At 37.6% G+C, this 144,179-nt stretch overlaps 1 protein-coding gene across 1 annotated transcript; it reads right to left on the bottom strand.

Moving 5' to 3' along the window:
• Positions 1–59,638: 59,638 nt before the first annotated feature.
• Positions 59,639–113,761, bottom strand: GNAT3 (G protein subunit alpha transducin 3). Its single transcript, XM_066240365.1, has 8 exons — positions 113,644–113,761; positions 95,700–95,742; positions 90,532–90,673; positions 81,188–81,345; positions 76,976–77,104; positions 63,754–63,883; positions 63,409–63,562; positions 59,639–59,876 (listed from the first exon to the last, which is right to left on the bottom strand). Exons 1-8 carry the CDS (start codon positions 113,759–113,761, stop codon positions 59,686–59,688), a joined length of 1,065 nt encoding a protein of 354 aa, XP_066096462.1. The 3' UTR covers positions 59,639–59,685.
• Between the last annotated feature and the right edge of the window lie 30,418 nt (positions 113,762–144,179).

The following is a 144,179-nucleotide window of genomic DNA, read 5'->3' as shown; positions in this document are numbered from 1 at the left end:
ATATGTTGAAATCCTAGTCCCTAAAGTGACGGTCTCTGGTGATAGGGTCTTTAGAAAGTACTTAATGTTAAATAAGGTTGTAGAATGGTGGCCTCATAAGAAGAGGAAGCTATTCTCTCTCTTTCTCTTTCTCATGTGAAGATGTAAAGACATAGCTATCTGCAAACCAGGAAGAGAGCTTTCAGCAGAAACTGAACCCTGCCTGAGCTGATGAATATAGTACTTTATAATTAGTATTTTGATAGCAGGTCTGCTGGCAGGGTGAACAAGCTGATCATTACAAATGTACTTAACTGGAAAATACCCACAGACAAAAAATCTGAACTTTCCTTACAATTATAGGATGGAACAATATCGTTCATAATGTCACTAATCTATTTAACAAAAGGTCTAAAACACTGTATTTATTATACGTGTGTCTAGAAGAATCTTGTAATATTTGTAATGGCAGTTACAGCTTCTTATATGACAATATATAATTATACTAAAGATACCTCATCATTATTGAGCATTTCTATTCTAGGAGGCATAGCTACATTTTATTATTTAAACCTCACAGTATGAGGTAGATGCTGTTATTTTTCCTACTTCATATATGATAAAATTGGCCATAGGCATGCAGATAATGAGAAGCCAGGAGTTTCTTTGGATGGTCTTAGTGCATCACTAAGCTGGGGCACCGAGTGCTGCATTTTCACCAGAAGTGTATATGCCTGCCACTCAGAAGTGTCTACAGGTCTAGATTCCCTGCATAATGCTGGAGACATCATACCAGCTTTATTTCTCTGTTCTCTTTTTGTAGATGGTTTTTAGATCATTTTACTCATGAACACTGTTCTTACTTTAGACAGAAAAAGAATTTACCAAGAAAAGAGCTTCCTCATTTATACTTTTCAGTCTTGTATCTTTGATCAGGATTAGTTTGATTACATTCTCTGAATGTAGCCATAATTTTAGTTACAAAAATGCCTTCCTGTTATCTCTACCTATAGAAAAAATATATTTTAAAAAGAGAAAAGAAAGAAAAAGAGAGAACCATCTGTTTCTCCATTCCCCAGGAAATATCCAGAACTAATTAAGTGTGTCTCCTTTCTTCTTAGCATCTGTCTTCCTCAGTGGTTCCAGCCTTGCTGAAACTTCTGAAAATTGATGGTCACTGACTAGGTACACCAGTGACCCATGGAAACCTTCAGGATAATCTCTTGTCTATCCAGTTTCTCTCAGACTGTCAAAATGTGTGGGGGTGGGCAGGGGTGATGAGAATCATGCACCAAGTAAATTCTCCCATGTACCTAAGGAGAAGGGAGGAGGGCCACACTGCTAATAAATACATTAGCATAAAATAAATATTAAAATGGTAGCAGTTTCCTATGCTCCCAGTCATAAATGTCTACTAAGAAGATTAGTACCACCTGGTTCTTCATTATTTAGACTCTATTTCTTATCCGAAATAGAATATTATCACATTTTCTCCAAGCTTAATGTTTATGTATGTCACAGAGCAGGCATTAAACAAACAAATATTAACAAACAAAAGCTCATCATATAAATAATTAGATGTATGGCATCCAGTAATTTTTTATCAAGAGAATAATTTTCTCTATGAGAAATAACCTTTTATTTCGAGACTGGGTATAAATAATAAGGACTTGTGAAAAGCACTTCTTGAAAGGATAGGATATCCGTTTAAGAGTTAAGGCAGTAGCTGCATAGAGAGCTGAGTCAGAGGCTTCCCAATTCCCTGACTAATGGTGTTGACTTTATCCACATATCTTGGCCCCTGGCAGGTTGGCTCAATGGTAGAGTGTCGACCTGATGTGTGGAAGTCCTGGGTTCAATTTTCAGTGAGTGCACACAGGAGAAGCAACCATCTGCTTCTCCTTCCTCTCCCTCCCCCTTCTTTCTTTCCTTCTCCCACAGCCATGGCTCAATTGATTCAAGCATGACTTCCTGAGTACTGAGGGTAGCTCCATGGAGCCTCCACCTGAGGTGCTAAAAATAGCTCAGTTATGAGCACTGTCCCCAGATAGGCAGAGTATCTGCCCCAGATGGGGGTTGCCAGGTGAATCCTGGTCATGACCCATGCAGGAGTCTGTCTCTCTATCTCTCCTCCTTCTCACTTAAAATAATAAATAACCACATACTCAATCCATGGCCATGATTATTGTAGCTATCATTAAATAATTTATTAAAGTATTAAAATAGAAAAATATAAAAAAATGTAAAGCAGATAGTTAAGAGATCAAAACAGAAAAAAAGGCACCAATAAATAAGTGTATTTAAAGAAGCAATTTGTGATTTCAAAATCAAAAGAATTATAAATCAGAAAAATAATTGTAGAAAATGAGAACAATTAGATATACATAAAAGAGAAAATGCTAAAAGATAAAGTTTATAACTGGTCTAAATGATTCCTAAAATGTTATAAGCATATAAATAATTAGGGTTATAGAATGAGAGTAAGAATTAAGAAAAATATTGAGCATAGATTACATTGCAAAAAAACATGACAGTAAACACTATCAAAAAAACCTAAAAGAAAAGTTAATAACTAGACATCTAATAATAAAATAAAAAACTTACACTAAAAGCAGTTGTAATGTCATATATCAAGATGATAAAAGAACTAAAAACATATCAGTATGAACTAAAAACATATCAGTATGTTAATCTGGATTCTATCCAGAAGTAAGGTCTTGGCAATATTCTGGTATGCACCCACAAAGACAATAGTTTGAGCTCAGTGTGTAGTCACAAGTTCTTTAGAGCAGAAATTAATAATTCCATGAAAGAATAAACTAGTCTACAACCATCGGAATATATTTATCCACCTATATTTGAGAGATTAGCAAGCATAAACTGTTTCTACTAGGTAGAAGGGAAAACATTTCCATTATGTTATAAGCTGAAGTGCATATATGATTATCCAAATCAAGAGAAACTATCTCAGTTTGGGCACATTTCTATATGAATCTGTTTTAGAACCCAGGAATAATCTTTATGAACCAGAATAAGAAACTCCATGAATTAGACAGTTGAGCAATTTTATTACAATATGGCCTTTTAAAATCTCTTTGGTCTTGATACTGGTGTGATGTCCTTTTCTGGAGAAAGGAAAAATAAACCTACTTAGTAATTTTTGAATTCCATATTTAGCCTTTTGTTTGGAGTTTAGTAGTGAAGAAGATATGCAAACAGCCTCAAGATGGGAGGGTAATGAGTTTGTGTGAGTTGTTAAAGCCTTCAGTAGTCTGTCCACACATAAGAGTAGAAACCAGAGACAACAAGGGGAACAATAGGGTGACGCACAGGGCAAGAAGCTCTGGACACAGAATGAAATGTCTGAAACTTGAGATACATTGATCTATAAACTGGTAATAGAGAAACTTCAATATTGTTCTATAGAAGTCAAAATATTGTATATTAAGATGCTTACTTTACACCTTTCTTGTCCCCTCGAAGACCAGTCCCCTGGAGAGGCATCAGTGAGGACAGAGTCCGGCTTTGTCACTAGCCCAGGCAGCTCGGGACACCTTCCTCTTCCTGGCCCTTACTGTGCTCTTACTGTCCTAAGCCTCCTGATACACCAAGATTGTATATACAACCATCTTTGCCCCTTTCAAGCCCTTTCTCTCCACTGAGACTGGCAGTCTCCACTGAATCAGATGTCAGCAGAATCTGAAAGGAAAGCAATTAAATTGTACTAATTGATAGCAGAAATGTGAATAGCTGATAGCTCACACTCACTTCCAAATCCTTTGAGAAAAATTTGCATTTTAAAATACAACACTTTAACCTTAATAAATATTCAATTGATGAAAATTCAGTCTCTATGAGACAGTGAAAAAAGGCAAGAAAATATCAGGAAATGTGAGAAAGTTTGGTGGGAGGAACGGTATATTTAATGACTTGTAAACGCACACAGTATAAATTATGTATCTTATTACTAAATTCAGTTATTGAAATGGCTTTTGCATTTCAATGATGCATATTAATTACATATTTTTTCTGATTTTACCCCCTTTTGCCTATTCTAATTAATGTAATGTTTTAGGTACAAGATTTGTCTTTGTTATTTCCTCAATTAAACTTTTGGTGTCTATAAACAGCACAGATTATGACTATAAACCTTGTCATGCTCTAGTATTTTTTATGAGCCATCAAAATTGAATTTCTACTCATTAGAGTATTGTAGTTTTAAAAATAATTTTGGTTGAACATGTTTTATTTTGCTAAGAGGAGAGCTATAAACAGAGGTGAAAATGACCTCTGTAGATAAAAAAACAATGGCAAAAAATCAACAGAACTATCCGCATACTCAGAAAGTGGTATTCTTATATATCTTCCATCGACCAAAGGTTATGTGTACTGGTATTTAATACACATATTTATCCCTAATGTTTTCCATAATCTGAAAATCTATCATGAAGAAACCATTTGCATGCAGCAGAAAAAGATATGAACCTTGTATTTTTTCTGTAGGCATTTCTTATTCCCCCAGTTTCTCTAGTTTTGTTGAATATAAAAGTGCAGCCTAGACTGTCAAGGCCAAGGAAATGGACACAAAATCGGGAAGTTGCCATATCTAATTTAAAGTGCATCTGGAGAAAATGCCACATAGAAAATGTGTGACTAGAAAAACACATACTTAAGTAGTTTGAAGAGAATCCCGGAAACAAGAGCTCCAGGTTTAAAGGTAACAGTACACACTTGCCACGTGGTCCCTTCTTTTTTCTGTGAATGCATTAGAAAAAATATAAAATATTAACCACTAATTCCAATAGTACTGGGTTTAAATTCTGATTCTGTAATTAGACAAGTAATTTTTAACTTTCTCTGTCTTGACTTCTTAATGTGTAAAAATAAGGTTAAATGGGCCCTGGCCGGTTTGCTCAGTGGTAGAGTGTTGGCCTGGTGTGCGGGAGTCCGGGCTTGATTCCCGGCCAGGGCACACAGGAGAAGCGCCCATCTGCTTCTCCACCCCTCCCCCTTTCCTTCCTCTCTGTCTCTCTCTTCCCCTCCCGCAGCTGAGGCTCCACTCCATTGAAGCAAAGTTGGCCCGGGGTGGGGGGGTTAACATGGCTACATGGCCTCTGCCTCAGGTGCTAGAATGGCTCTGGTCGCAACAGAGCAACGCCCCAGATGGGCAGAGCACCGCACCTTGGTGGGCATGCCAGGTGAATCCTGGTCAGGCACATGCGGGAGTCTGACTGCCTCTCTGTTTCAGAAAAAATACAAAAATAATAATAATAATAATAAGGTTAAATGTGTTTACTCTGTTTATTTTACATAGTGTTTAGAAGAAGCAAATAGGATAATAGATGTGAGACTTCTCTAAGCTATTTATTTAAGACCAAAGTTTTCATCCCATCATAGAATTTTTCTCAAGAAACCAATATTAATAACAATACTATTTAAATGATAAATATTTATATATGCAACCACAGTTTTATATATGTATATATGAACTGCCAACTCAAACACACAATAATACGTATAAGAATATTTGTTTTTGAAGTACTTCAGTAGATAATTAAATATGTTTTATTAAATCCATGTGGAAGATTAATATATAGCCATTTAATTAATGATATAACATGTTTGTACTATCATGGAGTATTTTACAAATATAGTTTATAAAAATAGTTTGCAGAAATGTATGTGCTATTGTTATGAACTGAACGTTTGTCACTCCTACCTTCAAAATCAAAATGTTGAAGCCCTAACCCCAATGTGATGGTGTTTACAGATGGGCTTTTTGAAGATAATTAAAGTCAGGTTGAGGTCATGAGGTTGGGGTCCCCATGATAGAACTAGTGCCCTTATAAAGAGAGATTCCAGAGAGCTAGCCCTCTCCCTTTTCCTCTCTCTCCCCTCCCACATTCCCTCCCACATTCCCTCTCCTCCCTCTTTCTTTCTCTCTCTCCATGGGCATCTAGAGTAGTAGGAGTCTCTTGAGAACATAATGAGCTAGTGGCTGCCTACAAGGCAAGAGAGGACTCAGAATAAAACCCGCCCTGCTGGCATCCTGAACTAAGACTTTGCATTCTCCAGATGTATGAGAAATTTCTACAGTTTAAGTCACCTAATCTAGTGATGGCCTGAGCTAAGCTATATGAACCTACTTTGTTAAAATGTTAATATGTATATATTAATGGAAGAAAATGGAAGAACAGACAGGAAACCTATAATAGTAGTTAACACTAGAATTTAAAATTCAGGCTTCTCACTTTTTAACTCTCCAAATTTTTTCTTTCTTTCTTCCTCTTTTCTTTCTTTCTTTCTTTCTTTCTTTCTTTCTTTCTTTCTTTCTTTCTTTCTTTCTTTCTTTCTTTCTTTCTTTCTTTCTTTCTTTCTTTCTTTCTTTTTTAAATGAGAGGAGGAGGATAGACTCCCGCATGTGCCCTGAACAGGATCTACCTGGCAATCCATGCCTGGGGTGATGCTATGAGAGAGGAAGAAAGAGAGAAGGGGGAAAGGGAGGCAAAGAGAAGCAGATGGTTGCTTCTTCTGTGTGCCCTGACCAGGGATTAAAGCCAGGATGTCTGCACTCCAAGACAATGCTCTATCCACTGAGCCAACCAGCCAGAGCTGCATTGTATTTTCTAATCTGCATGTATTATCTTTCTATATGAAAAAGTAAAAGCAGTTCTACTTAACAAAAGTAAATTAGAACAAAATTTTTAGAAAGAACACTTGAGTTTAGGTCCAAAAAACTAATATTTTTTATCATGTTACTTGCTAACCACATACCTTAGACAACTTACTTAAGCTTTCTAAACCTCAGTTCCTTCATTTGAATATTATATATAACAATATTTGCCTTTCCCCAGATCTGTGGATTTTGTTGAGGGAATTGAGATAAAACATAAGAAAAGGTTTTTTTTTGTCTGTTTGTTTTTGTATTTCTCTGAAGTGAAAAGCAAGGAGGCAGAGAGACAGACTCCTGCATGTGTCCGACTGGGATCCACCTGGGGGGCGATGCTCTGCCCATCTGGGGCATTATTCCATTGCAACCAGAGCCATTCTAGCACCTGAGGCCAAGGCCATGGAGCCATCCTCAGTGCCTGGGCCAACTTTGCTCCAGTGGAGCCTTGGCTGCAGGAGGGAAAGAGAGAGAGACAGAGAGGAAGGAGAGGGGGAGGGGTGGAGAAGCTGATGGGTGCTTCTGTGTGCCCTGGCCGGGAATCGAACCCGGGATGATGCTCTACCACTGAGCCAACCGGCCAGGGCCCACATAGGAAAACTTTTGAAATCATAAAATATTTTTATTTGCACAGTAAATCATAAATAACTTTGTTACTAAATAAATTAAGAAAACATTTCTGAATAAGAAAGAGTAAATATTTAGACACAGAAATGTTACAAATTAGTAACATGCTAAGATGCTTTAAATTATTCAACCATTTAACCATTTGAAAGAGAATAAAAATGGAAACTGTTAACCAACCATGTCTGGGAAGAAAAGCGCTTTCCTATAATTCTGAAATGTCACATATTTCCAGTGATATAGTGTGTGGTTCTTACCTTTTTTAAAGTGTTATTCAAGTATTCTGTCTGTTAAGCTGAACTTAATTTTTTCTTTCTAATTTTTTCACAGTTTAGTCTTTGTAGATTTCAGAAAAAATTGAATTAACACTCTTTGTTCTATCAACTAGGCTAATTAAGATCTGTGGTTTCTCATCACTTAATATACTGCTCACAAAAATTAGGGGATATTTCAAAATGAATATGAAGCAATTAAAAAAAGAGGCATTTGATTTTTTTTTTAAACAAGAACATCAGAAAAGCAAACGACAAGTCAAAGAAAGTTGTTCAATTATGCAAATGAGATGCAAAACCAACTTTTGTTTCATTGGTGAAAATGCACTAGACAAAAGGCTGAAAGTACTGGAGTATCTGCATGTTCCCTGATCCCCTAATTTTTGTGAGCAGTGGAGTTCAATGGTATCTACTGACAGAAATCATCATCTGGATTTTCCTATTAAAAATCATATGTACCATTAAAAACCTCAAAACCTGCCCTTTATATCATGATTGATGCTGAATTAACTTTGTCACTATGTACACAACATATTAAAAACAAACTAAGGTTAACATTGAGCGGCTTTTCTGTGTATTTCACAGAACATTCTGAACATAAAATGTAGTCCCACTGCCCTGTCATTTACCTTCATTTCATTGTAGGAGTAAAAAGCTTGGTGAAACAAAGGTCATATATGGCATTTAGTAAAAAAAAAAAAATCTGACATTGTTTCCTTAGAGGATGAGTTTTTTATGGAATAATTGGCACCCACAGCTAAAAATAAGTCTGTCCTCAGTATCATCTTTTCTTCAATTGTCATTAAGAAAACTCTAGATTATAGACTTTGATTTTAGAAAGATATATGACTTGTTTCCACATTAATAAGCATAAAAAGAGTCTGGTATTCTATTATTAGTTTTCTTAGTCTGTGTGCCTTTTTTTTTTCTTTTTTTTTCTTTTGGTAAAAGTTAATAATGGTAGAATTCTCTAAATTTTATAGGGTAAAGACTGCCCAATTAACCAGGTAGAAAATAGATATTTATGTAAAAGACAAGAATTTGTAAAAGTCACAAATACAGCTTTGGAAAAGAAAATGGGATTAATTCAGAAACACTTTCAAAATGAAATGCTTTAAGTAAAAACAATTTTCTTAAAGTTTACTTGGATGTGTATTAGTGATTTATTTGTGTATTTATTTAATTGATTTCAGTAACTTTACTGAAATACAATTTACATACTGTACAATTCACTCTTTCAAAATGTAAAATTCAATATTTTTAGTATACTCATGACTGTGCAACCATTACCACAATCTAACTTTAGCATATTTTTTCTTTCTTAAACTACATTCTTATTAGCTGTCACTCAGCGTTTCCACCGCCTCCCAACCTCCAACTCTGGTCAACTGTCTTGGCAAATCTCATTATAGGAATCATATAGAATTGTTTGTGTGGCATTCTGTGATTAGCTTCTTTCAATGAGCACAATATTTTCAAGGTTTGTCTAAATTGTTGCATATTTTCTTTTTATTGTGAAATATGACTCCATTGTGTGGATATACCACATTTTATTTATCCATTCCTCAGCTGATGGGCATTTGGGATAATTCCACTTTTTAGCTATTATGAATAATACAACACTTATGTTCCAGTTTTTGTGTGAATGTGTATTTTCTCCTCTCTTGGATATGTAAATAAGAGTGGGATCGCTGTGCTATATGGTGTGTGTGATGAAATATTGCTGAAATTGGTGATTCAGACTCATTCACAGAGGGATGATGAGTGATAAGATAATGAAGATAAAGATAAGATCATGAACAGTAATAGGAAAGAGGCAAACTAGAAAGAGGCCAAATGCTGACTCAAGGGTATGTTCAAATTTAATCATTTGATGGAAAGATACTACTGCAGAAGGGAAAGAAACATAGCTGTGTTCTGAAACTGAGGGAAAAAACTGCCACTGCTATGAATAATTCATGAAGAGCAATAATAGAAACATGGATGATAAATAGACAAAGAGATCAAACATCAGTGACCCTGGAGAGAACAATTTGGGTGGATTGGAGAACGAAGGCATGTATAACAAAGGTTTCAGGAGTAGGAGAGAGAGAGAAGTATCCACTGTGGAGTAATAGCTAACAATTTTGATTTTGAAACAAGTACTGTGTTAGGGACATAGCTCAAAGTAGGAAAGATGTGTGTAATCAGAGAAGGAAAGTCGGTACAAAGAAAAGAAACTCTAAACGAGAAGAAATTGATAAATGAGAAAGTGGCAAGTGAAGTGATGGAGCACAAGACAAAGACCACAAGCACAAAAGAAACTTTGAAGGAAGAAAATGTCTTTCCAATGGATACATGTTGAAATAGAAAGGGAAATTGCTTCTGGAGAAATTTTAATTTTAGTTGCAGAAATTATTAAGTACTCATTGAATGATAATCATTTATTTGACACTTATCATTCATGAGTTTTATTCCAGAACCTTTAAGTGCTTTATGCATAGAGTTTAGTTTAAACAGCTATTTTATGGGGTAACATTATTTATCACCAATTACAGATGATAAAACTGAGACTTACTATTTAAGCAACTTACCCCAAATCACAACAATGAAGGTGTGGCTTAAACCATGGTCTGTATAACTCTGCTTTTAACCAGTAACTAGTCTTTCTATTTTGCTGGCCTTCATATTTTTCATAATTTAGGAGAAGTTATCAGTTGCTGCATTTGGAGTGTGATGTTTGTTTCACTAGGTTTGTGACCTGTTTTAAAGTCTAGAAATATAAGTTCAGAGTAGACATGAAATATGAGAACTTAAGCTAAGTATTTCTGACTTCTAAATGTCTATTTTTAACAGAGCTTAGAAAGCACTAATATAAAGGATTGTTGAGGCAATGCTCTAATTGTGAATACATGCATAGATTAGCCCTTCTTGGGGGGATGGGCACAGCACAAATCAACTGTACCTGCAAACAATACAAGTAAGACAAAGGGAGACCTTTGAAGAGTTCATTGTACAAAGGTAGTGAAGAAACTGAACCTATAATGAGGGGTCGTGCCTTCAGAAAACATTTGGTAAAATACATAGACATAGATCAGTTTTGCTCCTAATTACATTTACATTTATTAGTTAAAAGCTAATGTTGTCCCGTCTGTTTGAGAGTCATCGAGAGGTTCTTAGAAATTAAACTGATTGTAGATTAATCAATCTAGGACCAAATAAATTTTAATTTAATATCAAACAAACATAATTCTTAAAATTCAGAATAATAAGAGAGATTTTACAAAATCTGTGCTTGGGAATTGAGGTATTTGTGATTTTCCAGCCCCTAAAATTATGGAACATGAGTAAGACAATATTGTTATTTATTGACCATAGGAAAGAGAACATGATACTAATACAAGTTGGATTTTATTTGTGTATTTAGGACACTTGATTGTTTTAGGTTTATGTTGTGAATATTACATATACAGTGTTTGTTATTTTATTCATTGGGTCCATATCACCAGTGCTTTATTGGATACTTTGTTTCTAAAAAATCATTCTGTTTGGTATAGTTATTAAACGTATAGGAAAAAAATGTGGTTGTTTCCTGGAAGACTTCCAAGTGGGCAACTCAGACTGATTGAATGCCCCACTTGGCTACATAGTCAGTTTTTATGCCTGCCTGGGCAACCTCCCTGCCTCCTGGCTCCTCCTCCCTGGCCAGTTTGCTCCTGCCCACTGCATGCACTCATTTCTGCCAGTAGTGGGCTGTGGAATCCCTGTGCTGTTCCACACGGTCTGAGGCTGTGTGCATGCTATTTTCTATCATTTTATCCTTGTACATCTAGTGTCCCCAGTGGAAAGTCATATATTGGTCATTAGTTTATTTTTTAGCCCCTTTGTGCATCTCCCCAGGGCTGTGTAACTGCTGTAGGCCATATCAGGGGCTGGTAAATCAGTTAGCCGTCTGGTTACCACTGATGGTTATGCTTAAATTAGATATTTCCTTTCTCTCTTTATTCCCTCACCTGCTCATGTCTGATTAGCTACCCACTCTAACACTAGTGTAAATATAGATCGCTTTCTCATAAATTAAGAATCCTAAGAAGGATTGAGCCCAAGATAGTTCAGAAGAACTAGTAAAAATGTAGATTGCTTTCTGAAAGTTTCCTTTTCCACTCTTCTATCAGTGTACTTCGGAAGACAGTTCCAAAATCTAAAAGTAGGATGGAGTAAAAGGAGGAGCTCTAGTTACAGCAGTGTGTCTTCTTCCATAGAAATGATTACAGAGCTGGCCCAGCTTCTGCCAGCCAGGCTCCCCAGTATTGACTATCCCTGTGCAGTGGGACATTCTATGCAGTTTGTAATATAGTTTGGTTTGTGTCCTCAAGAGTACTCTTGCTATGATTCAGAGACTTCTACTTGGGCTAGCCCAGTTTCACTTCCCAAGGAAAGACATTGTTGGGCAAACCAGTGTTATAAGGGTGTTAGGTTTGCTCACTTGTACTTTGCCTGATTGGTGCATGAGCATGGGCAGCTCGATGTGTGTATAATCTAGGTAAGGCTGTGGGTGCTTGCCCTCAGGGCAGTAGATTGCAGATTGCAGATTGCCTGCCTGCTTGGGTGGGGCTGTTGTTGGCTACTGTTTGGAGGGGGAGGGAGTTTTTTGTCCCAGGGTCTTTTTTTAACTTGTGAAAACACAAGAAAGAGAGAGGGAAGCAGTTTTCCCTGCCTGCTTGTTCATTTGCCATTGTGAAACTCTAATAAAAAAAAATGGTCCACCATTTTCTAGCTCCACAGTTTCTTTACTATCTGCCTGAATCCAATGTGAACCTGCATATGCATGGTCATGGCCACTGTCCTTACAATTGGTGCAGCCAGTAGGATTTGGATCAGATTGGTATGGAGCCACTGCCAGCCACCCTTGAGGGTGAGGTAGAGGAATGGTCTCTGTTCTCCAGCGTATGGTTCCCCTTGGCTGTCTTTTTGGAGGCTGTGGGCTGAGTGTATTTTACAGCCCAGTAAGAGGAAACCAAGTGTTCTGTGTGAAAGGCTGCCCAGGGTCAAGAGCTCCAGGGTAAGCTGCAGATTTGAGAACCACAGGTCAGGATATAGGCTGAGAATGAGCGATGACTTAAACTAGAGCGAGCGCTGGAGAAGGAGGCCAACTGGTTTGAGAGCTGCAGGGTGAGATGCAGGCTGAGCACCAATGGTTCCTGGAACTGGAATGGTCTCTGGAGAAGGAGGTACAGGTTCAGGAGTTGCAGTTTGCCCGGGAAGCTGAATGTTGGCACCAGCAGCTATTGGAAAAACAACTGAGGGTTCAAGAGTTCAAGTCTCAGCTTTAGGCTGAGAGATGGCAGCCGCAGGAACCAACATGGTGTCTGAAGGAGCAGAAGCATCCATGCTGGTGGAGTGGCTTTGAGTCAGCAGGAACAAGTGTTTCCAACTCCTTCTCTTCTGAGGATGAGGAGGCTCAGGCGAAGCTGCTTTCTGCAGACTCAGAGCCCAGCTGGTGGTCACCTAGGAGGTAATAAACCAGGCAGAGCTGATAAAATTGGGGGCACAAATCAGACAGAAACCCACTGAGCCCTTGGTAGGGTTGCTGTGGTTGTGGGACATAAAGGTGGATGGTATCTGTGAAGCCAGGATCCACGGCCACCATCACAGCCGCCTGGCCCATGCAGGTTTGCATTAGATTCAGACAGATGGTAATGAAACAATGGAGCCAAGAACTGGTGGGCCATTAGCTTTAATCCTAGCTTGCACCCGGCAGGCAAGTAAAAACACACACTGGGCTCCAAAACCCACTCACTCAGTGCTCACAAAGCTACTGACTTATCCGAGTTTCCTAGAATCAAAGGTTTCTAGTTCACTAGCCTTATTTACCTCTGTTCCCCATCTCCTTCTCTCTGCACAAACTCTGTACAAAGTGGCTTGTCCTTCAGGACTCCGCCATCTTGGCTGCCTTTCTTCTCCTCCACGTGGCCTTTCCCTGCTCTCCTCTCTGTGCTCTCTCCTCTAATGCTAATCTCAGGAACCGAGAGATCAAGCTCCTGGTCTGCCCCACTTTATAGTGCAGAAATCAAAACCTTTAATCCAATATACAAAATAGGGGAGTCTCTAATACAAAGTCACTTATCTGGGGCATGATGGTATTGCACCACCCCACATCAAAAAAGGTAGGAAAGGCTTCATCCTAAAACCAAGCCCCAGGCTATAAGGATTCTGCCTGCCCACAGCCTGCCCCCAACACACATTAATATCACGTGGGTGACGGGCTTCCATGTGGGCAGCACTATCTTTAGCAAAGTGAGCATAATATATTTCATCTGCCCAACAGTATCATTGTAAGGTATTTTCTGATAAAGGGGATTCTGAATTTTCTAATTCTATAGGTTACTTGGGAAAAAAGTATTTAAATTATTTCCTAATATTTAAACCAAGATTTTAACATCACACGGCTATGAAATAGCAAATAAAAAGAATTAACAAAAGGCTCTTGAAATAACAAATACATTTCTAACATGGAAAATACTTTTTACACAACAAGGGATCCTTGGTACAAAAAGAAAGTCTTTGGATTTGGCAGACTATACAATTCTATATGCCTTATCATTAGTACAACTTTAGTACAATTTATAATAAGAGGATTGTAAACAACTATTCTCAATGAACCACTGATTTACTGAGAAAAATAAGGAATGGTAAAAATGCACTCACTGTTTCATAACTACCCAGCTGGCAAAGAGATGCTAACCCTCTTCTTGGCCCTCAGTGCTTTACACTATGAAGTCAGTAGAGGGGAATCGTTCAGGGTGCCTGAGGTTTCAGGTGCCAGAGGGGAGCAGGCACTCGGGGCTGTGAGAGGAGCCCCTTCCATTTCTCCAGGGACACAGAAACCCCGCAATTTCCTGAGAACCCTCTTTTCCAATTTCCCACAATTATGGCTAAAGCAGTGGGTCTCCCCTGTGAATCCTATGCCCCCAACATCAGACAACAACCATGCCTCACAAAGGAACTGGGGGAGGGTAGGGGAAACTTGGAGGGGACCCAACACACGACTGGCCCTGTCAGTCATCAAGGTTCAGACCTTAGAAATTCCCTTGGCTTTTGCCCACTGGTTTTAAGCCAGAAATTTTCAATTTTTGCATGCAAGAACTTAATTCAGGCCTTAAGAACAGACACATTTAGACATTAAATAAAGACTTCACATACACAAATCATAAATCAAGAAATTTAAATGAGCATGCTTTACTTATTCCAATTAAAATTACACCAGAGATTTTCCTGACAAAGAGAACTTACAAAACAGACAATTTACTATTTTACATTTACACTTGACTTTTAGGCACATAGCTCAACAGACAAAGGAAGCGGTTCCCCATCAGGGGCCTCTCAGGTGCTTGCCTAGCTGAGGCCCTTCAGAACTTAGGCTCAGGCACCAGAGATCCTCATTCATATACCAATCACTCAGGAGTTTTAGATAGAAACATTAAAAGCAAATAATGAGATCTCAACAAACACAAAGGTGTCCCTGGAAGTCCAAGGCAGACCTGATTAACTCAGTCCCTACACAGGTCTCCTCCTGAGAGCACTACCAAATGTATCCACTTAATAGTTTCAAATTGACTAGTCCCAAACAGAATTCAGCAAAGTAAAAGATTTGTTTTACTTACCTCCTACATTTCTCTGCTGAATTGTTCAATTTGGGGACTGGGGGTGTCTGCTGAAGAGTTGTCCAAACCCCACAGGAAAATGGGAGCCCTGGGACGTCTCAGGTGGTGCCTCTCCTCAAGATTCAAGTGGGGTCAGGCAACTCTCTGGAGAGATCAGCCAACCTGGGTGTCTCTACCTGGTGATGAGACACCTGATTCCAGATGAGTCCCCAAATGTTGTAAAGTAGCATTCCATGGGTTTACATAGAGACATCAAGTCCAAATGAATTTTTAAGGGTTGTATTAATTAAGCTGGCTGCATATGACTAATATGGGGTATAGCTGACCCAAATCATGCAGTAATAGCACCACACAAGGGGAAGAAAAAGAAGGAAAAGAAGAGAGTTCCTCAGGGGGTCAGCAAAGGAGGAAAGATCAGGAATGGAGGGTTTAGCTGAGGTTTTTCTGGCTAAAAGAGCCTGCACTGTAGAACAGGCAGCACAGAGATTAGGGTGGGAGCACAAATACTAGAAGCCTTGAATGTAAGGGATCTCTAACCATTTCCCAGTTTTCTGGCAATAGTTCTGTAAATTGGTGAGGATGTTAAAGTCGAAAGTCACTTCAGGAGGCCACCTGGTTTGATTGTCTAATGGGTTCTGTGGCCCAGCCACAGTGGAGAAGATCAGTTTCTTCTTTACGGAGGAATCAATGTTTGAGAGATTCCGGATAAAGCACCCCAGGAGTGTTTTTGAGCCAGGTTTAGATTCCTGTGCCCCTCATGGCCGCCCTCAGCCTCCAAGTGATCAGAGATGAAAATTGACTTCCTGTAACTCAATCTCTGGCCACCGGACAGTCAGGTAAAGTGGGAGTGTCCAAGACGTCTCCACAGGCACACATGCACTCGGAACAGGTAGGAGGTCCCTGACGCAGCTGCAATTATGGACAGGGAGTCTCAGAGTCAGAAAGAACTAGGGGAGGCTGGAGGCAGGGGACTTACAGCACTATGTGCTGAAGTGGGTGGGAGGTGGGAGGTCCCTGTTCTTCCTCAGAAGAGAAGGGGAGAGGAGCGGTCATTGTGGGCTTCAAGCTCCTCCTGGGTTTTGGCACCAAATGTAAGGTATTTTATGCTGAGGAAAAAAGAAGGACGTAGCCACCAAGTGTGAACTAGCAAAAGCTTTATTTAGAGTGCATCCCAGGCGAGATTCACTGATCTGCAAGACAGGGGACAGGGAAGTCATGTAGCTTCCCTTGCCCAGGGGTAATTTATAGCATTGGTAGGGTGGTGGCAGGTTGATATGTCATGGCGAAATTTCATTGGCTGACAGATTTTTCAAAATGCTCCTGGGCCATTTCTTTTGGTGGTCATGGGTGTGAGCAGTTTCAGCCAAAGTCCCTGGACCTGGATCTTCATGTGACCTTCTCCCATTGCCAACCGACCTCACAATCATGCTCTCCAGAACAGAGAGAGATAAATTGGCCACCATTACCACACACTCCTCCTTAACGCAGTGTCTTCAGAATTGCCATGACAACAGATGAGGGGAGAGGCCTGAGGCCCCATGTGAAATTGGCAACCCATTAATCATCTTCCAATATGCAGCTGGTGTTGGCATTATAAAGTAATAGGTGCTTTTTTACAGCAGCTAAGAGAATTGTCAAGGTGGCACAGGCCTTGAATATGTTTGACCCTGCCAGGCTGTTAAGCCAGTAGCCATGGCCACCATCACAGCCACCTGGCCCATGCAGGTTCACATTTGATATGAACAGATAGTAATGAAACAATGGAGCCAAGAACTGGTGGGCCATAGTCCTTAATTCTAGCTTGCACCCAGCGGGCAAGTAAAAAACACACACTGGGCTCCAAAACCCACTCACATTCAGTGCTCACAAAGCTACTGACTTATCCGAGTTTCCTACAATCAAAGGTTTTCTAGCTCACCAGACTTATTCACCTCTGTTCCCCATCTCCTTCCTTCTCTCTGCACAAACTCTGCACAAACAGGCTTCTCACTCAACACTCCACCATCTTGGCTGCTTCTCCTGGCCTCTTCCACGTGGCCTTTCTCTGCTGTCTGTTCTCTCATGCTAATCTCAGGAACCAAGAGCGCAAGCTCCCGTTCTGCCCCCATTTTATAGTGTAGATTCAAAACCTTTAATCCAATATACAAAATAGGGAAGTCTCTGATACAAAGTCACTTCTCTGAGGCATGATGGGATCGCACCACCCCACATCAAAAAGGGTGGGAAAGGCTTAATCCCAAAACCAAGCCCCAGGCTACAATGATTCTGCCTGCCCCCAACACACATTAATATCACCTGGGCAACAGCCTCCACGTGGGCAGTGTCATCTTTACCAAAGTGAGCATAATACATTTTATCTGCCCAACACACTGAGATCCATTAATAAAGGCTAGTTGCCCGTAATGGACCTTTACCTTGGTGATTTGCACAGACAGCTGGAGCTTTTCCCCAAAGCCTTGACTGTTGCATGATAGGGGGTGGTGCACTCTTATGAGGAATCCCATTTATGCCTCAGATAAGTGGCTTTGTATCAGAGACTTCCTTATTTGTATATTGGCTTAAAGGCTTTAATTTTCTAGACTGTAAAATAAAGGAGACCAGGGGCTCTCATCTCGGTTCCTGTCATCAGCATTGTAGAAGCCTCCCTGATTCCTTTTCTTGTGGTTTGCCTGTCTTGGTGAGACACCACTCAACAGAGTCCAGAGAGAGGGAAGTAGTTTCCCCTGACTGTTTGCGCATCTGCCCTTATGAGACTCTAATAAACAGAATGGCCCACTATTTTCTGGCTCCAGTTTTTTTACCGTATGCATAAATCCAATATGAATCTTCATGGCCATGGCCAGCAGCCTCCGACTTCACCATTTCTTTACTGTCTGCCTGAATTCAATGAGAACATGCATGTAATGGCCATGATGGCGGCCCCTGGCCATACACACACCAAGGACTCTTTACAGTTTCCAGGAGTCAGGTGGGGGCTAGAGAAAGACCTCTAGTTAACACCTTGGGCAGAGTGCTCAGAGAGACACTGTGAAGGGCACCTTTGTAATTATGGTAATTGTATAAATTGTGCTGTTGCTGTAGTCTGTTTATGTAATGTGCCTCACTCCTTGCACAGGAACCATTGTGGAAGATACCTGTCATGTAGATTGTGAAGTTAGCAACCTTAAAGGGGTGGAATGTTGGGCAAACCAGTGTTATAAGTGTGTTAGGTTTGCTCACTTATACTTTACCTGATTGGTGCATAAGCACGGGGCAGCACTGTGTTTATATACGTTTATGTAAGGCTGTGGGTTCTTGCCCTCAGGTCAGCAAGTTGCAAATTGCAGATTGCCTGCCTGCTTGGGCAGGGCCACTGTAAAGGCAGAAGCCATGGCCAGGGCCACTGTAAGGCCAGGAGCCGCCATCATGGCCATTCACATGCAGGTTCCCATTGGATTCGGGCAGATGATAAAGAAATGGCAGAGTCAGAGGATGGGGGGCCATCCTATTTATTGGTGTCTCACCAAGACAGGCAAACCACAAAAGAAGACAAGGGAAAAGCAGAAAACCAGCTCTTCCCATGAAGGGCAAGGGATCAGGGAAGCCCCTGCAATTGTGATAGCAGGAACTGTGTGTCCAAGCTCCTGGTCTGTCCCACTTTATAGTGTAGAAAACCAAAATCCCTTAATCCAATATACAAACAAGGAAGTCTCTGATACAAAGTCACCCATCCAAGGCATAACTGGATTCCTCATGAGAGTGCACCACCCAGATCATACAATCAGTCAAGGGTGTGGGGAAAAGCTTAGTCCCAAAACCAAACCCCAGGCTACAACGACCTGGCCTGCTCATAGCCTGTCCCCCACACCCAAAATAAGTCACAAGCGAGCAAACATATATATCATATTTACAAACTTATTTGACCAACATTCCACCCCTTTTGCTCGCTTTACAATCTAAACCACAGGCATCTTCCATGATGGTCACTGTGCAAGGAGTAGGATACATTGCATAAATAGAAATAGTACCAACTACAGCAATAGGATTAACAGATCAAAAACTATGGGCGAAATGAAAGAGTTGTCAGTGGCACCAAGAGAGGCAAATCTTTTCCCTCTGGCAGAATACAGGCCAGAGTTTTATCTGCAGACAGCACCATAGCTGGCACCAGAGGCCGCCCTGAGCGGGCATACCAAACCTTATTGGCCAATACACCAGCATCTGCTGGTTCTATGTGTAGTAAAATAGGGGAACTCATCATTGGCCATAAAGAAATTACAAAGGTGCCCTTCAAAATGCTGTCCCCTTGAGCACTCAAGGGATAATACACTTCTACCTTAGGTGGCCAGGTGCTGGTTGCCCAAGGAGTTAACTGGAGGTCCACCTCTAGCCCCTTTCCCCATGGAGCCAACAAGGCCACCCATCTCAGATGGGGGGCCTGTACAGTCCAGGGCCAAGTCCATTGAAGCCGTTGTCCTTTAAGAAGGGCTGTTGGAGCAGGCAAGAGCATGTTGCCCTGCTGTCCAAAACCTGGCTTGAGTAAAATGTCCTTGGGTGCATATCTGCAACTGAATAGGGGCAGCTGTCCAATGCAGGAGGGCCTCTACTGGAGCTGGGCTTCCCCATTGAGGTCGCTCATTCAAAATCCGAAGTACTGTCCATAAGCGGCGTGTCCATCCAGTAAGAGAGCCGGTGCCCCCCTCCTGTCGCAGTCCCTGCTTTAAGAGTCCATTATAATGCTCAATGATACCAGCAGCCTGGGGGTGGTAGGGAACATGGTACTTCCAGTCCACCCCCAGCTTCTGAGCCCATTGCCTCACCATTGAACCAGTGAAGTGGGTACCATTGTCACTTTCAAGGACCAGCGGTCACCCGTATGCAGCACTCAGGCGGTCCAGAACCTGTATGACTGCCCTCTGGTCAGGGTTACGAGCGGGGTAAGCAGCAAGCAGCCCGGTGGCAGTATCTACATAAGTGACTGCATACTGGTACCCTTCTGACTTTGGTAAGGGTCCAATGATGTCTATCTGCCATCGTGTCAGTGGGACATGACCCCTCTGGATCTGTCTAGGTGACACCAGTGGTCTCCGAGCGTGTTCCTTGGAACATACTGCACATTGCTCACAGGCTACAAGTACCTCTGCATAAGACACAGGCAAGTTCCAAGCCTTAACCGTAGCCCACATAGTTTTCTGTCCTGCATGGAGCAGGCGCCGGTGGAGCCACTGTGCCACATCACCTGCAGGGGCAGTCACCAACCTTCGCACCCTTGCCAACGTATCTGCCTCATTATTCCCAGGATGGGCTAGAGGGGCATGCCCTGTGACATGATATACTGTCACCTGCTTCTGGTGTCCTATTTCCCATAAGTCCTGCCACATGGCCTGACCCCATAATGGACGGTGCATTACCATCCACTGGTTAATGTGCCAAGTAGCAATCCAAAGGGTCAGTCCACGATAGACAGCCCAACTGTCAGTACAGATCACCAGAGGTGAAGGTTCATTATGGGCAACTAGCCAAACAGCTCTTAATTCTGCCCATTGGCTGCTTTGGCCTGTACCCGTGTCCATCCAAATAGTCTCAGTGGCCGGATGGAAGGCAATAGCCATCCATTTGGCAGGTTGGCCCCTGCTGGAACCATCAGTATACCAGGCATCTTCGGGGATGGGCACCCGCCCCTCCTGGTAGGGACTGACCTCAGGTTCTGCCTCCTGAGCCCCAGTTGCACCTGACTCTAAGGTCGCATAGGTGACTGGACCCAAGACTTCCTGCAGTTCTGCCCTCAATGGGCTGGTGCTAAGAGCACAGCGTTGCTGCAGGTAGGCACCCCACTTGGCCAGGGTAGACATTTGGGCCATACCACTACGTGGTTTAGTTGCCCAATCTCTCACCCATCCAGCTATAGGGTATGTTGTTTTGACTGTAACTGGTGTTGTGGTTGTAATACTCTCAGTTGCCAGGAGGGCAGCATACACAGCTGCCAGCTGCTTCTCTACTAATGAGTAATGAACTTCAGCACCTTTCCACAACTGGGACCAAAATCCAATAGGTTGCCATAGGCACTCTGTCCGCTGCCACAAGCCCCATCCAAACCCCTCCGAGGTTACATGAACATCCAGCTCACAGGGCCTGGTAGGATCAAACACATTCAAGGCCTGTGCCACCTTGACAGCTCTCTTAGCAGCGGCAAATGAACCTTGCGCCTGCTCAGTCCAATCCCAGCGAACCCCCTTTCGAATAAGGTTGTACAAGGGGCATAGTAACTGAGCCAAATGCGGTATAAATGCTCTCCAATACCCCAACAAACCTAAGAATTCCTGTAACTGTTTTACCGTAGTGGGCACGGGGTATGCTTGAATCTTATCTATAACTGCGTCAGGGATAACTTTTGTCTTACCCGACCAGACAACTCCCAAGAATTTAACAGATAACCCAGGTCCTTGTAATTTGTTCTCGTTAACTGCCCAGCCACATGCTTTCAAATGGGATAGCAGGGTAGGGACTGCTTGCTCCAATTCTGAAAGAGAATCACTAGTTAGCATAATATCATCAATATAATGGTACATGCGGACTACCTCTGGCTGTTTCCATTTAGCCAGGTCAGCAGCCACCAGCCCATGGCACAAGGTGGGGCTATGCAAATAGCCCTGGGGTAACACTGTAAAGGTCCATTGTCTCCCTTCCCAACTGAAGGCAAATTGGTCTTGACTCTCTGCAGCTATATCAATAGAGAAAAAGGCATTGGCCAAGTCTGCCACAAAGTGGTATGTCCCCAACTCATGGCTTAGCCGATCCATCATGTTAGTTATCGAGGGAACAGCAGCGTGCAAAGGGGGAACAACTTTATTAAGTTCCCTGTAATCTACTGTCATTCTCCAGGTTCCATCTGCTTTGCGCACAGGCCATACTGGGGAGTTATAAGGACTGTGTGCTGGCCGGATGATCCCCACCTTTTCTAGTTCAAGGATTGTCCCTGTGACTTCTTCATAACCACCTGGCAGGCAGTACTGCTTGGTGTTAGTCACACGCCGAGGGACGGGTAATTGCAAAGGGGAATGTGATGCATGTCCCCGCAATACTGCCTTCACAACCCTGATCCACAGCCGGAACTCCCCAGCTGTAGTTTCCAACCACAGTCCTTGCAAGACATCTACCCCCAAAATATATTCAGGAATAGGAGATACATACACCTTATATGGCTTAGGAGGCAGTCTCCCTATCCCCAATGGAATAGTTATTGGTTTCACTTGAACAGTTTGGCCCCAATAACCTCAATGGCCACTGGGGTCCCAGCAAACCTCTCTGGGTTTCCATAGAGAAGGGAACATTCTGCACCTGTATCCACCAAGGCCAACACCTGTTGTACATTGGAAGGGGACCAGTGGATAGCCAGTTCCACATGTGGCCTCTGGTCCCCGCCCATCCCCATTAGACGGGTCCCTCGGCCTTTTTCCTATTCAAACTGGTACAATGGGTCTTGGGAGTTCCCCTCTCCCTCGGCCGTCTCTATCATATAATCTTGTAACCGAGCTGTGAGCGCACCAAACGTTTTATTGGTAGCTGCTGGGGCCTTTTGTCTCAGTGGCTGGAACTTCTGTTCTGGTTTAAGCTGCCGCCAAAGCTCCAAAAGAATTTTATTAGACTGGCCATCCAATTTCCCCTTATCTGCTCCAGCCGCAATCAAGTCTATCCACATCTGCGTTCGGGTAACCTTTACAGGCCTGTTTCCCTTGTTAGTTGGGGGGGAAACATAGGCAGCAGCCCTCACTCCTTTATGATCCCGAGCGGCCTCTAGTTCTCCCAAATCTGCTACCATCTGTGTAACTTCATTGATGGGCTGCCCCACATAGGGGCCCAAGATAGCCACAAGTGACCCAAAAAGGGCTGACGGGGTGCTAGCAAGGACAAATTCCCTTATTTTTGCCGTAAACACTTCCTCGTCTGGCCCACGAGACCCAGGGTTGAAAACAGCATTCTTCATACCTAGTTCTCGAAGGACCTTTACTAACTCACTGTAGCACTGCCACCGACTCATTGCCCCCGGCAATTCTCCAGCATTCTGCCAGACCATACGAATGGCAGCCATCACCCATTCTAATAGGGTATGGTCTCCTGGGTTGCCATGGCAGTTTTGAAGACGCTGCCTCAAGGAAGAGTGTGTGGTAATGGCGGCCAATTTCTCCATCTCTGTTCCGGAGAGCATGATGCCATCCACCCCTATATCCCATAATCGTAGTAACCAGGCTACCAGGGATTCAGTAGGTTTCTGCCTAAATTGTGCCCCCAACTCCATCAGCTCTGCCTGGGTATAGGGCCGGACCACAGAGTGTTCCATTACCTGGGCAGGAGGCTGTGGCTGCCCCTGAGGGACTCTTTGTTGCTGGGTTTTTACCTTCTTGGCGACAACTGGTTGGGCTCTCAGTGTGCGTATGGCAGCTTCAGCCTGAGCCTTCTCATCCTCAGAAGAGGCGTCGCAAGCGCCTGCTCCCGCTGACTCAAAGCCAATCCACCTGCACGGATGCTGCTGCTCCTTTGGTGACCATTTAGGCTCCTGTGGCTGCTGGCTTTTGGCCAGAAGCTGAGACTCAAGCTCTTGAATCTGCAGTTGTTTCTCCAACAACGGCCAGTGAAAATGTTCAGCTTCCAGGGTAAACTGCAACTTGTGAACCCGTAATTCCTTCTCCAGTGCTCACTCCAATTCCAGCCTTTTCTGCCGTTCTATTTGCAATTCATACTGAAGCTTTTGACCTCGGGCAGTTTCCTCTTGAGTAAAAAACATGTAGCCCATGGCCCCTAAAAGGACAGCCATGGGGAGCCAGAGCAGCAACCAGTACTCTATCCCACCCATCAAGGGTGGTGGCTCCATACCAATCTCTGAATCCTGCCGGAAACTATGCCAGTTGTAAGGCCAGGAGCCGCCATCGTGGCCATTCACATGCAGGTTCCCATTGGATTCGGGCAGACGATAAAGAAATGGCGGAGTCAGAGGATGGGGGGCCATCCTATTTATTGGTGTCTCACCAAGACAGGCAAACCACAAAAGAAGACAAGGGAAAAGCAGAAAACCAGCTCTTCCCATGAAGGGCAAGGGATCAGGGAAGCCCCTGCAATTGTGATAGCAGGAACTGTGTGTCCAAGCTCCTGGTCTGTCCCACTTTATAGTGTAGAAAACCAAAATCCCTTAATCCAATATACAAACAAGGAAGTCTCTGATACAAAGTCACCCATCCAAGGCATAACTGGATTCCTCATGAGAGTGCACCACCCAGATCATACAATCAGTCAAGGGTGTGGGGAAAAGCTTAGTCCCAAAACCAAACCCCAGGCTACAACAACCTGGCCTGCTCATAGCCTGTCCCCCACACCCAATATAAGTCACAAGAGAGCAAACATATATATCATATTTACAAACTTATTTGACCAACAGCCACTATCACAGCAGCCTCCTGGCCCATGCAGGTTCGCATTGGATTCGGACAGTCAGTAAAGAAACAATGGAGCTGTTGGGCAGATAAAATATATTATGCTCACTTCGTTAAAGTGGTGCTGCCCACGTGGAGGCCGTTGCCCAGGTGATATTAATTTGTGTCTCTCTGGGCAGGCAGAATCCTTGTAGCCTGGGGCTTGGTTTTGGGATTAAGCCGTTCCCACCCGTTTTGATGTGGGGTGGTACAATGCAATCATGCCTCAGAAGTGTCTTTGTATTAGAGACTTCCCTATTTTGTATATTGGATTAAAGGTTTGGAAGCTACAATATAAAATGGGGGCGGAACAAGAGTCTGCACTCTTGGTTCCTGAGATTATCATTAGAAGAGAGAGCAGAGAAAGGCCACATGGAGGAGGCCAGGAGAAGCAGCCAAGATGGCAGAGTGCTGAGTGAGATGCCAGTTTGTGTAGAGTTTGTATCTGGGATAAGGAAGGAGATGAAGAACGGAGGCTGGTGAGCTAGAAACCTTTGATTCTAGGAAACTCGGATAAGTCAGTAGCTATGTGAGCACTGAATGTGACTGGGTTTTGGAGCCCAGTGTGTATTTTTACTTGCCCGCCGGGTGCAAGCTAGAATTAAAGACTATGGCCCATCAGTTTTTGGCTCCGCTGTTTCTTTACCGACTGTCCGAATCCAATGCGAACCTGCATAGGCCAGAAGGCTGCTGTGATAGTGGCCCTGGCCTTGGCTTCTGGCTTTACAGGAGCCAAAAACTGATAGGCCATTTTCTTTAATTCTAGCTTGCACCCGGCGGGCAAGTAAAAACACACACTGGGCTCCAAGACCCACTCACATTCAGTGCTCACAATGCCACTGACTTAGCCGAGTTTCCTAGAATCAAAGATTTCTAGCTCACCAGCCTTATTCTCCTCAGTTCCCCATCTCCTTCCTTATCCCAGACACAAACTCTGCACAAACTGGCATCTCACTCAGCACTCCACCATCTTGGCTGCTTCTCCTGGCCACATGGCCTCTTTCTGCTCTCTGCTCTGCTCCCTCTGCTCTCTCATGCTAATCATCTCAGGAACCAAGAGCACAAACTCTCGTTCTGTTCTGCCCCCATTTTATATTGTAGCTTCACAACCTCTAATCCAATATACAAAATAGGGAAGTCTCTAATACAAAGTCACTTCTCTGAGGCATGATTGGATTGTACCGCCCCACATCAAAAAGGGTGGGAAAAGCTTAATCCCAAAACCAAGCCCCAGGCTACAATGATTCTGTTTGCCCACCGCCTGCCCCCAACACACATTAATATCACCTGGGTGACGGCCTCCACGTGGGCAGTGTCATCTTTAACAAAGTGAGCATAATACATTTTATCTGCCCAACAGCCACTGTTTGCTATTATTTTCCAGGGAAGGGTCTCCCCCGCCCCAGGGCCTGTTTTTGACTTGTGAGTCCAGAGAGAGGGAAGTGGTTTCCCCTGACTGTTCGCTCATCTGCCCTTAGGAGACTCTAATAAACAGAATGGCCCACCATTTTCTGGCTCCAGTTCTTTTACCGTCTGCATAAATCCAATATGAATCTTCATGGCCATGGCCAAAAGCCTTATAGACATGCACCGACAACAAGTTGAAGTTTAAAACATAGGCAGTATTTATTCACTCACAGCTAGATGGGGAGATCCTGCCTAGGTACTCACTTAAGAAGCAGCCGCATCACTGATGCTCCTCTCAGTGGCACCTGGGTCAGAACCCAGACCAATGTGGAGATGTGTCCACTCTGCATAGAAGTCAAGATTACTGACTGAGGTTCAGGAACCTCTTCTTAAAAACCTTCACATGCCACACCTCTCGCCATATGGTTATCACAAATCACATAAACAGCTGGCTATTGCCAGGGCTCACCTTTATCACTTCTTTGCACTCCTTGCTTGGCTGTTTACCCCACAAATAAATATTTTTAGTTTCACTTTGTATTCATTTCAACTATTTACAAATCTTTCTATTAATATTTCCACAACTTAGTTTTTTATGTTTATTATAAAAAGAGCCATGTCCTGAAATAACATGTCCTCCTCTGATTCCTGTGTCTCTCTTCTCTGGAACATTCTCTGCCTTCTCAGGTAGCCAGTTTCCTTCCATCGTCTATTCCTGGACTGTTCCTGTGATGTGCTGTGCTGGGCCTCCTTCTCTGACTTGGAGTCTATTCCTAGCCTTTTGGAGAATTTGCGTACCATCACAATACAGGCTCTGCCATGGGGAATAGTAACCTATCTGTGAAGTGCCTTTAGTAGTGGCTGCACCTTGTAATAAAATTTTGTATTTTTTACAACTTAATTGAGGCATAATTGAAATAAATTAACTTCACATATTTAAAGTATATGACTTGGTTAGTTTTGACATTTGTATATATCTGTAACACCATCACATTAATGCAGATAGTAAGTACTTCCATAACCCCAAAAGTTTCCTTGTGCCCCTTTGTGATATGGTGATTTATAATAAGTCTACATTTGACCTTTGTCACTATTCCTAGCACAGATCTCCGAACACTCTGGGAACTTCCTAAGTGATAACAGCAATAAAGATGTCTTTTGTTGTTCATAATAATTCCATTTAAAGCCCCTAAATAACCACAGAATGGGACCTAGTTACCAAAGAAAGAAACCTAACATGGAATTAGAGGGTTGAAATTTTCATCCTATTCCTGACCTTCCAGAGGGACTGGAGGTCAAATTAATCACAATAACTAATAATTTAATCAATCATGCCCATGTAATGAAGCCTTCCTATGAACCCTAAGGATCTGTTCCCAAGAGCTTGCAGGCGGTGCGCATGCAGAGTGTGGGAAGAGTGGCACACTCGGGAGAGTCTGAGCTCTGTATTCTTTTCCCACATCTCTTCCACTGGGATTTCCTGTGTTGTGTCCTTTTATAGTAAGCTGATAATTTAACATGTAAACTATTTCACTGAGTTCTGCAAGCTAGTATAGCAAGTGATGGAAATGGAGAAGAGGGGATCAGGAGCTTATGATTTCTACAAAGTTGTACAGAGAAGCAAAGGTGACATCCTGGACTTTTGATTGTGGGTAGTCCGGTGGAATGGAGACCTTAATATACAGATCCCATGTGTGGGGCCAGTGGCCACCACCATCGTGGTCATTCACATGCTGGTTCTCATTGAATTTGAGCAGACAGTAACAAAACAGTGGAGTCAAAAAATGGTGGGCCATCCTTTTATTAAAGTCCTGCACTGGCTGATGAGCAAACACACAGGGAAAACACTTCCCTCTTCATTCAGGCTCCCAAAGCCCTGACACATTCTCTGATTCCACAACCAGGAGAATCTTCTCCAGTTCCTCCTAGAATCAAAGGTCTTCACAAGTCTCAGTAGGGCTCCCAAAGCCCCTCAGCTCTGGTTCCACACCTGCACTCCTTCTCTCCCTCTGCCAACATGGCTTCTCTCTCCTTCTTCTTCTCCTCTCTCTGCAAAACTAGCTTCTTCAGCCCTGTGTATTCTCTCTAATCTCCTTGCAAAACTGCCTGGACCCACAAAGATCCCTCCTCCAGCAAACATTAGCAAAACAATGGCTCTTCCGAAGAGAAATGCAATCCGCAATTTGCAATCAACTGCCCTGCTCTGATGGCAAGTGCACAGGTGGCTGCCAGCACCATTTTTTAACAATACAAGTAAGCAAACTCGCCTGACAACATGGTGGTGCAGCGGATAGAGCATCAGTCTGGAATGCAGGGGACCCAGGTTTGAAACCTTGAGGTCTCTGGCTTGAGGGCAGGCTCATGTGGTTTGAGCAAAACTCACCAGCTTGAGCCCAAAGTCACTGACTTGAATAAGGGGCCACTCGCCCTGCTGTAGCCCCCTGGTCAAGGCATATATGAGAAAGCAATCAATGAACAACTAAGGTGCCACAATGAACAACTGATGCTTCTCATCTCTATCCCTTCCTATCTGTCCCTAGCTGTCTCTCTCTGTTTCTCTCTCTCTCAAAAAAAAAAAAAAAATAAGTGAGAAAACTCAAAAAATATAAATTTTACAAACTCATTTGCCCAACACCATGCTATCTGTTGGTAGATATATTCAGAATTGAGTTAAATTATGACTCTGTGGTGTTCAGAGAATCAGGGAATTGCCTGATGTTGTAAAAACAAAACAAAACAGGCCCTGGCCAGTTGGCTCAGTGGTAGAGCATCGGCCTGGCGTGCAGGAGTCCCGGGTTCGATTCCCAGACAGGGCACACAGGAGAAGCACCCATCTGCTTCTCCACCCCTCCCCCTCTCCTTCCTCTCTGTCTCTCTCTTCCCCTCCCACAACCAAGGCTCTATTGGAGCAAAGTTGGCCCGGGCGCTGAGGTTGGCTCTATGGCCTCTGCCTCAGGTGCTAGAATGGCTCTGGTTGCAACAGAGCAACGCCCCAGATGGGCAGAGCATCGCCCCCTGGTGGGCATGCCGGGTGGATCCCGGTCAGGCACATGCGGGAGTCTGTCTGACTATCCCCCCATTTCCAGCTTCAGAAAAATACAAACCCCCCCCCAAAAAAACATAAAAAATTCATACCTCTGGTATCAGAAGTGAAATATTGAGAATAGTAATAGAATAGTGAGTAGACAAAAAACAGACAAGTTTTTCTCTACATCCTTGCAAATCACGTTATGCCATTCCAGGTCCATTTCTGTTCTCAGGCAACTATTCAACATGACATGCTTTTGGTGATTATAGAATTGTTTACAGAATCTTGAATTTATATTTGTAGAATCATATACTAAACTGCTCACAAAAATTAGGGGATATTTCAAAAAGAATATGAGGCAACATCAGAAAAGCAAACAAGTCAAAGAAAGCTGTTCAATTATGCAAATGAGATGCAAAATCAACTCTTATTTCACTGGTGGAAATGCACTATACAAAAGGCTGACAGTACTGGAGTATCTGCATGTTCCCTGATCCCCTAATTTTTGTGAGCAATGTATATTGATAATATATGATGTGTCACTACATATAAAAAGATATTAAACATTTTTAGTCATCAGGAAAATAAATTTAAACTACAATTAAATATGGATGCATACTTATATAATTGTGTAAAATTACAGACTGACCTAAACAAGTATTGACAAAAATGTAAAGCAACTGGAACTCTTGTATACTGACTGGCACAGGGATGTAAAAGAGTGCAACCGTTTTGGAAAAACAGTTTGACAATTTTTTAAAAAGGTAAACTATACCTACCATATGATCAAGTTATTCCACTTTAGGTATATACCCAACAGAAATAAGGCACAAGTCCACACCAAGATGTATGTATGGATACTCTTAGCAACTTTATTTGTCAGACCCCCAAACTTAAGAAACAACTCAAATGTCCATCAATATGTGAATGGATAAATAAATTATATCAATACAGTGGGATTTACTCAGTAATAAAAAGAATGAACTGTTGAAATGTGCAACAACATGGCTGAATCTCAAAGGGCTTGCATTTTTAAAGCTGTTTGCCTTTAAGGCACTGTCAATGAGGAACACAGAAAAAATAAGAAAAGGGCAATGTGGCCTTATTGTAGTCATTTGTAGTGTATCACTTGGGGTGGTAGAGAATTTAAAATGTTAGCCATCCCTTTCTTTGTTTTCCCTGTTTGTGTTTCTCCAGGGGAATTTCAAGCACAAAAGAAGTATTAGACCTTCTTGGCATATCTCTCGTCAAACTACATAGCCTCAGATCTTCTCAAAGTTAACTCTATATATTACCAACATGAAATCTCTTTTATTTTAAAGTTTTTCCTCTAAAAAGTATACGAGGCATAACAGACAAGAAAACCCTCTGGAATATATAGGTCTACTACTTGATCTTTGAGGCTTCAGTAAAGACTCAGCAAAATCCTGAGAGCTAAGCTCCATTTTATTTGGGTAAAATTTCTTTGATTTGTTCTCCTTTGAAGAAGCACATCATGAATTAAAGCAAAATATGAACTATTTAAGGTAGAAGCAAAACCCTGTATTTCTTTTAAGACTCTTAATTTCTATAGCCTTTTATAATTTATCATCTTTTCATAAAGCTCTTGTGTGTGCGCGCGCGCGTGTGTGTGTGTGTGTGTGTGTGTGTGTGTGTGTGTGTGTGTGTGTGTGTTTGATAGAGAAAGACAGAGAGGGACAGACAGACAGGAAGGGAGAGAGATGAGAAGCATCAGTTCGTTGCGGCACCTTAGTTGTTCATTGATTGCTCTCTCATATGTGCCTTCATGGGGGCTGCAGCAGAGTGAGTGGTGAGTGACACCTTGCTCAAGCCAGCTCTTTTAATTTGATAACTTCTTATATATTCAGCCATCAGCTTTCTTTGTGTTATTCATACCAAATCAGCTGATTGCTCTTTCTGTTCTTATGAGAAATTCTTGGTTATGGAATTTGGTATGGTCTGTATAGAGGCTTACAACAGGCTCATGAATATGTGACTTTTATTTTCATTCAGTGCAATCCCCCATTCCTCTCTTAAGTTTTTAATTACAGCTGTGAAAAATGAACTTATTTTTTACACTTTCACTTTTTCCTGTTTAATTTCATCTTGCTTTGTTCTAATAAACAAATCATATGCTTCTTTCTCAAGCTGAAGTATGGTACATTTTCCGTAAATCCCACATCCCTATACATGACCCAGGCCAAGGTCACTTCCCTTCAAACCAATCTTCCACATTTGCATGCATTCTACATGTTCAGTGTTTACATTGCTTTCCTTCAGATGTTTTATAATTGCTTTCATTCTCTCTCTTACAAAAGAAGATACTGTAATATTAATTTGAAGAAATCTTCTCCTTGGATCAGCTAGACCAACATATATTAGGCAATACTTGCTGGATAAATAGAAGGACCAGAATCTTCACTCAAATTTCGAGGAGGTAGATAATTTGTAAAGGCTCAATCAGAATGCATTTTTCAGAAACTAAAAAGCATGTTAGCATTTTACTGAGAGTAGAGAGAAAATAAATAGCCCCGTAGACTTTACAACTAATAGGAAGAGAATTATATTTTTGTATTATTTTCTTTTTTTTTTTTTCTGAAGCTGGAAACAGGGAGAGACAGTCAGACAGACTCCCACATGCGCCCGACCGGGATCCACCTGGCATGCCCACCAGGGGCGACGCTCTGCCCACCAGGGGGCGATGCTCTGCCCCTCCGGGGTGTTGCTCTGCCGTGACCAGAGCCACTCTAGCGCCTGGGGCAGAGGCCAAGGAGCCATCCCCAGCGCCCGGGCCATCTCTGCTCCAATGGAGCCTTGGCTGCGGGAGGGGAAGAGAGAGACAGAGAGGAAGGAGGGGGGGTGGAGAAGCAAATGGGCGCTTCTCCTATGTGCCTTGGCCGGGAATTGAACCCCGGGTCCCCCGCACGCCAGGCCGACGCTCTACCGCTGAACCAACCGGCCAGGGCCTATTTTTGTATTATTTTCAATGTGCTAAACATTGTAATCTGATTTAGATTACTTACTTTTGTTGGAAGTTATACTATCACAAGGTTGTGATTTACAGTTCAAAAACATATTTATTAAGTATTTAAATATCTAATTAAATCAAGTGTTCTTAAATTTAAGGAATTTAAATATGTTTCACAAATACTCTATGAATCCTGAGTTTCCCAGATAACAGACCCTTAGAGAAAGGATTTCCTGTAGGTGACGTATATGGGAAGGGACCCTGGGAAGCAGAGAGCAGGACAGGGCCAGTGGGAGCCAGCACAGAGAAACCCAGTGGAAGTGTGTGCCATGGAGCAGGCTGCGCTCCATCCTTCGGGATTTCTGAGGATAAACTGCCTTGCAGAACTGCCTATCCAGAGTGGATAAAAGGGGAAAGCCTTATCTATAAGCTTCTGATCTCCTTTAATAATGGCTAGCCTCATAGGTGTTAACTACTACCCTTATGTCCTGATTGCACTTATCTGAATGTCCAGTGGGGTCCTCAGGATTTCCCATACCACAGTACTGGAGGAGTCCACAGCGAAGAGGTAAAGGTATGCTGCATGGCCCGGACAAGGCACTGTCAAGTTCATGGGAATAAAGCTGGTTAAATCACTAGCTGTAGTAAGAGAGAGGGCTAAGAGGGTTGGGGATGGTCTGATACATAGCCATGGATTAAAATGTCCATATTGCTGTTAGCAGATACGGGAGTTTAAGAACCATTTGCTGATAATGCACAAACTAGAAGGTAAAATTCCATTTCCACATCTGGTTAGAAATACAGTGTGTCTGTAAAGTCATGGTGCACTTTTGACCAGTCAGAGGAAAGCAACAAAAGACGATAGAAATGTGAAATCTGCACCAAATAAAAGGAAAACCCTCCCAGTTTCTGTAGGATGATGTGGCAGCATGTGCACATGTGCAGATGATGATGTAACACCATGTATACAGCGGAGCAGCCTATAGTCATGCCAGTCAAGATGTGGATGGTACAGAGGAAAGTTCAGTGTGTTCTGTGGCTCACTAAATTTGAATCCGTGACCAAAGTGCAACGTGATATCGGTGCATTTATAACTAAGCGCCACCACATAGGAATAACATTACTTGGCGGGATAAGCAGTTGAAGGAAACCAGCAGTGTGGTGGAGAAACCCCGTTCTGGTAGCCATCAGTCAGTGACGAGTCTGTAGAGGCTATACGGGATAGCTACCTAAGGAGCCCTAAAAAATCTGTGTGTGAGCCCACATCGAACTGCACTGAATAGGTGTGAAACTGGGAGAGTTTTCCTTTTATTTGGTGCAGATTTCACATTTCTATCGTCTTTTGTTGCTTTCCTGTGACCAGTCAAAAGTGCACCATGACTTTACGGACACACTGTGTAAGACAGATATAGCTATTTCAACTTTGAGAGTATACATATGTGATTGACTATAATGATAACAAAAATAATTACTTTAGTGATTACAATATAAGCTAGTTCAGAAATCCAGTTTTTAGAAACTTCATAAATTCAATAGTCCAATACCAACAAATGCAAAGCCACCAGACTCTGTGTCTGCCGCATTAGACTTTCTCAAGAGATGAATCAAATGGCAGATGGTTAAAAAAAATGCTTCTTCCTTTAAACATATTATTTATTATACAAGTGATACTTTATAACATGAATAAGATTTCAGGTGGTTCAAAAACTGAACCACTGCAGCATATCTACTAAATGGTTATATATATTCTTTTAGTCATAATCTTATGCTTGTAATGTGAACATAATTGCAATCAGAATATACATTTTATATTTTATTTTTAACATTTTCTTATTGTGCTGAAGTTTTTATTACTGTGATTAAAAATAATTTATTGAATTTATTGGGGTGATATTGGTTAATAAAGTTATATAGATTTCAAGTGTACAGTTCTGTGTTATATTGACTGTAAATGGTTTATATATTCACCCCAAGTCAAATCTCTTTCCATTACCATTTATTTCCCCTTTACCCTATTACCTCCCCTCCATCCCTTTTTCTTCTGGTAATAACTATACTGTTTTCTGTGGCTGAGGATTTGTTTGGTTTTTGCTTAATTTCTTCACTTTTCCACCCAACCCCCTTCCCTCTCTTCCCTCTAACAGCTGTCAATCTGTTCTCTGTATCTATAAGTCTGTTTCTATTTTGTTTGTTTATTCATTTTATTCATTAGCATTCACATATAAGTGGAATTATATGGCATTTGTCTTTCACTGATTAGGTTACTTCACTTAGCATAGTATCTCCAAGTCCGCTCATGTTGTCACATAAGATGAGATTTCCTTTGTTTTACTGACAAGTAGTATACAATTGTGTAAACATATAGTTAACTTTTTTATCTACTCATCTACTGCTAAACCCTTGGGCTGCTTCCAAATAATAACTATCATAGATAATGCTGCAATGAAATAGGGGTGCATGTATTCCTTCAAATCAGTGTTTCGTACTTCTTCAGACATATTCCCAAAGGTGGAATCACTGGGTCATAAGGCAGTTTTAGTTTTAAAGTTTTTGAGGAAACTCCATACTGCTTTCTACAGTGTGTACACCATTCTGCATTCCCATCTACAGGGTACAACAGTCCCCTTTTCTCCACATTCTTGCCAGCTCTTGTTTGTTGGTTTACTGATGAATGCCATTCTTGTAGGCGTGAGATTACATGTGATTGTGGTTTTAATTTGCATTTCTCTGATGTTTAGCATCTTTTATATGTCTGTTGTCCATCTGTATGTCCTCTTTGGAGAAATATCTATGCAGGTCCTTTGCACATTCTTTAATTGGATTTTTTATGTTAAAATTTATAAGTTCTTTATAAATTTTGGATATTAATCCCTTCTTAGATATATCATTGCAAAATATGTTCCTCCATTTGATGAACTGTCATTTCACTTTGTTGAGGATTTTCTTTGCTGTGCAAAAACTTTTTTTTTATTTTGAAAATTAAATTTAACAGGGTGACTTTAATCAATAATAGTACATAAGTTTCAGGTAAACATTTCTGTAGCATTTGAACTGTTGATTTTGTTGTATACCTATCACCTAAAGTCAAATAATTTTCATCACCTTATATCTGTCCCTCTTTACACCCTTTCCCCCAGGCCTCCCCCACATTCTTCTCCCCTGGTAACCACTTCACTTTTATCTATGTCCATGAGTCTCAGTGGTAGTGTTTGATATACTTATTCATTTGTTTATTTTTTTCTTTGTTTCCCATGCCTGAGGGGACATAGCAGAAAATATTGCTATGAAAAATGTCCAAGATTTCACTGACTATGTTTTCTTTTAGGATTTTTACGGTTTTGAATCTTATATTTTAGTCTTTAATCCATTTTGAGATTATTCTTGACCGGGCGGTGGCACAGTGGATAGAGCATCAGACTGGGATGCAGAGATTATTCTTGTGTATGGTGTAAGAAGTTGGTCTAGTTCATTTTTTTTGGCAAGTATCTGTCCAACATTCTGAATGCCATTTATTAAATAGATTGTCTTTATCCCATTGTACATTCTTGTCTCTTCTGACAGATATTAGTTGACTATAAAGATATAGGTTTATTTCTGAGCTCTCCATTTGATATATCAATATATATTTAGTCTAGTACCATGCTATTTTGATTACTATGACCTTAGAGTATCACCTGATATCAGGTAGCATGATTCTTCTAACTTTGTTTTTTCTCAAGATTGCTATGGCTATTTGGAGGCTTTTGTGGTTCTATATGTTTTTGAAATATTTGTTCTAGTTGTGTAAACTATGCCATTGGTATTTTGATACAAATTTTGTTTAATCTACAAATTACTTTTGTACTATGGACATATTAATGTTGTTAATTCTTACTATCCATGAACACAGTATATGCTTCTATTTATTTGTAACTTCTTCAATTTCTTTCTTCAGTGTCTTATAATTTTCCAAGTACATGTGTTTTACATCCTTGGTTAAACTTATTTCTAGGTATTTTCTTTCTTTGATGCAATTGGTTGTTTTCTTAGTTTCCCTTTATATTGGTTCATTATTGGTTTATCAATATACAACTAATTTCTGAATATGTATTTTGTATCCTCCTATGGTACTGAATTTGCTTATCAGTTCTAATAGCTTTTAATTTTATTTATTTATCTATTTACTTTTCCTTCTTTTCCAAGTTGAGAGGAAGAAAGATAGACTCCCACATGTACCCTGACTGAGATCCACCCAGCCGATGCTCTACCCATCTGGGGCCATGCTCGCAATTAAACTAGTTTTACCACCTGAGGTGGTGGCTCCATGGAGCCATCCTTAGGCCATGATGTCAAATCTTTTTATAAAAACCACCCACTTTTGCAGTGCTGGTCAACCTGGTCCCTCCCGCCCACTAGTGGCATTCCAGCTTTCATAGTGGGCAGTAGCAGAAGCAACCAAATGGCACCACGATTGGCCCACCATGAAAGCTGGAACGCCCACTAGTGGGCGGGAGGGACCAGGTTGACCAACACTGCAAAAGTGGATGGTTTTTTGTTTGTTTGTTTGTTTGTTTGTTTGTTTTTTAGAGAGAGACAGAGAGAGAGGGATAGACAGGGATAGACAGACAGGAATGGAGAGAGATGAGAAGCATCAATCATTAGTTTTTCGTTGCAACACCATAGTTGTTCATTGATTGCTTTCTCATATGTGCCCTGACCATGGGCCTTCAGCAAACCGAGTAACCCCTTGCTCGAGCCAGTGACCTTGGGTCCAACCTGGTGAGATTTTTGCCCAAATCAGATGAGCCCACGCTCAAGCTGGCAGCCTCGGGGTCTTGAACCTGGGTCCTCTGCATCCCAGTCCGATGCTCTATCCACTGCACCACCGCCTGGTCAGGCAAGTGGGTGGTTTTTATAAAAAGGTTCGCCATCACAGACGTAGGGCCAATGCGCTTAAACCAATCAAGCCAGGCTGTGGAAGAGAAAGGGGAATAGAGAGGCAGATGGTCACTTCTCCTGTGTGCCCTGACCAAGAATCAAACCCGGGACATCCACATGCCAGGCCAACACTCTACCACTGAGCCGGCCAGCCAGGGCTATTTCTAGTAGTACTTTGGAGTCTTTAGGGTTTTCTATATATAGTACTTTGTTATCTGCAAATTATGACAATTTTACTTCTTTTCAATTTGAATACCTTTTATTTACTTACTATTTTTTTCTTGTCTAACTGCTGTGTCTAGGACTTCCAATACTGTATTGAACAATAGTAGTGAAATGGGACATCACTGTCTTGTTCCTGATCTTAAGATAATACATTCAGTTTTGCCCATTGAATATGATGTTTGCTGTGGGTTTGTCACATATGGCCTTGATTATGTTGAAGTAGTTCCCTTTATGCCCTCTTTGCTGAGAATTTTTATCATAAATGTGTGCTTGATTTTTATCAAATGCTTTTCTGCATCTATTGATATGATTTCATGATTTTTATCCTTTATTTTTTAAGTGGTGTATCATGTTTATTGATTTGCAGATATTGTACCAAGCTTGCATTCCTGTAATAAATACCACTTGATCATTTTTTACATATCTTGCTGGTAACGAGTTGTTAATATTTATTGATAATTATAACCACTATGTTCATCAAGCATATTGACCTATGATTTTTTCTTGCAGTGTTAGTTTTGAAATTAGGATAATGCTGGGCTTATAAAATGAGCTTGGCAGCTTGGCAGTCTTTCCTCCTTTTCAATTTCTTGAATATTTTGAGAATGTTAGGTATTAGTTCTTCTCTGAATGTTTCGTAAAATTCACCTGTGAAGCCATTCAGTCCAGGAACTTTTATTTGTTGAGAGTTTGTTTTTTTTAAATCATTGCTTCATTTTCAATGATTGTAATCTGTTCTTTCAACTTTTTTTTTATTTTTACTAATTTAGTTTAGAAGACTGTGTGTTTCTAGGTATTTATTCATTTTGTCCCATTCGTCCAATTTGTTGCCATAAGTTGTTTGTAATACTTACTTACATTCTTTTGTATTACTGTGGAGTCAGTTGTAATTTCTCCTTCATTTCTAATTTTATATATTTGGGTCCTTTCTCTTTTTCTCTTGATAAATCTGGTTAAAGGTTTGTCAATCTTGTTTATCTTTTTAAAAGAAAGCAGCTTTTGGTTTTATTAATCTTTTATATTTTCTAAATATCTTTTATTTCTGCTTCAACCTTGATTATTTTCTTCTCTCTTTGAATTTTGTTTATTGTTCTTTTTCTAGTTCCTTTTTTCTTCTTTCTTAAGGTAGGCTTGTAATGCTATAAATTTCCATTTTATGACTGCTCTTACTGTGTCCCCTAGATTTTGGGTTGTTGTGTTCTTATTTTAATTTGTTTCAAGGTATCTTTTGATTTCTTCCTTCATCTCATTGCTAACCCATTCATTGTTCAGTAACATGTTATACAGCCTCTATGTCTTTGTCTGTTTTTCAATTGTTTTGTGTGTTTGATTTCTGATTTTATACCATTATGTTCAGAGAAGATGTTTGTTATGTTTTTTGTTTTTTTTTACAGAGACAGAGAGTGAGTTAGAGAGAGGGATAGACAGGGACAGACAGACAGGAATGGAGAGAGATGAGAAGCATCTATCATTAGTTTTTCATTGCGCGTTGCAATACCTTAGTTGTTCATTGATTGCTTTCTCATATGTGCCTTGACCGCGGGCCTTCAGCAGACCCAGTAACCCCTTGCTCAAGCCAGTGACCTTGGATTCAAGCTGGTGGGCTTTTGCTCAAACCAGATGAGCCAGCGCTCAAGCTGGCGACCTCGGGGTCTCGAACCTGGGTTCTCTGCATCCCATTCCGACGCTCTATCCACTGCGCCACCGCCTGGTCAGGCGTTTGATATGTTTTTAATCTTCTTAAATAAATTGGAACCTGATTTGTGTCCTAACATGTGGTCTACCTAGAAATTAATCCATATGTACTTGAAAAGAATGTGTATCCTACTGCTTTGGGGTGAAATGCTCTGAATATATCAATTAAATTCATCTGATCTACTGTGTCATATAAGGTTGCTGTTTTCTTGTTGATTTTCTGTCTGGAACATCTATCTGTTGATTTCAATGATGTGTTAAAATATTCTATGATAGTATTACTGTTGATCTCTATCTTTATGCCCATCAAGATTTGCTTTATATATTTAAATATTCTTATATTGGATACATAAATGTTTACAAGGGTTGTGTCCTCTTGCTGAATTATTTTCTTTATCATTACATTGTGTCCTTCTTTGTTTCTTATTATAGTCTTTGTTTATCAGTCTATTTTGTGTGATATATTTATTGCTACCCCAGGGTTTTTAAATTTCTATTTGTATGAAATATATTTTTCCATCCCTTTTAGTCTGTCTGTACCTTTTATTATGTGATGAATCTCTTATAGACAACATGTATATCTTCATACAATATCACATATACAAACTGGCACAAAATTTCTGACAGACCAGTTGAAAAACACTGCTCTAGGTCCTGTCTCTTGAGCTTCTACATTGATGCAAGTGAAAATATTGTTGATCACTTTCCCCTTGTAAATTAGGTGAGGTAGATACAGCCTCTACTACAATTTGAATATTTTCTTTTGCTTAACAAGTACAGATTTATATACTGTCACTTCTTTATTTCTTAGAAGCTTATAATCACAATAATAATGGCATTTGATGTTTAATATTCCCCAGGCATTGTGCTATGTGCTTTGTATACATTACTTACATTGTACACCAACTCTCTGAACTGCGAAATGATTACTTTTTTTTTTTTTTAACAGAGACAGAGTCAGAGAGAGGGACAGACAGGCAGGAACAAAGAGAGATGAGAAGCATCAATAATCAGTTTTTTGTTGTAACACCTTAGGTTGTTCATTGATTGCTTTCTCATATGTGCCTTGACTGTGGGCCTTCAGCAGACCGAGTAACCCCTTGCTCAAGCCAGCGACCTTAGGTCCAAATTGGTGAGCTTTGCTCAAACCAGATGAGCCCGTGCTCAAACTGGTGACCTAAGGGTCTTGAACCTGGGTCTTCCGTATCCTAGTTCGACACTCTATCCACTGTGCCACTGCCCAGTCAGGTAAAACCGCTACTTTTACCACTGCTATAGACTGAATATTTGTGTCCCCCTAAAATCTATATGTTGAAATCCTGAGTGTGATGATAATAGGAGGTGAGGTATTTCATGAATGGAATTGGTGCCCTACAGCCCTTCTGTCCTGTGAACAGGCAGTGAGGAGACAACCCTTGATGACCAGAAAGTGTGCTCTCATCAGACAATGAATCTGCTGGCTCTTTGATCTTAGACTTCCTAGCCTCCAGATCTCTGAGAAATTTCTGTTGTTTATAAATGACTCACAATATGCTATTTCAGTATAGCAGCACAAACAGGCCAGATATATGCATTGAGGGTGAAGAATTTAAAACTCAAGAGTTGAAGTCACACATTTGGCAAATAGGAGAGCTGGTGTTGGAACTCAAGGGGTCTGAATCTTACCTACATTTGAACTGTAGATTTTACATTCCTAATGCTAGGTTGAATTGACTACAATCAAACAGGGTCATTTCCTTTAAAGGCAGCAGTCTGGGAGAGTGAGAAAAATTTGGATAGTAAGATTTCTCTCACTTAATAGTGTCTACGATTCCCTCTTGAGGTTCCATTGAATGTAGGTGACTCTCCTACAGAAAGTGATGATTTATTCACCACAAGCACAATTACTTAAATGCCTTTCTCCTTTTCTTATTTATGTTGTGTTCTATTAATCAATAGTATTTTAAAATTCTTTACTTTTGTTATTTCTACTTCAATTTTATTCTTCTGGAATCATAGCTTTTATTCTAGAAAAAATTTTAACTTTATATCAAAAAGTAGATGAGAGTATAGAGAAACAGTTTCAATCCTTATAACTTTGTTAGATCACTGGCTTCAAATTTAGTTCTGTTTGTTATCTCATATACACATCACTTACACAAAGCAAAATATATACATTTTAAAATTTACATCAGAATTTTTCACTGTTTTTTGTTTTGTTTTATAAAATGGCTTTAGGATTTTTCTCTTCTTCCATTCTTTTACTTCATCTATATTATGTATTATATATACACATTATATATAATACATATTATATATACACATTATATATTATAGATAATGTATATAATATATATATAATGTTTTTCCTTTTTAGTTGCAAACTCAAAAGAGTGAGTGGAAATTGCCTCCACTCCTAAGTGTAAAATATATTAGTGTAAAATATATTTGCCCATCCCTGATATTAAAAATAAAAGCAATGAAGGCAAATTATAAACTTTTATTTTTTTCACATCTCTGTATATTTATAAAGAAATTCTCCTTTAATGAAAAGGATTATAAACTAAATTACCAAATATCTTATTTTAAAGCCAACCTCTTAATCTTTCAGTAAATAATAATAGGGATGTTGTATAATACTGGATGTAATCTACCATCAGTTCATAATCCTTTCTTAATTTTTTTTAAATCATACTATGTGTCTATTTTAGTGTAATGTAATAATGATTATAAGGTCTATCAGAATATATCTTCCTGATTTATGTAACCTAATCTGAATTGCTATTTATATGTTAACTCTCTCATCAGCATCTTATTATTATTCTTTTAACTTAACATGAAGTTACTGAATAGAAAGTGGTGTTAAAGAATTCAAGTGAGTAAATTTTAAAGATCTTTTTGGCTTTATTCATTATTTGTGATTTGGGAAGCATCCAATCTAGCAGATATAAAGGAACTCTAAGGAGTAAATCAAAATGAAAGACTTTTATAGTCAGATAGGAGCAGGAACAAGGAAGTTATCCTAGGCAGAAAAGCAGGTTGATTATTGCAAGGTTTCTTTCCAAAAGGAGATGGCAGGAGTTTATCAGGAGATTTCTGACTGACTGGTTTAAGATACCACTTTTGAGAAAGCTGAAATTTTAATTGTCCAGTTTGGTAACATGGGTCTTAACATAAGTGACTCCATTTTGGGTCTTTTGTCTTGCTTTTAATTTTAATAAAAGGCATCATACACACATGTGAATGAGTCACATTCAAATTCAACTGATAATTATTGACATTTACAGTGATTAAGAAATATAATCACTTCAGATTCACTATATCATTCAAGTTTCATGGAAATTCAGAACTCTTTCTCTTTAGTTGAGCAGACTATGTAAAAGAAAAGTTTATTTCCTGAAGTATAACTAAATGGCAGAACTAGGATGGATCTTTGGAAGAAATTAAGCCACATGTTCATTTGGGTAGAGGGACAAGAAGGTTCAGATTTTTAGAGACCATTCAACCTGTTTCAGGGGATGGGACCAATGAAATTTTGGTAGAAGAGCTGTGCTAGAGCAAGATTACTAAATGCGGTAATAGAACAGAAATATTAAAAGGATAAGTAGAAAAGTAAAGATGATGTTTTCATTGGGAAATATTGTACTTAAAATATTGATTTGCATTAGAAATCAGCACTGCTATTTCATCTTTATAGTCAGACAATATTGTCACCATTAACCTCTCATTCCTTCCTTCATGACTGTCTGACTTTCATCCACATCACTTGGCCGAACTGTCATCATTGACATCAGTGTCCCTTTAAGCTAATGGATAGTTTTCAAGTCTCATCTGTATTGCCTTTTTTTCATATCTAAAACTATTGATTGTTCTTCCCATTTATGAATAATTCTCCCATGGTGCGTTGCCTGCACAGTCCTGGTTTAAATCCTACTTTTTTTCTTTTCCTTTTCAGTCTCCTTCACTATCTCTTCCTCTTTGCCAATGAACTGTTGTAGTTCTTCAAGGCTGTATCCCAAGATCTATTTTTTTTACTACTTTATATTCTTAGATAATCTCATTTGCACCACAGTTTTTATTATAATTTGTTTCTTGATTGTTCACAACTGTCTGTTTTCATTCCAGATTTCTCTGACCTCTGTGTCAGAATTTCCAATTACCTACACAGCTCTACGGGAATATCACTGAGACAGCTCAAATTCATTATGTTCGAAACTATTTTCATGTATTTCCTCTTCATGCCTCATACCTGGTCCTCATCTACCATTCCCTACCCTATCACTACCATTTCTGAAATTTCCCTGCCCACTAACCCTTACCACATCTGACAGTGATGAATTAATCGCCAAGGTCTGTTGCTGTGGCCTCTAGACACATTCTGTCCGTCTGCTCTCTTAGTTTTTATCTCTGTTGTCTTAGTTCAGGCTATCCTGATCTCCTTTTGGAATGCCTTAAAGCTTCCCACTCATCTGGACAAATCTAGTCTCCCTTCCTGTAGGCATGTTTCCACACCATTGCCGATGTGATCTTTACAAATTGCAACTCTTATCAAGCCATCCCATTGCTGAACACTTGTTTTTAAAATAAAGACAAAAAAATGTATGATGTCTTTTAAGAGACCCTTAAAAAGGATCTGATGTACCTTAAGAGAGTAATTGATCTTTTCAACCTATGTCACTCTATTCTCCCCCTTCCTCTTAGAGTACCACGTTCTTTGCTGTGCACCATGACTTCACTTACCCCAGGACCTGTGCACATGCACTTCGTGTGACCTGGAATAGTTTCCTTCCTCCTTTCTTCTCGTTACTGCATCCTAATCTTCAGTTCAAGTTTATTTACTCAGAAAAAACTTCTCAGCTCCTCTGACTAAATTATTTTGCATGATACATGCTAATAAAATCATATTCATTGCTTTCATAACATATACCACATTTTATACTTATGGTATAAGTTTGTGTAATGGGTTTCTCCCTTCTAGACTAGAAGTTCTAAGAAGGTAGAACTTGTGTTTGTTTTTGCGTACCATTGTAGCGCCCTAATCTGGCACAATGCCTATTCTATAATAGATGAATATATATTTACTAAATAAATAAATAAGTGAATTATTTAATAAATACATATTAAAATATCATGTTTCTTATGTAATTTCTCTTGAGATATATAGCTTATGTCCCTAACTAGAATAGACTATTTTGAAAGTAAATAATAATTGATAGATTTATATTTTCCTCAAATGTGTAAGTTGTCATATAGTAAGTGCTTTGTTAAATTTAAACTGAAAAAATTATGTAAGTAGAAATTAAACAATTCAAATCAGAGTTTTGTTTTTGATGTTTTAAACAATGTTTTCACTACTGCCTATCTTAAGAATCACAAATTCTTTGGTGTTCTTCAAAGCAAAAGAATCAGTGTAGGAATCCATTAATCTACATTTTTAAATAATCATCTTTGATGTTAGCAAGGCAAATTTGAGAAACATCAATGTAATATAGTTAATATATTTATATTTATAATAGACAGTGAAGGAAAAACCAATGACATCATTCACACATGTCTTAAGGGAAAATATATTCTATTCATCTTCCTATTCTTTCTATTTTTCTTCTTCCATCTGTATGTCTATATTGATCTAGTTCAAGTCAAATCAAGATTATTTGTAATAGACTTATGAATCTTGCTTTCTTTTTCCTGATTCACAAAGTAGGCTTTGAATTTTATCTGACCAATTTTTTGCTAAGGGCAGAAATATGTTTATCCTCCTGCATAATAAAGAAGTTACTGCCCTGGCCGGTTGGCTCAGCGGTAGAGCATCGGCCTAGCGTGCGGAGGACCCGGGTTCGAATCCCGGCCAGGGCACACAGGAGAAGCGTCCATTTGCTTCTCCACCCCTCCGCTGTGCCTTCCTCTCTGTCTCTCTCTTCCCCTCCCGCAGCCAAGGCTCCATTGGAGCAAAGATGACCCGGGCGCTGGGGATGGCTCTGTGGCCTCTGCCTCAGGCGCTAGAATGGCTCTGGTCGCAACATGGCGACGCCCAGGATGGGCAGAGCATCGCCCCCTGGTGGGCAGAGCATCGCCCCCTGGTGAGCGTGCCGGGTGGATCCCGGTCGGGCGCATGCAGGAGTCAGTCTGACTGTCTCTCCCTGTTTCCAGCTTCAGAAAAATGCAAAAAAAAGAAGTTACTTATATTTTGAAGTCAGAGGTACACCGGTCAAGATTGGATACTAATAATGTGGTTGCACCTAATAATGTGTTGTATATCCTAATCCACAATGGCACAATTATGTTCATACAATTTACTGAATATTCTTCTGGGAAATCTCAACCTAAATGCTAACATTTTTCTATGTTCAATTGTGTAGGTTAAATTGTCTGGAAAATAGCTTGGCTGAGAAAGCCTTGTTGAGATTATTACAACAGTACTTATTGAAAAATTAGAATGTCAAGGAAGGTTGTACTCAGATGAATGACCCCATAAGGGTTTTACACAAAGGAGCAAGTGGTTTCCTAGGCAAAGAGAGAGAAGATCTTGCCTTTGGTTCAACATTTTAAAATAATAATTCAGATTAGTGACATTCTAATGGTTTCTATTTTAAACCATTAAGATTAGGGTAGAATTTGGGTGCAAGTATTACAATTTAATAACAGCGATGGCTGCTCAATTTACTTCAGAGTCAGGATGAAAGTCAAGTCCCTGGAGAATTCCAAAGGCCTCTCTACATCCAGGGGTTTTCCTTTTCTTCTTCTTTCTTTTCTTTCCTTTAGTGTTTTGGTTTTTGTTTGTTTTTTTAATTTTTTGACAGAGACAGAGAGAGAGACAGTGAGAGGGACAGACAGGTACAGACAGACAGGAAGGGAAAGAGATGAGAAGCATCAATTCTTTGTTGTAGCATTTTAATTGTTCATTGATTGCTTTCACATATGTGCCTTGATCAGGGAACTACAGCAGAGCAAGTGACCCCTTGCTCAAGCCAGCGACCTTGGGATCTAGCCAGCAACCTTGGACTTTAAGCCAGCAACCTTTGGGCTCAACCTAAAGACCAGGGGGTCATGTCTATGATTCCATGCTCAATCCAGTGACCCCACACTCAAGCTGGTGAGCCTGTGCTCAAGCCAGATGAGCCTGCGCTCAAGCTGGGGACCTCAGGGTTTCAAACCTGGGTCCTCCATGTCCCAGTCCAATGTTCTATCCACTGCACCACCGCCTGGTCAAGTTTGTCCTTCCTTCCTTCCTTCCTTCCTTCCTTCCTTCCTTCCTTCCTTCCTTCCTTCCTTCCTTCCTTCCTTCCTTCCTTCCTTTCTTCCTTTTAAAGAATATTGCTGTACAAAACAGTATCTAAGCTCCATTAAAACAAGAACAACAAAAGCAGTGCTAACTCCTGGCACAAAATCATTATCTACAAAATAGCTTCACCAGGCCCAGGGCATTGCTTCCTATGCTGAGACCAGGATTTTGTCAATCATCAAAGCAGCCCACGAATGTGCTAAAGTGTGATGTCCATGTATATGGTCTAAAGAATAAAAATAATCTCTTATTTTATTGAATTTCTGTTTGTGGCTATATCACCTTATACTGATCTGGAAACTAGGAAGTAGAAAAAGCATTTGCCAAAAACAAAAAACAACAACAAAGCTATCACAAAGTCAATGCTTATTACGTACCATTTCCCAAACCATATTTCCTAAATCTCTAGCTGTAAAAATAAGGGTTCCAAAAAGTTCTTATACTGTCTATCCTTCTTAAAGATACACAGCATTAAAGAAACATTTAACTTTTAGCTTCCATGTCAAAAATTTAATAGAACTAATCACTCAACTCTTATTTTTGCTGAATTAGCCTAAGGTGGGAAACAATTCTATTAATCTCAAAGTATCTTGGTGACAGAGCCCTTATATTAAACTGTAATGATTCCATAGTACTTTCAAAGTGTCTATTTACAGTACTAGTTCTTTGCTGAAAAATTGAGTGAATAAATGAGTGGGCTAGTGGATTGATGAACAGATAGTTGGAAGGATTAACAATTAAATAAATTATTAAAAATAATCTTTAAGCCCAATACTGTTATAAAATACCAAAGGCTACAAAATTAATATTAATATTTTAAGAAGCTTAAAGAACATTTTATTAATTTGTGCTAGACATGGTGCAGAGAGATTTTGTAGATGATCTCTGTACTTGTGTAATTAGCATAAAATCAAGATGGGCAATGGCATTGTGTTGTAAATGCAAAGGGGAAGGAGACTTGGATTCTCTGACCTTCTCCCATACCTATTAGGAAATGGGTAAATAGCTAGCCAGGTATAGGGAGAGAAAAATTAAATTATACCTTTTTTATGCTAATGGGCCATTTATAGGCATTTGTCCCCATTGAAACTACCTCTTCCCTCCTGAAAACATGTAGTTAATGGATGCATCTCTGGACAAAGGAATAGCAAATGAACACTAGAAATTATAGGATTATCTTTTAGTATGTAAAATGACATTTTTACCATTATGTTGCCTTGTAAATTTTAATATAAAAGCGTCTTTTTATGAATCCTATAGACAGATGTTATACGCTTGCTAATGAGTTGTGTTTCATCCCCTACCTTCATCCTTTCCCCACACCCGTATAGGAGAAAACAAAAGGTATAGGTTTACACCATGATGTCAGGTCTTTCCCCCGCCCATATATAATTAAGAATATATAACCATCCCCTGGAATATTAAGAAGACACACAATTTGGGACTGACCTCGTGTAAGCTTTATGTGGCTGGCATATTTAATAAATTTTATCTTTTAATAAAATTTTTCAAAGACTTATTTGGACTACGTGTTTCTACAAAAACCCGCAGAATTGTGGTTTGGGTACTTCATAACAACACAATGAATATGATTATTAAACACAGTATAGTAAAGATGAAATAAGGGTTGTTAAAGTCAGATGCTACCAGTGTTTGCAATATGTAATAGAACACCTTCTAATATCTTTTTAATCAATGTATTAACCTTTTTTAGAGGATACCTCTTCCAAATCTTTTCCTCTCTTACCTTCACCTTCCTGAAATGCCTTCCTCCTACCCAATCATGTCTTCTGTTATTTTATGAACCCTCTTTGCATTTTACAATATTACAATTGCCTATTAATTTTCTGCCCCCTCTATTAATACCCAATAATCTCTAATCTGTATCAGGTACTCATCTAAGCAGTCCATACACATAATTTAATTGATTCTTGAGCTCTGACCTGTAGCTGTTATTATTTTTCTCATTTATGTATGCAAATACTGAGGAGTTAAGGACCTTGCTCAAAGCCATGCAGCTAATCAGTGAGAGAGCTGAGATACCAGCTCAGAAGTCTAATTGAACAGCCCTTACCTGACATTGTTTTCTCCTATTTATATTTTCTCCACATTAGAGAGGAGGCTTATTTTGTTTGTTTGCCTTTAAAGACAAGAGCTTTTTCTCATAATAACTTATAGTAGCTTGTCACACATATGAATCCCTATGACAATGAATAAAATAAAATAATCTACGTGCCTAAATTAAAACCCAGAGTATCATGAGTATTATTGCATTATAATGCCGGGGTCCAGCCCCGGGGGGGATCCAGGGGTCCCACAGGAGGAGACGGCGAAAATGGAGTGAGAGAGCCGAATTCTTTTCTTTCTCTTTCTTCTCCGGTTAGCATTTACTGCCAGGCATCTCTACCAAATGCTAGTATAGCTCCCTTTTTATACACGCACACTGAGTTACAATCACATGGTGTTAATTATTACTTTTGTTTCACTATGTTTTCATGTTTCCGGATAACAGTTAATTTACATCTATGATTCACAAATCAGGTAGCAAATCATTCAAAATACAAAATAACTTGAATAGCGATAACAACATCAGTAAAAGCTTTTAAAGTATTAGTTCTAAAAGTTAACTATAAAGTGAGTTAAGGGGCAGAGAGAGATTAGCAGACGACAACAATGGACCACCGCTTGCTCAGGTAAATGGCCTTGGGTTTATGCAGTGTCCTACTTTTTCTCACAAGATTCTAAAAGGCTTGCCTCTAAAGAAATTAACATAACATCAAGAATAGCTTTCATCCAAAGATATGCAGAGTGTACTTGCAAGATAGCCCAGCAGCAACACAAGATATTCCATGGATTTCCCTACATTTTTGAATCTCATGAGAACATCTCATTGAGAAAGCCTAGCAATTGCCTTTAGTCAAAAGACAATTCTCTTAGTAAAACATTCTTTTCTTGCTGACTACGCTCTCATTCTAGGCCACACAATGGGCCATCCTACTATACCTTACCTAAGATACTATTGTCTAATCAAATATTACTTATTTATTATATTTAAACACTAGTTAAGTTCTGACTCTATTCTTCTCAGAATATACCACTATTTGCAGATCAAAGAAGCAGGAAGGAATGTTTCTCTACTTATCACATGAAAAGGCTAGGGAGGAAAAAATGTTAAGTGAAGGCCGAAGGGTGCTCTGTGCACAGCCACTGCCTCCTAACCATTCACAAGTCACAATTTATTCTTTTTATCATGATTAAGAAGGAATTCTTCTACAAACTTAACCCTTTACGAGGGATATCATAGCCAGCCTCTTATGTCTATGAGCCCAGTTCAAGGGGCTTACAGGCTTTTCTGTGGCACTCACACCCTCTGTCTCATTTCCAAAGAAATCACTACGAATCTACAGGGAAAGCACGGTATTATTATCCCTGTGCCACAAATAATAGCACACACCCAGAAAAGGGGGGATATAAGGCCAGATTAATTCAAAAAGTCAAAGGGGGGAGTATCGTTGTGCCCATCCTTTGTGGTGACTTTGTCACCCCACAGCCATTGGTCTTCACTGCAGTGACTTTGTCACTCCGCAGCCATTGGTCTTCTCTGCTGTGACTTTGTCAATCAGCAGTTTTTGGTCTTCTGCTGTGACCTTGTCAGCCAGCAGTTGTGGGTCTTCTTCTGCTGTGACCTTGTCAGCCAGTAGTTGTGGGTCTTCTTCTGCTGTGACCTTGTCAGCCAGCAGTTGTGGATCGGCTCCCAACATTATAATATAATAATTATTGTTCATCATATAATTATGGAACATTAGGAAAGGATAAAATTTGTTGAATATATTCAACCTCTGATAGATAAAATAGTCTATAATACAGTTGGAGTATTTATTATGTTTTAAGATACCAGAGCTTAAAAGGAGAAAATCATCTACTAGTTTGAAAATACCATCTTTAGTAAGAAACAATCCATCTAGACAGATGATCAAAAATAACTAATGCCCTTTGAGATGTCATTTTAATCACATTCAGCTTATGTAATTTAGGTGTCAGCTATGCTTTTCTTGCTTCTTGCCACTCCTTGTTGGAACAGTAATAAAATATGGCACCACATAAATAACTTGGTGAAGTGATATAAAACTGCAGCATGTCTCCTCTACAACTCTAACATTCTCACTCAGTCTATGGTTTGAAATTAATGTCACAATCAGTGTGTGGATGTCTGATATGCTAGCCTCCTGGGATAAGAGCACTAAGAAACTACCCTGGGCTCAAATGTTGTCATAGCTCATAAAGATAACCCGAACAGGCACCTGCTGGGATGAAGTGTGAAGATAGGCCTTTCGTGGAATAAGACTTCATTTAGCTTAAAAAAGAAAGCAGGCTTTCAAAGTGAAAATATTGTTTTCAGTAGGTAAATATTATGACAAACTTTGTAGACTACTATATGATCACCAGAAACTCAAACGGTGTACATTCACCATTCACACTGTGTGAATTTAATAGACTGAAAGCTGGTTGTAATTTGGTCTGGTCATTATTATGGATGAAGAAAAAAATTTTTTCTTTTGCAATCTCTTTAAAAATTAAAACTGATGGTAGTTATAATTTTGGAATTGAAACAAAACTGAAAGATAGCACTGACTGGGTCTATGAACAGTAGACTGTCTCTTACAAGTTTTTATTCCATTTTTCATTAAAGAGGTCTCATGAATTATATATTTTTTAAAAGTACAAATCCCAAATGGTTGGATTTAAATTTGTGAGTTCAAAGTTTCATTAGTTAAAACAAACAAAAACCCCACTCTTAAAACTATATTTAGCAAAGGTATTTTAGGTCTTCATGAAGGATGAGATAATGTAGGAGATTGTATTTAGCCCTTTGACTCTATACAGCAAGAAGACAAAATTTAGCAATGTAGAATCAATAGAACTTGGTTAGAAATTTGAGATGGGCAACAGATGATAAAAAAAGGACAAAGCCTAAGGACTGCATTGAAAACTGAGGGAGATCATGATAGACGGCATAGATTTGGTAGTTTAATTTTATTTATTTTTATTTTATTTTATTTTTTTACAGAGACAGAGCGAGAGTCAGAGAGAGAGATAGATAGGGATAGACAGATAGGAATGGAGAGAGATGAGAAGCATCAATCATCAGTTTTTCGTTGTGACACCTTAGCTGTTCATTGATTGCTTTCTCATATGTGCCTTGACCGCGAGCCTTCAGCAGACTGAGTAACCCCTTGCTCGAGCCAGCGACCTCGGGTCCAAGCTGGTGAGTCTTGCTCAAACTAGATGAGTCCACGCTCAAGGTTGCAACCTCGGGGTCTTAAACCTGGGTCCTTCACATCCCAGTTCGACGCTCTATCCACTGCGCCACCACCTGGTTAGGCGGTAGTTTAAATTTAATTAAACTCATTCAATCACAAGTTTAGTTTTGAAAATGTTTATTTGTCTGTATATGTTTCAAGAGGAAGTTAAGATATATAAAGAAATATATACTGCTCACAAAAATTAGGGGATATTTCAAAATGAATATGAAGTTATAAAATACTCCCTAATATTTGTGAGCAGTATATATTAAAATAAATATGTAGACTTTAGAAGACTGATCTTGCCTACAAAAACAAACAAACAAAACAAAGGAAGCCATGCAGGTTCTTACAATTTCCAGTAGAGAGTACGTAGAGGGATAAGAGAAGAGACGTAGACAAGGCTTTTGTTTTTGTTTTTATCTCAGTAATACTAATGTTCACAAAATGAGTAAAGGAGTTTGTTGAGAAGGAGCTGGAGATAAAGAAGAAAAATCAGGGAAATAAAGCAGTCAGAAAAACAAGCCAAGAAAAAGCTATCTAGAAGGAATTGGTAAACAATCATTGGTTCCTTTGTTAACTAAATCAAAAGGTTCATTAGTTGCCTACTTTGCATCAAGCATAACTGTGGAAAACCCATATATGGGCTCTATGCTCAGGGGAACTTGCAGTAATGTGAGAAAACAAATATAAATAAAAAAATCACACACATAAATATTTCACTGTACATTTTAATAGGTCAGAAAGAGTAAAATTGTTATAACAAACCAGAACAGTATGAAGCAGGTTAGCTTTTGTGAGGACTGGGAACCACTGTCTCAAGAGGTGAGCTCTGACTTAAAATTTGAAGGTGACAGGCCCTGGCCGGTTGGCTCAGCAGTAGAGCATCAGCCCAGCATGTGGAAGTCCCAGGTTCAATTCCTGGCCAGGGCACACAGGAAAAGCTCCCATCTGCTTCTCCACCCTTCCCCCTCTCTTTCCTCTCTATCTCTTTCTTCCCCTCCCACAGCCAAGTCTCCATTGGAGCAAAGTTGGCCCGGGCGCTGGGGATGGCTCCATGGCCTCCACCTCAGGAGCTAGAATGACTCCAGCTGCAAGGCAGCAATACCCCAGATGGGCAGAGCATCGCCCCCTGGTGGGCATGCTGTGTGGATCCCAGGGGGCACATGCCAAAGTCTGTCTGACTGCCTCCCCACTTCTAACTTTGGAAAAATACAAAAAAAGAAACCAGGAAGCACAAAGCACTCACTGTGTGAGGGACAGGGCCACATGCCCTGAACACTAGGAATTATCCTGAAATTTCATTTTAGCATGAGAATGATCTCAGCTTCTAAGGGTTTATTAAAAGTGAAACTAAATTATTACTTTGAGGCCACCAACCATGCAGGGAGGTGCTAGGTAGACTGAGATCTTAGAGTTTGGAACAGTTGTTTCAGGCTGAGAAGTAACTGTGGAAAATATGCATTGTTTATTAATATATATATATTACATATTTATTAATTATTTTACATATCATACTATGGGGAAAAATGAGTGCCAAATTCTTTTTTGTGTGTGACAGAGACAGAGAGAGGGACAGATAGAGACAGACAGACAGGAAGGGAGACAATTGAGAAGCATCAGTTCTTCATAGCAGTTCCTTAGTTGTTCATTGACTGCTTTCTCATACGTGCCTTGACCCAGGGGGCTACAGCAGAGCGAGTGATCCCTTGTTCAAACCAGTGACCTTGGGCTTCAAGCCAGCAACCTTGGGCTTCAAGTCAGCAACCTTTGGGCTCAAGCCAGTGACCAGAGGGTCACGTCTATGATCCCAAACTCAAGCCGATGACCCTGTGCTCAAGCTGGTGAACCCGAGCTCAAACTGGTGACCTCAGTGTATCAAACTGCATCCCAATCTGATGCTCTATCCACTGTGCAACTGGCTGGTCAGGCTGATAAATTATTCTTTTTTAAAAAAATCTTTATCATTAGGATGATTTAAGAGATAATTTATACATTCATTTATTTTAAGTATATAAATAAATGCTTGATATCTTTATCAAGTTATCACACTTTTTTCTTTAATAAATGTTTTATATGTTAATCAATGACTTTGCCCTTCTTTGGATGGTAAAGGATGACTTGTTGCCCTGTGGAGCCTTCAGTAGGGACAGTGCTAGGTGCTTGATTCTTCTTCCTAGGAACAAATGACACTTGGCAACCCTGAATTTAAAACTGAAAAAAAAGGAAATCACAATTTTTAGACAACGTCACATTTTAATTAAGAATCCTTTCCATGTTATCTCTCTTCCTGTGTTAGTTTTCTTTTAATAACATGATTTGGACACGCTTACTCTGGTATCAGTTTTCAAAAGAAATTAATCACTCAGAAGCTCATCCTCTATTGGTCTGTGGTGATGCTTTAATCTACTTTGTTAATCCATATGTGAGAAAAATAGTCACTTGGGAAAAATGAAGAATCATTCAATGTCCCAGGGTGAGCCTGTTGATGAGACTGAAACTGGGGGGGGGGGGGGGGGATGTAGTTCCAGGAAACATTTTCCACAGGCTCACCGCGAATTCCCTGATGAGTAAATACGCTGTTGGAATCTGAGTTTTTGAAGCCTTCTTAGCAGGGTGGACCAGAATACAACTGCCCAGTGTTTCCACCACAGTGTTATAGCATAACAGCATGGCTGTTGCTGAGCACTACTTCTTTTGATATTTACAAAAGATCAGTATTAAGAAAAAAGGAATGTGTGTCTGTTTTTTTTATGTAATATGTATGGTTTATATATTTTTATAATAAAATTCTCTACCTCTTGTTTGAGAAACTGGAGATGATTGTGCTGCCCTGCTACGACTATTGTTGTGAAGCCCACCATATACGTGAATAAAAATGTGAAATGATTGTTTCTTTTTTTTTTTTTTTTGTATTTTTCTGAAGCTGGAAACAGGGAGGCAGTCAGACAGACTCCCGCATGCGCCCGACCGAGATCCACCCGGCACGCCCACCAGGGGGTGATGCTCTGCCCCTCCGGGGAGTCGCTCTGTAGCGACCAGAGCCACTCTAGCGCCTGGGGCAGAGGCCAAGGAGCCATCCCCAGCGCCGGAGCCATCTTTTGCTCCAATGGAGCCTCGGCTGCGGGAGGGGAAGGGAGAGACAGAGAGGAAGGAGAGGGGGAGGGGTGGAGAAGCAGATGGGCGCTTCTCCTATGTGCCCTGACCGGGAATCGAACCCAGGACTTCTGCACGCCAGGCCCACGCTCTACCACTGAGCCAACCGGCCAGGGCCAAATGATTGTTTCTTGAATAGAGACTGACTAAGCATTTGGACTCATTATGATTAATAACTTGACTCTAACTCCAAGGGAAGTAAGTGTTTCTTTTGCTGGTAAATTATCTTATATAGCGGTGCTATTATAAATGTATGCTTGGAGATCAATATTTTTGTGTTATAAAATATTCAAATTATCATTAGATTGGATAATTACAGTATAAATAATCTTTTTGGTTTTTGGCATTCTTCATGAAGTGCTTTTTATTCTAAACTTTCTTATGCTAACTTGAAGTAAAATCATTTTCTTCAATGTAAGGTTTTTATATGTTAAAATGGAAACAATCACCATTGGTTGTTTAATGGCATTTAATATTTGACCATTTCATTTCTCATTTCTAGAAAAGAAAACTCACAGCCATGCACATTAAAAAAATATATTTTCAATCACATTTGTGTGCTAGGTATTGTTATCTGACCAATGTAGAAAATCTGAAGGTCTTTCAAATAAAATAATCTCTTTGCTGGCATGTCTCATATATTATTTTTTATCTGAAGGGTGTAATAATAAGAGGGCCATTACTGTCCCTATGAAGTAAATTAGGATCTTTTTATTTCATGTGACTATTTATTTCTTAGTGTGACAAATGTGATTTAAAATAAAATTTTTGCTATTACAGATGAAAATGTGTGGGCAGCTAGCTACTGTGTGGTCATAGCCAAATGCTACAGAGCACGCCTTTCCTCTTGATTTGCTGGAGTGGTGATTGAGAAAGTTGTAATAAACAGAATAATGGAATGGTTAATGTTACAGCAGAGTAAAATTTTACTTTGATTTACTGAAAAGATACATATTAATAAGTAGCCAATTGATTACTATTCACAAAACATAGTAGGCAACAAATTTTCTTCTACTTGTCACTGTAAGCTAATCAAAATTTTAGGCACATAACAGGTTTAATGAATAAAAACATACTTTACACAACTAATGGTAAAATATTTAAAGCAACAATTTCAAAATAGCAAAAAGAAAATCAAAATATGAGAAGAGCTCATATTTGGTGTCTTCATGACACCAAACAAATATGAAGCTGTTTCAATAGCTCTGTTATTCATAAATTTGACTAAAATAGTGCATATTATGATTATCAAAAGATTATCATTTGCTACTGAGCTAGCAGCGCAAAATGAACTATGGTTCTTAATAGGATTTTAATTATATGATCTATTCAAGTTATTGGTAATCGGAATTTATTACATTTGCAATGTTTGAGTAGAAAAACACAGGATGTAAGTGCGCCCCCATGTGGCTACAGACTAGTTTGTAAGAATGTCAGAAAAGACCTAAATTGAAAGAGCTTTAACTGATTCTGTTGTCTACTGAGTACTTACACCATCTCAGGCAGGGGGTGACTCTGCTATTTTTAAAGTTATTCAAAGTTAGGAGAGTCACAGTTTCTCAATAGTTCTTACAAGTATTTATTTTTAGTAGCTAAATATGTTAATCAACATGTCCACCTCTGATTCTGAAGTGGTGTAAGAGTAAAAGACATAAATCAACACAAAACACTTTTTCCTGATACACATATTGCTAGATTAAAAGTCAAGCCTGAGTGAGTCTCTATGTATTTTATAATACATTTTGTGATTAAATAAGGTAATGAATCAAGTAAAGACTTTGTAGTAGGGCAGGTCCATGGCCTGAAAAGTAGTTTGCACACTTGTGTGATATATATATGAAAACTGATACTTTTAAGAAATGTTGTCAATTAACAAGATATTGTATATCTATAATGTATATTGAAGATTTCACAGAATTTTAAAGCCATTTTCCATAGAATGTTTTGTCATTTTGTAGAGTTGCCAATGATTTTATTTTGATACAAAGATATTATTTAGTTAATAGTTTTTTTCAAACATGATCTTAGCTAAAAGGCCATCTATATACTCTTCTTCATTTAACTCTCTAGTCACTAGCCCCATGATGCAAAGACTTATCTATTGACTTATTCACACATGTGGAAAATCTCTGCAAAGAGTAGTTGTTCCCTGACCAGGCAGTGGTGCAGTGGTTAGAACGTGAGCCTGAGACACTGAAGACCCAGGTTTAAAACTTTGAGGTCACCAGCTTGAGCACAGGTTCATCCGGCTTGAGTGTGAGCTCACCAGCACGGGTTCGCTGGCTTGAACATGGGATCATACACATGACCTCAAGGTCGCTGGCTTGAGCAAGAGGTCACTGGCTCAGCTGGAGTCCCTACTCCCCCCCCCCCCCGCCATCAAGGCATGTATGAGAAAGCAATCAATGAACAACTCAAGTTCCACAACAAGTTGATGCTTCTCATCACTCTTTCTGTTTGTCCCTCTTTCTCTCTCATTCTCATTAAATTACAAGAGAAGAAAGAGTAATTGTAATATAAGCCTGCACCTGAGTTAGTGCAGTGTGTCCAAAATTGGACAAATCTTAGAAATAAATGAGTTGGGAGGGCTAAAGATATAAGGTAAGCAGGATTCAGAACATTCTTAGTCCAGAAGAAAAACCTCAACTCACAGAAAAGGAAAATATTAGTATAATCACACTTGAACTGTAAATGATAACGACTAAGACTTCTTTAAGACTCTGAAAGCAAAAACCCTAACTGTACAGTTAAAGCATTGAAACAGGTGTTTCTGTTCTAAGTAACTTGACATTCCTGGACTGAGTGTTTCTTCCCGCTAAAGCACAGCTTCCCATATTTTCAATTTTGTTACTTTTTAAAAATTAACCCAAAATGTTATACATATATGCCAACTTTTTTATTAAAAACTTTAAAAGTAAAATTAAAAATAAACTGCAATTTAAGGATTTTAATCATTAAAGAAATAATGCAAACATCTATTTTATATTTGTTCTATTAAACATTTCTTTACTTAATTAAAATTTATTGTTAGCAGAGTAAGTTTTTGATTTTAAAGAGAAGTGTTAAAATTTTAATCACAGGATTAGAAAAATTAAAATATTTTGTTTAATAATATAGATAGCTCTAACTTTTGTTTGATCATGTAACATATTTTTTAAGTTCTCAGATAACAATATTTTATAAATAAATATTGACGCCTGTCATTGTCATTTTTTTGCAGACTAAAATGAGTTATATATTTTTAAAAGACAAATCAAACTATTTTGTACCCCACCCTTTCTACCCATGTCACCTAAGAGAGGAAGTCTAATGGTAAGTCAGAGTTAAAATCTAAATGACAATAATAGTAATATTTCAAAAAACGTCTTGTTTCTTTCTGGAAAATTCTCACACTAAAGGGAAAAAACAAGTTAAAGTAGAGCTGAAGAGAAAAAAAGACAAAGCACAATGAATGAAATGATAGCATTTGCAATCTTAATTTAAAATCACAAAGCATTAAATATCTTCCAACAAAATGAGGGTTATTATCATATAGATACTGTTTTTTAGGCAGAAGATTTTATTGAGTACCTGAACTTAACATTTTTTATGCTTTTTTGGGGGTGCGGGATTCTTGGTATCTTAGAAATATATATTTGGCAAAGTAATTTCAAAATAATTTTTCTTATTATAACTTTTTTTTACTTGACAAATTCATTCCCAACTCCTTTAGTGTTTTTGAAGATAAAGCCAGAGACACTCTCCTCAAGGTAACTTACTGAATAGTAATCATCTCTATGTTTTTAGGAAGGAAATGTGTTCTTGACAATGAATCAGAGCCACGAAATCAACCTGAGCCCTGAGCTACAGGTGGGCGAACTGCTTGATTTAGGTTCCTTCTTCTCTTCTAGAATGGAAAACCCTAATTAGCTCTGTTTTCAGAGCAGTACTAAATCTCACACATTGACTATATTCTGACCTGTATCATCTTTTTCTACAAATGTTGAGAGGAAATATTGTATAATATTGAAGCGGGCTTGAAGAGTATATGTTGTAAATGGTACACACTATAAAAGAGAAAAGTCATATTTTGTGTTTATAAATAATATGATTTGGATTGTAAGGCACCAAATTAGCTTTTAAAAAGGAGGCTTTGACCATTAGCATACCATGTAACATTTAGAATGAACCATATGGTACTAACAGAGAAGCTCAATATTTCTCTTTTTAAAAAGTTTCCTAATTATTAACTCTTTCTACTTCTTATTCACAATACCAAAACATACTAGTGCTAAGACATTGAATTATTTTTATCTCTTGCAATCTAGAATTGATCCCAAACCATCGATTATAATAATGTTCCTTGCTATTCTGGAATAAGATGTGGGAAACAAGTGCTCCATTGAGAACTCTTGTTTACCATAACACCTGTACACTGTGTACTTGACCACACATGGTCCCACTTTCAACCAGCTTGCGGTAAAGAAATTGATTAGTAAAATTCTCACTTCTAGGGGTAAATCAAGCATTAATTATATTTTCTAAGGAAAATAAGTAACAGATAAAATTGCATGCATTTTTTTTTGCATATATAAGTTCCCATCCACAAGTAAACATTTCATTTGCAGCTGGCTGAATAGGAATAATGGATCAATAAGATACCACATGTATCACCTGTGAGTAATCTTTACAGATACAGTTATATTTCAACAAAAAATGAATGCCTCTCAAAATCTGGTCAATGGAAATAATATGGATTATCTTGCATTTTTTATTGTTCTAGGATTAAAAATAGACCACAATGCAGAAATTAATTTTCAAGCAAATTTGATGTCAGTAATATATAATGATATAGACTTTCCAAAATGTATCAGACCTGAGGACATCAAAGACACCCCCAACCTCAATGTCCCAGAGAAATAAAAACTGATTCAGATACAGGGGACAATAAATTAAAACTTTGTGTGATAACATTTTGTGAAAACTTTTTGCTTTATAATGCTAATCCTATTTCTAGATAAGTTAATAATTATTAAAACTAAACACATCACACAGCACCTTTTCTTTTATATCTTGAAAAACATACATGAGCAAGAATAGAGGGGGGAAAGGGATTAATTAGAAAAGTCCACAGTCTTTCAGATTCTCTTTGATTATTATGTCTGTAACTGCATCAAACACGAACTTGACATTTTGGGTATCGGTAGCACAGGTCATGTGGGAATAAATTTCCTTATCTTCCTTCCTTAAATTCAGGTCTAGAAACTGGTTCTTGATGTAGTTCCCTGCATCTTCAAATGTATTTGGCCCTTGTTAAAAAGAAATTAAACATTAATTGCATTACAAAATAGAATTATAAATTCAGTAAGTTTTAGATTTTACTATGTATGCTTCTATTTGATGTACTCAGTATTAACAAATCAATATTGGTGCCCTAGCCAGATAGCTGGTTTGTCTAGAGAAGTCATTCTGATACAAAAAGGTTGCGGGTTTGGTCCTGGCCAGGGCACCTTCAGAAACCGATCGATGTTTCTGTCTCTCCATCTCTCTCTCTTCTTCTCTGTCTAAAATCAATAAATACATTTTAAAAAGCAATAGTCAATTATCTGGGATTTATGAAATACCTATTTTTTTTTTTTTTGCTGGGAACTATAGCGGTCTTCAAGTGGCTAAAATTTAACTTCTCTATCAAAAAGCTCACAATACAGAATAGTAGGTCAATGTATGAGATTTAGTACTAATATATTTACACAACCAAGCGAGTAATAAAGCATATTTATGTGTGTGTATGTCAAAGGCTGTGAGTGTATCTGTGTATCTGTGTCTTAATATGAACTAAACGAAAAAAAGAATAGAAATTTTAGAGTGAACTACAGAGTGAGGCTGTATTTTAACTACACCTTGAGAAATAGCTAGAAGGTAACAAAAACTGTATGAGTAAAAACTGAAAGTGAGAGTGAGAATAGCCTGTTACAGTGGCCTTGCATGTAGGGCTGAGAAGTTAATGTGCATTTTGGAGAATCTGGTTGGATGAAAAGGAAAGATTTTTGTAGAGGGATTGTAAGAAGTAGAATAGATAGTATGAACAGCCAGATTGTGAACTATGTTTCTAACTAAGCAAAGTCGCTATAATGAGAAACCTGTTGGGACCTAACTATTCTTAACTGATATTTTAGTAGTTAAATAAAGAGCCAATAAAGACTGTGCTCGAGAAAGTTTATACTAGTAGCCGGACACACAATGGGTCAATTGGGTAAAGGCAGAAATTAAATAAAAGGGTTAACAAATACAGAGCACCTAAAACAGACCCGCTGATGGCTTACCAGCAGAAGACGCTTAGTGGGGACCTAACACAGGACACAGCAGTAGCGTAAAGATTTTCCCATTTTACTGTTAACAGGAGAAAAATTCCTCTAGGGACAATCTTTAAAAAAATGTAACATAACTAAATCCTAAAACACTGATAATCCCAAATGCCGGCAAAGATGTGGAGCAGAGGAACTCTTACTTATTGCTGGTGGGAATGCAAAATAGTGCAGCCAGTTTGAAGGCAGTTTGACGATTTCTGACAAAGTTAAACATAGTCTTATCATACAATCCAGAAATTGTACTTCTAGGCATTTACACAAAAACTTATATGCACACAAAAACCTGCATGTGGGCCCTGGCCGGTTGGCTCAGCAGTAGAGTGTCGGCCTGGCGTGCGGGGGACCTAGGGTCCATTCCCGGCCAGGACACATAGGAGAAGCACCCATTTGCTTCTCCACCTTCCCCTCCTTCCTCTCTGTCTCTCTCTTCCCCTCCCACAGCCAAGGCTCCATTGGAGCAAAGATGGCCCGGGCGCTGGGGATGGCTCCTTGGCCTCTGCCCCAGGCGATAGAGTGGCTCTGGTAAGGCAGAGCGACGCCCCCTGGTGGGCAGAGGGTCGCCCCTGGTGGGCGTGCAGGGTGGATCCCGGTCGGGCGCATGCGGGAGTCTGTTTGACTGTCTCTCCCCATTTCCAGCTTCAGAAAAATACAAAAAAACCCCAAAAAACAAAAAAAAAAACAAAAAACCTGCATGTGGATGTTTGTAGCAGCTTTATCCATAATTATCCTAACCTTGAAGCAACCAAAATTTCCTCTTTTTTTTTTCTTATTTGAGAGGAGGGGATGCAGAGACAGATTCCTACATGCACCTTGACCGAGATCCACCCCACAAACCCACTAGGGTGTGATGCTCTGCCCATACGGGGTATTACTCCATTGCTCAGCAACCAAGTTCTTCTTAGCATCTGAGGTGACGGCCATGGAGCCATCCTCCATGCCTGGAGCCAACTCGCTCCAATCAAGCCATGGCTGCAGGAGGGGAAGAGAAAGAGAGAAGCGAGAGGGGGAAGAGTGGAGAAGCAGATGGGTGCATCTCCTGTGTGCCCTGATCAGGAATCTAACCCAGGACATCCGCATGCCCAGCTGACGCTTAACTACTGAGCCAACTGACCAGGGCCTCAAGATGTCCTTTAATAGGTGAATGGATAAAGAAATTGGTTTGTTTATGGGATGAAATATTATTCCACAATAAAAACAAATGAGCTAGAAAACCAAGAAAAGATAAGGAAGACATAGAGGCATATTGCATTGAACATTGAAAAGTGAAAGAAGTTAGAAAATGCCACATACTGAATAATTCCAACTATGTGACATTCTGGAAAATGCAAAACTAAAGAAACAGTAGAAACATCAGTGTTTGCCAGGGGTTGTAGGGACAGGAAAAGTGCAAGTATATGTAGGGTCATAAAAATATTCTGTAAAATGCTGTAATGGTGGATCTATGGGAAACCCAACAGACCTGTCCAAAACAAAGACTTAATGCTAATGCAAACTACTGACTTTAGTTAATAATGTACTGATATCTGTTTATTGATTGTAACAACCTGTGGGAGCTAAACAGACAGGAGGAGTATATGGAAACTCTGTATTTTCTGTTCTAAACTAAAAACTGTTCTAAGGAGTAAACTCTAGTAGTTCAAAAAAAGAATTATTATGAGTCTATGTTTAATTTATAATATTCAACAGAGAATCATGATATTTAATCATATAATAAATGTGTGAATATATAATTAATATTTATAAATACAGAAGAAAGATATTAGCACTAATTATGGACTAGCACATACAACTATTTTGACAGAATTCAATACTCCTAGTAACATCTGGGGTACCTATGTATCAAGTGGTGTAATCAGCTTGTGTTTGTGTTTAAATCATAAATATTTCCATCTTACCCAATTTTATTGAAAACAGAACATATAACTAGAGAAAGTCTCTAAAGGTAAAATAACCCTCTCTAGAACCTGACATTTATAGTCATTGATTAATATGATCAGCACTAAAACTCTAGGACCTAGGGAAATTAGAAAAAGAGAAGGTACAACTCAAATTCATTCATGCTATTCTTCAAGAAACTTAATTCAGACTTTGAGGAGCCCCTGAGATCCAATATAGCATTACAAGCTTTCATTAAGAAATATATTAAAAATTCCAATTTAAAATAAAATTTACAATCCTATTATAATGCTTAAGATAATAGTTTGCAACAATTTTTGATGCATTATTTGGAATAGCAACCCCCATCTGTCTATCTAACCACCTCCCATTTATTCATGAGGACTTTGCTTTAATGCAGACTGTGTAGAAAGGTTTCCTCTTTTTAAGGTTCTTTCTAGTTTGGATCATACACATGACTCAAAAAGTATCACAAGCCTCAACCTCATAAATATTATATGTTAAGATCTTGATAGGAAAGTATATATCTATACAAGAATTTATATACTACTCTGTAATTAAATGGAAACAATCATACCTGTGTACTCTGGAAAGCAGATACTAAGATGAACTTTGGTTATTTTTTCTTGAAAGAGATCCTTTTTATTGAGAAAGAGGACAATGGAGGTGGTTGCAAAGTACTTGTGATTACAGATACTGTTGAACAGGTGAAGGCTTTCATGCATTCTGTTCTGTTTGGTTTAAAAGATGAGAATGTGTAGAATTATTTATTATTTGCCAAATGTTAATGTTCAGCATTATAAACAAGGATATAGAATTAACATCTTTGGAAGAACTTCATTGAGATGAAACATGTGGTTGTAATATCAGAAATTAAAAATGCTTATTTTCTACCCTGGCCTTATTTTCCTCTTAGACTTACCGCTTCTTCATCCTCCACTAGGACCATGTCATAGGCACTGAGTGCAGCACAGAATATAATGCATGTAACTCCTTCAAAGCAGTGGATCCATTTCTTTCTCTCAGACCTCTGCCCACCTACATCGAACATTCTTTAAAATAAAAAGAATAACATCTCACATATACCCTGCAAAATTCTCATTAACATTTAGAGTTATAAATGGATACTTTTCTATCTCTAAAATATATTCTTTTCATTTTTATTGATTATAAAATGTCTTATTTGGCCAATTTGCTGTTTAACAACCAAAAATGAAATTTTATTGTTTTTTTAATTCACACAAACTATAGTAAAATAATTTATGCACTGACTTTGAGCACGTGAGAAATTTAAAGTAGTTTTAAGTTTTAGTAAAACATTGGTTAATCTTAGAGGATTTTAATCAAAATCTATATGTGATCTTAAATTAATATAAACCACAAGAAGTTCAAAATCTGTCATAGTTCTGATACTATGATTCTTGGCTCTTTTCTTAGCTCTTCCTACATTTATTCATTCATTCACTCATTTATTCAAATGGTTATTGGCCTTGATCATGAACTAAAAAAATTCATATTGTTAAAATGGCCATGCTACAGATTCCATGCAATCCTTTCAAAAAATCCAATGGTATTTTTCAAAGAAATAGAACAAATAATTATAAGATTTGTATGGAACCACAAAAGACCTGAATAGCCAAAGAAGAAGAACAAAGCTGAAATTATTCTCCCTGATTTTAAATTATATTACAAATCTATATTAATTAAAACAGTATGGTATCGGCATAAAAACAAACACATAGACACAGTGTAACAGAATAGAGAGCCTAGAAATAAATCCATGCTCTAGCCAGGCATCCCCAAACTATGTTCCGCGGACAGCATGCGGCCCCCTGAGGCCATTTATCTGGCCCCTGCTGCACTTCCGGAAGGGGCACCTCTTTCATTGGTGGTCAGTGAGAGGAGCACTGTATGTGGTGGCCCTCCAACAGTCTGAGGGACAGTGAATTGGCCCCCTGTGTAAAACGTTTGGGGACCCCTGCAAGTCTAGACATTGTGTTAGGCCAGCTGACACAAAGACGAAAAGATATTGCCATTATCTTCAAAGTGCTCTCTGTGTAGTAGAGAGAAAAATATGTTAGTATGATATTATTTAATAAACATTGTAATATACAAGTTTGATTGTGAGCCTAGAAAAAGATATAAGTCAGACTGAGGGGTCATGAAACTTACTCAGAAGGAGGTGTTTGAAAATTTGGCTTTCCTTCTGTTTTTATATTTTGGTAAAAGACACCATGTTGACATAGCAATTCAATACAGGAACTAGCAGCTCAATTTGTAATACCTTTTCATCTCTTAACATCCATATAGAACACATCCAAACTGTATTTTCTAATGCAACCATTTTTTTCCAACACCTTTCCTCTTGTATAAGCCATTAACATTTTTGACCAGGTCCTCTGCAGAAGTTCTGCTTTTCTGTGGCTTCTTTTCCCTCTTAGAATCAAATATAAACTGGTTTAATGATCACTGAGGCTCTAGCTATTTTGGCTCTTGCTTACCTATCCAAGCTCAGTTCATACCACTTTCCTCTTTTTAATACAGTTTAATCACAAGGCCATTCTTACAGTTCCTTTAACATGAATCTAACTTTTTGCTATTTCAGAGCTTTCGGAGTCATTCTCTTTTCCACGTGACATGATTCCCTTTTTCCTCCTATAACACTTTTTCTCAACAGGTCTCATTGTTAAGCTCTCCTCCACAAAGAAGGCTCTCTCCATCCTTCATTTACTTTCTATCACATCATTCTTTTTATTTTCTTTACAGTAATTGTCACCATCAGTTGTTAAATGGTTTGGTTTGGTTATTTATTTTTTATATAGATATAAAAATAAATATGTTTGATATCTATTACCTCCCTAATAGAACAGTGGCTTCATAAAGGTGGGGATACCTATATAGTGCCTATATTAGTGATGGCTATATTCCCAGTGCCAGTACTGTGCCTTATACATAACAGACATGCAACAAAATATTTGCTAAATAAATGAGTATAGTCCATACTAATAGGATGAAGGGGGCATTTTTCTGTAAAGTGCATGTGCAAGTCACCAAGAAATGAGAGAACATGTTGTATTTGGGATAAACAAGTAATTTATATTTTGGGAACATGAAGATTAAGGTAAAATGATTGAGGTATCTGACATGATAATTATTTATTTATTCAACTAGTATTTATTGATCATACCAGGCACTAGAGATTCAATCTCAAGAAGCTTCTAATCTGGTGGTGTCGGCAGTGGTTGTGTGTATGTGAATAGATTTAGGGTATCAATATACAATAGGGAGTATAGGAGGTGGGTTGTAATTTGAAGTGGAGTGATTAAAAATGCAGAAGATGATTTGGGTGTAATAAAATCTAAGAAAATTAGGTTTGAAGGATTGAGCCAAGTGGGTATCTGGGGAAAGATGTTCTAGGTAGAAGAAAAGGCAAGAGCAAAGGATTGAAGCAGGCAAAAGTAAGCTTGAGATGTTAGACCAGAAATATATTTACTGAGTGTTTTATATTGTGTGAGAAGATTAGACTTTGTATTGCAGCCAATGGGGACTATGAGAAATTTTTGCATAGGGAATTAACTTTTATTATTATTATTATCATTATTATTATTTTGGTTAATATGTTAGGTCACTTTGATCTGAGGCTGGAAGATATAGCCTTGAGGAAGAAACTAGAGGCAAATAAATATATTATGGGGCTTTTGTAAGAGTTTAACAAGATATTACCAGAAAACATACAAGCTGTACAGAAATTTTAAATATAGTAACTATACTTGGGATAATAAATTAATTAGCTAACTTATTGAAGATAATTGAAAGTATTATACATTGTACTCTTATTTCATGTTTTGCATAGGAACCAAGTAGAGAACAGATATATAGAACTATATAATTCTTCAAATTAGGAGTGTATATATACATGGATAGATAGATAGGCTTATAGATAGAGAGATATGCACCAATGAAAAATCCCTCCATTCAATAGTAGATTGAAAGAGAAGATGCTCATGATATTGAAGATAACATCTGAGTTTAGTAGTAATGTGGCTTAGATATTAAAATTGTGTCAATAAAGAATATAGACTATTAAATGCACTGCTAATTACCAAACCCTCTGCAGTTTTAGACTTACAGTATGTGGAGGAAGAGAACAGAGTTTTAACTTCAAGCTTCTATTATGTGGAACATTAACCAATAATTATTATAGAATGAAGGATAATAAATATACACTCTGACCATTAAATTTGTGTGTGTGTGTGTGTCTGTGTGTGTGTGTGTGTATTAGAGACAGAGAGAGACAGAGAGATGGACAGATAAGGACAGACAGACAGGAAGGGAGAGAGATGAGAAGCATCAATTCTTTGCTGTGGCACTTTAGTTATTCATTGATTGCTTTCTCATATGTGCCTTGACAGGGAGCTACAGCAGACCAAGTGACCCCTTGTTCAAGCCAGCGACCTTAGGCTCAAGCTGGTGAGCCTTGCTTAAACCAGGTGAGCCCGCACTCAAGCCAGTGATCCCGGGGGTTTGAACCTGTGTCCTCAGCGCCCCAGGTCAATGCTCTATCCACTGTGCCACCATCAGTCAGGCTTAGACCCTTAAATTTTTAGTCAAATGTTTTGTTAACTCATAAAGGTAGTCTGTCTTTTTTCAAATTTTGGAAAATAGAGTTTTTACCAATTGTTTTATTGAAATTAGTATTGAAATACATTACAAAATGTGGGAGAAATAAAATTAGTTCAGATTATAACTTTTATTTCCTCCATAAATCCCCACATCACCAACTGTAATGTTTTCATCTTAATATAAAATAACAAATAAGAGTTTACTATTTGACAGGTGTAAGCATTCTACAATTAACTCACTTAAACTTTACCATAAACATATAAGGTAGGTACAATTATTATGCCTATTTATCATATGAGCTCTTTAATCAACTAGCCCAAGGCTTATTTATTCAACTATTTGTTGAAGCTGCTGTGTATGGGCCCCATGATAGGTATTGTGGGAATGGTACTTATGCTGGGAAAGTTGTTAAGCTTTGTTGTGAATCTCATTAAGTTTGAATCAATTTACTTAGACCAGAGGTCCCCAAGTAGAACATACTGTCTATAGTTAGCTCTCAGACCTTCATCAAGTAAATTGCTATTATCTTTCTACTGAGTCTACCTTTCTTCCCCAGGTCAGACAGTAGTTCTATGTGTTGTCAAACAAGTCACTAAGCAAATTCTCACTTTATTTAGATGTTTCAGTTTTCTAATGGAGATAGTATAGACAGTCTAAATTCTAGATATTGCATATATTCTTCATTACTCATATAAAAATATAATTAATATACATATATATAAAATGATGGTTCAGCCTGACCAGGCGGTGGTGTAGTGGATAGAGCATTGGACTGGGATGCAGAGGACCCAGGTTTGAAACCTCGAGGTCACCAGCTTGTGTGTGGGTTCATCTCGTTTGAGCAAAGCTCACCAACTTGAGCCCAAGGTCGCTGGCTTGAGCAAGGGGTCACTCACTCTGCTATAAGCCCCTGGTCAAGGCACATATGAGAAAGCAATCAATGAACAAGTAAGGTGCTGCAACAAAGAATTGATACTTCTCATTTCTCTAGCTTCTGTCTGTCTGTACCTATCTGTCCCTCTCTCTGTCTCTGTCTCAAAAAAGAAAATGATGGCTCATATTTAGAAAAGAAAAGTGATACTGTGATTGAGCAAAACTGCATTAACTTATATATTAACTTGGTGAGTTGAGGATGGAGGTACATCACTAGGTTTAAACTTATGATGGGCTTTTCCAAATTCAAACCACACCTACTGGAGTTTAACATGTAAGAAACGCCGTAATTCTTGCTGCCTCTTTTGTTCTACTCTTTTCCACAGGGTGTGCTTCCCCTGTAGGTACCCTATAATGGAGAACTAACCGGGGAACCTAGAGAAAATCCCTAGATGAATGGGATATCTGTACTGATGCCCAATGTTCAAAGTTCACAGTAGGAATGACAGTGCTGAAGGAGCCAAATTCCAGGACATCTTGATAAAATTTTCCCCACTAAACATGGCTTGTTTATAGCCTTATTAGCATTTGTTTTGAGCCTCTTTTTCTCTGCTTTTATGGACAACTAACCTATCTTTATTATTTCTTTGTTTAATCACCATTCTTATTTTTAATCAGATATATTCAAATCATGCAAATCTGAGAATAGTCTTAAATTGACTTTGGGTAACTGCTCAGATTTCCTGCATGGGAACCAAATATCTCACGTCAGAGAGGATAATTTTGCCTGACCTGTGGTGGCGCAGTGGATAAAGCGTCGACCTGGAAATGCTGAGGTCGCCGGTTCGAAACCCTGGGCTTGCCTGGTCAAGGCACATATGGGAGTTGATGCTTCCAGCTCCTCCCCCCTTCTCTCTCTCTGTCTCTCTCTCCTCTCTCTCCCTCCTCTCTCTCCCTCTCTGTCTCTCCCTCTCCTCTCTAAAATGAATAAATAAAAATAAAAATAAAATAGAAAAAAAAATTTTAAAAAAAAAGAGAGGATAATTTTATTTCTCTCATTTTGAAAGTTTTTTAATTTTTAAAAAAATGTTATAGTCCGTAGTAATGGAAACATTATTGAGTGAAATGCTCATTAGCAAATCAGACCAATAACTAGAGTTTTGCTTGTATATTGATTCTTCTGGTTATTATGTTAGCTCTAAGAAAAGTTACACAATGCTTTTCTGCTGTTGCAGTAATTCTTTTTTCATACATCACTTTTCACTTTAGTGTTTCCTCTAAATTTTAATTTGAGGCTTATTTGAGAGGTGTACAGCATAACGTCCTATTGAAACAATTTGGAAATTCCCAAAATAGAGCACTTTTTATATATTTCACTGAAAAAGTAATTTTACATATGGGTGTGTGCATATGTGTATATTCCATCATGATCATTCTGTGAAAAACAAATAGAAAGCAGAAAAGAGCACATAGACTTGCTGAGAAACATCTGGTTTGGGCAAATGTGTCTAGACAATTAACGAGGTGAATAGACATGGGATATAGCTTGAATACCCTAACTCTCTAAAAAGTTAAGGTAACTGGAGTGCTATAATAACATTGAATGTTCTCATTTTGGGTAAAGATTTTTGTTTTTGTTTTCGGTGACACATATTATTATGTAAGGTACCTAAGTTAGGATTCTTAATTTTTTTAAAAAAGTTTTTAATTGCTTGAAATGTACAATGCAGCTACAAATTTGCCAGGCTTTTAAGTGACAGCTGAACATCAGTAATCTGTTAAATTGCCCATAGCATGAATATAGGTCAACGCATCAGGGTTTTATGGCTTTCTATTAAACAATTGACTAAACAGTTGAGTTTATAGTCTATTTTAAATAGTTGGGAAGCCTTTGAGTGTTATGGGTTTATGATAAACAGTTGGCTAAATATTTACCACATAAGATTACTCATACTTCTTATCAGAATAGATTATTATTAATCTGCCCTTTATAGTGCTTACAAAATTATTACATAACATAAGATAGCTAAAAATCAATGCTACTGCAGTTACTTTAATTGTTAGATGTTTATGGTCATCCTACAAGCATGTGAGTTTCTTGAAAAAATTGTAATTATTGATATCGATATGTTTGATCACAGAAAAATAAGACTGAATCTGTGTAGAAATTTACTTTAAACTGTTCTGTTAAATGAGATTTATTCAAGATATTTGGTTATATCACAACTGATATAATTTCAGGTGGCTACACAGACGACAGGGCCAACGGGGGGTCTCACCCATCAGTGCACAGAGCAAAGGGGCCCAGTCAAGTCTTCCTCTCGTGCCAGTTCTAAAACTCAGGGCAAATACTTGCCAGCATAAAGTGTATGCACACACGTCATTCTACCTCTCTTGGTTGTCTGTGGTTAAAAAATACAATCAAAGGGATTTACAAGCAGGAGGGAGCCAGGTCTCCATACTCTCATCATTGTTAATACCATTATATACTTTTTTGCTATGTCTGTGTATATGTTTAGAACTATATAATTCCCTAAGTATTGAATAATAGAATTTATAAACCCATTAAAATAAATTCTATCACTAGAATAGATTATACATTATGTTATATAGCTTATTATTTTGATAATATGAACCATAAACATACCTGAAACAAATAGTATTCATGAGTCATTGCTCCACGAGACCTACTGTCGGGAATAACAACACTAAGCTGAGATCCAGTTGTGAGGGAGACACCAGACTCACCCCTTAGCTACTGACTCTTCACCCACAGAAACGAACACAGTGCACATGGTTCAACTTCAAAATCAGGAAAATTATAATTTATTTTATATCAGACCTATTCAAACATTGTTAAAAATAAATATGTTAAGTTTACAAAATCTGAAGCTCAATGTTATAGCACTTGCTGACCTCTTTTTGTGGGCTTCCATAGAGGGTTTTTTGTTTTTTGTTTTGTATTTTTCTGAAGCTAGAAACGATGAGAGACAGTCAGACAGACTCCCGCATGCGCCCTACCGGGATCCACCCGGCACGCCCACCAGGGACGAAGCTCTGCCCACCAGGGGGCGATGTTCTGCCCCTCTGGGGCGTTGGTCTGCCGCAACCAGAGCCACTCTAGCGCCTGGTGCAGAGGCCAAGGAGCCATCCCCAGCGCCCGGGCCTTCCTTGCGCCAATGGAGCCTTGGCTGTGGGAGGGGAAGAGAGATAGAGAGGAAGGAGGGGGGAGGGGGTGGAGAAGCAAATGGGCGCTTCTCCTATGTGCCCTGGCCGGGAATCGAACCCGGGTCCCCCGCACGCCAGGCCAATGCTCTACCGCTGAGCCAACCGGCCAGGGCCTCCATAGAGTTTTATGTTCTTCCAATTTTGTTGTTTTTTTAAGTCATTGAGCAATTAGAAAGAAAGTAATGTCTTCATAATTGTTAATAAATTCTGGTATATCTGTAAATATTTGTTCTGAGGAATTATTTTATAACAAAAAAAGGCCTCACATTTGCATTGCATTTTCCATTTACATAGTACTTTAGCATCTGTAAAGATAACGTATTAGTTGACAGTTGGTGTTCTGGTTTGATAAGAAGCCTAAGGAAATTTCCACTAAATTAGGTGATACATGAAAATGATACAGTACATTAACAGAGAGAATTTTTTTATTTTGAAGTTCCTATTTAAAATTCTACAGTTCTCTAATTTAATATGTAAATTAAGTATTTAGTTTTAAATAGTGATAGGATGATTTATGCTATATGAATACAAATCAATGCTAATGAACTATATTTTAATACCTGGGCACTTTCTGAAATTAACTTGGAGCATACATTATTTTTATATTTCCTCTTTTGAAATACTACAGAATTTTACACTACAAAAGCCTGTATGCTTTTGGATAAACTCATTCAGCATTTCCCCCCCAAAAGGTGATTTGACTGTGAGAATTTATTAAGGAATCAATATATCTCAATTGCTGTGAGTCAACTTAAGAACAAATTTAAATGATTTAAAAAAAACTCCCTAAGAAAGTGTATAATTGTGCATTTAAATACTTTATAATTTTTTTTTGTTTTAAATATTTTGTACAGAAATTCCCTGAATTCTCTTCTTCATAGACGATGCCTTTAGTAACTTACTCTCTTGAGTTAGAGAGAAAGCAAAATCTGTTAAGAAAAGAGTTTAAAACTGGTTTTAGTGGATGGCAAAAGAGGCTGTAGTTGCATAGTGCAGAAAATGTTATGTCAAAATAAGCACTAACTGTGCTTCATAATCCAATTCACAAGCTCCTTTTATTTTGGCAATGATACTGTAATAAAGAGTTAGCAGCCTGACCAGGTGGTGGTGCAGTAGATAGAGTATTGTTCTGGGATGCTGAGGACCCAGGATCAAAACCCCAAGGTCATCAGCTTGAGTGCGGGCTCACTGGCTTGAGCATGGGTTCATAGACATGACCCCATGGTCACTGGCTTGAGCCTAAAGGTCACTGGCTTGAGCCCAGAGTTGCTGGCTTGAGGAAAAGCTCACTGGCTCAGCTGGAACCCCCCAATCAAGGCACATATAAGAAAACAATCAATGAACAACTAAAGCGTTGTGCACGCAACTGCAAGTTGATGCTTCTTATCTCTATCCCTTCCTGTTCCTCTTTCTCGTGCACTAAAAAAAAAAGAAGTTAGCAAAACCTTTCTCATTCCTTCATAAGGACCAGTCTCCAGAGAAAGAGAAGTTGCACCTATATGACTTAAAATTATGATTACAAAATTAACCACAGAACTACAAAAGTACAAAAAATGACCCTGCACCAATGGAGGTCTAGAGGTCTAATTTGAAGAGGCCTATTGTGAGGAAAATGTACTTTTAAAATATGTTTTTTAAAAAAGTTAATGCAAATGTATTCTCAGAATATTTGTTTTATAAATTTATGAATATTTATATTTAGTAACTGAGTGAAACTGAAGTTCCAGAGAATGAACCTGATTTCTGAAATGTCTTGCTCATGGCAGTCACCCTGCAGCCTGGCTGTAGAAGCACAGACGTGTGGAGCCCACAGAGGCTGCCGGCCCGGGCGTCTCTCAGCAGGCTGTCCTTGCACCTTGTCTCCCCGGGCGTCTCTCAGCAGGCTGTCCTTGCACCTTGTCTCCCCTTCCGGCTGCGCTCTGGCGGGGATTGTGAATGACTGACAACACTGGGAAAAGCACTACTTTGTAGAAAAAGAATAGTTTCCACCCCAATTTACTCATAGCCTATCTATAATATGCAATGTAAGAAGTGTGGTCTCGGAAGTTAAAAATGTGTTCATGCTAATCACTTATCTATCACTTCTCTGTGTGATCTTAGGCAAATCTTTCACCTAGTTTTAGCCTCCATTTTTGATTCTTTATTATTCGTAAGGATAGCAATGCCTAGTTTATTATGTTACAGTTAGCGTGTAAAGATAGTATATAGAGTGCTTGAAATAGTCTATTTATTCATCTGGCAAGAACTGACTATATGCCTACTCTATGCCAGCCATGCTGATAATCACAGAAAAGCTGTAAACAGACATGCCCCTGGCTTCCTAGGGGCTATGTCTTCAGAGCAGATGAGATAAAAACAGAAACAAAAGAGAAAACTGATGAACAAACAAGGCAATTTCATGAATTGGTAAGTTTTTAAAAAGAGAAAAAAATAGTATAGTATATTAATGATATAATAACACCAGCCTCACATTGGCACAGCTATTAAGAGCTGTTTCTTTGTAATTTTTCCCAGTTCTATCTTAGTGACATCATGTTGGTAGGTTGGAATTGACCATTGTCAGGGTATTTATTCCAAGGAAATAATCAAGGGCCACAAAATAGCCTTCCCTGTCCTCCTGTTCCTGGGAGCTTGTTCTTCTACGTTAGTTAGCACCCTGTTGGGTGTAGTAGTGACAGGGACTTAATGATAAGAAGGAACCAGTCCTTGCAGAGATCCAAGGTCAGAGCATTTTAGGCAAAGAGAACAGCAAGTGCAAAGGCTCTGTGGCTTGAAAGTTCAAGGAACAGTTATATAACAAAAGATAATTTATGATAGTGCCTATTTCTGAGAAGAAACTAAATTGGTCGGTGTTGTAGAGAATGACCAGCATTGTGAGCTAGGTGTTATTCATATGGGACATTAATTTCGAAAACTTGCTTATGAAGCAGACACTCTGAGATCTAGAAAACTTTATCAGTTTATGTAAGATATGCTAATACTAAGTTGTAACTTTTTGTTTCAACAAACTCATTAGAAAAGTAAGGAAAAAGTACCTTCATGCTTCAACAACTGCTGCTAGTTAATGGTGAAGCTGGGGCTGGAAACTTGGGAGGACTAGACTGGGGCCTGTACTTGTAGCTTCTGGTCTGTGTTTTGGTAAGAAAGGAAGACAGGAGAAAGAAGAATAAGAAAGAAAAGGCAAATGAGCCAAAAATGCATTGATAGGCTTAGTGGAGGCAGAGGAGAGGAGCAACTGTATTTGGGCTCCCAAAGTAAAACCCCAGAAACTGGATCAAAGATCAGAAAACCGAAGAAGTTGCCAAAGATGAAATGAAGCCCAGTGATGACAAGACTGAGGAAAACTTGGCTTCCATTGCCAACGGGGGATGTTGATCCCAGTCTCTGCGGTCTGTTTATCCTGGGTTGATCTTTCATGCATCTTTTAGAAAATTGACTATTTGTGGGCCTGAAATTTAGGTATACATTTTAAAGAGTTTTCTACCATATTAACTTGTAAAATATTCTGGCCCTCTATGTAATGACTATTCTAATTATGTCTTGTGTGTTACCAACTTTAATTCCTAAAGAAACCTTAAAACATTCCACTAAAATAAATTTTTCCTCACAAATTGCTAAAAATGATATCACTGTTTTTCTAGGTTTTCTACTTTGTAAAAATATTTTTATTGCATTGTAAATGACTTTAATAAATATACATGACTGACTTTTTTCACTACTGAAGAGCACATAGAACCTAGTTTTTTCGTTTTTCTTTTTTTTTTTTTTTTTTTTTTTACAGAGACAGAGAGAGAATCAGAGAGAGGGATAGACAGGGACAGACAGACAGGAACAGAGAGATGAGAAGCATCAGTCATTAGTTTTTCGTTGCACATTGCAACACCTTAGTTGTTCATTGATTGTTTTCTCATATGTGCCTTGACCGTGGGCCTTCAGTAGACCGAGTAACCCCTTGATAGAGCCAGCGACCTTGGGTCCAAGCTGGTGAGCTTTTGCTCAAACCAGATGAGCCCACGCTCAAGTTGGTGACCTCAGGGTCTCGAACCTGGGTTCTCCGCATTCCAGTCCAACACTCTATCCACTGTGCCACCACCTGGTCAGGCAGAATCTGGTTTTAATATTTAATATTCCATCTTATCCACCATTGATAGGGAGTGGTGGTTAGGTGTTAAGGTATACTTACTTTTTTTTTTTTAATTATTATTATTTTTTATTTATTTATTCATTTTAGAGAAGAGAGACAGAGAGGGAGAGAGAGAGAGAAAGAGAGAGAGATAGAGAGAGAGAGAGAGAGAGAGAAGGGGGGAGGAGCAGGAAGCATCAACTCCCATATGTGCCTTAACCAGGCAAGCCCAGGGTTTTGAACCGGTGAACTCAGCGTTCCAGGTCAACGCTTGATCCACTGTGCCACCACAGGCCAGGCTAAGGTATACTTTCTAACAGTACAGCATGGATTTCTATTTCTTGGTATAATGAATCGATAATTTTGCAATAAAATTTCTAGGAGGGTCTTGATAATACAAGGGCAACAAAAGTAATGGGTTCGCCCTGGCTGGTTGACTAGGCCGCATGCAGAAGTCCTGGGTTCGATTCCCCGTCAGAGCACACAGGAGAAATGCCCATCTTCTTTTCCACCCCTCTCCCTCTCACTTTTTTCTCTCTCTCTCTTTTCCTTCTACCCTCCTGCAGCCAGGGTCAATTGGAGCGAGTTGGCCCCTGGCACTGAGGATGGCTCCATCCATGGCCTCTGTCTCAGGTACTAAAAAAATAAATAGCTCCGGCAACATAATAACGCCTCAAATGGGCAGAGCCTGGCCACCTAGTGGGCTTTCCTGGTGGATCCCCATTGGGGTGCATGTGGGAGTATGTCTACACCTCCCCTCCTCTCACTAAAAAAAAAAAAAGAAAGAAAAGAAAGAAAGAAGAAGAAAATAATGGGCTCATTTCCATAGCCAAATCATACTTATAAAATAGGCCTTACCATCCCAGTAAAAATAGCATTATATTCAAATAATTCTCTCCTCAACTATTTGCATTTTTAAATTAAGGAAACAAATTAATAATAATATTTCAAGCAAATGGGAGGGTTGGAAGGCAAAGGAAATAGGATCTCAAGCACCTGTTGCTTAAACGTTATTAAAATATATTTCCTTTTTTAAAGTAAGGTATCGATTTTAAGTATGAGAAAAATAAAATCTCGCTCCCAGCTGCTCTTGGAGGGAAGGCTGGGGCTCAGGATGGGGGTTCGTGCGTGAGGATGCAGGAGGGCGTGAGAGGACAGAGGTCCTGAGAGGCAGCTGGGGCTCCTGAGCAGGCCACAGACTCCCTGCAGCTAAGCATGAGGTGCTGCTTTTCTCTATGCAGAAACAGTGAGCATGAGACATTTTTGTGTTGATAGTTCAACAAGACATTGCTTATACCTGAAATGAAGATCTTTAAAGGAGAACTGAGTTTCAATAATTCCAGTTGTTTTCACTCGAGAATGTAGAACATCTTGCTCATTTGGGACATATCCAGAAGCAGTTATCCTGTCCAAATCATTAAGGTAGCTAGCAAAAAACAAAATGAATAGCATATATATTTTTAACTTTTCATTTGAAGATATCAGGATTCAGTAGAAAAAATTTTGTTGTTGTTGTTCAGGGTCCATCAAAATTATTAAGCCCCAGACTGAAAATTTTCAAACTCTGCTCAACACAGTTTCAAGAGCTTGGTGGCAGGGATGTTGCAGAGCACTGAGTGTGGTCCACAGCTGACCGTGGGGATGGGAGCCTCTTCTAGCAGTAGACAGATCAATGCTTCCTTAGCTTGCATTTTGTGGGGCGTACATGATTGATTTGCTGGTATGTAGATAGACATTTGAGAGGAAATGATGTAATAAGACATCATTCAAAAACTCCTACCATGTATTAGTGATTACTAGTCTAATGATTCCTAGACTAGTCTCAAAATGTTTTAGTTTATATTTATTTGGGCCCTTTGAATTGTAAGGGTAATTGGTTTTGATGTCATAATTGGAAAGTTGTATTGTTCTCCATGGATTGTCTAGCTTAAGATTCTGAACAAATTTCATTAAGTGCCATGATTACATCCAATTAGTTCAATGAAATTAGAAATTTTTGACGTTCTTGCTGGTTCACACTGGCACTAATTCATGACATTGCTGACCCACCGCTGAGCCTGCACTCCTGGGGACAGAAAGCTGTACCTACACGTTGTATCCACTTCTCCCTCCTCTCGTGCTCCATCAGGGCATCCCCATGCCCCACTCATCCACAGAGGCCATGTTTAAAAACACTGTTGTTGGCCCTGGCCGGTTGGCTCAGCGGTAGAGCGTCGGCCTGGCGTGCGGGGGACCCGGGTTCGATTCCCGGCCAGGGCACATAGGAGAAGCGCCCATTTGCTTCTCCACCCTGCCCCCCTCCTTCCTCTCTGTCTCTCTCTTCCTCTCCCGCAGCCAAGGCTCCATTGGAGTAAAGATGGCCCGGGCGCTGGGGATGGCTCCTTGGCCTCTTCCCCAGGCGCTAGAGTGGCTCTGGTCCCGGCAGAGCGACGCCCCGGAGGGGCAGAGCATCGTACCCCGGTGGGCAGAGCGTTGCCCCTGGTGGGTGTGCCGGGTGGATCCCGGTCGGGCACATGCGGGAGTCTGTCTGACTGTCTCTCCCCATTTCCAGCTTCAGAAAAATACAAAAAAAAAAAAACCCAACAAAACAAAACAAACAAAAAACAAAACAAAAAAAACACTGCTGTTACCAGGCTGAGTGCTGTCCTCTCTGCCTACAGGATCTAGGAGTGATGAGTTGTAGGGATAAGTCTGACTAACTGTGCTCTGTAAGAAGAGTCTGTTAGATTAAAGAAACTGCTTTTAGCTTCATCCTTGAAACTAATGTCTTTAGACTAAAACAAAGTGTTTTATTTAAAACAACTCTTCTAGATATTTGATACAAAAGCTTTAGTAGCTTAGCAATATGACTATTTTGGGAAAATGTTAAATAGAGATAGTAATAGACTGGTAAAGTGCTTATGACAAAATTAGACATTATATTGAACCAACTATATACATATAAATAGAGAGCTCATAATGAGCTTACATCCATCCAGACAGAATTTGAGAGGTAGAATCCAACTGAATATTAGTTTTTCAAAAGTTGACTTTTTTCAGCACTAAGTTAAAGAGTTGTTTATACCTTAAACACTTAGCACAATGCCTTGAAAAAGCAAAGCTATTTTATCATTTGTTTAAAATAAATTCAGCCTGATTAGGTGGTGGCACAGTGGCTAGAGCATCGGACTGGGATGCAGAGGACCGAGGGTTGAAACCCTGAGGTTGCCAGCTTGAGCCCAAGGTTGCTGGCTTGAGCAAGGAGTCACTCTGTCTGCTGTAGTCCCCCCGCCCCTGGTCAAAGCACATATGAAAAAGCAATCAGTAAACAACTAAGGTGCCACAACAAAGAATTGATGCTTCTTATCTCTCTCCCTTCCTGTCTGTCTGTCCCTATCTGTTTTACTCTCTGTCTCTCTGTCCCTGTCACCAAAAAAAAAGTAAAATTAAAAATTAATTGATTAATTAATTCAGTAGCAATATAGATAATTTATTCTTGAAGTATCTTTCTCCTTTGAAGCTGAAATAAACTTAGAATAGGCAAACACCCCAAAGAGATATTGGCCAAGGACAAATAGACATTCGCTCTTCAGAAATAAACATATATATAGTGTGAAAATATGTCACTATTTTTTATTTTAATAAAGTTTAATTTTTCTTAAAAAAGAGAAAAATAAAGATGTATATCAGAAGAACGTATTGGAAGATTTTTCTACCTTATCTATTTTGTGAATCAAGTTCCTTTGTGAATTCCCTTTGGATAAAGTTTTCATAGGTGGTAGGTACATTATTGGTCAATTGGTTCATGCAGGAGCAAAAGAAAAAGCAAAGCCATGCCTGCTATGATAGATATTATTGATATATTTCATTTAATAAAAGCTAAATGAAAGCTTTGGTAAACATATTTTAATGTAGTTTCATTTGTATATATAAATCATTACAAACAAAGCAGAAGCATTAGAGTGACACAGATTCGGATTTGCATTTAAAATATTTGTTTTTATAAACAAATATAGGATTTGGGTACTCAAGCCTGTGGGCCAAAACTTACACCAAACCAGAGGCTCTAAATATATGTAACTCAAATTACTTAAAAGAGATTCAAATATTTTTCTAATTATGTAAAAATACTATTTTTTCTGGTAAAGTCTATGTTAAATCTTAAAGCATATGGAATTTCAATAGCACACTAGACAGCCTCAATGAGTAGAGCAATAAGTATTAATTAAAATGTTCCCGTTTGCTATGGTCATGACACTTTCCTTCGGTTTGCTAGTAGTGATGGTGCTGGAGGTGCTGTGTGCCAACGGACAGCATTCTTTTTTCTTAAACTGCTTAGGACTCATCTCTGTTAGCTTCAACTTGAAGGGTCTCTGTGTTTTAGACAATAACAAATATCCCACTTTCACCAAAAAGTGACAGAAAGGAAGTGGAAGAAAGGAAAGGGAGGGAGGAAAAAAGGGAGGTAAGAAGGAAGAAAAAAGGAGAAAGGGAAAGAGAAGAGAGGAGAAGAGAAGAGAAGAGAAGAGAAGAGAAGAGAAGAGAAGAGAAGAGAAGAGAAGAGAAGAGAGGAAGGAAGGAAAAGAAATAGAGACCATTGCTTTATATAATGCACATGAAATACACATGGATATGGTGCTGATCTGATAATATATTTACTAGTTTGTTTTTCATTAAAAATGTTTATTTATTGATTGATTTTTAGAGAGGGAGGAAGGGAGAGAGACAAAGACAGAGAGGGAAGCATTAATTTATTGTTCCTCCTATTCATGCCATCATCTGTTGATCCTTGAATGTGCCCTAACTGGGGATGGAACTCACAACCTCAGCATGTTGGGAGGATGCTCTAATTACATACAAGTACACACATACTTGTAGGCATATGACCATAGGATAAGAACTACTTACTAAGATGGAAACTTAAAATCAGCTTTATATTTCCTTTTGTTTGATAATTGCTAATCGGATGATAGCTATGAAGCTTATAAAATCTTTCTTAAGATTCAAAAAGAATTCTACAATGTACAAAGGTGAATATCAATATATTATTTTCTTCTAGATTTCTGTATCATGCTCCTCGAATCAAAGGAACTCCAGAGCATGTGTCATTAATAAGATTACTTTAGAACATGACTTCAGTAACCTGAGCAGAGGTGAAATGAATAACCCCAAACATAGTGTGCATGTCACCAGTCTATGCTCACATTGAGAATGCAAAATGATTCTGTGCTTACATTGAGAATGCAAAATGATTCTTTTTCATTCAGAGAACATATTTAAAGCATACAGATCCTCTCAGGAAAATAGTTTCAAATTTAGTTATTTAAAATGTTCAATGGTCATATGCTTTAATATTTCATTTATATCATTTTGATCTTTTTTATTTTTCTTGAGTTATTTCTCATTTTAGTATAATAAAATGTAAAGCCATTGACTTTTCTCATTGGTGAAATACCAATGTTGAGTATATAGTTATAATTTTTAATTTTAAGTGTTTCAACTACAATTCCTTCAAAAAATATTCACTTACTAAGCTGCTGAGTCGTTGAGCTGATACTCAGATGACCTTTCAAAGCAGGCCTGAATTCCAGGATCTCTCCACAGGCGTTTAATCACCTCGGCCAGTGCAGGCGACATCCCTCCATCTTCCAGGGAATTTGCCATCGCACAAAGTTGTTGTTGGTCTTCCTATGGCAATGTTTGTATGAAAAGATTAAAATGTATTGTTGTTTGAAATCATCTGTTCTTTTTTTTTAATATAAAAATATATCTCACTTGGATAATTTTATATTTTCTTTTAGGTAATAATTCCATTGAACATCTATTCAATGTATTTTAAAGTTAAGAAAACTAAAGTTCCTTATAATCACTGGCTCATACCCAGAAGAGTTCTTCATTGCAAAACCTAAAGTGCTTAAATATTATAATTAAAGAATTAGAATATTTCAGTACATATTACTAACTTTTAAATATGATAAAAAAGGGATAACAATACTTTGATATAAGTCCATTGAGCTTTAAGATATACTAATAAGTAGTGCAAAAATAGAAAATAAAACTTAATACTCTAAAACTGTACTTAAAATTGATATACAATATTATTTGCCATCATCTACCTCTTTGTAATCATGTAGATAAATAATGGTAAACATTTTGATACAGTCAAAGTTTTGAATACCCATGTAGTATTGTTAATTGCATGCCTGTGGCACAAATTAATAGGACAGAGGTCAGACTTAATGAGAAAAAGAGAAGAGAGGGGAAAGAAAAGGAAAAAAGAAAAGCAAGTAAGTATTGTATTAGTCCTGATAGAATCTGTGGATCTGATAAGAGCAGGAAGAAATAAAAGTACACTGAAAAAATAATATAGTCCACAGCTTATATAAACTAATTATCAAATCTGTTTTGTGACAAAGTATTTATTTGAGACTAAGAATTTGAGTTTCAGTATAATTACTGACTACTACAAACCAGGCACACGATGAAGTCTGGGCTCAGAGGCTGGTTGTCAGTGTCCGAAGTCCATGCTCTTTCCTGCATGTGCTATTATATTTCCAAGAAAATTAGCACATGTGAAATCTCACACAATCTTCACAACAGTTGCTTAGACACTATACTTTTTCCCATTTTACAAATAAGGAGTCTAAAACTAGGCAGCTAATTTGAAAGACTGATAAAGACAATAAGCATCAGAAGAAGAGACAAACCCAAATATATTATGTGCAATGTCTGGAATATGGCCAATAAGAACTTGCTGGTTTTCTGACAGAAGTTAATTTATTATTATTTTAAGTTGAAGCTAAGTTTATTGCACTGGTTTTTAAAACTGCTTGGTGCATGAAAAACTAAGTATGTTTTTCAATGTTAGAGAGAGGCTCTGTTAAAACTAAAAACCTTATTTTGTTTTTCTTCACATTGATATTTTATTGCCAAAACAAACTGAGCAAATGACCATTAAGCCAAAAATTGTAAATGGTCCCAATCAAGGCTTAACCCCGTTTTCTTGCATCAGCACAGAGTTAAGTTTTAAATCCTTCTTGATTAGTTAGATGTGAAAGAGAAGCACAGAGGCAGCGAAATATGATCCAGCCAATTTTGCTGGCTTCGTCTTGTTCACCTCTTTCTACTATTAAAATGCCATTTAGGAGAAATGATGCAATGAAATAGTTGCTCAAACAGTTTTGTCCCTGCAGGGAAAAAAACTACACGACTTGTTAGCAAACCCGTACAAACCAAGCTAATAAATTTTTTTGTTTCTCTTTAAAATTTTCCACTTGTAATTTTAATGCACTTTGTTTTATAGATATCATGAACATAATCTTACCTTGAACATTTAAATATCACCAAGTCTCAGCCCTGGCCGGTTGGTTCAGTGGTAGAGCGTCGGCCTGGCATGCAGGAGTCCAGGGTTCGATTCCCGACCAGGGCACACAGGAGAAGCGCCCATCTGCTTCTCCACCCCTCCCCCTCTCCTTCCTCTCTGTCTCTATCTTCCCCTCCCGCAGCCAAGGCTCCATTGGAGCAAAGTTGGCCTGGTGCTGAGGATGGCTCCATGGCCTCTGCCTCAGGCGCTAGAATGGCTCTGGTTGCAACTGAGTGATGCCCCAGATGGGCAGAGCATCGCCCACTGGTGGGCGTGCCGGGTGGATCCCAGTCGGGTGCATGCGGGAGTCTGTCTGACTGCCTCCCCATTTCCAACTGCAGAAAAATACAAAAAAAATAAAAATAAAAATAAATATATCACCAAGTCTCTCTGTCCACCACATCAATCCTAGTACCTCCTCTGGAAGCAAGCAGTCCTATCAGTTTGGCTTTTGTCTTTTGAGATTTTTATTTTTTATTTTATTGCATTCATAGCTAAAGTTGAAGGTGGTGATTTTCAAATCAGGCTTCATATTATAAGCTCATGGGGCATGTCTTTAAAATACTGATACCAAAAGACCTCAACCCAAACAAAATGAGTCAGAATCCCTGTCAGTTTCTGCAAAGGTGCTATAAAAAAATCTCCCAAGTGACTCAAATTTGTGGCCTAAGTTGGGAATCTCTGGCAATATACAGTATATTTTTAAAACCATAAATAATATGTTATTGGATATCCTGCATTTCTTTTCTTTTTTCTAAGTGAGAGGTGGGGAGGCAGAGATAGATTCCCACATGTGCCCTGACTGGGATCCACCCAGCAAGCCCCCTACCGGGTGATGCTCTGCCCAGCTGGGCCACTGCTCTGTTGCTTGGCAACTGAGCTATTTCAGCACCTGAATCAAGGCCCATGAAGCCATCCTAGTGCCGGGGCCAACTTTGCTCAAAACATTCAAGCCATGGCTGCAGGTGGAGGAGAGGTAGAGGGGGTAAAGGGGTGTCGAAGCGGATGATCATTTCTCCCATGTACTTTGACCAGGAATTGAACCTGGAACTTCCACACACTGGGCCAGCACTCTACCACTGGGCCAACCAGCCAGGGCCCATACCGCATTTCTATTCTTAAAATTCTTCTTCAGTTAGAGGACTCACATGGTAATATAAAGAATCAAAATTCATATGTTTAAGGGATAGAGCCCTCCAAACAAATTTGAGTTTTTAAACTATATAACAACAAAATTAGCAGGTATTATGAGAAGTTGTCTTCTACATAATAGCCAAATTGATTGAAAACTGAACTCCAATTGCTTATCTTATTCCTATATTATGAAAATCCCTGTACCGTCCCATAAAACTTAAAATAAAACCCAAACCCCTTATTGTTGCTCACAAGGCTCTACATGTTTTGACACATGTCTTTCTTTTCACTCTTATTTCTCTCCTTCTCTCTCTCCCTCTCTCTCCCCCCTCTTTACCTTTCCCTATTTCCCCATTTCTCAAGAACCAATGGACTCACTGTTCTCGAATTCACCAAGTCCCCATTTCAGAGCTCCTTCATGTCCTCCCGTTGCTGCCTTCCTACTGTGTCCAGGTCTCTTCCCAATACCACGCCCTCAAGGATGCCGTTGATGCCACCTGTCTTCCACTCTCTCCTTATTCTCTTGCCCTCCTTGCTTTTTTTGTAGTACGTACTCATGTAGTGTATATTTCTTTATTTTGTATCTTTTATTAGAGTGTAAGTACTTGAAGGCAGAGATTTTATTATTTTGTTTATTTTTATATCCTTAAAATTGATACAGAACCTTAACACATAGTACAGGTCCCTGAAATATTGCTGAATAAATGAATCAGTAAAATAAATATACTAGTTAGCTCAGACCACATATTCTAGAAAAACCTTAAGAGATCTCCAGTAATTTCCCACATTTTTCCTATAACTCCAAGTGGGAAGGGGGTGAGTGGCATCCAGAAAAAATTATATTTCCTTATCGTTTATTTAGAAAAGTATGGGAATTGTAGAGGTTCTAAATGGTTCTTTCAAGGTTGCATAGTTCTGGAACTGTTGCTTAGAAAGCAAAATATATATATTTTCTTCACAGATTGCCCAGAACTTCGTCATCAATATTAGAGACCTCAGGTGGACCTAGAATTTCATGAAACTCATTCTGAACCCTAGATTCATATTTCCAAAGACTTCAGAAAATACCTATCAAAAGAAGAATAAGGTATCATGACCTAGTAATTTGGGGAAATGACAATTTAAAAATGCCAGGTTTCTTGCTACAGATTTTTAGTCTTTGACCATTAATGTTGTTTGCAAATTTCCAAGAAGTTGTAATAGTATGTATGTATTCCAGACTTATTTGATCACAGAATTTTTGTTTTTTCTTTTCTCAGAGCATACTCAAAAATCACTGTTCTTTGGTTCAGATTGTAGGGTTCACTTTGTAGGGTGCTATGTCAAAGACGGTCACAAAACACCCATTAAAAGTGTTTTAAATATTTTTAAGCATTCTTTTATGTTAATGTAGTGGGTATTTTAGATGTTCTAAAATACAATCTTATATTCACAAAGGGTAAATAGAAATATACTAAATGCCTTTATTATGTCTCCTCTTGTTTTTTCAGCTTTACTCCTTATAAACTCTATATTTAGGAAATTAGTCTATTAAATATTAAACCGAAAAAGTAAGAACAAGTTCTCTTTCGACCATAGGTCCTATCTCTCCACTACTTTTCAGCTATAGCTCCAGAAATTGCCTTTAAACTGTTCCATATACTCCTCTCATTTCTCAACACACTTCAATGCATCCTGCTTCCAAAATTCTTCTGAAACTTCTCATTACGTACCCAAGGAACTACATATTATTAAAACCAATAGATTATTTTACATATATTTCATGCTTTTTGAGAGAGGTATGGAGAGAGAGAGATGGGAACGTCGAGCTGCTCCTGTATGTGCCCTGACCAGGGAATTGAACCACCAACTTCCTGAATGACTCTCCAACCAACCAAGCTATCAGCCAGGACTCAATTTTTATTGATTTTTAGAGAGATAGACAGAGGAAGAAGAGAGGGAAAGGGAGAGGGAAGGGAAAGATTTGTTGTTCACTCAGTTGTACATTTTTTAGTAGCTTCCCGTATGTGCCCTGACTGGGAATTGAACCCGCAAACTTGTTGTTTCTGGAGGGCGCTCTTAACCATCTGAGCTAACTGGTCAGGGCCATATATACTTCATTCTTGACCTTTCAGTATCTGTAACCTCTCTTTGGAACATCTGTCTTAAACTTTGAGGTTTCACACACTCCTCGTTTTCCTCTTTCTATTCTGTCCTCTCCTCCAAGGCTTCTTGTTCCCCCAAAATGACCAGAACGTATTGGAGTTTCTCAGTACTTTTCCTACACCTCTATTTTCCTTAATGCTCCTCCCAATCTAAGCTCTTGTCCTCTGCCATCCTGCCTCTTTCTTGTGTAAATTACACACCCCCATGTAAAGGTATACCAATAACACCAAGATTTAGATGTTTACCCAAATTATCTCTTTTGAACTTCAAGTGTTCATTTTCAACTGCTTACACATGTAGAGATATCAAAGAATTTACAAAAAGTCAGCATTTTCAAAACAAAACAAATTGATTCACCCCCACTAGGGATAATTTTCCTTTTCTCAGTAATTCTTTCAAGCAACGTGGAGGAACCAGCGCCACAGCAGCTGTGCTGCCCTCTGAGAGAGCTGACACTCGGTCATCACTTCTTCAGTATCAGTCTTTCCTCTTTTGAGGGCAAATGCTCATTCTACCTGGTTTACTGCTGACTTCTCAGTATTTATGCAGTGTCCAGACTTATGTCTGCCATATAAATAATTGTTCAATGAAGAATATTCTTTTCAAAAGATGTGCAGACTTCAATACATAAATTTTAACTTGCCTATGTTCAAAGTGATTACTGAAAAGTAATATCTAATATTGACTGAGAGCTTCCATTCTGTAATATTTTGTATTTAAATAGATTTCTTGTATTTCACCTTTATTCTATAATAATCATTATTATTCAGTGAGGAAAGCACTAACATTTTGTGGATAAAAAAACTGAAATTGGAGACATTAAGTAACTTGTCTAAACTTACAGAACCAGTTACTAAAAAGCTTGTATTAATTTTTAGTCAAGACTCTCTTTCTTTCTTTGAATGGCAATCTGTTATAATATATAAATGGTTACATAAAAATATATAACCTGGTATAAATTAACAAATCAAAAGATAAATAGAAGGACATAGGAAATCAGAACTCTGAATGCTACACACACTTAAAGTGGTTAGCAATTAATCTGTTGAATATGTAGATTAAACCAGATACAGAAAATATATTAATCTTAAAATCAAATACTAAAGACTGAAACTGCTATTATTTATATTAGTCTAAATAGAAATACGAGCTATTTGATATTTGAGAATAAAGGTGCTCCTGAGAAGTTGTGTCAATTGTGTAGTGCTGCTTAAATTAATCTGCTTATTCCATTCAGAGTACAGTTTGAATACATTACGTCTGTTTTAGGTTTTTAGTCAGTGTAATGGCAGCAATGTACAGAGTCTATTATCTTCACTCCACCTGACTGCCAGATCATTAAGAGTCTCAACCAATAGATTTCAGATTTTTAGTGATTTCTGGCATTACTTATTGGCAAATACTGGGCTACCTGGAGCACATAACATATTTAAATACGTAGCAATAGGCAAGGTTTTGATTCCCAACTTTAGTGATTGCAAATATATGGAATATTACACATCCTAATTAAAACATTAAATCAGTGAAGAAACAACATCTGTTTCTGGAATTATTACCTCTTAGAAGAAAGAAAACAATTATAAGTATTTTCACAAAATACCTTGCATAGGAAGAAGTACTCTAATAAAAGGCAAAAAAAGTGGGTTTTGCTCTAAACTCCAGCAGTTTAATGGAGGCCAAGTTGCTAATCCTCTGTGGCCCTTAGTTTTTACATCTTTAAGTTAAGGGGTTTTAGTCAGTTGTCTTGGGGCCAGTTTAAAATCCCAGGTGCCTAGGAAAAGCCAGGGTCAGAGTGATAACTGAAGTACCCTTGAATAAATTATCACTAACTCATAGAATGATAAATAATGAAAGGACATTGGAGTTCAGTCCTTTCAAGTTCCCCTTCTACATGTGAGAGAAAAGCCCTAAGCTAGAGAAGTAAGTGACTTACTAGAACCAAGTTGTGGGGTAAGCTAAAAACAGGAGGGAGCCGAGCAGAACTCCCGACTCTGCTTTATAAACCGAGCAGAACTCCCGACTCTGCTTTATAAACCGTTTACCCAGAAGGCACTCCCATGCTCTTTGTCAGAAAGTAGCAGAATGAAATTAGCGGCATGAGGTTCCTCAGAAAGCTAAAAATAAAACTACTGATGACCCAGCAATTCTACTTCTGGGTAGCTATCAGAAGAAAACAAAAACACTAATTCAAAAAGTTAAATGCATCCTATGTTCACTGTAGCAACATTTGTAATAGCCAAGATATGGAAACAACCTAAGTGCCATAGATAGAAGAATGGATGAAAAACTTGTTTTTATCCAATACACACATGTACATACACATGTACATGCACACACATGAATGTACAATGAAATACTACTCGGCCATAGAAAAGAATGAAATCTTACCACTTGCAACAATATGAATGCATATAGAGGATATTATACTACGTAAAAAAAGTCAGACAAAGAAAGACAAATAGGTTTTGATTTCACTTATATAATATATGGGGATGATGCAAAAGGTGAAGAGAAACAAAAGGTACAAGCTTCCAGTTACAAAATAAATCATGAGATGTAATGTACAGCCTAGGGGATATAATCTAGAGTATCAAATTACCTTTGTATGGTGACAGATGGTTACTAAACGGTAACAATCACTTCATAAAGTATATAAATGTTGAATAACCAATATTGTCTACAAACTATGCTTTAACAGCGGTTCTCAACCTGTGGGTCATGACCCCGGTGGGGTCGCCTAAAGCCATCGGAAAATACATAATGCATATCAGGTATTTACCCTCCGAATCATAACTGTAGCAAAATTACAGTTATGAAGTAGCCACCAAAATTATTTTTTGGTTTGGGGTCACCACAACATGAGGAATTGTATTGCGGGGTCACGGCATTAGAAAGGTTGAGAACCACTGCTTTAAAAGGAAAAAAATTAGCAGCACAGGATACTTTTCTTTTCATCCTAATGGCATTCAATGGTCATTTAGATGGTCTAAACCAGTGGTCCCCAACCCTCCAGGCTGCGGACTGGTACCGGTCCATGGGCCATTTGGTATCAGTCAGAGAGAAAGAATAAATAACTTACATTATTTCCGTTTTATTTATATTTAAGTCTGAGCAATGTTTTATTTTTTAAAAATGACCAGGTTCCCTCTGTTACATCCGTCTAAGACTCATTCTTGACGATTGTCTCAGTCACATTATACCTTTATCCGTCCCACCATAAAGGCTGGTCCGTGAAAATATTTTCTGACATTAAACTGGTCCGTGGCCCAAAAAAGGTTGGGGACCACTGGTCTAAACTACTGGTAAAGTGGGGGAGAGAGAAGTACAAATGTCACTTTTTCTCTATACTTACTATATTGTTCCTCTCTATTTCTATTGTTTTATAACAGATATCTTAAGAATTACTTTGCACAGTTCAATCGACATCTGGGTGCAAGCAGAAGCTCCTGGGGGGACTAGGGAAGTGGGTGAGTTCTTCCTATGAATCGTACACAATCACTCCTGTTTGGGGTGTGGCTAGCTATTGTTCTTTGGATAATACTGTAGGTTTCATTGGTCAACAGAAATGGTTTTATATGCTTGCACATAAACTGTTTTAAGGTAAGTAGGTTTTAAAGATATTTTAACATAAAACAATTATATTACTAAATATAAAATAGAAGAAAAATGAAACTACTTAATTGTTACTTTATTAACAAAACAGTGACTATTTGAGCATATTTATTACAGAAACATTTTATTTAATTATATAATTTTGAATTCTTTTTTTAATAACATTATGAAATAATCATTTTCCTGTGCCACATTGTCTTTATAATCATCATTGAACAATAATAATTGCAGTGTTTTTATTAAAAAGAAAGCCTCTATGAAATGACTCACAAACTAAGAAAATAAATGTATGCATACTGTGGTTTGAATTAATGGAAAACACTCTTTTGTATTTAGCAAACATAAGCAATATTTTTCTCTAATATAGTATATTATTTTATATTAGGTTTGACTTCTAGGAACAGTTAACATTGAATAAGATTATAGCACAGTCAAAAAGAAAAGTTTCATTTAAAGGAAAATAGTAAATCTTATACTGAAGTGAGTTAACATTTCCAAAATTCAAATTTCATATTCTTAAATTTATGGTATAGATTAGAACTATAAATTTATTAAGTCCTGTTCTTTTACGGCTCAAACTCCATTGTAGCACTGAAAAGTGTGGTGATTTGCATACTTACTGTACTTCTAGGATTTACATAATCAATCCCAAGGGTAGTCATAGCTTTCACAATAGCTAGGATGGATTGCAGTGTATTACTGTAAATTACTGCTTTGAACTCCATGCATTCTTGCTCACTGTAACCATTCTTATGGATGATCCTATAATTTAAACATGAAAAGCTTTTGTGAGTTGAACAATTATTTTATAATATTAAAACACATCAATAATAATTTGCTTGAAAAAAATTACAATATATATTTGTTGAAAAAGGAAGAATTTTGTCCATACACATATGCTAAATCTGAACAATTTTATGGTTTTTGGATCTTTATTATCATTGAGAATTAATACAATATTTTCCTTCTGAGCTCCTCATGCTAAATATAAAGAGGACCTAAAATTTGCTCTAGATAACCACTATTTAAAACAGGTACCTTATGAACATTTTTCTTAGAAAGCTCATTCTTTTCAGGATAAACATTTCAGATTCCAGGAGAAAATTTCATATGTAGTTCTAAAACTTTGTGTAGTGTTTACAACATGATGTCTAGAGGAAGAGAAGTAATTTAGTATAAAATTCATGTCTTTTCCTCTCACTTAAGACACACTAGAGAATAGGAGTGCCTGCTTTCTATTTATAGCAGTAACAAAGGCATTTTTTTTAATGTAGGTAATTACCACTTCAAATTCCTTATAACTTTCGAACTTTGTACGTGACAATGAGTACTCACTGTTGAAATGCCCAAACATTTTATTTGGCTGAACTCTTCTTTTCCTTCCACTCATTCAATCAAAACCAAAAGTTTAACTAATAGTTTTAGAATAATAGATTAAAATAGATTTACTTATTAAAAGCTAAAATTTGCATATGCTAATTACTTTGTCATCTTTATTGCATAATGTACTCTTATCTTTTCATTTTTTTCTTATTTTTTTAAAATGCTTTGCGTTCATTAGGCATCATTTTGGATGTCATATTGCTAAAGATTTGTGTTGGATTTATACACAATGAGATTTTAGTCTAGGTTGAAAAAGAACGCAGTATTTCCCAGGATATTAAAACCTTCAAATACAAGAATTCTGCAATGAAAGAAGTAAAGGCAGTACCTTTATCTATTCTTTATTTTTAATATTTTATTGCCAGTAATTGCTGTATTTATACTGTAGATATGGTTATATTTATCTTGCTACATTAAACAATCAGATAACATATATTAAACAGCCAATTAAAGTCTATAAAAATGCAGGAAAATGTCTTTATGGATAAATCAGAAATAACTTTCAGGAAATTCTAGTTTTCTGTCAAAAACTAAAATTGGAAAATTATTTAAATTATTAAATCAAAATGTCAGTTAAAAATAGACTTGGAGCCATTTAGATTTTCTTCCTGGAGCAAGTTTGATCCCTACTCTCTTACCATTGGATAAGGAAACATCTATCACAAAGCAAGTGGCAAAAGCAGACCCGAAAAACTCCAGTTGTAGTGGGACGTTAAGTAACTTGTTTCTCTAGGAGTTGCGTAAATATATTTCTGTGAGACAGAGCTCTCTACGTGCAAGTTGATAACTAGCTCTGTTCAAATTAATCAGCTTTTACTGGGCATTTTCTGTTACATATTGCATTATGCACTGAAGAGAATGAATAAATTATACAAGTTCCTCTTCCCCCAAAACATATAAACTAGGCAGGTGTCCCCAAACTACAGCCCGCGGGCCTAGCGCAGCCTCCTGAGGCCATTTATCCGCCCCCCACCCCCCCAACCCCGCCGCACTTCCGCAAGGGGGCACCTCTTTCATTGGTAGTAAAAACCACTGGACTCTAGCTGCTTTCGTTTGATAAGGGTATAGAGGAAACAGAGACGAAGACCTAGTACATTAGAAACACCAACAGTTAAGACGTAGTCAAAAGATTAGGTAGTAAAGTAGAGTTAGGAGGCAAACTGCGAAAGAGGATTATCTGAGAAGCCAGACTAAAGCATTAGGACAAATAAGCCCAATTGAATTAAAATAAGGACTTTAAGAACACATCATAAAAAATGGCAATTAGGAGATCATAACTGATGTTGAAAAGGAAATTTCTGTGACATGCCAGAGGCAAGAGTGATGGAAGTGGTTAAAGAGTAAATGGAAGCCTGACCAGGTGGTGGAGCAGTGGATAGAGCATCGGACTGGGACACAGAGGACCCAGGTTCAAAACCCCAAAGTCAAGTGTGGGCTCATCTGGTTTGAGCGCGAGGTTGCTGGCTTGAGCATGGGATCATAGACATGACCCCATGGTCACTGGCTTGAGCCCAAGGTCACTGGCTTGAGCAAGGGGTCCCTGGGGTCACTGGCTCAGCTGGTGCCCCCAGTCAAGGCACATATGAGGAGCAATCAACAAACAACTGAAGTGCCACAACTATGAGTTGATGCTTTTCATCTCTCTTCCTTCCTTTCTATTTCCCTCTCACACTTGCTAAAAAAGGGGGGAAAAAAGACTAAATGGAAAATGAAGCTAGTGTTGACTATTCCTAAAACATTATGAAAAAAGGAAGGAGAAATGTAGCAGAACCAGCAGACTAATTTTTTTAGTAGTAGAGGTAATACTTTCTCATTGTAGAAAATGTAAAAAGCCCAGAAATATTCAAAATGAAGGTGCAATGTAACTTTTAATCCCACTATTGAGAGTAAATTTAAATATTGGCAAATGTTTTTCCATTTCTGAAACACTAGCTATTTTGTCATAGTTGAGATAAAGATGTTTATGTAATTTTGTGTCTTGATTTTTCAGCTAACGTTAGTGTTTTCTTCCAATAAAGTTTTCTTGTACATGTATTTTGTTTCTCACAAACATATTGAAAGTTCAGTATGAAATATCCAATAATTTCACAATCTATTTGCTTATGTTTTATTAATTTAGGGTATCTTATTCTATCTTGTATTTCAGTATTTTATATAAAATGGATATAAGTCCCTCTGTGCATACATTTTTGTATTTATATTATTTTATTTTCATACCCTTTCATATTTAAATTATTTTGTTATAAATTTTCAAAAATGTATTTAAATGATTAATAATTATTTTACCAGTTTACTGTGCATAATTGCCAAAATTATTTCTATAAGTTTACTATACTATAATTTTACAAGTAGTAATGAGAAATATTTATTTTTCAAAACATCACCCTTTATTGGTTATTATTGTTTGCTAACCTATTAAGAAGAGAAACTGTTCACTAAAATATATATATTTAATAGATATTTGAATTTTGTCTTTTGTGAACTGTCTGATCATAGTCTCTTCACATTTATATACTGGACAGCTTATTGTAACAATCTGTAGATCTTTACATATTTATCCATCATATTTTTATATGTTTTTTCAAGTTTTTTATATTTTGTTTAATTATCTTTATAGTTGAATATATTTGAAAGTTTTTATTTTTATATAGCCAAATAAATGGTCATTTCTTTTCTCAGTGCATTTAACCTCATAGAGCATGGAGAAGGGAGAAAGATAAGAGGGATTCAAGCATGATTATGAGCTGCAGGAAAAGAATAGGTGAATGCAGTGGTGGTGTTATAAGGAAATACTAGATGTCTTAGAAACAAAGATGGAGCTAAGAACCCAAAAGCAATATGACCAGTGATCTGGATAAAGCCATTCTGCTCCTCAAAAGACAGGAGAAAAGGTAAAAAAATTACAGATATAAGTAAGAAAATTCATAAGTGTGGTTTAAATATTGGTTGATATATATATAGATAGAACTCATATGACATTACTTATAAAGAAGAAAAAAGCAGTGATTTAGATTATAAACAATTCCATCATCAACTGGAATTATTCCCTCATATGATACAGGCCAAAGAACAAGATCCTTGAGTGTGTAATTAAAAATGAGCTCAAAAATGATTATCTTCTATAGCAACAATTGTTCAAAATTTTCCTGCAGTGACAGAGATACAAGGTTTCACGTATTTATTTCCACTTATCAACTGCCATTTTATTCACTTAGGCATTGAGTTCTAGAATTATAGTACTTTTGTGTTCATTATCTCTTTATTAAAAAATGCAGGTCTACTTATTTCATTATAGAGGTAAAAAAAAGTAGAGAAAATAAATGCAAAAATAAATTTAAATTCATGAAAACTGTAACTTTATATATGCATTTTATTCCAAGGTAGGTAAAATACCAATTAAGTTAAAATTGTTTTCTCTTAAATTCAGATGAATGACTGATTGACATATTTCAAAATGTTTTTTATTGATTTTAATTTATTGTGTTTACATAGATTCATGTGTCCCACTGAATACATCTACCACCACCCCCGTGTTCCCCTCAACATCCACCTTGCCCCCTCCCCCCAATGCCTTCCCCTCTTCCCTCCAGGATTTGCTTTTCTGCTCTCTATAATGCAAGTTATGTATATATAATATAACCACAGTATTAAAACTCTATATTCAGATTAATAAATTATGACATAACTACTTTTAGTATCCATTTTGTGAAGAGATAAAATTTAAAAGAAAAGTGGAAATTATAATATCACCCATTTTTTATGCTTTCTCCTAAAGGGTAAAGGACTATTAGTACAGAAATTGGAAATTGTGACAGCTCTGCTACTATATATGATTTAGATCAACAACTTTCAAATTTTTTCATCTCATGGTACACATAAACTAGTACTAAAATTCTGTGGCACACCAAAAAATATAGTATTCTATTTTTGGTCTATCTGACAAAAAAATAAGTATAATTTTAATTGATTTACAAAAAAGTAATAATAGTAATTATCTACCCTTTTGCTCCAAGGTGAATTTCAAAAAAATCAGGTGCCTATACTTGTATAAAAGAATTTCTGCTAACAAAAATTAACCAATCAGATGTAAACTTATTATGCAACGTGACCAATAAGATGCCAGTCACTAATATGACCTTTATACTTATGGTTCAAGACAAGGCATTCACACTGGACACTATTGTTGTTTTGGCTGTTGTTATTTTTTTATTTGATGTTCTAAGGGTCAAAAGAGGTCAGTGCCTTGACTAAATAGTCAGATATTACATATTTTAAAAATTCTTATGGCACACTGGTTGAAAATCACAGATTTAGATTATCAATCTCATTTCTAAGAGGTATTTAAGAATGGTCAAATAGATGGACAGATATCAAATATTAGACATTTAAAATAGTATATACTTACTTCATTTGTTTAACAATAGTACTTTTTCCAGATTCTCCTGCTCCTACAAAGGAAAGATGGAAGTGTTATGAACTGATGAATATAGATTTACATAGATATTTAAACCTGTGACATTACTATGTCCCGGGTAAATCTTTGACAGCTTTCCTATGCAAAGAAAGAGAATAATTTTTATGTCAATCTTGAAATGTATTAGGTGTCTACTTTAAAAGACAACAGAAGAAAATAATATCTATCTAAATTGATGATAGATCCAAATATAGGTTGGCCTCAAGGTATACTGTATATTCTAAAGCAAGGATTAACATGCCATCAGGAAAACAGCCTATTACTATATCTGAACATATTTCAGAAAGATTATATCTCCTGGGTTTGTGTCCCAAGGAAATGGTTCAAATGTTATAGTCTTCAGATCACTATCATTCTCACAGAATGGCTCTGTATATAGTCTATTGGATTAAACAACAACAACAACAACAAAACACACACAAAAAACTAGGCAATAACTTTTGTCTTCCAGAATCATTCAAAGCTTATTCTGATTAAAGGAGGGGCTCTTGTTTTCATCATCCTATTTAATGCTATACAGGCGTTTTTTCTTTTGTTTAAACAAAAGAAAGTTGCTCATAACAGTAGGCAAACCTAAATAGCTGACAGAGCAGTTATATTTTAAATAGTAGGATAAATGCAATGGCCCTCAAGAGGACCCATATAAGGATGTTTAAAATTATTAACAAAACAAAAAAAGAAAAACAAAAAAACAAACAAAAATTATTAATAGTATAAGGATGGCTGACATATGACAAGAGACTAAAACTGAGTATTACTCTTGAAAGTGAAAATAATGAGAGAAATTAATACATTTATTATAATATGTAGGATATATGGGTATAAATAGAGTATAAAAAACTTTTTAATTTTTTACTTATCTATGAGTCTTAGACATGTGAGGGATGAGGTAAGGAGGAGCAAATTTAGCCAACTTGAAGTTTGAAAGTTCTGGTTTTATAGAGAGGGGAAAAAAGGGAGTCAACAAAAGTTGATAAGTCTGATAATACAAATTGTTTTACAAAATTTTTAGATAGAATCACTAATCTCTAAAATATTGAGTAAAACTCGGTACCTTATAATTGATTTGAAATCATATATTTTAGAATGTGTCCTCAGGTTACAACTAACATTTATCAATAAAAATATCATATTGAAATATATTGATTAAGGTCTTGGTCTAAAATACCACTGAGTACATTTTTAATCTTCTCATACTAATTTCTGTAGCATTTAGAGAAGCAAAAGCCTAAATATTACTAGCAGTTCCAGAAATTGGGTCACAAGTCATTTTTAAAGTTTCAGTTTGTTAATTTTGGACAGATTTCAAAACAACACAACTAAGTCAATATAAAACTATCACAGGAAAAACCCAAATTCAGGAAAATTAATCAACATAGAAATATCTCTTGCCATCCTGCATTAAACTGCCTTGTTTTACTGAATCTAGTATGATTTTATGTAAGCAAAAACTAATACAATTTTTGATATCCCTGGATTTCAGAATTTTATTCAAATTATATCATAATATATATTAAATCAGAGGACCCTGAGCATCCTATTTAAGTTTAAAAGTTTTATTTTTATTACATTTATTTGGGTGACATTGGTTAATAAAATTCTATAAGCTTTTAAGTGTCTGCCTGTGCGAGGCATCGTCTATGCACTGCACTGTGTGTGCCGCGCAGAGGAGCCCTCCCCCCGCTGTGCCCAGTCCGGCCTCTTTCCCCATTCTAGTTTATCTACTCCATTTTCTCCTTGAACTTCTCTTATTCTACAGACTTACCCATTTTTCACATATTGTTTTTAATTTTTCTTGCGTGTCTTTCATAACTGCGTGTAAATTCCACAAGTCTGTCATTTTTTCACTGATGTCTACAAAGGGCCTAGAAGTGTATCTAATAGTAGAATCTCAATGAAAAGAGATGAAGTTTTTAAACTAATACTTTAAAAATAGCATTTTGTCTTTGGTATTATGTACCATTATTTTACACTGAAAGATTTCTTCTTAATTTTCAATGCTTTTTTTTTAAGCTGTGATGAATCTTATTCTACACTTAACTTCTTCTATTTCACAGCAAATTTGTATTGTCTCGGGCATATCTAAATGCACCTAGTTTGTGCAGTTACCTAAAACAGCTTGCCACTTTATATAATATTGAGGAAATCAGAGTGGTGAAGCTATGGGAAATAATATTTCATTGCCTGCTGATGATACATCGATCCTTTCTCGTGAGTAAACCTACAGCATACTTGTCTTTATGGCTTTATGCTAGTGTGGCCTATACCACACAGTTTATAGTTTGACAACAAAGTTGACAAATACAAAATCAACCACAGCAATTTGTTAATTTAATTACATTTTGTTAACATGGTCAAACACAAACTGACAGATTAGGCATAACCATCTCATTTAATAGAGGCACTATGTCCAAGATTGAAATATTAGAGAAAAAAATAAAAATCATGTTAAAATATCACCTCACCCATTTTCATAAGACAACTAGCTAGATTATTTTGCATGGCTGAGCATTACTTGTTTGTAAGAGTAATAAGAACAAGTCAATGAGCTTTACACAAACAATATATTGGTTTGTTGGCTTTAAATAATTCATTATTTTGCTCCAGGCTATGCATCATTTTAAAAGAATAGTTATCAAATAAGATTATAAAACTTTTCTTGATAGTTTTCATTTTAAACTCTCTAACAACAGATGTGGACATTAGAAACTGTAACATCACCCTATACAGGTGACATATTTGGAGAATATACTTCTGGGGTGTGCTCAGCTTCTGCATGCCCCGGATCTTGTCCAGCAGGCCAGAGATGAAGGCCTCAGTGGGTTTGTAACAGTCAACCAGCAGCTCCTTGACCCGGGCAGCTCTGGTATCATCACTCTCATGTCCAGGAGTTCGTCCACATCAATTTCCAGCTCTGGTGTCTCCTCTTCCCAGACGCCAAGATGGTGCTACAGGCTAATCCATTCGAATAACCCAGAAGCTTCACTGTTCCCCCACAACGGGGCTAGCGGCTGGTAACCGGTGTAGGCTATCAGGCACTAAGTACAGCTCTTTCCACTGCCTGCCCAGGCTAACCCCCTGCCTCCTGCCCACGGGCTAGGCTTAGGCTGCCCAGGCTTGACCAGGGTAGTGGCATGAGGGAGCTTTTATTTTTTCTTTTTTTTTAATTTTTATTTTATTTTTTTATTCATTTTAGCTTAGATACCATAGTATTTAGTTAATTTGGATCTTATACTTAAACATATTAAAATTTATGAAGCCTAAGATAAGTAGGCAAGAAATTAATAAAATCACAACTTACAATTCTAATATTTTCACATGGTATCACTGACTATGAAATGTAAAAAGACTATAAATGTTTAAGTGAAATAATTTCTAAAAGTTACACTAGTGTGACCGAACAAATGATCACATACTATGGAAGGCTACATAGCATGAATAAGTACAGAAAGCAGTTTTCCAGGACTTGAAAAAGATAAGGATTAGAAAGCTCTACATGAGTATTGGTCCGACACATGGATGTCCCGGATTTGATTCCCAGTCAGGGCACACAGAAGCACCCATCTGCTTCTCCACCCATCCCCCTCTCACTTCTCTCTCTTCCCCTTCCACAACCATGGCTCATAGCTCAATTGGAGCAAGATGGCCTGGAGCACTGAGGATGGCTCCATGGCCTCCGCCTAAGGTGCTAGGAAGAGCTCAGTTGCTGAGCAACAGAGCAGTGCCCCAGATGGGCAAAGCATCGTCCCCTAGTGGGCTTCCCAGGTGGATCCTAGTTGGGGTGCATGTGGGAGTCTGTCTGACTCCCCTCCTCTCACTGAATTAAAAAAAAAAGCAGCTTTATATGTAGATAAAAAAATCTAATTAAAATATCTTAAGACTATTTTAAATGTTTATTTGATATTGGAAAGGTGGTTAACTGTCATAAAGTATTTCTCTTTGTCACAAAAATCTATATATTAAGAATTTACACAATCCAGGAAAAGAAAAAAAAATCTAGAAACACTTTTTAGAATTTTTCTGTTTGAAAATTGCAGTTATAGGCATGTGGGAGGAAAGCTAATAGGCCCAGTAAAAACTCCAGTACTTATCCCGCATTTGTAGTTAGTATTGTAATTTGTTTAATCAGATTTGAAATATTGGGAAAAAAATCTTTGTGGAAACTTGAGACAAAGAAAGAATGTCTCATTTATGCCTATCAAATACATTTTCTTCAATACCAATGATTTCTGAGTAAAATGAAAGTAATTTAGATCATCTTTACTCAAATTAATTATCTACCTTGAGAATAAGAATAAAAGGTTTGTAAACTTAATTTCCAGAATGGTGCTAGCACATGTGTCATGGACAAATACAGTATCAATTAATAAATTCTATGGTCTGACCTATGGTGACTCATTGACCTGGAACACTGAGGTCACTGGCCAGAATCCCGGGCCTGCCTGGTCAAGGCACGTCTGAAAAGAAACTGAGTTGATGCGTCCCACACTTCCCTGCACCTCCCTGCCACCTTTTTTGCCTCTCTCTCAAATCAGTAAATAAAATCTTTAAAAAAGAAACTATGAACACATGAAAAATTCTAAATAATCACAACAAATTTTATTCATTCTGTATGACTGACTAGTCAAAAAAATTATCATAACTTGGAAGAAAAAGTGACTTTTTGACCGTTGCCAGAGAATTAAAGTACATTCAGATGGTCTTCTAAACTTCATAAATATGGACAACTGGTAAACATACTGACAACACCTGGCAAGTTTCCAAAAGTATTTCTGAGGCTAGGTGATATGTTATTATAGAAGGCTTCTTTATAATTTAGCTGGTCATTCATGGTGTGTCTGAGGTAGCAGAATAATTAAGCATTTCTAAAATTTCTTGTAGTGTTTTTTGTGAAAGTATATATCAAACATTAATATTTCCTTTGGAAAACTCTACAAAAATCATCTGAATTATTCCTCGCTGTTTTTCTTTTGCAGTGACTTCTGTCTTCTCTATGAAAGTTCACTATATATAGTTAACTAGAGCACTATCAGCAGAATTCCTGAAGAAAAGCCAATTTCTCCAAAATCTCATTTATTACTCAGAACACTATTGCAAAGCTATTTTAGAAATAAATTATTGAGTCCCATTCTCACAATGATTCAAGGTCTTAGTTCACAATAACCATTCCATTTTTGTAAGATTAGATCATGTTCCAGTGCCAGATATAGATATCAAAACAACATGTTCGCAGTGGCTGAAGGCATCCTGAGATAATTTCTTCTTTCTAAACTGCAGTCATCACAAAAATTATTTTCTGGGTCAAGGGGTATGCAAGGACTTTTAACAAAATATGCGTGTATGGCTTTGAAGTAGATAATGTTTCAATTATTAATATTTAAATTTATATTTGATTCATTCTTTAATACTCATACATTATTTTGTTCTTAATAAGAATAAGGGATTTTATTCCACATTTTTATTTATAAATATCAAAACCAACTTTAAAGCTTCATTGTATCTATACCTGTGACTGACCTTCAACTGAACATGCTCAAGGCTGGAGTTCTCATTTGCTACAATTTGTTAAACAGGAAAAACGAGAATAAACACATTGACTTTTTATTATCATGTATAAAGTATTTCATAGGCAGTCTTAAAAATCACAGAATGGGACAGTGGAAGAAAGAAAGCTTATAAATCTGTCATCTGTGCACATCTCTTCATTCTAGCCTGAGTAAATGAATCCAGCAGAGATGATCATACTCACCTCAAATCCCACATCTATTTTAAGACAAAGAAACTATTTCACCTGACTCCCATATTTCTGCGGTAATGTTGCTTTCTTTTTAAGTATGCGTTCCAACTGTCAAGTCAAAATGATTTCAACACATAAATGATTTTAAATATACTTATTTTAAATTAATCTGAAAGCAGTGTACTTTCACAGACATTGGTAGGCACTGTCTTTTTGTCATCTGATCATAGACTTTTAGCACTTAAGATTCTTAAGGTAGTCTTTTTTTTAACCAACTTAATTTTTTCTATTTACTATTTCTCTTTCTCACAGAGCATGACAAAATTATCTGTCTCTGTCACATGACAATCTTTCAAAAAGTCTTGAGGGTAGAAAAATGAGTGGGAAAATATTAATGTTTTTAATTAAATTATGAACTTGCACTCATTTCTGGTATTGACTAGGTGTCTTCATCATATTTAATCTGAGGGTCAGTATTTTTTTTAATAAAATTAGATTATTAATATCTGCCTCTTAGAGTTTAGAAAGGTTAAATCACAGATATACAATACCTAGAATGTACTCTAACATATAGTGAGCTCTCAACATTTTCCTATATTTGAAACAAGTTCCCTTTTCTAAGAGATTTTTCAAGTACAAAATGTTCCATTCTTTTAACCCTTTTTTGTGGAACATAACTTTGTTTATAAAGTGGGAGGTGGGGAGGCAGAGAGACAAACTCCCACATGTGCCTGTACCAGATCCACCTGGCAAGCTCTCTATGGGGCGATGCTCTGCCCATTTAGGGCATTGCTTCGTAGCTCAGCAACTGAGCTATTTTAGTGCCTGAGGCAAGGTCATGGAGCCATCCTCAGTGCCAGGGCCAACTTGCTTGAACCATTCAAGCCATAGCTGCAGGAGGAAAGAGAGAGAGAGAGAGAGAGAGAAGGGGGAGGTGGAGAAGCAGATGGGAGCTTCTCCTGTGTGCCCTATCAGGAATCAAACCAGGGACTTCTACATGCCAGGCCAATGCTCTACCACTGAGCCAACTGGCCAGGGCAAACATGATTTTTATACTTCTTACTCTCTGAACCGTACTCCACGCAAAAGCCAATGTCCTTCTGAAACACTGGTACAGAAATTTTGGTGTAGATATCAGATCAACCAAGAGCATTGATATTCTGATATAGTAGAATAAGGATAGAACATAGGTCTGCTTTGTTTATGATCCTTGTAATTATTTAAAGCTTTTATTAATTATTGATTGATTTTAGAGAGATGAAGAAAAGAGGGGAGAGAGAGAGAAACATTCTTTACTATTTTATTTAGTTGTACACTCATTGGTTGTTTCTAGTATGTGCCCCGACTGGGGATCAAACCTGCAACTTCGGTGTATCAGGACAAAGCTCTGACCAACTGAGCTACCCAGCTGGGGCATGGTACTTATATTTAAATAGAATACTTTTTTCTTAATAGGGATCATGACTAATTTGCCTTCTTTATTTTTTTCTTTGTATATTTATCACGTTGTTTACTAAACTCTTCTAATGAGTTTGTAGCAGTTAAAGCTTTCTAATTTCTTTTTTATATCACCTCTTAGCAAACAGATTCTCCCACAAAGTACATGTGTGTAATTGAGTTAGAACTCCAGTTAAAGATATCTGCTAAATTCCACTTTGCTCATTTGGAGCAAATATTTCTGCAGGTTGAGATCACTTGAAATTTTGAGTTTGTCTGTTAAAATTTGTCCTTCCAAATTCTGAATCTTACTCAAATGTGAAATGCTGCCTTGTCCACTTTCACCCAAATTCCTGGAAAAAGCATTCAAGAGGAGAAAGTCACAAGCAGAAAACTGTAGTATTCTTTAGTCATCATAAGTCCCTTTTCACTATCTGTAGTCAATAATGCTAAATGTTTCCCATTAAATATGATAGTTAATGAAGGTTTTTGTAAATCCCCGTTTATCTGGTTTAGGAAATTGCCTTCTATATATACTTGGATCAGAGTTTTTTATCAGGAATGGATGGAAGAAGTTTAACTATTGCATGTGGTGTTTTTGTGTATGTGTATGTACCTCTCCTGATATAGTCATGTTGATTTTTCTTCTTTAATTTGATAATGTGGTGAATAGTATTAACGAATGTTCTAATAATATTTTAACCAGGCATTCTTGAGATAACTTCCCCCACTGCAATTTAAAAAGTATTTTATTAAGGAAGAAAAAAGTGTTTATGCAAAGTAATCTCACAGGGTGATTTTATATATTGTTTTATGTTAATACACCTTTGACATAAGTAACCATCCTCAAGAAAGCACTTAATCTTGTTAACTGTCCTATAGTCCAAACCCCACCTTGCTTTTTCTCACCTTCATGTAAACTCCATTATGCTCCCTTCTTTATCTCAAATGCATTAAATAAATGGCAAAACTGTTATTCTCAAGAGCATTGGAGATCTTGCTTCCTGGCAATTGTCATCAGTTTGGGCTCAAATAAATTCTCAGATAATGCCCAATATTCTGTATCTGTCTTATGAGTAAAGTCAATGTAAATATTTTAGCATTAATATCACATGAGTAATATTGTGTTTCTTTTAGTGCATCACATCAGTAAGTTGTGGTATCAGATAGAGTTCTAATACTATTAGGATGTCTGTACCTATTTCAATGATCTAGTAATAATAGGCATCATAATTTTATAAAATACCTCATCAGTCAAACTAAGCATGTGTTATTTGTGAGAAAGAATATGTGGCTATTTACTATTTTTTCTTTGTCTTTCAAATGAAGTTTTATTTGAATACTTCCACTCTTCTTGTTTTAAAAATATCTGATAATACAGTGGTGGGCAAAGTAGGTTTACAGTTTTACATACAATTGTAAACCTACTTTTGCCCCAGTTTGCATTTAAAATATTATATGATTCTTCTTGGATGTTTAAGTACTTTAACAGCCCTGGCTGGTTGCCTCAGTGGTAGAGCATCGGCCTGGCATGCAGGAGTCCCGGGTTTGATTCCCGGCCACGGCACACAGAAGAAGCATCCATCTGCTTCTCCACCCATCCCCCTCTCCTTCCTCTCTGTCTCTCTTTTCCCCTCCCGCAGCCAAGGCTCCATTAGAGCAAAGTTGGCCCGGGCGCTGAGGATGGCTACATAGCCTCTGCCTCAGGCACTAGAATGGCTCTGGTTGCAACAGAGTGATGCCCCAGATGGGCAAAGCATCGCCCCCTGGTGGGCATGCTGGGTGGATCCCGGTCGGGCACATGCAGGAGTCTGTCTGACTGCCTCCTCGTTTCCAACTTCAGAAAAATACAAAAAAAAAGTACTTTAACAAATATGTCATCTTTCTTATCTTATTAATGTACCTTTTAAGCTAAAAAAGGAAGAAACCAAAATACGGAATTATGTGATTTCCCCCCACACAGATCTATTTTAGATAGAAACATATGATAGGTATTTGTAAAGGTAATCATGAATTATGGGAGCAGTTACACACACAGTTTTTTTGTAAAAATTAATGCCACTGTAAAAAAGCCTAATTACATGGTTAGCCTATACACACTGGATATCTGAAATATACCTGGAAGAGGAACCACAGGGGACTGAGTATATCAGATTTATAACTCTCACTTGAGTTATCCCTTCTGACTTCCAGACCCATATAGATTTATCTATTTAATAGATACCTTTACTTGATTGTGCTGCAAACATTACAAATTTAAATATCCCATATTATTATTGCTCCTTTCATTTCTTCCCCAACCTAAACTTTGTCCTCTATTTCACATAGTGATAAATAAAACAATCCCTATACCCAATCTGCCCTTAATCATTTCTCTCCCTGGACAACCACATGCAGTCAGCCACCAGTTCTGTAATTTTGTTTCCTAATATCTTTCAAATCTTCCAAACTTGTAATTTCTGCCTTAATTCACAATTTCATCAAGTATTTGTATAGTATTAACAATTTTCTAATTAGCCTACCTACCTCAGTCATCCTCATAAAATCTTTGTTTTACAGCATACCCAGGATGATCTTTGACAAAAACAAAAACAAAAAAACTCTGACATTATTCTCACATTCCTAGAACCTATCAACATCTTCCTATTGACTTAAAAATCAAACTGCTTACAGGATGACATATATGGTTCTTTTCTAGCTCTATTTCCACATGCCAAATGCATGTATATGCTTCAACCACTATGAACAACATATAGAAATATTTAAATTCCAATTCTATCATTCTTTTATCCTCTCCTCTTTACTAAACCATGCATGCTTTCTTGGGCTATGGATGCTGTGCTAAGTAAGAATTCAGTGAAGAGCAAAAGCAGACATGTTCTTTGTTTTCATATTACTTAGAATTCAGGTACTAATTTAAAACAGACATAGATAAAAATAGAAGGCTTTGTTCTCCTGTAAACTAATTTGTGATCTTAGAAACTAAATTACCTTCTTGAGTTCTCATTTTATTCTTTTCTAAAAACTCAAAATAATAATAATAATAATATCTGGTTAATAGGATTTCCTTTTAGATTAAAAGCAATACCAGAAGCAGTGAAAAAGATAGAAATACGAGATCCATTCTATCAGCAATAGGGCTAAAACTAAATTTTGTGGCAAAAGATCTCAAAGAAAGGAGCTAAAAAAGATTGAAATATTGAGTTGATCTAATGGAAAAAATATAATGGTGAAACTAATAAAAGCATAAAGTTTAGGGATGAATTAGCAGCAAGATACATTTAGAAAATTATTTTGAGGTATCCCAAAGTGTAATTAGGTCATTGATAAATAACAGAAATTTATGAATATGGATCAGAAATTGGGCCAAAAAAAAGCATGTTAAAACCATTCTTCTAGAAGTGATAGTTACTAGGTCCAAAGGCAAACCTTGGTGAGTGAAACACTTACCAATGAAGAAAAGAAGCAGCTTTAGTGAAGTGGGGAGTGAAGGTCTATAGAAAACAAGAAGGTATTGCAGTATAACAGGAGTTCAGGAAGAAAAGAAATTCAAAGTTATTGAGGTCTGAGTTTTGTGAATTGATGGTTTTCAGGGCTGTGTGAGAGATATTTTTTTAGTAAAGAGAAGAGTATAAAAGTTAAATCATATTTAACTGGAGAGAAGAATGCAGAGGATAATATAATAGAAAAGTGAGCTTGACTACTGTGAGAAGTGTTTCAATATAAAACCATTTAAAAAGATACCCATGTAAGGTGAATTCTATCTAGGGCTTTATGAAGTGAAAGCTTTTTAGCTAATGGAGACGCATGTGCGAAGAGAAAAGATCTAGCAGAGAAGAATTTTGAAAATGGCAAAGAGACAAAATAATTTACAAAGTGAAATTCATAAGCTATGGAAGTTGACTACATTTATAGCACAAAGGCAGAAATTCCATGAAAATGGAATACACTACTTAAAAACGGTTGAAGTATATAACTGATGACTACCTTGTACATGGCTAGTCATCTAGGCTGAGGAGGGAGAGAGGACATTCTGGATGAAGTGAAGCTGGGCAGACCCAGCTGCCTTTTGGAGTATTTTAATGAAAAACTGGGAATCAGTAAAATAATTATTGGCCCAGCTACAATTAAAATGAGGAATCTGTCAGCCAGGAAACAGAAAATGATCTAGCATTTTATTATACAACACCTGGAAATGAAGGGAATTAGGAGTATACATGGGAGAGGCATCAGATCAGCACTAAGGCTTGGAAATGTGTTCAATAACATTGTTTGGAGGAAATCACTGGGAGTAGTGTCTTAGAACAATGGTAAATGAAGAGCCCTGAGGGATTATGCAGGGTTGATGTTATGATGTCAATTAAGGTAGAAGATTAAGAGGACAGAGTATTTCAGGTTTTTCAGAAGAACATAGCTAACTAACATGGCTGACTCTGATTGAAGGGAAATATAATCAAGGAACTAATTCACAAAGTGTGGAAGAGTATGAGAGATAATAAATACAAATAATGGTCAGAGAGTGACGTTTCCAGATATTTTAAAAGAGGAATACTTCTAAATAACAAATTTATCCTATTTGAATATAAAACAGTGAGGCTGGAATTAAACCCATAACTTCTGCTTTGTTAGCATTGGGATCTAATCAATAGAATGATTATTTTCATATCTTGATGAGTCTCACACTGTTTCATCTTTGGGTTCAAATTCAATTTGATGTATGTACACATCAATATTTTGAGGAAACATGTAAGAAGATGAATTCTGAATTTGATTCTAAAATTGTAACTAGAGGCTTACTTTATTTTATGTAGAACGTGGGGTCTCTAAATAGAGATTTCACTCCTCTCCTCTCCTCTCCTCACAGTGTGGAGGGTAAAAAATTTTTATTAACTCCTCATGTTGTTTATGTAAGTGTTTTAAAAGTATTGTTCTTGAATTAATAATTCTTAGTTTGAATGAAAAATTAAATATAAAAATGTTTTGTGCTACTACTAGATAAAGAGGTTCTGTTAAATTATAGTTAACAACAGTCATTCTCAGCAAGACACAATATTTAATCTCATTAACAAATATTATCATTTGGCTAAATGATATGGAATACTTTAATAAATGGTTTGCATCTTTTATGTGAAAGAATTGTGAGTCTATGTTTAAGATATCCTGATTATTTGAGATAAATTAGTCTAAAACAAACAACCAAATATATGCAAAACATTTGTCTAAGTGCTTTTTGCCCGTTGGGAACAATGGACATAATAGAAAGCTATTCGATGGTGCCATCTGTCATTCTTGACAAATAAATGCAAACTTGTAAATATTCAATTTTGCCTCTGGAACTTTCAAATTGTTATGGTACAAACAGTTCATTGTACTTTGAAGATAATTTGAAACTCTCCAAGCTTTTCTGCATGTTTTCTCTCCACTTTACTAAAAAGCAATGTTAAACATTTGCTTTGAAAATATTTGTGCATCCACAAAATTGATATCTTTAGTGACATAAAATAAAATAAAAAATGTATAATTTGAAACAAAAATGTATTATTTTTAAATGAAGGAAAAATGGCTTTAGTTTGGATAAAAAATTTTAAACATTATTCAGAAATATTTTCTATGTGATATTCACAAGATTCTTCTTTTACCACTGGAGATCAGAAATAACTTTGATTTGTTAATGACATTTTTCTAGGGGATCTATTTATCTGATCACATCCCTGGACAAGTATTGACTTTATTGGTGTAATGACAGGCCAAAATAGAATCTCTTACATGTGATGAATGTATACTCTAGCCAGTGACCCAAAACACCTACTGTTTTCTGCTTTCTTCCTCATTCCATATCTGGCAACATTTTTAAAAATAAAGATAAATATCTATTTTATAACAGAGTAAAAACAAAATCTTAACCTGCTGCATCTTGTATCCCTTTTCCTCTGAAGTTATACATAAAAGGAAGACACAAGGTAGGAAAATTGTATTTATTTATGAACATTCAATTTATTTCAGTTTTGGGAGTCTAATACACAAAAATAAACCACATTCATCTGGGTTTTTACAGTTTACAAAATACTTTTGACACTCATCATTTTGCTGAGTTTATGTGGCTAGTGCCAAGTTCACTCAGAGAAAAAGTGAAAAAGCATAACACTGGACAAAAGTATTAATAAATCAATTTTTACCCCAAATGGTTTAGAAACACATTTTACTATACTAGTTTTAAATTGTATTTTCTCCACTCTGCTAGCTAGATAAACCTATTTTTAGTTAACTCTGCTGTGTAAGCTTTATGTTACCAATTATTTTAGGACAAGCTCTTAGATATTGTTAGAATCATTAAAATTCTGTCATAATAAAATCTAGCACACTTTCCAAAATATAGATTTTTGAGTAAGTGAAACCATTCAGAAAGTTTGAAAAATTGATTAACTCAGTAAATATAAGCACATTTAAAGTAGATTTTTTAATCTTTAGACTCTATCTAAGTTTGTTTCTAAAACCCAGATACATAATTGGAACACTATTTAAACCAATAAAACTTATCTTGCACCATTAAAAACTATAGTGTGATGTTTACAATATCGCACAGAGACTAATAATGAATTAAAGGTTTTAGGCCTGAAGGAAATAAACAGCAATGATGAACAGTCTATGATAGTGCTAGAAATCATTGACTAATGGCTAATTAGTATATCATAACTGAGAATTGTAATGTGGCAGTATTTCAAATAAGAAGGGAAAAATCTTTTTTTTTTCCTGTGTCTCCCATGAAGCTCTGAATATAATGAGCTCATGTGATGGAAATTTGCAAAAATACAGAAGAAAGTAATGTGGGAAAATAGATAAATTTTAACTGAAATTTAAAATAAAAAATAAAAAGAGAGAGACAGGAGAAATGGAAACATGAGCCACACTGACTCCACTATTGAATGACAGATGTCTCTTGTGAATAGAATTAAAGTTCAATCAAACATTTGTAAATTAAGACTTAAAAAACCTCACTTAGACTTCTACAGAAGAGAACATCTTATTCATTAGAATTTGTTTTTTTGGCCCTGGCCGGTTGGCTCAGCGGTAGAGCGTCGGCCTAGCGTGTGGAGGACCCGGGTTCGATTCCCGGCCAGGGCACACAGGAGAAGCGCCCATTTGCTTCTCCACCCCTCCACCGCGCTTTCCTCTCTGTCTCTCTCTTCCCCTCCCGCAGCCAAGGCTCCATTGGAGCAAACATGGCCCGGGCGCTGGGGATGGCTCTGTGGCCTCTGCCCCGGGCGCTAGAGTGGCTCTGGTCGCAACATGGCGACGCCCAGGATGGGCAGAGCATCGCCCCCTGGTGGACAGAGCGTCACCCCATGGTGGGCGTGCAGGGTGGATCCCCGTCGGGCGCATGCGGGAGTCTGTCTGACTGTCTCTCCCTGTTTCCAGCTTCAGAAAAATGAAAAAAAAAAAAAGAATTTGTTTTCTTATTAAAATGTGCTCTTTTTGGGGTATCTTTATGGGCTTTTTAAAGCAAGTGACATTATTGTCTTAATAGCAGTTATCAAATGAGGCATATATGAATCATCTCCAGTGTTTTCAAGAAGCATGCTTTTTGCTAAAGAAACAGATCTGGAGTCTCTTCTTTAATTTTACTAAATGTCTGAAGGGTTTGATAAAAAAATCTATCTGCAAAGTGATTCTTAATTTATAAAGTAGCACTTTGATAGCTCTTCAGATTCAGGGAAATCTTGTGTCTAGTAATACCAAAGTGTACATCTATTTGACAGTACACGTTAAATTTGGGAAGTTGTGCTCTGTGTTTAAGCACCTAGAAATTCATTGGCTAATAAGAGAATCAATATAAAGAATAAATTATGTCAAAAATGATTTTTTTAAGTATCTACTTTTTATAGAGTTGGACAGACTCAGGATCTAATTGCTAGAAACACTTAATTGTTTAGTACCGTCTGACACACTGATTGATAAACTTAAAAACTTGTTCAGGCCGTACTGATGAATGAAAATCATTGTTTCAATGACAGGAGAAATTAAATAGATTTCACTGGTGAGAACACTTGAGGGTGGGAGGGTAGGGGGATAGAAAGGTTTAGTTTAGTTCCACTAAACACTTTTATGATGTCTTAATGAGATTAAATTGAATATTTGAATTCAATAAAATTAGAGAATTTGAGTTCAATTACAAATATGAGAATTAAAGCAGAGTTGTTACACGACTCTTTCATTTTGAACTTTGACAATTTAATCACATAAAAAATTCAAATGTAGTCCGAAGGAAAACCTTAGTCAAGTGTTTAGAATATCATTGAAACAGAAAAAGCTTAAGAGAATTTGATTCATTTTGTATAAATAAGATGTGACTGAGAAGTTCAGGGCACATGTTGTTGGAACCAAATAAACTCAAGCATATTGTATGGTATACACTGGATATGAATTCATAAAATTGTGATTGTCTTAGAAAAGTAAGAGATGTGATGGTAATTCTCTTTTGATTTTAATGATTCCTTTATATACTGTTCATAAAAATTAGGAGATATTTCAAAACAAATAGGAAGTAATAAAATATCCCCTAATTTTTGTGAGAAGAATTAGGGTACATTTCAAAATAAATATGAAGCAATAAAATATCCACTAATTTTTGTGAGCAGTGTGTATGTGGTACCAAAAGTTCCCTTATTCTTATCTAACCCACCACTTTAATAAAAAAATAATTAGTATATCGAAAATATGTCTATTCAAACAGGGATTCTCAATGTACTTTATCACTATTTTTATACCACTATTCTCAGTATAAGAGGTCACAGAATGCATTTGTAAGAATGGTTGGCTTTACATATACACTATGAAATACTACTCAGCCATAAGAAATGATGACATCAGATCATTTACAGCAAAATGGTGGGATCTTGATAACATTATAAGGAGTGAAATAAGTAAATCAGAAAAAAACAAGAACTACATGATTCCATACATTGGTGGAACATAAAAATGAGACTAAGAGACATGGACAAGAGTGTGGTGGTTACCAAGGGTGGGGGGGGAGGGAGGACATGGGAGGGAGGGAGGGAGGGAGAGAGTTAGGGGGAGGGGGAGGGGCACAGAGAACTAGATAGAGGGTGACGGAGGACAATCTGACTTTGGGCGAGGGGTTTGCAACATAATTTGATGACAAAATAACCTAGACATGTTTTCTTTGAATATATGTACCCTGAATTATTAATGTCATCCCATTACCATTAATAAAAATTTATTAAAAAAAAAAAAAGAATGGTTGGCTTTCCCTCTCACCTTTTATTTGCTTTTTCTATGTCCACATTGCTTTCACTCTTGATCAAAGCCTCACAGAATACTTTGGAGTGTTAGGGAAAGCATATTTGCTGGTTTCATAAGAACTGACCCCAACACCTTTTAAGTCACCAACCTTAAGTGGTTACTTGTAAATGCTGCAGGCAAGTGAGCAGCACAGGGTGGGCAAAAGTAGGTTTACCATCATGAGTATGCAAAAACAGTTTCTTCTTGTATTATTATTTACTTTTGGATTATATATTTTTCTATACAAACAACTGTATACCTACTTTTGCCTGCCCCTGTGTGTGGGATGTAAAACTGAACTCATAGATGCCGACACAGTGCGGTGGTTACCAGAGGGAGGAGGGTGGGGTAGTGAAAGGTAAAGGGGCAAATACACTGTGATGGAAGATGGTCTGACTTTGGGTGGGGCACACCATGCAATGTACAGATTATGTATCATAGAAATGAATGTGAAACCTGTATGATCCTATTAACCAGTGGCACCCCAGTAAACTTAGTGAAAAAAGGACATTTAGTTGCGTGAAATTTCACAATTCTGAAATGAAATCCTTTTGTGTGTAACTAGGAACAGGAGGAACATACAACTGTGCTTAAATTAAGGCTCTTGCTTTGTATTCTTTTCACAGGTCTTTATTTTTATTTCAAAAGAGTATTTCTCTTCCAGTGACTGCAACATGTAAAAATTATTTTATGCTTAGAAAATGTTTGAAATTTGATTATTTTCTATCAAATCATAAAAAATTTACTGAGTTTACAGTTGTGGTAAAATATTGTTTTGAGTTTTGAGGGAATGAATAGACAGAAAGACATAATTCCTTACCTGAATGAATATATAAATATCCTAAAAGGATTTAAATATTTTTCAAGCATACAGACAATATCACAGGTAGTATTCAGGAGCCTAAATAATATTATTAATATAATTTAAAGTACTTTATTACTCTATCAATAACTCAGACTAATTGGTTTTAACAACACAAGTAATTAAATAACATTAACTTGAATATCAAACAACATATTTCTGTTCAAACAAAACAACATGCATCTTTATAACTTGTAATTAAAGGATTGTTTTCAATATTAAAAAGCTGACATTATGAAATGATTAGGATGCAATAAAATAATAAATGTACATGTTTTCTCTTAATAACAGTAAAGTATATTATTGACAGAAATTGAGTCATCTAATAAATTTGTCTCTCTAATTAACAAAATACATGTAATAAAATACTAAATAAAAATTAGTAAATATTATAAAGCCTACATAAATTCTATTTGTTTACAAACACATTTTCATACTAAATATCCCATGTAGTAATACACTTAAAGTTTGAGAAAATAAATACGACACAATTGAAGAAAATGTCAGGGGTTGGGAAACAAAAGAAAATAAAATATTACCTAATAACAGCAACTTTACAGTTCTTGCATCTCGTTCAGCATCTTCCTGAAGCTTTTTCTCCAGTTCTTTTGATCTTTTGGCTGACTCCTTACTCTCTGAACTAATTCCGCTTCCCATCACGTCAATTTACTTGCTCAAACTTTCTCAGGTGTGGAGCACAGCTCTGGTTTGAGTGTAGGATGCAAAAGCAATCCTCTGCTAAAGCACCCAACAGCCCATTCCATTATTCTCTGAGATTCTGCTTTGACTAAGGAGATGCTTTCCAAGCTGTCACCTGATCAAAGGGTGTGTCATCTGATCAAATTAAATGGCCATTTCTAGTACATCTTTAAAAACCTGGTCATCGTCCTTAAACAATGGCATATGATAATGTAGACAGTTGTGAAACTATATACTAAAGATAATATGCAATGGGTAGTTTGTATGGAATGTTTCACACTAATAGGCATCTTTACTATGTATTCTAAGTTCCACTAACTAAACAAGTTTGTATCTTATCTTTAAATATTTGAGTCTTCAAATTCTTCATAATTACGATTACTATCAGAACATTTACACTGAATCATCCAAATTTATAGTCTCAGTATGATTAGATTATGACAACATTATTGAGAATCTCAGTATCTGTAAGTTAACTAGAAAACAACTTAAAAAATAGAAACAGATGTAATTCTTTTATATATTGTATTGTCACATTCAATGTACAGTGCTCTTAAATTATTGATGTTAGCCCCACAGGATGCATCTATATAAACTGAGCTTTTACTGTTCATGAGAAAGTCAATCCATCAACTTTAATTGAGGATCCACTTGGTACAGACACTGAACTGTGTTCAATTTAGGAAGAGCATTATCTCTTTGGGGCCATTAAGCAACAGCTGCTGTTCTGGAAGGACTTTTATTGATTTGGTACCAAGGGAATAAAAAGGAATGTTCTTTGAAGCAGTAGGTAATTTGGTTCTTCCTTAAAAGTAAGAACAGTAAATACATTCAAATACGTTCCATGCCTTTCAACTACCATGACAGATATGTCCTTCTGGAGCTCTGCAAGCTTGGGGACAGAGGTTATTATGTTGGACAGTTTTTGTTTGGTTGGTTATATAAAACACAAAGTTCTTGATAGGTAGTCAGTCAACATTTTTGTTAGAAAGAGTTGGCTCCCTGTGACAGCAGGCAAATCTTTCAAAGTACATTTTGGGAATCTGTGATGTGCCTGACCAGAAGATGCTAGAATAAGTATAGTCAGCCCATCAATATATCAGTGCAGTTCTTCTTGTGGGGTCACATGCAAAGTTTGAACAGGTGGGTTTTTGCATATTCATACAAGAAGAAAATAAGCTGCCAAATTAAATACATATTCCTGTTTTGTTTATTTTTTTCACAAAAATAATATTAAACTTCAAATACATAAACATAGTCAAAACTTTCTGGCTTTGATCCCTCCAAAAGCCATGTTGTGACAGAACAAAGCTGTGGCAACGTAGGGATGCAAGAGTTTGTGCAAATCGTGTAGCGTACTTTTACAATGCAAAGAGCATGCCTCAAAGGAAAAAATTGCACTGAATAGTTTATTTATGCTCACCCATGAAAACAGTTCACTCTGATAGCAACACAAGAGAACACAACATTAAAATAAATATTTTTGTCCATTGCTCTCATATCAAAATTGAATATACATAGTTCCCTGAATATACAGGATTCCTGAATGTTCCATAGCAATTATGAACTGACTAGATACTTTCTACAATTGGTATTCAAGTAAATATAATCCATGGCTTTTTGGTGGGTATATTCCTTGACTTTGAAAGGATATGCAATATACTAAGAGTTTCTAAGAGGGTTACTGACTAAAACTGACCAATTTTTTCAGGAGTAGAAGTGTACATTTTCTTCATCGTATAAAATTATGAACTTCTACTTTTTTGGTGTAACCCAGAATGTTTAATCATCAATTTTATGAGATTATGATGTGATTTTTTTCTTCAGTGACTAAGGATTCTTGACATAAAATCCAAGATGCATCTATATTTAGGGGAGGAGATTAGGGTAAACCAGGGAGGAGAGAAAGGTCCCTTTCTCAACTCTCTCCCTTGGGTGCCTGGAACACGGCTTCACTAATAAACTGGAGCTGTTAGTGCACATTGCTTCCCATAGAATTATAGCTTTTTGGACTTAAACTAATGAAAAAATAATAAGTTTCACTAAAGTAGTGACAATATCTTATTAGCATGGCTGTTCTCCACATTATTTGTCACAGTGCTAGCTATAGTAAATGGTAAAAATGTATTTCTTGAAACGAACTGATAGAGGTCTAGAGTCTTTCTTGTTGTGTTAGGCTGAGGTGCCAGTATTGTTAGGGTTTCTTCTCAGTCATAGATGGTGTCTCTCAATACTCTAGAAATTTAGAATGATTCAAAAATTTAATGAAAAAGTTCAATGTTAGTCTAAAATAATGTCAATATATATAATCAGAACTGTTAGCTCAACAGTTAAACTTATTTTTAATCAGCCTTAAAAATAACACCAGCCTTTTCCCTTTCTATTCTTTAATCTTGTTCCACAATGAGGGAAAATGATAGAAGATGACAAGAGGAAAATTAGATGTTTTTTATTCAGGGAAAAATGTAGCCATCAATTATGTTTGTTCTTGAAGGCAAGCAATTATCCCAGACACTATAATGTTGGAGTTCCATATATTGGCCAGCTAACAGAGATAGATTGCCCTATGCACACAACACACACACACACACACACGCATGCACACACACGCACGCGCGCACACGCACACCCACACACACGCACGCGTGCGCATACACACGCACTCATACAAGCATGCACCACCCATGCATGACAAAAAGCAGGAGACATTGTGTCAGAGCACCATGATATTTCAGAATAATTATTGAGAATGATTTCTAAAAACCATGACAGTTGTTTTTTTTGTTTTGTTTTGTATCACAGCATCACACTATTGGGAATATTCACCTTTGGCATGAGACTGTGCAAGAAAGAAAAAATTGACTTAAAGTAAAATACGGAGAATTAGCCCTCAGCTCTAAAGATCACTGAAAAACCACAAGCCTGCATGGCATGAGTAATTTTTCTTCTTTCTATTTTGGCTCAGGGTTTCTATGAAATCTTCAGAAGGACACGTTAGCCTTTGAAAACTTTGAGGAATCACTATTTTAAAATCATAATTCAATGCCTAGATTACAATGACATGAGATTATTTCCCACTTGCTTTTAATAGTAAGATTTCAACCTATGCTTTTGCAGATGTCTCTTTTGTCAGTATTACTTGGGCTTCTGCAGTCGTCAGCAGATTTGCCCGGAGCATGTGACATGTGGCTGACTACAATAAGTGGCTCCAAAGGCTCGATTTCCTTCTGAAAATTATCAATACATGCTATCTGATTTATTTTTATTTTGTTTTCATTTCTTATGGGAGTTGTTGACTTCAAGCATTGGGTCCCTGGGTGGTGTAAGTCCTGGTTGCCTTAGCAATAACCTTTATCCTTGCATATTCCCATGAAATTCTAGGCCAACCCTCTCTTTCTTTGCTAATGGTTCTCAAATGTGCACTTCTGGGAGCTCTGTGCATGGTATTTCCTCCAGATAGTTCATGTCTTTGGGGACTTCTGAGAGAAGTCTTTTGATCTGAAGGAAGAGAGCAAACAAATCTTGCCATTTCAAATTAGCACAATCAGATAATGTAATAAGTTTATAATACCAGCATTAAGGAGCTGTTATGTCTTAAGAGGTAATACAAATATGTATTTTTACTCATCAGAGTTGATTTCTACCTTACTTGTGCCATGTACTCTTTTTTATGGACTAGATATAATTATATATAGTGATTTTTGGAAATAAAAGATGTTATAAGCCTAACTGAGAAAGATGAATCATAATTATTCTCCATTATCCTCTCCTTGTCCCAAACTCTGTCTTTTTCAAGACTTTTTTATATGTCTCTTTAATACAATATTTCCAGTACATTTTCCTATAATCTCTTTATCAGTGATTTCAGTTCTGAGTTTTACAACCACCTCCTACTTAGGTTTCTTGATTTTAGTCTCTGCCCTATGCCAATCTAGCCTGTATATGCCTGGTTAAATTCTCTAAAACCCAAGTTTTATTATTATACTTGTTGAAAAAAACAAAGAGCTCCTTATTCCTCACTGCCCTCTATCTCAGTGCTGCCGCCGCATGCTCAGTGATCTAGTTAGTAAAACTTCACAATACAGATATATTTCCCATTGCTTGGTCTGACACAGTGTTTTATTGACTCATATACATATGAGTCAATATATATATATTCTCCATTGTGCTTCACATCTACTACCACCGTTCAGTGATTTTTTACTTTCCAGACTCCCCAAAGTAATCTTCTTCCAGTGAATTTGCCCTTCCCCTTCCTCATTAACTAGTCAGGATGACTTTCAGCAATCATATTCTTTGGTTTTTCTCTACTTTATACTGGCTCTAAATTCAGAGTACATAGAAGAAAATATTGTTTTTTTTTAAATAAGTAGTGAATAGTGATTGATCAATAAATATAGGATGTTTGACAGCTCTTTGCTCCATCTTAGAAATTCATGATTTTGCTTCCCAAATGATTGCAAGTGTGAAATGTTATCTCTAGAATTGCAGCCAGTCATTTATTCAACAATTAATATATTCTAAAATTGTTATGTACCAGGCAATGGAAGATATAGCCGTAAATGATGTAGTTAGATACCTTCTCACGTAGGATTGAAATTCTGTTGTGTATGTATGTAGGTAGGGGTTCACACAGACAATAAACATGATCAATGTTTAAAGTACATACAATTTATATGTTAAGGAAAAAACCCAGAATGGGCATAAAGAGTATTGGGGTGATAGACAGGATGAGAGATTAGAATTTCATATAATATGCCCAGGGAAGACCAAACTAAAGAAGTCATTGTTTTAAACCAAGTTCCCTGAAACTGAGTTTAAGATTAAAATAAAAATGTATGCAAAAAGGACTTTGGAACAGTCCATATAAATGAGCACAGGAAGCAATACTGCTAGAAGGAGAAATCGGATTGCAATGCAGTTGCAACAGAGAACTCAGCCAATCCTGTGAGATCCAAACCTGAGATATTTCTTCACGTATACACTGAAATGAAGAACTGGAGCAGTATATCCCCCTCAGGGATCATAACAGCTAGCGACTTGATGGGGCAAGATCAGAAGGTTCCATTTGATATGATTCACTAGACTAACTCACTGTACAAGTCACAAAAGTCACTTATGAGGATTCTGCCAACGGCATTGTATACTCATTCTAATTATAAACCCAGGGACCTGGGAACTGACTTCTGGCTGGGTCTGTGAATCCACTAGGCACACTGTAACTTTGTTATGGTCCATGATAACATTTATCACCTGGTAATCATATGTCTCTACTCTAATATGAGGGCCATGATGCTATTGCTGGTCCCCAAGGATTAAGGTCCACTCAGATCTTATACAATATTTTTAGTAAATATGCACTTTATACATTTGTCTTAGTGCTGAAGATTTATTCTTCATGAAGAACTTTCAATAATTGCATAATGGCTCAAGGAATAGCTTAGGTCTAGAAGTAGGACAGGATCCATGATATTTTTTGACGCTATTCTCCTAATGATTACCCTCAACTTCCCCAGTTGTTTAAATTGAGCAGTATTTATATTGTCTGCTCATTTGTTTGGCATAGGAGCACTGTTTGTTGACTATTTCCATAGGTCTCTGCACATCATGCTCTCCTGGCTGCCACTCTTATCTTTTCTATCATTACAACATGACACCTACTTTGTCCTCATAACTAAATGCTGGCATCTGGTCATTTTTTGGTCATATTTTGGGATCTTATTTCCATTGCTTTGAGGAAGGATAGGTCTATAATTGCATTTTCTATCACCAACTCCTGCCTATAAAGAACTGTCTCAATAATGCTGAAATCTCCTTTCTCTACTGCATTTCTTATTATTTTAACCCTTTGAGTAGTACGAATATTCATGTACATCCTCTTGCCTCCTGACCATCCAGAGTACAATCGTACATGTGTAAGGCAACATTAAAAACAGGCAAATTTATGTTCTTCTTGTTTCCATAAATTGGTTATCAAACAAACATGATTTTAAGGTAATAAAACTGTAACTGGAATTAATTTCATTAAAAAAAAAAAAAACTTACTTCCAGGGGTCAGTGAGCATGAAAAACTCACTACTCAAAGGGTTAATACATGGAAAACTATGTGGTCACTTTGTAAAGGACAACGATTTCTCAGTCAACTTCTCTAAGCCTTTTTTTGCCTTTATCTACCATTTGCCATGGAACAATTCTAGAGCCAAGCTTCCAAGAGCCATCCTAGAAATACCTCACAGAATATTGGCATGCTGAATCATAGGAAAGGGCTTTCCTAAGATTCCTTTTATTCAACTTTATGTTCCACCTTTCTTTCATCTAGCATCATTGGAATCCAGTCATTATCTACATACACACTCTTCCAACTCCTGCAAGTACATGCTGGTTAGTTTCTGTTGCTTTTTTAGTATACGGGCTCTTTTGGAAACAGGTCCAGGAATTCCTGGGCAGATTATGTAATAATAGATTATTGTTACTGACCAGGTCTCCAGGAACAGTGGGTGTGGATTCACACTAGGTTGAATGCTATCTTATAAAACAAAGGCCTTTGCATTGTCCTCACACAAGAGGGAGTGCAAATGACCACTTTTGCCAGCCCAGAGGGTCCAAGTGGAATCTAAGGATTCAAGAGTTTTTGAGGCATCAACCCAGGAATCACACTATTCTGTCTCTGGGTCCCACTTCTTTTCAATGGGGACCTTGACTTTGATGTAGCAGTCTTGCCAAAGCTAAAAATTCAATCTTCTGCAGAACTCAGCTAGCCTTATCAGTAAGTCCTGTGTGTGATCGTTACCTTTCCATCTCCTCTCCACTGCAGGAGAGGAGAGTCCCTTTCCATGCAGCACAGGAGATCTTCTGGCTTTTACACTTTGCGTTAAGTTGGTAATTAATCATTCTTGATGTTTCATTGTCTTTCTTCAGTGAATTGATAGCTCTCAGAATATTCACTTCAGTGACATTGAGGCAAAGAGATGAGGATTGGAAACCACAGACAATTGGAGAAAGACCAATCTGAGCAAAGGGAATGCTCTGTGCAAAGGCAGCGAGGCAGGTACCTGCCTATTGGATTGAAGACTGGAAGGAAACCAGGGTGACTGGGCTGGAGTGAGTGCAGGCACAGCAATAGAAGAAGAAGAAAGCAGAGTTAGTGGGTTGTTCACATCACTGAGGGCCTCCTAGTTTAGCTCAGAGTTTGGGCTTTACTCTGTAAGAGACTGTAAAACATTGCAGGATTTGAGCAGTGGAGTGAATTGATATAACTAACATGCTATCAAGAGAATTCTGAATATTATGATAAAAACTTAATAGAAAATTTTTTTGCAATAATCCAGGTAAAAGGCAACATTATTTAGGCTAGATTATTGCCATGGAAACAAAAAGTCAGATTTTTGGATACATGAAACAGGTAGAAGTAGCATAGTCTGGGAGATACAGGGTTTAAGAGAAAGAGAGAAGCATGAGTAAGTGTAAGAATAGAGTGGGCAAAAGGAGGTTTATAGCTGCTTATATGAGAAATAATACAATAATTAATAAATAGCAAGAAAAGAATAAACTCCGTTTATTCTTTAAAATTGGGTTTACCTATGCACAACTGTAAACCTGATCTTGACAATGCTGTACTGAGATAGGAAAGGCTGGGGAACAGGAACGTTTGGAGGAGAAAGATCAGTAACTCAATTTTGAGTATTATATTTTGACATAATTATTAGACAGCCAAATTATGTGTTCAAGCAGGCCACCCATGTGGGAATCTAGAGGTCAGAGTTCTAAGTAAAATATATTATGGGAGTCATCTGGAGATGGTGGCATTTAAAGTTACAAACACAGATGACATAATTAGAAAATGTGTAAAGATAGACAAGAGTTTCAGGCACCATGTCCAAGGTCACAGAAATAAGTGTGAGAAGATGTAATGTGCAAGGTCACAGGGGAGAAGGGCTTTAAGAGAAGAAAGTGATTCACTCTAGCAAATGCTACTGCTTGGAGAAGTAAAAATATACTAGGATTTAATAATTGAATTCAGTCAGGCCTATGTTTAACACTTTTGGTATATGTAGCACATACTACACATCTGGACATTTGTTACAAATCAAGCTAACAAACTTTTTAAAAAGTTCTTCCCTTTTATTTAAAAACAGCTGCTTTTTGGTGAGCCTTCTGGAATAGAGATCAGTATACCAGTGGTGTAATCTACTCTTGAGGTTGTCAGACCCAGAAACAGGCCAGTGCAGATTCTGAAGTGGACTCAAGTGATTTTAGCAGGAAAGCATGAGGTTCCTGGAATGGAGTCTAGAAGACAAGCAGAGGTCCAGGCGAGCGTTTCCCCCTGACCTCGATGCCTTCCTCCGCGGAAGGAGCCAGCCAGTGGAAGCTAGAGCAGAAAGTTCTAAGTTTTGGGCACCAGGGAAGGGTCCCTTTTTGACTAAATCTAGAAGTGGCACATAACTTAGATATATTGACCTTGATAATAGTGATCTTAAGGCAGTGTTGAGTGCAAAAATATGGAGAGGTGGGCAGAGAAAATAGACTGAAACAAACATTGCTTTCAAATTTCTTTCCTGTAAAGAAAAAAGAGGAGTGGTATGGTAACTGGTAGAAAGAGTTGACCAAAAGAGAATGCTTTTAAATATATTTGATAATGCATAATGGAGAAGGAACTTTATTGTTGAAGTGATATCAAGATGAGTAGGTGAGTAGGAATGGGGTGCAGAGCAAGTTGGATGGTTGTTTTCTATTAGAAGACCAGACAGTTCATCTACAGTAACAAGAAAAAAAATAGTAAATAGATATAGATTTAGATAGCCGTTAAGTGTGATGGTTTAAATGTCTTCTGATTGCTTCTATTTTCTCACTGAAATAGGAAGCAAGAGTAAAAGTGTGTGATGGAGACATGAGAAGAAAAGGGAAAGAACAAAATTGTTACCTACTTCATTACCAGCTCCTACGCAAATAATCCTTTATCATCAGTCATACATCCCCGTCTATCCAACTCTACTGAGGAAGTCTCAACAGACGTTTATGTTCTCCAAATGCCCACATCCTTTCCCCTAGGGTGGCCCTTGAGTTCCTTTCGAATGTGGAGCCTGCTAACCACTCATCCCCTGGGGCCTCTCTCACAGGACTTTCAGGCTCTGTTACCATCCTTCTCTGCCTTCCCCTTGTCTTACTTCTTCACTGAATTCTTCCCGTTACTTGTTTCTACAGCAGGATCTTATGTGTTTCCATCATCTCATTTCCTCTTTAGGGTCCAACTCTTACAGGATGAAGCCCAAATGTTTCCCTCCAGTGAGACTCCCCTCACTTTGTGGCTAAATGTTTGAAATTAACACGTTAAAACTGACTTTATGGCCCTGGGTGGCAGTGTAGTGATCTTCCTCTCTCACTTGAAATCTGAGTCATTTCTGATTCTTCCTTCTTCCTGCATTAATATAGGTTACATAGCACATAGTTCTCTCATTCTCTTTCTGTGTCCCTAATTACGGGGCAGTCTCCTAAAGAATTTCACTTCCTTTTTCTTTCAGTGACACTTATTCAATCTAACATCATAGGGATAGGAGATTGATCTTCTCAAGGAACAAATGGCAATGTCCCTTATAAAAGTTCTTGATTAAAGTTAAAAACAAGCCCTGGCCGGTTGGCTCAGTGGTAGAGTGTCGACCTGGCATGCAGAAGTCCCGGGTTCGATTCCCGGTCAGGGCACACAGGAGAAGCGCCCATCTGCTTCTCCACCCCTCCCCCTCTCCCCCTCTCCTTCCTCTCTGTCTCTCTCTTCCCCTTCTGCAGCCAAGGCTCCACTGGAGCAAAGATGGCCCGGGTGCTGGGGATGGCTCCTTGGCCTCTGCCCCAGGTGCTGAAGTGGCTCTGGTCACTGCAGAGCGACGCCCTGGAGGGGCAGAGCATCGCCCCCTGGTGGGCAGAGCATTGCCCTCTGGTGGGCGTGCCGGGTGGATCCCTGTGGGGTGGGTGCGGGAGTCTGTCTGACTGTCTCTCCCGGTTTCCAGCTTCAGAAAAATACAAAAATAATAATAATAAATAATAATAATAATAATAATAATAATAAAGTTAAAAACAAACTTTTAAGACCACACTAGTTGATCTCAATCCACCTTGTTCCTGAATCTTGCATTTCTTTCCTGTATTTATTCTAAATCCCAGCCAAAGTGAATCACTTACTATTTTCCACACATTTTGTCAGCCATCATGCCATCAGCCATTTCCACACATTTTTGTCCCCCTTAACCTTGTGCTCTGCTTGTTGCCACAACGCCTTTTCTCAACTCAAAAAATGTATTAATGCACAATTCAGGTATCACTGCATCTACTACTATCAATTCCTCCCAAACCTTGAAGACTATTTATCTATTCTCTGAAAAAAAAACATAAAATTTTACTGGGACCATTTCTACAATACTAAGTGAACTTACTGCAATTTATTTAAATTATTTATATATTTGGTTTTTTAACCATACTAAGTGACAAGCTATAGACTTTGGAGACAGAGAAATCTGGAAAAGAAAATAGCTTCTGTTACTTGTACTTTAGTCAGAACAGCACAATAAAATCTTCTGCAATGATGATGTTCTGCATCTGCACGGTCAATACAGTATCCACTAGCTACATGTGGCTTCTTCACACTTGAAGGGTGGCTACTGTAACTAAGGAACTAAATTTTCAATTTTATTTCATTGTAATTATTTAGCATTTCAATGTAAGTAGCTACAAGGAGCTAGTGACTTTTAGATGTGCTATAGATTGCCTGGGTGACCACCATCTGCAAACTCCTCCATTTCATCCCAGGCAGAGCTTTGCTGTGAAGGCTGCTGCAAGAGTCAGGGCTGCCCACCATGGCCGGACCTCACTCTGCACCGACTCTGGCCTTTCTGTGCCTCGTGCTGCCTGCTCCTCTGCCTTATTCGCCACACAATCTGAAACACAGCAAAGCCTAAAAGTGATGACAAAGCCATTACTCTCCTAACACTAATTTGTGTTCCAGTATTTTCACTTTTTTTTGGTCATAGTTTTTATTTTCTGTTCATCTATGGATCAGGTACATTACAACCTGCTTGATGATAGCAGGAAGAGAAATTAATCTGTTTTCATAATTATGCATCTTTCTCTCTTTTTATGGTGTTTGCTAAAGAATAATTTCATTTCTCCATTAAGTTATTTTTTCCCTAGCAAATCCTTAAGTGCCTATTTAATTCTATTTACATTTACCAAAATTATGAACAATGGTCATACAAGAAGATGACACTCTTGATGAATACAGAATATAGTTAAGTCAATAATACAAGTGCACAGAAAAGAGAACTGTGGCTCAGAAGGATTATGGCCGATGTGAAATGAATTTTATACACACACACCTGAACATAAATAAGATTTAAGAAATTCAAAGGGGAAAATATATTCTTTTATATATAAGAAATTATATATGAAGAAGTTAGGATTTCAGTTAGATTTCAGGTTATAGATAAAATCTCAAATAGAAAAAGAGGCATTCAGAACACAGAATAAAAAGCTAAAAGATCATGACATTTGTAGGCAGACGTACCAGGCAGCCACGCCATTCTCTTTGTGGTTGTGTCATCTTGTACAAATTTCTTAATACTTAAAGACATTTTTCCCCTGTAAAATGAGAGACTTAGAAAGTTTGTTTGAAGATTAGAAATCATGCCTGTAAAACTTCTAGCATAGTGCCAAGAGGATCATGGGAAATCATCACAGGGAGCTTTTATGACTTTTCCAGATGAAGGAAACTGCGTGTGTGAGAACCAGACACAGGAATTTCCACATATACTGGTAAGTTCAAGAGACAGTGTGTGACTTACCATGAATAGATACATTTGTCTTAAGGACTGTGTGTATTTGGGAGCAGTGAGAGTACAGTTAGAAAAACAGATTGAAATGATTGTGAAGGGCATTGTATTCCAAGGTAGGGAGTTTATTGTAAAGGTGGAAGGGAACCAACAAATATTTCTGAGTAAAGGAGTAGCCAAGTAGAAGCAGTGTTTTAAGAATAGAAAAACCAACAGGGACTTGCTGACTGGCTTAGAAGAAAAGGGAATAGAAATAGCAAACCAAATCAGGAGTCTTTCACATCCTTAAAACAGAAAGCAAAGATGAGTACTAGGGTGACAATTGTGGGAAATAAATTTTAAAATGATACACAAATACAAGCAATAATACCTAGGAATAGACTCTTAATGAAAAGAGGAAATGGAATGAATATTTGGAGTAGTAAAAGGAGCACATTTTTGGAGTCAGACAGTCTTGGGCTCAAATCCTGCCTGTACTCTTTTTGTGAGTTGAATCGTATACCCAATCTTTCTGAACCTCACTTACCTCGTCTGTAAAATAAAGGTGATGCCAGGGAATTTACTCTGTAAATATAATATGATGAAATAGTAAATCATTTTTTAATTTTGAATAGGGATAATATTATAAATGACAGGAGCTGGGAAAAAGAAAAACCCACTTGAAATAGAAATAATAAGACTAACGTTTTGTTTAATGTGATACAAGAGCAGGATCTTCTTGAGGAAACATATAATAGGCATTTGAAAATTCATGATTGGGACACAAGAGAAAGATCATTCTATTATTTTGAAAATAGAACATACTTTAGAATTTTGGAGAAGGACTCCAGGCCTGAGATGATACAAAATTGTGAGGTTTATAAATATAATCACTTCATCCCTGAGTTCAAATCATGAAGAAATCTTAATCGTGGTGATAGTTTTCCTTGCCTGACACTCTCAACTCTCTCTCAATCTCCAAATATGGCTAAATATATTTTCCTAAGCTCTGTTCAGACACTGCCACTGAATTTGGGGTCTTGAAATGCTTATCTCTTTGCTATATGGCTCCAGTGTACCCTTTAGTCTCAAATCTTATCACACTTACGTCAGTTCTGTGCTGTTCAAGGCAAAATCTTCCAGGATTCTTCAGTGGTCTCAAAACAAACCCTTTTTTTTTCTCTCTGTGGCCTGAAGTTATTTCTATATGAATCCCATACACATCCAAGAAATCAGGGTTATGTTCATTTTAAAGTTTAAAATATGTACTATGTAAATTAGGAAATTTCTTTTAGATAAGCACAGATTAGCAGTCAGGATATAGGATTTATATTATGCTATGTGTTGATTCAATGTGGGTCAGTTGCAAAATAAATAAGATTCAAGTTGTCCTTCCTCTTTTTTAGCTTTAGAAAATAATGCAGACCCAAATATTTCTTATTATAAGCAGGAACAGACCATTGGCCGAAAGTAGAAAAGACTTTACTATCCACCATAGTGTTTGCCTAGAAAGGACAGCCAACATTACTAAATAATCACTAGCTTAATTTTATGTGGCCTGACACCAATCCATTTAAAGAGAATTATGCTGAAAAGTGAGTGAAATCATTATTTTTCACCATCCTACACCTTTTGAGAGTTTATTCTTTTATCTCTTGATAATATTCCTCCTTAAAAGCTCAGAGGCATCTCAGATTTTTCTATTTTCAAATGGCCACTTTCCCCAAACCCTCCCACTGAACAGGGCCTCATAATTCAGACCTGTTCTACCCTCTAAAGAGCAATCTATCAAAGCAATATAGAGGAGTGGAAAATCACACGCATCTCACTGAACTTATTTCTTCTTCCAAAAAGAAGATATTAAAATCTACCTACTGTCACAAATTAATGAACTAACACACGAGAGAATGTTACAACAGTGCCTTGCATGTGGCAGTCTAAAAAAAAGATAGATATACTTCCTGATCCTGTTCTAAAAAGAGATGTTCTGATTGCACTCACCTAGTTACCAGTGATAATTACATCTCCAGCACAATTCTTATCCTGTCGGTGGCCTAATGGACATGTTTACAAGCATTTTCCAAAGATATCCTATTGTAGAGGCTGTGCTTAGCCACCCACACCTACTGTGAAACTGAAGGACTTACTGCCTATATACTAGAATGTCCTGCCTGGTCTCTCCAGACATGTGTCCTCAGCCGCACATGTCAACCTCACCCAAGGTCACACCTCTCAAGGAGGCAAGTCTGTGTGCAATGACTGGTGCTTCAAGTCAGGACAGAACTGAAGGTTCATCCCAGTCAGAGCTCCCTGAGGTGCTGGCTGAGATTTCATCAACGCTCCGGTGCCCAGCCTCTCCCTCTGCCTAATCCTGCTACTTCCACTTTTCCACAGGTGTTGGTCCTAGGAGCACTCCCTGATAAGCTTCCTTCCCAATAGTCTGTTTTAGAGTTGGCTTCCCAGGGAACCACACTAAATAACATGTCCCAGTCAAAGCAGCGTGCCACCAGCACCACCACGATCACACCCTCCAGCAAACCTGTAACTCCCATCCATTCTTCTGCACTGAGCAGCACCGTTTGACTCAATCACCCAAGGCATCCTCATCATTCACTCTCACTTCATTCCCACCTTTGTAGAAACACTCAGTCTATTTATTTTCTAAGTAGACTTTATTTTTTAGATTAGTTTTAGGTTTACCGTGAAATAAGAAAATGTTATAAAAATTCTTCATATGCTCTTGTCCCTACACAGGCAGAGCCTCCTCACAAGAATGGTACATTTGCTACAGTTGATGAACCTGTATTGACACATCATTGCCCAACATTCATAGATTATATTAGGGTTCCCTCTTGGTATTGTATGTTCCACGGATTTGGAAAAACATAGGTAACCTTTTCTTATTGCCTTCTTTCAATTAGCAACACATATTTAAATTTCCTTCTTGAATTGTTACGGCTTGAGAGCTCCTTTCTTTCTATCACTGAATAATAAATACTCCATTTTCTAGATTCACTATATTTTATATTTTAGTCAGCCACTGAAGGCTATTCTGGTTGCTTTCTGATTTCGGCAACTACAAATAAAGCTGCTATAAACATCTACATGCAGGTATTTCTGTGGACATAAGTTTCGAACTTTTGATAAGACCAGTGAATGTAATTTCTAAATTATACTGTAAGAATATGTTTGGTTTTGTAAGATGATAAATGTCTTGCAAAATGGTTGTATCATTTTGCATTCCCACTAGCAATGGTCTTGTTGCTCCACCTCCTCACTGGCATTTGGTGTTGTCAGTATTTTGAATTTTCACCAGTCTTATAGGTGTATAGGGATATATCTTTGTTTTAACTTTTACTTCCATAGACATGATGTAGAGCATCTTTCACATGGTTGTCATCTGTATATCTTCTTGTAAGAAATAAGTTATCAAATTCATCTGAGTTATCAAATTTGTGGGCATAGAACTTCTCATTTTAATGTGCATGGGTTCTGGAATGATGTCCTCTCTTTCATTTCTAACATTAGTAATTTGTGTCTACTCTCTCTTTTTGTTAAATTAACCTATCAAGAGGACTATTGATTTTATTGATCTATTCAGAGAACCAGCTCTTGGTTTCATTGATTTTCTCTATTGATGTCCTGGTATACAGATTACTGCTGTATTTTTTATTATTTATTTTCTACTTATTTTGAAATTAATTTGCTCATCTTTTTCTAGTTTTCTAAGATGAAAACTTAAATGATTGATTTTCGATATTTCTTTTCTAATACATGGTGACAAAAGTAGGTTTATAGTTGTAATACAAATAAACAATACAGTAATTAATAAATAATAATACAAACATAAACTGTTTCATGTACTCACAACTGTAAACTTACATTTGTCCACCTTTGTGTGTGTGTGTGTGTGTGTGTGTGTGTGTGTGTGTGTATATATATATATTTTTTTTTTTTTGTATTTTTCTGAAGCTGGAAACGGGGAAAGACAGTCAGACAGACTCCCGCATGCGCCCCACCGGGATCCACCTGGCACGCCCACCAGGAGCGACACTCTGCCCACCAGGGGGCAATGCTCTGCCCCTCTGGGGCGTCACTCTGCCGTGACCAGAGCCACTCTAGCGCCTGGGGCAGACCAAGGAGCCATCCCCAGCGCCTGGGCCATCTTTGCTCCAATGGAGCCTTGGCTGCGGGAGGGGAAGAGAGAGACAGAAAGGAAGGAGGGGGGGTGGGGGGTGGAGAAGCAAATGGGCGCTTCTTTTGTGTGCCCTGGCTGGGAATCAAACCCAGGTCCCCCGTACACCAGGCCGACGCTCTACTGCTGAGCCAACCGGCCAGGGCCTGCCCACCTTTGTATATTTATTCAATGTTATAAATTATCCTTTAAGCACTACATTTTCTGGATCCTGCAAATTGTGTTACTGTGTTTTCATTTCTTTTGTTCAAATACTTTAAATTTTTACTTGAAATTTCTTCTTTGATCCATATTATTTAAAAGTATGCTGTTTAACCTCTAAGTATTGGGAGAGATTTCCAACTACTTTTACATTATTTAGTTCTAGTTATATCCATTATGATCTGAGAGCAGAAATTATGTGATTTCTACATTTTAAATTTGTGAGGGTGTGTTTGAGGGCTCAGGGTGTGCTCTGTTTGGGTGAATGTTCCATGCAAGCACAAGAAGGTTGTGTATTCTGCTACTGCTAGACGAAGTCGTCTATTAATGTCTGTTATATCAAGTTGAGTGATGGTATTGTTAGGTCAACTATGTCCTAGTTGATTTTTTGCCTATTGGATCTATCCATTTCTGATAGAGGGGTGTAAAGTCTCTGACTATGATACTGAATTAATCTCTTTGTCCTTACAATTTCTATCCATTTTTGCCTCATTTTATTCATAGACACATACACCTCAAGGATTGTTAAGCTTTCTTGGAGAATTTATCCTTTTATCATTATGTAATGTCACTCTTTATTCTTATTTCTCTTTCAATTTTAAAGGATAATTTATTAGAGTTCAAAATTTTAGGTTGGTGTTTTATTTCTCTCAACACTTTAAATTTTTCTCTCCATTCTCTTCTTGCTTACATGGTTTCTAAGGAGGAGACATGAAATTCTTATCTTCGCTCCTCTAGTAAATAAAGTGTTTCCTCCCAACCCTTGACTTTTTTACAGGACTGATTCTTTGTCTTTGGTTTTCTATAATTTACATATAATAGGCCTAGATAGCATTTGTACTTTTTGTTTGTTTGGTTGGTTTGCATTTATACCGCCTGGTGTTCTCTGAGCTGTCTGAGGCGAGGGTTGGGGACCAGGTGAAAGGTGCAGGGATTAAGAAGAAGAAAAGAAACACATGCACATGGACAACAGTGTGTCATACCCTGTGCACTTGTCTCACCTTGCTTGCATATTCTAGTCTGCTTTTTTTCCTCTTCAGTTTTTGGAGATTTCTATTAAGATATCCTCAAGCTCAGATTTTTTTAAGCTGTGTCCAGTCTAGTAATGTTCATCAGAAATATTTTTTTAAATTTCTGTTAATGCTTTTTAAAAGCTCTATCATTTATTTTTGTTTCTTTTTTAAAAACCTTATCTCTCGCTTACGTCGTCCATCTGTTTCTGTATGCAGTCTACTTTATTTGCTAGCTCCCTTAGCATCTTCATCATAGGTGTTCTGAATTCTTAGTGTCATCATTCTAGCATCCCTGCCATATCTGAGTCGGGTTCTGATGCTGCTTTGTCTCTTCAAACTATGTTTTCTGCTTTTAGTGAGATTTGTAATTGTACTGGCTAAAGTGAACTGCTGGAACTAGGCCTTCAGAATGGAGTGGGAAGGTGTGGGGCGGGGAGAGTGTTTTATTGTTCCATGATTAGGTCTCAGTTCAGTGAGTCTGTGCCTGTGAACTGTGAACTTCACAAGTGCTCTCAGTCCTCCCTCACCCTCCTTTAGGTGGGGCAGGATGTCTGAAGTGTCCTGCAGTTCTGCCTTTCCCCTCCCCTAATTTAGCTAGGTTCTGATAAACTCCCAACAGGTTAGGCTCTGGTTAAATGTTTTCTGCTGGGGACAGACCTGGTAAAGAACAGTGTTCTGTCATGCTTCAGAATGATTTCGCTGGAGAGATGAGGGGATTTTTCTGATATCCACTGTGAGACACTGGCCAGGCTCTATGAGGTAAAACTCATCAAAGTAGGGGAGCCCTCCTATGACTGGCTCTCCCTGGAATTTTTCTCTCACAGATGTGTCCACATGGAGTCCCCAGAAATTTTGTCAATTGTGGCTTAGGTGTTCCTACCCTGACTGTGGCTCCTGCAGAGGTTTCTGCTCCGATGAGTCATGATTCTGTATTGGCCTTTATGGAACTCCGACTGGGACCAGTGTTTCCCCTGTGACCTTCTTAAGGATCTAAAACAAGTCATGGAGTTTCAGTATGTTCAGTTTTTTACCTGTTGTTAGGATGCGGTAGTGACTTTCAAGTCCTTAGGTGTGAGCCAGACATTTGAAGTTGAGTCTTTATTTTTAACTCTAAACTTTCCTCAAGCTTATAACATTTTTTTATTCATATTTGCTTGTTTTGTTCATTTATTTCTTCTCTGATTTATTGTAATAGCATACTAATTGGGGCCATGTTTTTCTCCTGGTTCTTCTTCAATACATTTAAAATATATCAGTACAGTATAGATTCACATAGAGAAATTTTAACATTCAATGATTTCTCTAGATCTCCTATGAGTATACCTGTGATTTGCAATGATTCTGAGAACAGAAAATTCTTAGATTGTTCAAAGGATCAGTACTTCCTCCACAAAAGAAACATCCAGAAATATAAACTTTTAAATAACTTTAGAGAGATTTTCAAAGGAAGGTTGTATTATCATAAACCAAAGTTATTTAAGTTGTAACTATTTTTTCTTCTCTGCAGTATATAAGCTGAGGATCACTTCATTAAACCAGATCTTGCTGGGAATTAGGGTAGAAGAGCATGAGGACATAGTAGCATCAGAGGAGTGTGAAAAAGATGACACCAAATGGGACAAAATGGATAGAACAAATAAACTTGAGGCACAAACGAGAACAGCACATTTCCGTTTACTGAGAAGTGGCCTTCCTATAGCTCATTTGCTTCTGAACATAAATGACCTTATTAACATTATTAGTCTTCTCATTCTTTTCCTTTACCTATAACAGTCTGAGAGTTCTTTGAGAACAATGCACACATGATTTTGCCTGAGGTAGCAATTGTTCCAAGAAAATCACAGGTGAGAAATAAATTAACTGCACATGCTCAACAGATACTGCTTCTGGGAAGAACACACACACACAAACTCACTCAAACCTCACTTTCTCATTCAGTCAGAGAGCCAGAGAACTTGCTAGACTTGGCTGCTTACTCGAACAAGCAGCAGTTTACCCTGCTCTAGAGCCTGGGGCCCCTCATGACTGAGCTCCTGCCTTACTCTGCCCTCACTGTTCTTGTCAGCTCACTACAGCCCACTCTGGTCATACTAAGCATCCTAGCCCCGTAGACAACACATTGCTTCTCTGGGCTCCAAGGATTTTGCCCAAACTGCTCCCTCTGACATTAATTACTATTAAATTTTCATATAAAAGTGTTGAATCTCTATTTTGAATTATTTCACCATTTTCTCTAAAATTTTACAAATTTTCCAATAACATTCCAGGATAGGCCCTGGCCGGTGGCTCAGTGGATAGAGCATTGGCCTGGTATATGGAAATCCTGGGTTCAGTTCCCAGTCATGCACACAGGAGAAGTGACCATATGCTTCTCTCTCCCTCCCTCTCCCCCTTCTCTCCCTCTTCTCCCACAGCCAGTGGCTCTGTTAGTCCAAGTGTCAGCCTGAGAGCTGAGGATGGCTTAGCTGATTCGAGCAAAGGCACCAGACAGGGGTTGCCAGGTGGGTCCCATTTGTGATGCATTGGGAGTCTGTCTCACTATCTCCCCTCCTCTCATCCCCCCCAAAACCCAAGAAAATAAACAATCAAAATAAATCCCAGGATAAACACACATAAAAGCATGTTTTCTTTTTAGATGTATGAATTAGCAAATATGAAATACTTTTTTGCAGAAGACTTTAATGGCAGTTTGTGAATTGTTTGTACATTACTATATTTTTTCACATTTTATTTTTTAGATTAGTTCTAATCAGATCCCAACCTCTCATTATTATATTTTCTTGGAAATATTTGGTTATTAGCAGTTACTACTCTGGGGAATTATTTTTCTAACTGACATACTCGCATTTCATTTTTTATGTCCCACAAGTTGTATGTTACGCTATTTATAGTAATATAAGTAGATTTGCAAGTTGGGCAAACAGATCCGAGGTTGTTCATTTATATCCTTTAAATATTCCGTGAAATAAACTTTCTTGCATTTTACACTCTTATGGGCAATTAAGTGTAGGGGAGGATACTGAGGTGTCATTGGACTGATAAGAGTCTCTAAAATAATTTTTTTCCTTGACTGCATCTGCAGTTTGCCTATAGCCTGATTTCTCAAAGACTTTCTGCCTACTGACTCACTCAACTTGACAAGCAGCCAAAAGGATTCAAGGTTAAGACTAAATAAAAAGACATATTCAGTTTTTTTCTACTCCTTGAAAAGCATTTCTTGGCACAATGTTATCTTGATTTCTTTTAGTTTAATATCTCACCTAGAAAAATTTATGTCGTAAAATTGGGGTTTTGGAGAAGGTGCGGTTTGAATTTTTGTGGTCCGAGTCTCTAATCCTCACCAGGACCCCCTCCCCACTCCCCCACGCCCCCTTTCCCTCCCCACTGGACCTCTGCAGCTCTGCTGCTTCCTTCTCTGTTTCCTGCAGAACAGCCTGTGAAACTTAGGAACTTAGCTCCAAGATCCTTCTGAGTGAGGAACATGTGTTATTTCTATTTTTAATTTTGTGTCCTCTATAGTCCCTGAGGCATAGAAAACACAAACACACTGATTTCTGACTGCTTTACTGACTAAATGTCCATGTAAATGAAAGCATAAATAAATAAATAATCACAGTTATTATTACAGATATTTTTCTACCTTACCCCTTCTTATTCTTTCAAGTTATTTGAAAAGGGCAGTCAATGGAATTATCTTATTTTTTCTATATTTTAAATTAAAAAAAAATTTTTTTTTCTTTTTTTTAAATGTTTTAATTTTTGTGACAGAGACAGAGAGAAGCAGAGAGAGGAACATTTAGGGACAGAGAGACAGGAGGGGAGAGAGATGAGAAGCATCAATTCTTTGTTGCAGCACCTTAGTTGTTCATTGATTGCTTTCTCATTTTTGCCTTGATTGGGGGGGGGGGGGGAAGGCCACAGCAGAGCAAGTGACCCTTGTTCAAGCCACTGACCTTGGGCCGACCTTGGGCTTCAAGCCAGCTACCTTTGGGCTCAGGCTGGCAACCTCGGGATTTCAAACCTGGGTACTCCTTGTTCCAGTCCAATGTTCTATCTACTGTGCCACTGCCTGGTCAGGGGAATTTTTAAAAATTCTTAACATTATTTCAGTTTTTAGCCTACCACTATTATGTTAAATGCCTTAAATTTAAGAGTAAATAATTAAATAAAACTTGTTTGCCTTTATAAATGTTAAAAGTCAACATTGTTTTATTTTTTATTATTTGCTTCCTCTTTTTGTATTTTGGAAACATTGGGCCCCCAAAAGTAGTTTGTTCAGGTCAAGGAGGTGTTTCTCAGAGGGAATACCAGCTGCTTTCTTGTGGAACGTTATCTTTTTCTATAAGGTTTTCAAGATGTAACATTCAGAATCTGTTATCCTTGAGGATAATTGGGCAATGCTTTGTTTTGCCTGCTGTCTCATACTAGTTCTATGACCATAAAAAATAAGAAATTAAAGAAGTAAAAATATACCTGTCAGAGGTACAAATAAAACAAAAGTAAAAAGGAAGCAATAAGCAAAATAGCACTTCTACTTTTTTTTTTTTTTTTTTTTACAGAGACAGAGAGAGTCAGAAACAGGAACAGGGACAGATAGGGACAGACAGACAGGAACAGAGAGATATGAGAAGCATCAATCATTAGTTTTTCGTTGCGACACCTTAGTTGTTCATTGATTGCTTTCTCATATGTGCCTTGACTGTGGGGCTACAGCAGACTGAGTAACCCCTTGCTTGAACCAGCGACCTTGGGTCCAAGCTGGTGAGCTTTGCTCAAACCAGATGAGCCCACGGTCAAGCTGGCGGCCTCGGGATCTCGAGCCTGGGTCCTCCACATCCCAGTCCAACACTCTATCCACTGCGCCACTGTCTGGTCAGGCAGTACTCCTACTTTTAAGAGATTGAGCAAAATGCAAACTAAGTGTATTGTAAGTAAGTTATTAATGAATGATTGACATAACATCAAAGAAAAACATAAAAGTTTACGATATCCGGAGGTAAACAGAAGCTTGAAGTTTGCTGACTAGGTGATGTGTAGAGATGCTATAATAACTTTTGTGTCATGGACTGGAGATCTGGACATTCTATTTGAAGTGATTCAGTCAGTTCAAGACCAAGACAAAGAATCCAGTTTTTCCTACTTTGAGCTTAGTTCTAGGATGACTTTTAAAAAGCTTGTTTGAGTTATTAATATAAGCTCTCTGTGAAGAAAAATTTTTGCTCTCTTTACTCTAGTGTCTCTAGAGTTTAAAACAATGCCTGCCCACATCAGGCTCTCAACAAGCGTTTGCATGACACATGCATGTGCACTGAATACATCGATTCATTAAGACTCAGTTTTTGACGTGTCTATGACAAAGCTTCTATGATAAATAATAAGATTGAAACCTGACTTGTGGTGGCGCAGTGGATAAAGCCTCAACCTGAAACACTCAGGTCACTGGTTCAAAACCCTGGGCTTGTCTGGTCAAGGGACATATGGAAGTTGATGCTTCCTGCTCCTCCTTCTCTCTCTCTCTCTCTCTCTCTCTCTCTCTCTCTCTCTCTCACACACACACACACACACACACACACCTCTAAAATGAATAAATAAAAAAAATGTTAAATAATAAAGAAATAATAAGATTCAAGATAGCCTGACCAGGCGGTGGCGCAGTGGATAGAGCGTTGGACTGGGATGTGGAAGACCGAGGTTCGAGACCCTGAGGTTGCCAGCTTGAGCGCAGGCTCATCTGGTTTGAACAAAGCTCACCAGCTTGGACCCAAGGTTGCTGGCTTGAGCAAGGGGTCACTCGGTCTGCGGAAAGCCCACGGTCAAGGCACATATGAGAAAGCAATCAATTAACAACTAAGGTCTTGCAATGAAAAACTGATGATTGATGCTTCTCATCTCTCTCTGTTCCTGTTTGTCCCTCTCGATCCCTCTCTCTCTGTCTCTGTAAAAAAAAAAAGAAAAAAAAATGGACCAGGACTATGCTATTAAATATTTAGCATCTTCCAACTGCAGCTGTGACTACTGCTGTATCTATTATACTCTTTGGATATCAAATAAAGCCAGAGAAGTCAAATACTGTCTTCAGCTCCTTAAGTAACTCCCATAAAAACCACCAAAGTAGATTTACCTTCAGAGCAATCCAAGACAGAATTGACTTTCAATAGCAAGACAGACAGTGCCCAGCGTGACCAGGCAGTGGCACAGTGGATAGAGAATCAACTTGGGATGCTGAGACCCAGGTTCAAAACCCCAAGGTCACTGGCTTGAGCACAGGGTCATACACTTGAGCATGGGATCACAGACATGACCCCATGGTTGCTGGTTTGAGCCTAAGGGTTGCTGGCTTGAGTCCAAGGTCACTGGCTTGAGCAAGGGGTCACATGCTCTGTTGTAGGCCCCCAGTCAAGGTACGTATGAGAAAGCAATCAATGAACAACTAAGGTGTTGCAACAAAAAACTGATGATTGATGCTTCTCATCTCTTTCCATTCCTGTCTGTCTGTCCCTATTTATCTATCCCTCTCTCTGACTCTCTCTCTGTCTCTGTAAAAACAAACAAACAAACAAACAAAAGATTCAAGATATATAAAAGTCCTAAAATATTTGATATTTTAGAAAATATTTGTGACCCTGGCCGGTTGGCTCAGTAGTAGAGCACTGGCCTAGCATGTGGATGTCCCTGGTTTGATTCCCAGGCAGGGCACGTAGGAGAAGCCACCATCTGTTTCTCCACCCCACTTCTCTCTCTCTCTCTTTTCCCCTCTATGGCTCAATTGGTTCGAGCAAAGTTGGCCTCAGGCACTGAGGATGGCTCTGTGGCCTCTGCTTCAGGTGCTAAAATAATGGCTCCATTGCTGAGCAGTGGAGCAATGGCCCCAGATTGCAGAGCATTGCTCCCTATTGAGCTTGCCGGGTGGATCCTGGTCTGGCACATGCCAGAGTCAGTCTCTCTGCCTCCCCTCCTCTCACTAAAAAAAAAAAAAGTGAATTTTTGATGGATAATTTGAATTAAATGTAAAGACTGATATTTGAATATTTTTTACGTATAAAAATGACAATTTTATATTTTAATTGAAAAATCACTGACATAAAATCAATAATGTATAATTTTAAGAACATCAAAATATAGTAATGCTCTATTATGTTGGAAAAATAATATATCAGCCATGCTAATATATCTGATTAAACTATTATAAATAAGTTAGCATTAGAATCATCCTTGGAGCTTGTTAAAATATGCATTTCTGACTATCTATTAATTGAGATTCTGGGTAGAAAATCAAGTGTGATCTCCTAGGCCTGGCACCGCAGGCCCTTGGGAGCAGCTCACCGCTCAGCGTGGTGTCCGTCCCCATCTCTTCTCCAGCCGTTCTTCACCGGTCACTCTCAGGCACACATTGTTCTTAAGTATCTCTTCTTTGCTATCTCTATCGCAAATGCTGAACCAACTTGGTCAAATTAGTGAATTTTTCAAGCCATTTCTTCACAGGTTTATTTATTTATAATCTATCTTGCCTTGTAGCTAATAAAAAACCCCTGTGGCAGGACCATTCACTAGCATTTACAAGATGCTGGTAAATTTAAAGGCTTCACGAGATTGGTGGCAAGTCAGTGCTGAATGTGTGATTGAAGGCTAGGGGTTTGCTCATAGGTAAAGACTGACTCAGATTTCAGTTTTAGTTCTTTCCTCTTTCTCTCTTGTCTCCTCTCATTCTCTAGCTTCTTTTTCTCACTGTCATTCTTATTTTTTCTCAACATGGCATGGCATAAATAAAAATTTTTTCATTAATTTCTCAACTGTTGTTTGCTGCTATCTACCTCTTACATAGTTTGAGAACTCAACTTCATCTTAATTGGTCGTTGTGCTTTTTGTTTGTTTAATATAACTAGTTTATCATTATAATATGAATCTTTCTCTTTCATACTGAATTCCTATTAGCTAACTGTAATTTTCTTGGTGTTTATGCTCAGTGTAAAAGGGAATTGACATTTGGAAGCATCTCAGAACCTTTGGCCTATGATTTACAACATTTACTTAATGACACAAAAGCAAACAAACAAAAGAACATATTTTTAATGTCCCCAGAGACTTTCCCCATTAACATCTAATTTTAGGTTGTTTCAGTTCCTGCTGTTGGCGGTCTTAAGGAGCTGCCAATGCTCAATGCTTTCAAAGTTACAGGCGTAGGCAATGAGACTATATGGGACAAAAGTTCTGTTTTCATGGTGTCTCCATTCTAACCTTTCCCTTTAAAATTTAATCAGCATAAGAGGAAATAAACACTTTTTGTTTTCATTGTACAATGGGAGTGATCTCTTCCCTTTCCCCAGTGATAGTCAGGTTCCAGACGGCTGCCTTGAACTGCAAATTTTAAGTCAGGTTAACTCCTAAGAAAACTTGACTGGTGTTTTTAACATGTAAAGGACAACTGTTTCTCAGATGGAGCCAAAGGGCCAAACATTAGTCCAAAATAGTCACAGGACTTACATCTCAACTTTGTCATAAGATAGCTGATGTCAAAGAATTATTTGACAAGTCACCTGCAATATAGCCCAGAAGGAAGAGCTATAAGAAGAAGATTTAGGGTGTACAGAGCATTCTGCTGCTGTAACAGCATTGGGACCAGGACCACAGAATATCTTCTGAATAACTATCAAGACGTAATTTTAATCTAAAAGGAAAGTAAACAGACTTATTAAAAATTATAAAAACTGATTTTTCTGAACTCTGGCTCCTGTTTCCTAGAGGCAAGGGCGGTGATGAGAAGAAGTGCTTGTTCAAATCTATAAATTTTAAGAATTTTCTTATATTTTTTTCTAAAAAGAAAACCAAAAATCATTAAATATTTGCTTCATCCTGGTTGTGTGACAGGGAATTAGCTAGACAAATATTTATTTCCTATAATGTTCATAATTAATGGTTCTAAATTTTATTGACATCAGAATTAAAAAATAAAATTCTTAAACCTTAGAGGGAAAAAGCATTCTAAATTTAAAAGAAGGCAGTTTTACCTTTCATTATTACTCCATTTTGATAACGGAGTTGCTTTATTTTTTTTTTTTTAAGGAATACTTAACAAATTTGTATCAACTTTTAGTTCAATAAGAGTTCTCAGGTAGATATCATGTTTTTACTTATTTGTTAAGATATTTCCTTTTTATCCATATATATTTATCGTTGACAACATTCTTTTACTAGTTAGTTTTAGTAATTAGATTATTTCATTATTTAAGAAACTGGGTTGGCCCCCAACACACAATATAAAATACATGGGCAATATTTTAAGTAACAATGATTTCTGTTTATTGAACTCTCCTTGTGTCTGAGAGACTGTGGCAAGAACTTAACACATGTTGTCTCTAAGTTGTTAGAGTTTTTTCATGTGTCAAGGAGGTAATGTGGTTTTTACCTCTTTGTGTTGTATGGCATAAAGAGTTGGTGAAAAAAATCCCTTATTACAGTGCTGCCCAAGTAGCAATCTCTTCGTGCATTAAGTTTTATTTAATATATTTGATATATTTATATTATATCTTACTTAATAAGATTGACTCATAAAATTATTATTTAACTATTGAGAAAATTGAAACTTAGGAATTTAAGTAACTTGTTGAGTTTCACAAAGTAAAGAAGCCAGAATCTTGAACCCTAAGCCCAAGTTTGTAAGCTGCTTCTATTGTTGCTCCAGTATTCCCCACCCCACATACCATCTCCCAGTATATACAACACAAATGTGAGGGAGGATGGTGCCTTAGCACAGGTGCTCTTTGTGAAGGTGCCTGTCCGGCTTATAGGAGAAGCACTCACCTCAATGATGCTCTATAAAAAGAATTTGTCATTATATTTTGTATTTACTAAGTATTATTTCTTTTTTTGGGTCCTGCATCTGTTTTGTTTTTGTTGCATTCTGTCTCTCTTGCCCTTTCTCCCTCCTCCTATTCCATCTTTCATCTACAAGCCATCCAGTCTCTCATGGTGAAAACCAGAAAGCTTTTCTCCCACAACTTCTTGGTGATCAGTAGGTATGACACAATGCTTGCTTCAGTTAGACCCGAAAGTCTTCCTAATTTTAGTTTGCTATTTAAATTTTTTTTAATTCATTGATTTTTATAGAGAGAAGAAGGGAAAGAGAGATTTTGTTGTTACATCATTTATGACGCCATTGATTGGTTTTTCTCTGTGCTCTGACCAGGGATAAACTTGCAAGCTCAGCATGTCAGGATGATGTTCTAACTAGCTGAGCTACCTGACCAAGGCCTAGTGTGCCGTTAAAAAAATTGTTTTTCTATTGATCTGGATAGGCAGGGGGTAGGGAAAGTGAGGGTGGGGAAGAAAGAGAGAAAGAGAAAAAGAAGCATCAACTCATTGTTTCCCTAAGTTCCATTTAGTTATGTACTCATTGATTGCTTCTTCAACACGCCCTGACCAGGGGTCAAACCCTCTACTTCAAGCACACCAGGTTAATGCTTTCTCCACTGAACCACCTGGATAGGGCCTCGTTTGCAGTTTTTAAAGGTAGTTTAGGAATACTTCAATGACTCTTAAGATATTAGGATAGGATCTCTTAAGAAATTGTGTGAATTTTTATTGACAAAATAAAACACCAATGAATGTTTTTTGTGTGTGAATAGGTCCTTGGGATCAAGTAATGCATTGTTGCTATGAGAAGGGAATGCTCATCCCCTTACAAAATAATACAAACAGAAAATTATTTTATATAACTTGAACTTCATGCATCACATAATCTTTGTAAGAGTAAAACAAGATGGAAAAAAGTAAATGTTTTAAGCAAGAATTTATAAATCAGGGATAAATTTTGGGGAAAAAGTACTTTAAGTACTAGTTTTCATCTTTTCTAGTACAGATATAAGAGACCCTCTCTCCTTTAGGTAAAAAGTTGTAAACATGTAATTACTGGGATAAAAATCTAGAGGAAAAGTCATCCGGCTATTTCCTGCCTTTCAATTAGGAATATAGGCAGTCCTTCCGTTACTCTTCCTGTTCTGTTAGCATTAGCCTTCATACTAATGACCTAGAGATAACCTTTCCTGATAAGTTTTTCAGCAAGAATGAGTCAATAATAATTTCCCCTGTAGATACTGAATTGCTATGGAAATTGGGGCTACTTATACTCATGTTTTCAACATAGTACTCTAAAATGATTATTTCTGAATAGCTACATGATTTAAATGTGCTAAGTAATCTATCAGAACATAAAACCTATTTATAATTTATAAGACAACAAAAATTGATACTAAGGATATCATTTTTCTTGCTTTTACCAGTTGGGGGCTGTAATTTTGAATGAATTGATCACATAGCTGTCACAGCATGTTTAATTTGGGAATAATTAAAAGGTCAAAGTTTTTCTTACAGATTACTAACACTTAAAGTGAAGTAAGACATTTATAGAACAAACTTAGAAATGCTTTTCATGCATATTGTAAAACCATGTGAAAAGTTCTAACTCAACTCCCACATACTCATTTCTCAATGGCTTCCTACAAGACCAAATATAGTCTTATCTACTTAGTAATTTATTCCTTTTCTATACATCTATATCTCTTCATCTAGCCAACTCCCACATCTCTAATAAACATTTTTATTTTGCTCAATTTGCAAAATCTTATGACTTTTAATTCTCTCATGACTCAGAGTCCTACGACGTGCACATATTTGAAATGTGAAATGTGTGGTCATGGATTTTGGAGATAAGTGATTGTTGATTTCCTTCTTATAAATTTATTGTTCAGTTACAGTTTACATTCAATATTACTTTGTTTTAATTTCAGCATACAGCCTAGTGGTTAGACAATCATAAACTTTACTGAATTTTATAGTCAGATTCAAATCTTTTATTATTTTTCTTTTACTTATTGGTGGATTTTCTTTTTGGGTTTTTTTTTGTTTGTTTGTTTTTTCAGAGACAGAGAGAGAGTTAGAGAGAGGGATAGATAGGGACAGACAGACAAGAACGGAGTTAGATGAGAAGCATCAATCATTAGTTTTTCATTGTGGCACTTTAGTTGTTCATTGATTGCTTTCTCATATGTGCCTTGACCATGGAGGTACAGCAGACCGAGTAACCCCTTGCTCGAGCCAGAGACCTTGGGTCCAAGCTGGTGAGCTTTGCTCAAACCAGATGAACCCAAGCTTAAACTGGTGACCTTGGGGTCTCAAACTGGGTCCTCTACCTCCCAGTCCAACGCTCTATCCACTGCGCCACTGTCTGGTCAGGCTGTTTGTTTTTTTGAAGAAAGGAAATATGTGTGTGTGAGAGAGAGAAATATCAATTTATTATTCCACTTATTTATGAATGTGTTGGTTTCCTCTTGTATGTGCCCTGACAGGCCATCGAACCCACAACCTTGGTGTGTTGGAGCAATGCTCTAACCAACTGAGCTACCTGGCTAGGGATTCAGGTTTAAAATCTCAATAGATACTTTTTGGATGTTAACAATGATCTGATAGGAAATGATGCTATCACCAAAATGTCTTCATCCATCTAAAAAGTTATCAATAATTTATGGAAATTTCTCCTTTCTTTTCCAAATTTTCACTGATTTTTAATGTTAAAAAATATTTTTTACAGTATTTTATTTTTGCTTTTGTTTTTTGTCAACTTATGTTTTATTTTTCTTCACTAATTCTTTATAAAACCAATTCTACTCATAGACAACATATGCTAGATAGGCATCTCTCTTTTTAATTTAATTAGTTATGTAAGATATTAGGTGCTTGAGCTGAATGTATCTGCCCAGTATTCATATGTTAAAGTCTTTATCCCCAGTATAATGGTATTTGGAGATGGGGTCTTGGGGAGGTCATTAGTTTTAGATGAGTTCATGTGAGCAGAGCTCCTATAATGGAATTAATGCCATTATATGATGATGAGACATGAGCCTTCTGCTCTGTTAGAAAAAAGCAGTGTATAAACCAGGACCTCACCAAGAGCCTAAACCATGCTGATACCCTGATCTCAGCCTTCCAAGCTTCAGAACTGTGAGAAATTAAATTATTGTTTCAGTCACCCAATCTGTCTGTGGTAATGTGTTATAGTAGCCTTAACTGACCGAGATATTAGGGTTTAGTGTCTGAGTGTCTTTTTTACTTTTTTAGTTGTTTATATTGTATGCATAAATGAATGAGGCATGCACTAAGCTCACCTAGAGCCTATAGTCTAG

This window comes from Saccopteryx bilineata, chromosome 7 (genome assembly GCF_036850765.1).
Source record: "Saccopteryx bilineata isolate mSacBil1 chromosome 7, mSacBil1_pri_phased_curated, whole genome shotgun sequence".
In the NCBI taxonomy this organism is placed as follows: Eukaryota; Metazoa; Chordata; class Mammalia; order Chiroptera; family Emballonuridae; genus Saccopteryx; species Saccopteryx bilineata.
Note: the sequence above shows the minus strand (reverse complement) of the source record. Positions and strands in the feature narration are given on the sequence as shown.

Excerpts from the sequence above, each read along its gene's own strand:
- GNAT3 (XM_066240365.1), bottom strand. The coding sequence starts at position 113,761 with ATGGGAAGCGGAATTAGTTCAGAGAGTAAGGAGTCAGCCAAAAGATCA. Across the intron at positions 90,674-95,699 it reads ACTATTGTTAAACAAATGAA|GATCATCCATAAGAATGGTT; the intron begins GTAAGTATATAC and ends TTTAAATTATAG. Across the intron at positions 63,563-63,753 it reads TAGTGGAGGATGAAGAAGCG|AACAGAATGCATGAAAGCCT; the intron begins GTAAGTCTAAGA and ends TAAACCAAACAG.